The following is a 144,179-nucleotide window of genomic DNA, read 5'->3' as shown; positions in this document are numbered from 1 at the left end:
CATGGGGAGGTCAGGGAACATGCAGTGGCAATGTAGGATAGGTTTCTGAAAAACATCGCGGGGTGGTGTGCATTGTATGGGTGTGTGTTACATTACATTCACTAGCAGGAGTGAGAAAAACATCACGGGGTGGTGCGCATTGTATGGGTGTGTGTTACATTACATTCACTAGTAGGAATGAGAAAAACATCACGGGGTGGTGTGAATCGGAGGGTCTGAATTAGGATAGGCAGTGAGTGGAAATGTAGGATGGAGAAAAGCACCGCGGGGTGGTCAGCCTGGGGAGGTCAGGGAACATGCAGTGGCAATGTAGGATACGTTACTGAAAAATATCGCGGGGTGGTGCGCATTGTATGGGTGTGTGTTACATTACATTCACTAGTAGGAGTGAGAAAAACATCACGGGGTGGTGGGCATTGTATGGGTGTGTGTTACATTACATTCACTAGTAGGAGTGAGAAAAACATCACGGTGTGGTGTGAAACGGAGGGTCTGAATTAGGATAGGCCGTGAGTGGCAATGTAGGATGGAGAAAAGCACCGCGGGGTGGTCAGCATGGGGAGGTCAGGGAACATGCAATGGCAATGTAGGATAGGTTTCTGAAAAACATCGCGGGGTGGTGCGCATTGTATGGGTGTGTGTTACATTACATTCACTAGTAGGAGTGAGAAAAACATCACGGGGTGACATTCACTAGTAGGAGTGAGAAAAACATCACGGGGTGGTGCGCATTGTATGGGTGTGTGTTACATTACATTCACTAGTAGGAGTGAGAAAAACATCACGGGGTGGTGTGAATCGGAGGGTCTGAATTAGGCTAGGCAGTGAGTGGCAATGTAGGATGGAGAAAAGCACCGCGGGGTGGTCAGCATGGGGAGGTCAGGGAACATGCAGTGGCAATGTAGGATAGTTTTCTGAAAAAGATCGCGGGGTGGTGCGCATTGTATTGGTGTGTGTTGCATTACATTCACTAGTAGGAGTGAGAAAAACATCACGGGGTGGTGCGCATTGTATGGGTGTGTGTTACATTACATTCACTAGTAGGAGTGAGAAAAACATCACGGGGTGGTGTGAATCGGAGGGTCTGAATTAGGATAGGCAGTGAGTGGCAATGTAGGATGGAGAAAAGCACCGCTGGGTGGTCAGCATGGGGAGGTCAGGGAACATGCAGTGGCAATGTAGGGTAGGTTTCTGAAAAACATCGCGGGGTGGTGCGCATTGTATGGGTGTGTGTTACATTACATTCACTAGTAGGAGTGAGAAAAACATCACGGGGTGGTGCGCATTGTATGGGTGTGTGTTACATTACATTCACTAGTAGGAGTGAGAAAAACATCACGGGGTGGTGTGAATCGGAGGGTCTGAATTAGGACAGGCAGTGAGTGGCAATGTAGGATGGAGAAAAGCACCGCGGGGTGGTCAGCATGGGGAGGTCAGGGAACATGCAGTGGCAATGTAGGATAGGTTTCTGAAAAACATCGCGGGGTGGTGCGCATTGTATGGGTGTGTGTTACATTACATTCACTAGTAGGAGTGAGAAAAACATCACGGGGTGGTGCGCGTTGTATGGGTGTGTGTTACATTACATTCACTAGTAGGAGTGACAAAAACATCACGGGGTGGTGTGAATCGGAGGGTCTGAATTAGGATAGGCAGTGAGTGGCAATGTAGGATGGAGAAAAGCACCGCGGGGTGGTCAGCATGGGGAGGTCAGGGAACATGCAGTGGCAATGTAGGATAGGTTTCTGAAAAAGATCGCGGGGTGGTGCGCATTGTATGGGTGTGTGTTACATTACATTCACTAGTAGGTGTGAGAAAAACATCACGGGGTGGTGTGAATCGGAGTGTCTGAATTAGGATAGGCAGTGAGTGGCAATGTAGGATGGAGAAAAGCACCGCGGGGAGGTCAGCATGGGGAGGTCAGGGAACATGCAGTGGCAATGTAGGATAGGTTTCTGAAAAACATCGCGGGGTGGTGCGCATTGTATGGGTGTGTGTTACATTACATTCACTAGCAGGAGTGAGAAAAACATCACGGGGTGGTGCGCATTGTATGGGTGTGTGTTACATTACATTCACTAGTAGGAATGAGAAAAACATCACGGGGTGGTGTGAATCGGAGGGTCTGAATTAGGATAGGCAGTGAGTGGCAATGTAGGATGGAGAAAAGCACCGCGGGGTGGTCAGCATGGGGAGGTCAGGGAACATGCAGTGGCAATGTAGGATAGGTTTCTGAAAAACATCGCAGGGTAGTTCGCATTGTATGGGTGTGTGTTACATTACATTCACTAGTAGGAGTGAGAAAAACATCACGGGGTGGTGGGCATTGTATGGGTGTGTGTTACATTACATTCACTAGTAGGAGTGAGAAAAACATCACGGGGTGGTGTGAATCGGAGGGTCTGAATTAGGATAGGCCGTGAGTGGCAATGTAGGATGGAGAAAAGCACCGCGGGGTGGTCAGCATGGGGATGTCAGGCAACATGCAGTGGCCATGTAGGATAGGTTTCTGAAAAACATCGCGGTGTGGTGCGCATTGTATGGGTGTGTGTTACATTACATTCACTAGTAGGAGTGAGAAAAACATCACGGGGTGACATTCACTAGTAGGAGTGAGAAAAACATCACGGGGTGGTGTGAATCGGAGGGTCTGAATTAGGATAGGCAGTGAGTGGCAATGTAGGATGGAGAAAAGCACCGCGGGTTGTCAGCATGGGGAGGTCAGGGAACATGCAGTGGCAATGTAGGATAGGTTTCTGAAAAACTTCGCGGGGTGGTGCGCATTGTATGGGTGTGTGTTACATTACATTCACTAGTAGGCGTGAGAAAAACATCACGGGGTGGTGCGCATTGTATGGGTGTGTGTTACATTACATTCACTAATAGGAGTGAGAAAAACATCACGGGGTGGAGTGAATCGGAGGGTCTGAATTAGGATAGGCAGTGAGTGGCAATGTAGGATGGAGAAAAGCACCGCGGGGTGGTCAGCATGGGGAGGTCAGGTAACATGCAGTGGCAATGTAGGATAGGTTTCTGAAAAACATCGCGGGGTGGTGCGCATTGTATGGGTGTGTGTTACATTACATTCACTAGTAGGAGTGAGAAAAACATCACGGGGTGATGTGCATTGTATGGGTGTGTGTTACATTACATTCACTAGTAGGAGTGAGAAAAACATCACGGGGTGGTGCGAATCGGAGTGTCTGAATTAGGATAGGCAGTGAGTGGCAATGTAGGATGGAGAAAAGCACCGCGGGGTGGTCAGCATGGGGAGGTCAGGGAACATGCAGTGGCAATGAAGGATAGGTTTCTGAAAAAGATCGCGGGGTGGTGCGCATTGTATGGGTGTGTGTTAAATTACATTCACTAGTAGGAGTGAGAAAAACATCACGGGGGGGTGCGCATTGTATGGGTGTGTGTTACATTACATTCACTAGTAGGAGAGAGAAAAACATCACGGGGTAGTGTGAATCGGAGGGTCTGAATTAGGATAGGCAGTGAGTGGCAATGTAGGATGGAGAAAAGCACCGCGGGGTGGTCAGCATGGGGAGGTCAGGGAACATGCAGTGGCAATGTAGGATAGTTTTCTGAAAAAGATCGCAGGGTGGTGCGCATTGTATTGGTGTGCGTTGCATTACATTCACTAGTAGGAGTGAGAAAAACATCACGGGGTGGTGCGCATTGTATGGGTTGTTGTTACATTACATTCACTAGTAGGAGTGAGAAAAACATCACGGGGTGGTGTGAATCGGAGGGTCTGAATTAGGATAGGCAGTGAGTGGCAATGTAGGATGGAGAAAAGCACCGCGGGGTGGTCAGCATGGGGAGGTCAGGGAACATGCAGTGGCAATGTAGGATAGGTTTCTGAAAAACATCGCGGGGTGGATTGCATTGTATGGGTGTGTGTTACATTACATTCACTAGTAGGAGTGAGAAAAACATCACGGGGTGGTGGGCATTGCATGGGTGTGTGTTACATTACATTCACTAGTAGGAGTGAGAAAAACATCACGGGGTGGTGTGAATCGGAGGGTCTGAATTAGGATAGGCCGTGAGTGGCAATGTAGGATGGAGAAAAGCACCACGGGGTGGTCAGCATGGGGAGGTCAGGGAACATGCAGTGGCAATGTAGGATAGGTTTCTGAAAAACATCGCGGGGTGGTGCGCATTGTATGGGTTTGTGTTACATTACATTCACTAGTAGGACTGAGAAAAACATCACGGGGTGGTGCGCATTGTATGGGTGTGTGTTACATTACATTCACTAGTAGGAGTGAGAAAAACATCACGGGGTGGTGTGAATCGGAGGGTCTGAATTAGGATAGGCAGTGAGTGGCAATGTAGGATGGAGAAAAGCACCGCGGGGTGGTCAGCATGGGGATGTCAGGGAACATGCAGTGGCCATGTAGGATAGGTTTCTGAAAAACATCGCGGGGTGGTGCGCATTGTATGGGTGTGTGTTACATTACATTCACTAGTAGGAGTGAGAAAAACATCACGGGGTGACAATCACTAGTAGGAGTGAGAAAAACATCACGGGGTGGTGTGAATCGGAGGGTCTGAATAAGGATAGGCAGTGAGTGGCAATGTAGGATAGAGAAAAGCACCGCGGGTTGTCAGCATGGGGAGGTCAGGGAATATGCAGTGGCAATGTAGGATAGGTTTCTGAAAAACATCGCGGGGTGGTGCGCATTGTATGTGTGTGTGTTACATTACATTCACTAGTAGGAGTGAGAAAAACATAACGGGGTGGTGCGCATTGTATGGGTGTGTGTTACATTACATTCACTAGTAGGAGTGAGAAAAACATCACGGGGTGGAGGGAATCGAAGGGTCTGAATTAGGATAGGCAGTGAGTGGCAATGTAGGATGGAGAAAAGCACCGCGGGGTGGTCAGCATGGGGAGGTCAGGTAACATGCAGTGGCAATGTAGGATAGGTTTCTGAAAAACATCGCGGGGTGGTGCGCATTGTATGGGTGTGTGTTACATTACCTTCACTAGTAGGAGTGAGAAAAACATCACGGGGTGGTGCGCATTGTATGGGTGTGTGTTACATTACATTCACTAGTAGGAGTGAGAAAAACATCACGGGGTGGTGTGAATCGGAGTGTCTGAATTAGGATAGGCAGTGAGTGGCAATGTAGGATGGAGAAAAGCACCGCGGGGAGGTCAGCATGGGGAGGTCAGGGAACATGCAGTGGCAATGTAGGATAGGTTTCTAAAAAACATCGCGGGGTGGTGCGCATTGTATGAGTGTGTGTTACATTATATTCACTAGCAGGAGGGAGAAAAACATCACGGGGTGGTGCGCATTGCATGGGTGTGTGTTACATTACATTCACTAGTAGGAATGAGAAAAACATCACGGGGTGGTGTGAATCGGAGGGTCTGAATTAGGATAGGCAGTGAGTGGCAATGTAGGATGGAGAAAAGCACCGCGGGGTGGTCAGCATGGGGAGGTCAGGGAACATGCAGTGGCAATGTAGGATAGGTTTCTGAAAAACATCGCGGGGTGGTTTGCATTGTATGGGTGTGTGTTACATTACATTCACTAGTAGGAGTGAGAAAAACATCACGGGGTGACATTCACTAATAGGAGTGAGAAAAACATCACGGGGTGGTGTGAATCGGAGGGTCTGAATTAGGATAGGCAGTGAGTGGCAATGTAGGATGGAGAAAAGCACCGCGGGTTGTCAGCATGGGGAGGTCAGGGAACATGCAGTGGCAATGTAGGATAGGTTTCTGAAAAACATCGCGGGGTGGTGCGCATTGTATGGGTGTGTGTTACATTACATTCACTAGTAGGAGTGAGAAAAACATCACGGGGTGGTGCGCATTGTATGGGTGTGTGTTACATTACATTCACTAGTAGGAGTGAGAAAAACATCACGGGGTGGTGCGCATTGTATGGGTGTGTGTTACATTACATTCACTAGTAGGAGTGAGAAAAACATCACGGGGTGGTGTGAATCGGAGTGTCTGAATTAGGATAGGCAGTGAGTGGCAATGTAGGATGGAGAAAAGCACCGCGGGGAGTTCAGCATGGGGAGGTCAGGGAACATGCAGTGGCAATGTAGGATAGGTTTCTGAAAAACATGGTGGGGTGGTGCGCATTGTATGGGTGTGTGTTACATTACATTCACTAGCAGGAGTGAGAAAAACATCACGGGGTGGTGCGCATTGTATGGGTGTGTGTTACATTACATTCACTAGTAGGAGTGAGAAAAATATCACGGGGTGGTGTGAATCGGAGGATCTGAATTAGGATAGGCAGTGAGTGGCAATGTAGGATGGAGAAAAGCACCGCGGGGTGGTCAGCATGGGGAGGTCAGGGAACATGCAGTGGCAATGTAGGATAGGTTTCTGAAAAACATCGCGGGGTGGTGCGCATTGTATGGGTGTGTGTTACATTACATTCACTAGTAGGAGTGAGAAAAACATCACGGGGTGGTGCGCATTGTATGGGTGTGTGTTACATTACATTCACTAGTAGGAGTGAGAGAAACATCACGGGGTGGTGTGAATCGGAGGGTCTGAATTAGGATAGGCAGTGAGTGGCAATGTAGGATGGAGAAAAGCACCGCGGGGTGGTCAGCATGGGGAGGGCAGGGAACATGCAGTGGCAATGTAGCATAGGTTTCTGAAAAACATCGCGGGGTGGTGCGCATTGTATGGGTGTGTGTTACATTACATTCACTAGTAGGAGTTCGAAAAACATCACGGGCTGGTGCGCATTGTATGGGTGTGTGTTACATTACATTCACTAGTAGGAGTGAGAAAAACATCACGGGGTGACATTCACTAATAGGAGTGAGAAAAACATCACGGGGTGGTGTGAATCGGAGGGTCTGAATTAGGATAGGCAGTGAGTGGCAATGTAGGATAGAGAAAAGCACCGCGAGTTGTCAGCATGTGGAGGTCAGGGAACATGCAGTGGCAATGTAGGATAGGTTTCTGAAAAACATCGCGGGGTGGTGCGCATTGTATGGGTGTGTGTTACATTACATTCACTAGTAGGAGTGAGAAAAACATCACGGGGTGGTGCGCATTGTATGGGTGTGTGTTACATTACATTCACTAGTAGGAGTGAGAAAAACATCACGGGGTGGAGTGAATCGGAGGGTCTGAATTAGGATAGGCAGTGAGTGGCAATGTAGGATGGAGAAAAGCACCGCGGGGTGGTCAGCATGGGGAGGTCAGGGAACATGCAGTGGCAATGTAGGATAGGTTTCTGAAAAACATCGCGGGGTGGTGCGCGTTGTATGGGTGTGTGTTACATTACATTCACTAGTAGGAGTGAGAAAAACATCACGGGCTGGTGCGCATTGTATGGGTGTGTGTTACATTACATTCACTAGTAGAAGTGAGAAAAACATCACGGGGTGGTGTGAATCAGAGGGTCTGAATTAGGATAGGCAGTGAGTGGCAATGTAGGATTGAGAAAAGCACCGCGGGGTGGTCAGCATGGGGAGGTCAGGGAACATGCAGTGGCAATGTAGGATAGGTTTCTGAAAAACATCGCGGGGTGGTGCGCATTGTATGGGTGTGTGTTACATTACATTCACTAGTAGGAGTGAGAAAAACATCACGGGGTGGTGCGCATTGTATGGGTGTGTGTTACATTACATTCACTAGTAGGAGTGAGAAAAACATCACGGGGTGGTGTGAATCGGAGGGTCTGAATTAGGATAGGCAGTGAGTGGCAATGTAGGATGGAGAAAAGCACCACGGGGTGGTCAGCATGGGGAGGTCAGGGAACATGCAGTGGCAATGTAGGATAGGTTTCTGAAAAACATCGCGGGGTGGTGCGCGTTGTATGGGTGTGTGTTACATTACATTCAATAGTAGGAGTGAGAAAAACATCACGGGCTGGAGCGCATTGTATGGGTGTGTGTTACATTACATTCACTAGTAGGAGTGAGAAAAACATCACGGGGTGACATTCACTAATAGGAGTGAGAAAAACATCACGGGGTGGTGTGAATCGGAGGGTCTGAATTAGGATAGGCAGTGAGTGGCAATGTAGGATGGAGAAAAGCACCGCGGGTTGTCAGCATGTGGAGGTCAGGGAACATGCAGTGGCAATGTAGGATAGGTTTCTGAAAAACATCGCGGGGTGGTGCGCATTGTATGGGTGTGTGTTACATTACATTCACTAGTAGGAGTGAGAAAAACATCACGGGGTGGTGCGCATTGTCTGGGTGTGTGTTACATTACATTCACTAGTAGGAGTGAGAAAAACATCACGGGGTGGTGTGAATCGGAGGGTCTGAATTAGGATAGGCAGTGAGTGGCAATGTAGGATGGAGAAAAGCACCGCGGGGTGGTCAGCATGGGGAGGTCAGGGAACATGCAGTGGCAATGTAGGATAGGTTTCTGAAAAACATCGCGGGGTGGTGCGCATTGTATGGGTGTGTGTTACATTACATTCACTAGTAGGAGTGAGAAAAACATCACGGGGTGGTGCGCATTGTATGGGTGTGTGTTACATTACATTCACTAGTAGGAGAGAGAAAAACATCACGGGGTAGTGTGAATCGGAGGGTCTGAATTAGGATAGGCAGTGAGTGGCAATGTAGGATGGAGAAAAGCACCGCGGGGTGGTCAGCATGAGGAGGTCAGGGAACATGCTGTGGCAATGTAGGATAGTTTTCTGAAAAAGATCGCGGGGTGGTGCGCATTGTATTGGTGTGTGTTGCATTACATTCACTAGTAGGAGTGAGAAAAACATCACGGGGTGGTGCGCATTGTATGGGTGTGTGTTACATTACATTCACTAGTAGGAGTGAGAAAAACATCACGGGGTGGTGTGAATCGGAGGGTCTGAATTAGGATAGGCAGTGAGTGGCAATGTAGGATGCAGAAAAGCACCGCGGGGTGGTCAGCATGGGGAGGTCAGGGAACATGCAGTGGCAATGTAGGGTAGGTTTCTGAAAAACATCACGGGGTGGTGCGCATTGTATGGGTGTGTGTTACATTACATTCACTAGTAGGAGTGAGAAAAACATCACGGGGTGGTGCGCATTGTATGGGTGTGTGTTACCTTACATTCACTAGTAGGAGTGAGAAAAACATCACGGGGTGGTGTGAATCGGAGGGTCTGAATTAGGATAGGCAGTGAGTGGCAATGGAGGATGGAGAAAAGCACCGCGGGGTGGTCAGCATGGGGAGGTCAGGGAACATGCAGTGGCAATGTAGGATAGGTTTCTGAAAAATATCGCGCGGTGGTGCGCATTGTATGGGTGTGTGTTACATTACATTCACTAGTAGGAGTGAGAAAAACATCACGGGGTGGTGGGCATTGTATGGGTGTGTGTTACATTACATTCACTAGTAGGAGTGAGAAAAACATCACGGGGTGGTGTGAATCGGAGGGTCTGAATTAGGATAGGCCGTGAGTGGCAATGTAGGATGGAGAAAAGCACCGCGGGGTGGTCAGCATGGGCAGGTCAGGGAACATGCAGTTGCAATGTAGGATAGGTTTCTGAAAAACATCGCAGGGTGGTGCGCATTGTATGGGTGTGTGTTACATTACATTCACTAATAGGACTGAGAAAAACATCACGGGGTGGTGCGCATTGTATGGGTGTGTGTTACATTACATTCACTAGTAGGAGTGAGAAAAACATCACGGGGTGGTGTGAATCGGAGGGTCTGAATTAGGATAGGCAGTGAGTGGCAATGTAGGATGGAGAAAAGCACCGCGGGGTGGTCAGCATGGGGAGGTCAGGGAACATGCAGTGGCAATGTAGGATAGGTTTCTGAAAAACATCGCGGGGTGGTGCGCATTGTATTGGTGTGTGTTACATTACATTCACTAGTAGGACTGAGAAAAACATCACGGGGTGGTGCGCATTGTATGGGTGTGTGTTACATTACATTCACTAGTAGGAGTGAGAAAAACATCACGGGGTGGTGTGAATCGGAGGGTCTGAATTAGGATAGGCAGTGAGTGGCAATGTAGGATGGAGAAAAGCACCGCGGGGTGGTCAGCATGGGGAGGTCAGGGAACATGCAGTGGCAATGTAGGATAGCTTTCTGAAAAACATCGCGGGGTGGTGCGCATTGTATGGGTGAGTGTTACATTACATTCACTAGTAGGAGTGAGAAAAACATCACGGGGTGGTGCGCATTGTATGGGTGTGTGTTACATTACATTCACTACTAGGAGTGAGATAAACATCACGGGGTGGTGTGATTCGGAGGGTCTGAATTAGGATAGGCAGTGAGTGGCAATGTAGGATGGAGAAAAGCACCGCGGGGTGGTCAGCATGGGGAGGTCAGGGAACATGCAGTGGCAATGTAGGATAGGTTTCTGAAAAACATCGCGGGGTGGTGCGCGGTGTATGGGTGTGTGTTACATTACATTCACTAGTAGGAGTGAGAAAAACATCACGGGCTGGTGCGCATTGTATGGGTGTGTGTTACATTACATTCACTAGTAGGAGTGAGAAAAACATCACGGGGTGACATTCACTAATAGGAGTGAGAAAAACATCACGGGGTGGTGTGAATCGGAGGGTCTGAATTAGGATAGGCAGTGAGTGGCAATGTTGGATGGAGAAAAGCACCGCGGGTTGTCAGCATGTGGAGGTCAGGGAACATGCAGTGGCAATGTAGGATAGGTTTCTGAAAAACATCGCGGGGTGGTGCGCATTGTATGGGTGTGTGTTACGTTACATTCACTAGTAGGAGTGAGAAAAACATCACGGGGTGGTGCGCATTGTATGGGTGTGTGTTACATTACATTCACTAGTAGGAGTGAGAAAAACATCACGGGGTGGAGTGAATCGGAGGGTCTGAATTAGGATAGGCAGTGAGTGGCAATTTAGGATGGAGAAAAGCACCGCGGGGTGGTCAGCATGGGTAGGTCAGGGAACATGCAGTGGCAATGTAGGATAGGTTTCTGAAAAACATCGCGGGGTGGTGCGCATTGTATGGGTGTGTGTTACATTACATTCACTAGTAGGAGTGAGAAAAACATCACGGGGTGGTGGGCATTGTATGGGTGTGTGTTACATTACATTCACTAGTAGGAGTGAGAAAAACATCACGGGGTGGTGTGAATCGGAGGGTCTGAATTAGGATAGGCCGTGAGTGGCAATGTAGGATGGAGAAAAGCACCGCGGGTTGTCAGCATGGGGAGGTCAGGGAACATGCAGTGGCAATGTTGGATAGGTTTCTGAAAAACATCGCGGGGTGGTGCGCATTGTATGGGTGTGTGTTACATTACATTCACTAGTAGGAGTGAGAAAAACATCACGGGGTGGTGCGCATTGTATGGGTGTGTGTTACATTACATTCACTAGTAGGAGTGAGAAAAACATCACGGGGTGGTGCGCATTGTATGGGTGTGTGTTACATTACATTCACTAGTAGGAGAGAGAAAAACATCACGGGGTAGTGTGAATCGGAGGGTCTGAATTAGGATAGGCAGTGAGTGGCAATGTAGGATGGAGAAAAGCACCGCGGGGTGGTCAGCATGGGGAGGTCAGGGAACATGCAGTGGCAATGTAGGATAGTTTTCTGAAAAAGATCGCGGGGTGGTGCGCATTGTATTGGTGTGTGTTGCATTACATTCACTAGTAGGAGTGAGAAAAACATCACGGGGTGGTGCGCATTGTATGGGTGTGTGTTACATTACATTCACTAGTAGGAGTGAGAAAAACATCACGGGGTGGTGTGAATCGGAGGGTCTGAATTAGGATAGGCAGTGAGTGGCAATGTAGGATGGAGAAAAGCACCGCGGGGTGGTCAGCATGGGGAGGTCAGGGAACATGCAGTGGCAATGTAGGGTAGGTTTCTGAAAAACATCGCGGGGTGGTGCGCATTGTATGGGTGTGTGTTACATTACATTCACTAGTAGGAGTGAGAAAAACATCACGGGGTGGTGCGCATTGTATGGGTGTGTGTTACATTACATTCACTAGTAGGAGTGAGAAAAACATCACGGGGTGTTGTGAATCGGAGGGTCTGAATTAGGATAGGCAGTGAGTGGCAATGTAGGATGGAGAAAAGCACCGCGGGGTGGTCAGCATGGGGAGGTCAGGGAACATGCAGTGGCAATGTAGGATAGGTTTCTGAAAAACATCGCGGGGTGGTGCGCATTGTATGGGTGTGTGTTACATTACATTCACTAGTAGGAGTGAGAAAAACATCCCGGGGTGGTGGGCATTGTATGGGTGTGTGTTACATTACATTCACTAGTAGGAGTGAGAAAAACATCACGGGGTGGTGTGAATCGGAGGGTCTGAATTAGGATAGGCCGTGAGTGGCAATGTAGGATGGAGAAAAGCACCGCGGGGTGGTCAGCATGCGCAGGTCAGGGAACATGCAGTTGCAATGTAGGATAGGTTTCTGAGAAACATCGCGGGGTGGTGCGCATTGTATGGGTGTGTGTTACATTACATTCACTAGTAGGAGTGAGAAAAACATCCCGGGGTGGTGGGCATTGTATGGGTGTGTGTTACATTACATTCACTAGTAGGAGTGAGAAAAACATCACGGGGTGGTGTGAATCGGAGGGTCTGAATTAGGATAGGCCGTGAGTGGCAATGTAGGATGGAGAAAAGCACCGCGGGGTGGTCAGCATGCGCAGGTCAGGGAACATGCAGTTGCAATGTAGGATAGGTTTCTGAAAAACATCGCGGGGTGGTGCGCATTGTATGGGTGTGTGTTACATTACATTCACTAGTAGGACTGAGAAAAACATCACTGGGTGGTGCGCATTGTATGGGTGTGTGTTACATTACATTCACTAGTAGGAGTGAGAAAAACATCACGGGGTGGTGTGAATCGGAGGGTCTGAATTAGGATAGGCAGTGAGTGGCAATGTAGGATGGAGAAAAGCACCGCGGGGTGGTCAGCATGGGGAGGTCAGGGAACATGCAGTGGCAATGTAGGATAGGTTTCTAAAAACCATCGCGGGGTGGTGCGCATTGTATGGGTGTGTGTTACATTACATTCACTAGTAGGAGTGAGAAAAACATCACGGGGTGACATTCACTAGTAGGAGTGAGAAAAACATCACGGGGTGGTGTGAATCGGAGGGTCTGAATTAGGATAGGCAGCGAGTGGCAATGTAGGATGGAGAAAAGCACCGCGGGTTGTCAGCATGGGGAGGTCAGGGAACATGCAGTGGCAATGTTGGATAGGTTTCTGAAAAACATCGCGGGGTGGTGCGCATTTTATGGGTCTGTGTTACATTACATTCACTAGTAGGAGTGAGAAAAACATCACGGGGTGGAGTGAATCGGAGGGTCTGAATTAGGATAGGCAGTGAGTGGCAATGTAGGATGGAGAAAAGCACCGCGGGGTGGTCAGCATGGGGAGGTCAGGGAACATGCAGTGGCAATGTAGGATAGGTTAATGAAAAACATCGCGGGGTGGTGCGCATTGTATGGGTGTGTGTTACATTACATTCTCTAGTAGGATTGAGAAAAACATCACGGGGTGGTGCGCACTGTATGGGTGTGTGTTACATTACATTCACTAGTAGGAGTGAGAAAAACATCACGGGGTGGTGTGAATCGGAGGGTCTGAATTAGGATAGGCAGTGAGTGGCAATGTAGGGTGGAGAAAAGCACCGCGGGGTGGTCAGCATGGGGAGGTCAGGGAACATGCAGTGGCAATGTAGGATAGGTTTCTGAAAAACATCACGGGGTGCTGCGCATTGTATGGGTGTGTGTTACATTACATTCACTAGTAGGAGTGAGAAAAACATCACGGGGTGGTGCGCATTGTATGGGTGTGTGTTACATTACATTCACTAGTAGGAGAGAGAAAAACATCACGGGGTAGTGTGAATCGGAGGGTCTGAATTAGGATAGGCAGTGAGTGGCAATGTAGGATGGAGAAAAGCACCGCGGGGTGGTCAGCATGGGGAGGTCAGGGAACATGCAGTGGCAATGTAGGATAGTTTTCTGAAAAAGATCGCGGGGTGGTGCGCATTGTATTGGTGTGTGTTGCATTACATTCACTAGTAGGAGTGAGAAAAACATCACGGGGTGGTGCGCATTGTATGGGTGTGTGTTACATTACATTCACTAGTAGGAGTGAGAAAAACATCACGGGGTGATGTGAATCGGAGGGTCTGAATTAGGATAGGCAGTGAGTGGCAATGTAGGATGGAGAAAAGCACCGCGGGGTGGTCAGCATGGGGAGGTCAGGGAACATGCAGTGGCTATGTAGGGTAGGTTTCTGAAAAACATCGCGGGGTGGTGCGCATTGTATGGGTGTGTGTTACATTACATTCACTAGTAGGAGTGAGAAAAACATCACGGGGTGGTGGGCATTGTATGGGTGTGTGTTACATTACATTCACTAGTAGGAGTGAGAAAAACATCACGGGGTGGTGTGAATCGGAGGGTCTGAATTAGGATAGGCCGTGAGTGGCAATGTAGGATGGAGAAAAGCACCGCTGGGTGGTCAGCATGGGCAGGTCAGGGAACATGCAGTGGCAATGTAGGATAGGTTTCTGAAAAACATCGCGGGGTGGTGCGCATTGTATGGGTGTGTGTTACATTACATTCACTAGTAGGAGTGAGAAAAACATCACGGGGTGGTGCGCATTGTATGGGTGTGTGTTACATTACATTCACTAGTAGGAGTGAGAAAAACATCACGGGGTGGAGTGAATCGGAGGGTCTGAATTAGGATAGGCAGTGAGTGGCAATGTAGGATGGAGAAAAGCACCGCGGGGTGGTCAGCATGGGGAGGTCAGGGAACATGCAGTGGCAATGTAGGATAGGTTTCTGAAAAACAGCGCGGGGTGGTGCGCATTGTATGGGTGTGTGTTACATTACATTCACTAGTAGGATTGAGAAAAACATCACGGGGTGGTGCGCACTGTATGGGTGTGTGTTACATTACATTCACTAGTAGGAGAGAGAAAAACATCACGGGGTAGTGTGAATCGGAGGGTCTGAATTAGGATAGGCAGTGAGTGGCAATGTAGGATGGAGAAAAGCACCACGGGGTGGTCAGCATGGGGAGGTCAGGGAACATGCAGTGGCAATGTAGGATAGTTTTCTGAAAAAGATCGCGGGGTGGTGCGCATTGTATTGGTGTGTGTTGCATTACATTCACTAGTAGGAGTGAGAAAAACATCACGGGGTGGTGCGCATTGTTTGGGTGTGTGTTACATTACATTCACTAGTAGGAGTGAGAAAAACATCACGGGGTGGTGTGAATCGGAGGGTCTGAATTAGGATAGGCAGTGAGTGGCAATGTAGGATGGAGAAAAGCACCGCGGGGTGGTCAGCATGGGGAGGTCAGGGAACATGCAGTGGCAATGTAGGGTAGGTTTCTGAAAAACATCGCGGGGTGGTGCGCATTGTATGGGTGTGTGTTACATTACATTCACTAGTAGGAGTGAGAAAAACATCACGGGGTGGTGCGCATTGTATGGGTGTGTGTTACATTACATTCACTAGTAGGAGTGAGAAAAACATCACGGGGTGATGTGAATCGGAGGGTCTGAATTAGGATAGGCAGTGAGTGGCAATGTAGGATGGAGAAAAGCACCGCGGGGTGGTCAGCATGGGGAGGTCAGGGAACATGCAGTGGCTATGTAGGGTAGGTTTCTGAAAAACATCGCGGGGTGGTGCGCATTGTATGGGTGTGTGTTACATTACATTCACTAGTAGGAGTGAGAAAAACATCACGGGGTGGTGGGCATTGTATGGGTGTGTGTTACATTACATTCACTAGTAGGAGTGAGAAAAACATCACGGGGTGGTGTGAATCGGAGGGTCTGAATTAGAATAGGCCGTGAGTGGCAATGTAGGATGGAGAAAAGCACCGCTGGGTGGTCAGCATGGGCAGGTCAGGGAACATGCAGTGGCAATGTAGGATAGGTTTCTGAAAAACATCGCGGGGTGGTGCGCATTGTATGGGTGTGTGTTACATTACATTCACTAGTAGGACTGAGAAAAACATCACGGGGTGGTGCGCATTGTATGGGTGTGTGTTACATTACATTCACTAGTAGGAGTGAGAAAAACATCACGAGGTGACATTCACTAGTAGGAGTGAGAAAAACATCACGGGGTGGTGTGAATCGGAGGGTCTGAATTAGGATAGGCAGTGAGTGGCAATGTAGGATGGAGAAAAGCACCGCGGGTTGTCAGCATGGGGAGGTCTGGGAACATGCAGTGGCAATGTTGGATAGGTTTCTGAAAAACATCGCGGGGTGGTGCGCATTGTATGGGTGTGTGTTACATTACATTCACTAGTAGGAGTGAGAAAAACATCACGGGGTGGTGCGCATTGTATGGGTGTGTGTTACATTACATTCACTAGTAGGAGTGAGAAAAACATCACGGGGTGGAGTGAATCGGAGGGTCTGAATTAGGATAGGCAGTGAGTGGCAATGTAGGATGGAGAAAAGCACCGCGGGGTGGTCAGCATGGGGAGGTCAGGGAACATGCAGTGGCAATGTAGGATAGGTTTCTGAAAAACATCGCGGGGTGGTGCGCATTGTATGGGTGTGTGTTACATTACATTCACTAGTAGGATTGAGAAAAACATCACGGGGTGGTGCGCACTGTATGGGTGTGTGTTACATTACATTCACTAGTAGGAGTGAGAAAAACATCACGGGGTGGTGTGAATCGGAGGGTCTGAATTAGGATAGGCAGTGAGTGGCAATGTAGGATGGAGAAAAGCACCGCGGGGTGGTCAGCATGGGGAGGTCAGGGAACATGCAGTGGCAATGTAGGATAGGTTTCTGAAAAACATCGTGGGGTGGTGCGCATTGTATGGGTGTTTGTTACATTACATTCACTAGTAGGAGTGAGAAAAACATCACGGGGTGGTGCGCATTGTATGGGTGTGTGTTACATTACATTCACTAGTAGGAGAGAGAAAAACGTCACGGGGTAGTGTGAATCGGGGGGTCTGAATTAGGATAGGCAGTGAGTGGCAATGTAGATTGGAGAAAAGCACCGCGGGGTGGTCAGCATGGGGAGGTCAGGGAACATGCAGTGGCAATGTAGGATAGGTTTCTGAAAAACATCGTGGGGTGGTGCGCATTGTATGGGTGTTTGTTACATTACATTCACTAGTAGGAGTGAGAAAAACATCACGGGGTGGTGCGCATTGTATGGGTGTGTGTTACATTACATTCACTAGTAGGAGAGAGAAAAACGTCACGGGGTAGTGTGAATCGGGGGGTCTGAATTAGGATAGGCAGTGAGTGGCAATGTAGATTGGAGAAAAGCACCGCGGGGTGGTCAGCATGGGGAGGTCAGGGAACATGCAGTGTCAATGTAGGATAGGTTTCTGAAAAACATCGCGGGGTGGTGCGCATTGTATGGGTGTGTGTTACATTACATTCACTAGTAGGAGTGAGAAAAACATCACGGGGTGGTGAGCATTGTATGGGTGTGTGTTACATTACATTCACTAGTAGGAGTGAGAAAAACATCACGGGGTGGTGTGAATCGGAGGGTCTGAATTAGGATAGGCAGTGAGTGGCAATGTAGGATGGAGAAAAGCACCGCGGGGTGGTCAGCATGGGGAGGTCAGGGAACATGCAGTGGCAATGTAGGATAGGTTTCTGAAAAACATCGCGGGGTGGTGCGCATTGTATGGGTGTGTGTTACATTACATTCACTAGTAGGAGTGAGAAAAACATCACGGGGTGGTGGGCATTGTATGGGTGTGTGTTACATTACATTCACTAGTAGGAGTGAGAAAAACATCACGGGGTGGTGTGAATCGGAGGGTCTGAATTAGGATAGGCCGTGAGTGGCAATGTAGGATGGAGAAAAGCACCGCGGGGTGGTCAGCATGGGCAGGTCAGGGAACATGCAGTGGCAATGTAGGATAGGTTTCTGAAAAACATCGCGGGGTGGTGCGCATTGTATGGGTGTGTGTTACATTACATTCACTAGTAGGACTGAGAAAAACATTACGGGGCGGTGCGCATTGTATGGGTGTGTGTTACATTACATTCACTAGTAGGAGTGAGAAAAACATCACGGGGTGGTGTGAATCGGAGGGTCTGAATTAGGATAGGCAGTGAGTGGCAATGTAGGATGTAGAAAAGCACCGCGGGGTGGTCAGCATGGGGAGGTCAGGGAACATGCAGTGGCAATGTAGGATAGGTTTCTGAAAAACATCGCGGGGTGGTGCGCATTGTATGGGTGTGTGTTACATTACATTCACTAGCAGGAGTGAGAAAAACATCACGGGGTGGTGCGCATTGTATGGGTGTGTGTTACATTACATTCACTAGTAGGAATGAGAAAAACATCACGGGGTGGTGTGAATCGGAGGGTCTGAATTAGGATAGGCAGTGAGTGGAAATGTAGGATGGAGAAAAGCACCGCGGGGTGGTCAGCATGGGGAGGTCAGGGAACATGCAGTGGCAATGTAGGATAGGTTTCTGAAAAACGTCGCGGGGTGGTGCGCATTGTATGTGTGTGTGTTACATTACATTCACTAGTAGGAGTGAGAAAAACATCACGGGGTGGTGGGCATTGTATGGGTGTGTGTTACATTACATTCACTAGTAGGAGTGAGAAAAACATCACGGGGTGGTGTGAATCGGAGGGTCTGAATTAGGATAGGCCGTGAGTGGCAATGTAGGATGGAGAAAAGCACCGCGGGGTGGTCAGCATGGGGAGGTCAGGGAACATGCAATGGCAATGTAGGATAGGTTTCTGAAAAACATCGCGGGGTGGTGCGCATTGTATGGGTGTGTGTTACATTACATTCACTAGTAGGAGTGAGAAAAACATCACGGGGTGACATTCACTAGTAGGAGTGAGAAAAACATCACGGGGTGGTGCGCATTGTATGGGTGTGTGTTACATTACATTCACTAGTAGGAGTGAGAAAAACATCACGGGGTGGTGTGAATCGGAGGGTCTGAATTAGGCTAGGCAGTGAGTGGCAATGTAGGATGGAGAAAAGCACCGCGGGGTGGTCAGCATGGGGAGGTCAGGGAACATGCAGTGGCAATGTAGGATAGTTTTCTGAAAAAGATCGCGGGGTGGTGCGCATTGTATTGGTGTGTGTTGCATTACATTCACTAGTAGGAGTGAGAAAAACATCACGGGGTGGTGCGCATTGTATGGGTGTGTGTTACATTACATTCACTAGTAGGAGTGAGAAAAACATCACGGGGTGGTGTGAATCGGAGGGTCTGAATTAGGATAGGCAGTGAGTGGCAATGTAGGATGGAGAAAAGCACCGCGGGGTGGTCAGCATGGGGAGGTCAGGGAACATGCAGTGGCAATGTAGGGTAGGTTTCTGAAAAACATCGCGGGGTGGTGCGCATTGTATGGGTGTGTGTTACATTACATTCACTAGTAGGAGTGAGAAAAACATCACGGGGTGGTGCGCATTGTATGGGTGTGTGTTACATTACATTCACTAGTAGGAGTGAGAAAAACATCACGGGGTGGTGTGAATCGGAGGGTCTGAATTAGGACAGGCAGTGAGTGGCAATGTAGGATGGAGAAAAGCACCGCGGGGTGGTCAGCATGGGGAGGTCAGGGAACATGCAGTGGCAATGTAGGATAGGTTTCTGAAAAACATCGCGGGGTGGTGCGCATTGTATGGGTGTGTGTTACATTACATTCACTAGTAGGATTGAGAAAAACATCACGGGGTGGTGCGCACTGTATGGGTGTGTGTTACATTACATTCACTAGTAGGAGTGAGAAAAACATCACGGGGTGGTGTGAATCGGAGGGTCTGAAGTAAGATAGGCAGTGAGTGGCAATGTAGGATGGAGAAAAGCACCGCGGGGTGGTCAGCATGGGGAGGTCAGGGAACATGCAGTGGCAATGTAGGATAGGTTTCTGAAAAACATCGTGGGGTGGTGCGCATTGTATGGGTGTTTGTTACATTACATTCACTAGTAGGAGTGAGAAAAACATCACGGGGTGGTGCGCATTGTATGGGTGTGTGTTACATTACATTCACTAGTAGGAGAGAGAAAAACGTCACGGGGTAGTGTGAATCGGAGGGTCTGAATTAGGATAGGCAGTGAGTGGCAATGTAGGATGGAGAAAAGCACCGCGGGGTGGTCAGCATGGGGAGGTCAGGGAACATGCAGTGGCAATGTAGGATAGTTTTCTGAAAAAGATCGCGGGGTGGTGCGCATTGTATTGGTGTGTGTTGCATTACATTCACTAGTAGGAGTGAGAAAAACATCACGGGGTGGTGCACATTGTATGGGTGTGTGTTACATTACATTCACTAGTAGGAGTGAGAAAAACATCACGGGGTGGTGTGAATCGGAGGGTCTGAATTAGGATAGGCAGTGAGTGGCAATGTAGGATGGAGAAAAGCACCGCGGGGTGGTCAGCATGGGGAGGTCAGGGAACATGCAGTGTCAATGTAGGATAGGTTTCTGAAAAACATCGCGGGGTGGTGCGCATTGTATGGGTGTGTGTTACATTACATTCACTAGTAGGAGTGAGAAAAACATCACGGGGTGGTGAGTATTGTATGGGTGTGTGTTACATTACATTCACTAGTAGGAGTGAGAAAAACATCACGGGGTGGTGTGAATCGGAGGGTCTGAATTAGGATAGGCAGTGAGTGGCAATGTAGGATGGAGAAAAGCACCGCGGGGTGGTCAGCATGGGGAGGTCAGGGAACATGCAGTGGCAATGTAGGATAGGTTTCTGAAAAACATCGCGGGGTGGTGCGCATTGTATGGGTGTGTGTTACATTACATTCAATAGTAGGAGTGAGAAAAACATCACGGGGTGGTGGGCATTGTATGGGTGTGTGTTACATTACATTCACTAGTAGGAGTGAGAAAAACATCACGGGGTGGTGTGAATCGGAGGGTCTGAATTAGGATAGGCCGTGAGTGGCAATGTAGGATGGAGAAAAGCACCGCGGGGTGGTCAGCATGGGCAGGTCAGGGAACATGCAGTGGCAATATAGGATAGGTTTCTGAAAAACATCGCGGGGTGGTGCGCATTGTATGGGTGTGTGTTACATTACATTCACTAGTAGGACTGAGAAAAACATTACGGGGCGGTGCGCATTGTATGGGTGTGTGTTACATTACATTCACTAGTAGGAGTGAGAAAAACATCACGGGGTGGTGTGAATCGGAGGGTCTGAATTAGGATAGGCAGTGAGTGGCAATGTAGGATGTAGAAAAGCACCGCGGGGTGGTCAGCATGGGGAGGTCAGGGAACATGCAGTGGCAATGTAGGATAGGTTTCTGAAAAACATCGCGGGGTGGTGCGCATTGTATGGGTGTGTGTTACATTACATTCACTAGCAGGAGTGAGAAAAACATCACGGGGTGGTGCGCATTGTATGGGTGTGTGTTACATTACATTCACTAGTAGGAATGAGAAAAACATCACGGGGTGGTGTGAATCGGAGGGTCTGAATTAGGATAGGCAGTGAGTGGAAATGTAGGATGGAGAAAAGCACCGCGGGGTGGTCAGCATGGGGAGGTCAGGGAACATGCAGTGGCAATGTAGGATAGGTTTCTGAAAAACGTCGCGGGGTGGTGCGCATTGTATGTGTGTGTGTTACATTACATTCACTAGTAGGAGTGAGAAAAACATCACGGGGTGGTGGGCATTGTATGGGTGTGTGTTACATTACATTCACTAGTAGGAGTGAGAAAAACATCACGGGGTGGTGTGAATCGGAGGGTCTGAATTAGGATAGGCCGTGAGTGGCAATGTAGGATGGAGAAAAGCACCGCGGGGTGGTCAGCATGGGGAGGTCAGGGAACATGCAATGGCAATGTAGGATAGGTTTCTGAAAAACATCGCGGGGTGGTGCGCATTGTATGGGTGTGTGTTACATTACATTCACTAGTAGGAGTGAGAAAAACATCACGGGGTGACATTCACTAGTAGGAGTGAGAAAAACATCACGGGGTGGTGCGCATTGTATGGGTGTGTGTTACATTACATTCACTAGTAGGAGTGAGAAAAACATCACGGGGTGGTGTGAATCGGAGGGTCTGAATTAGGCTAGGCAGTGAGTGGCAATGTAGGATGGAGAAAAGCACCGCGGGGTGGTCAGCATGGGGAGGTCAGGGAACATGCAGTGGCAATGTAGGATAGTTTTCTGAAAAAGATCGCGGGGTGGTGCGCATTGTATTGGTGTGTGTTGCATTACATTCACTAGTAGGAGTGAGAAAAACATCACGGGGTGGTGCGCATTGTATGGGTGTGTGTTACATTACATTCACTAGTAGGAGTGAGAAAAACATCACGGGGTGGTGTGAATCGGAGGGTCTGAATTAGGATAGGCAGTGAGTGGCAATGTAGGATGGAGAAAAGCACCGCGGGGTGGTCAGCATGGGGAGGTCAGGGAACATGCAGTGGCAATGTAGGGTAGGTTTCTGAAAAACATCGCGGGGTGGTGCGCATTGTATGGGTGTGTGTTACATTACATTCACTAGTAGGAGTGAGAAAAACATCACGGGGTGGTGCGCATTGTATGGGTGTGTGTTACATTACATTCACTAGTAGGAGTGAGAAAAACATCACGGGGTGGTGTGAATCGGAGGGTCTGAATTAGGACAGGCAGTGAGTGGCAATGTAGGATGGAGAAAAGCACCACGGGGTGGTCAGCATGGGGAGGTCAGGGAACATGCAGTGGCAATGTAAGATAGGTTTCTGAAAAACATCGCGGGGTGGTGCGCATTGTATGGGTGTGTGTTACATTACATTCACTAGTAGGAGTGAGAAAAACATCACGGGGTGGTGCGCGTTTTATGGGTGTGTGTTACATTACATTCACTAGTAGGAGTGACAAAAACATCACGGTGTGGTGTGAATCGGAGGGTCTGAATTAGGATAGGCAGTGAGTGGCAATGTAGGATGGAGAAAAGCACCGCGGGGTGGTCAGCATGGGGAGGTCAGGGAACATGCAGTGGCAATGTAGGATAGGTTTCTGAAAAACATCGTGGGGTGGTGCGCATTGTATGGGTGTTGGTTACATTACATTCACTAGTAGGAGTGAGAAAAACATCACGGGGTGGTGCGCATTGTATGGGTGTGTGTTACATTACATTCACTAGTAGGAGAGAGAAAAACATCACGGGGTAGTGTGAATCGGAGGGTCTGAATTAGGATAGGCAGTGAGTGGCAATGTAGGATGGAGAAAAGCACCGCGGGGTGGTCAGCATGGGGAGGTCAGGGAACATGCAGTGGCAATGTAGGATAGTTTTCTGAAAAAGATCGCGGGGTGGTGCGCATTGTATTGGTGTGTGTTGCATTACATTCACTAGTAGGAGTGAGAAAAACATCACGGGGTGGTGCACATTGTATGGGTGTGTGTTACATTACATTCACTAGTAGGAGTGAGAAAAACATCACGGGGTGGTGTGAATCGGAGGGTCTGAATTAGGATAGGCAGTGAGTGGCAATGTAGGATGGAGAAAAGCACCGCGGGGTGGTCAGCATGGGGAGGTCAGGGAACATGCAGTGGCAATGTAGGGTAGGTTTCTGAAAAACATCGCGGGGTGGTGCGCATTGTATGGGTGTGTGTTACATTACATTCACTAGTAGGAGAGAGAAAAACATCATGGGGTAGTGTGAATCGGAGGGTCTGAATTAGGATAGGCAGTGAGTGGCAATGTAGGGTGGAGAAAAGCACCGCGGGGTGGTCAGCATGGGGAGGTCAGGGAACATGCAGTGGCAATGTAGGATAGTTTTCTGAAAAAGATCGCGGGGTGGTGCGCATTGTATTGGTGTGTGTTGCATTACATTCACTAGTAGGAGTGAGAAAAACATCACGGGGTGGTGCACATTGTATGGGTGTGTGTTACATTACATTCACTAGTAGGAGTGAGAAAAACATCACGGGGTGGTGTGAATCGGAGGGTCTGAATTAGGATAGGCAGTGAGTGGCAATGTAGGATGGAGAAAAGCACCGCGGGGTGGTCAGCATGGGGAGGTCAGGGAACATGCAGTGGCAATGTAGGGTAGGTTTCTGAAAAACATCGCGGGGTGGTGCGCATTGTATGGGTGTGTGTTACATTACATTCACTAGTAGGAGTGAGAAAAACATCACGGGGTGGTGAGCATTGTATGGGTGTGTGTTACATTACATTCACTAGTAGGAGTGAGAAAAACATCACGGGGTGGTGTGAATCGGAGGGTCTGAATTAGGATAGGCAGTGAGTGGCAATGTAGGATGGAGAAAAGCACCGCGGGGTGGTCAGCATGGGGAGGTCAGGGAACATGCAGTGGCAATGTAGGATAGGTTTCTGAAAAACATCGCGGGGTGGTGCGCATTGTATGGGTGTGTGTTACATTACATTCACTAGTAGGAGTGAGAAAAACATCACGGGGTGGTGGGCATTGTATGGGTGTGTGTTACATTACATTCACTAGTAGGAGTGAGAAAAACATCACGGGGTGGTGTGAATCGGAGGGTCTGAATTAGGATAGGCCGTGAGTGGCAATGTAGGATGGAGAAAAGCACCGCGGGGTGGTCAGCATGGGCAGGTCAGGGAACATGCAGTGGCAATGTAGGATAGGTTTCTGAAAAACATCGCGGGGTGGTGCGCATTGTATGGGTGTGTGTTACATTACATTCACTGGTAGGACTGAGAAAAACATTACGGGGCGGTGCGCATTGTATGGGTGTGTGTTACATTACATTCACTAGTAGGAGTGAGAAAAACATCACGGGGTGGTGTGAATCGGAGGGTCTGAATTAGGATAGGCAGTGAGTGGAAATGTAGGATGGAGAAAAGCACCGCGGGGTGGTCACCATGGGGAGGTCAGGGAACATGCAGTGGCAATGTAGGATAGGTTTCTGAAAAACATCGCGGGGTGGTGCGCATTGTATGGGTGTGTGTTACATTACATTCACTAGCAGGAGTGAGAAAAACATTACGGGGTGGTGCGCATTGTATGGGTGTGTGTTACATTACATTCACTAGTAGGAATGAGAAAAACATCACGGGGTGGTGTGAATCGGAGGGTCTGAATTAGGATAGGCAGTGAGTGGAAATGTAGGATGGAGAAAAGCACCGCGGGGTGGTCAGCATGGGGAGGTCAGGGAACATGCAGTGGCAATGTAGGATAGGTTTCTGAAAAACGTCGCGGGGTGGTGCGCATTGTATGGGTGTGTGTTACATTACATTCACTAGTAGGAGTGAGAAAAACATCACGGGGTGGTGGGCATTGTATGGGTGTGTGTTACATTACATTCACTAGTAGGAGTGAGAAAAACATCACGGGGTGGTGTGAATCGGAGGGTCTGAATTAGGATAGGCCGTGAGTGGCAATGTAGGATGGAGAAAAGCACCGCGGGGTGGTCAGCATGGGGAGGTCAGGGAACATGCAATGGCAATGTAGGATAGGTTTCTGAAAAACATCGCGGGGTGGTGCGCATTGTATGGGTGTGTGTTACATTACATTCACTAGTAGGAGTGAGAAAAACATCACGGGGTGACATTCACTAGTAGGAGTGAGAAAAACATCACGGGGTGGTGCGCATTGTATGGGTGTGTGTTACATTACATTCACTAGTAGGAGTGAGAAAAACATCACGGGGTGGTGTGAATCGGAGGGTCTGAATTAGGCTAGGCAGTGAGTGGCAATGTAGGATGGAGAAAAGCACCGCGGGGTGGTCAGCATGGGGAGGTCAGGGAACATGCAGTGGCAACGTAGGATAGTTTTCTGAAAAAGATCGCGGGGTGGTGCGCATTGTATTGGTGTGTGTTGCATTACATTCACTAGTAGGAGTGAGAAAAACATCACGGGGTGGTGCGCATTGTATGGGTGTGTGTTACATTACATTCACTAGTAGGAGTGAGAAAAACATCACGGGGTGGTGTGAATCGGAGGGTCTGAATTAGGATAGGCAGTGAGTGGCAATGTAGGATGGAGAAAAGCACCGCGGGGTGGTCAGCATGGGGAGGTCAGGGAACATGCAGTGGCAATGTAGGGTAGGTTTCTGAAAAACATCGCGGGGTGGTGCGCATTGTATGGGTGTGTGTTACATTACATTCACTAGTAGGAGTGAGAAAAACATCACGGGGTGGTGCGCATTGTATGGGTGTGTGTTACATTACATTCACTAGTAGGAGTGAGAAAAACATCACGGGGTGGTGTGAATCGGAGGGTCTGAATTAGGACAGGCAGTGAGTGGCAATGTAGGATGGAGAAAAGCACCGCGGGGTGGTCAGCATGGGGAGGTCAGAGAACATGCAGTGGCAATGTAGGATAGGTTTCTGAAAAACATCGCGGGGTGGTGCGCATTGTATGTGTGTGTGTTACATTACATTCACTAGTAGGAGTGAGAAAAACATCACGGGGTGGTGCGCGTTTCATGGGTGTGGTTTACATTACATTCACTAGTAGGAGTGAGAAAAACATCACGGGGTGGTGTGAATCGGAGGGTCTGAATTAGGATAGGCAGTGAGTGGCAATGTAGGATGGAGAAAAGCACCGCGGGGTGGTCACCATGGGGAGGTCAGGGAACATGCAGTGGCAATGTAGGATAGGTTTCTGAAAAACATCGTGGGGTGGTGCGCATTGTATGGGTGTTTGTTACATTACATTCACTAGTAGGAGTGAGAAAAACATCACGGGGTGGTGCGCATTGTATGGGTGTGTGTTACATTACATTCACTAGTAGGAGAGAGAAAAACATCACGGGGTAGTGTGAATCGGAGGGTCTGAATTAGGATAGGCAGTGAGTGGCAATGTAGGATGGAGAAAGCACCGCGGGGTGGTCAGCATGGGGAGGTCAGGGAACATGCAGTGGCAATGTAGGATAGTTTTCTGAAAAAGATCGCGGGGTGGTGCGCATTGTATTGGTGTGTGTTGCATTACATTCACTAGTAGGAGTGAGAAAAACATCACGGGGTGGTGCACATTGTATGGGTGTGTGTTACATTACATTCACTAGTAGCAGTGAGAAAAACATCACGGGGTGGTGTGAATCGGAGGGTCTGAATTAGGATAGGCAGTGAGTGGCAATGTAGGATGGAGAAAAGCACCGCGGGGTGGTCAGCATGGGGAGGTCAGGGAACATGCAGTGGCAATGTAGGGTAGGTTTCTGAAAAACATCGCGGGGTGGTGCGCATTGTATGGGTGTGTGTTACATTACATTCACTAGTAGGAGTGAGAAAAACATCACGGGGTGGTGAGCATTGTATGGGTGTGTGTTACATTACATTCACTAGTAGGAGTGAGAAAAACATCACGGGGTGGTGTGAATCGGAGGGTCTGAATTAGGATAGGCAGTGAGTGGCAATGTAGGATGGAGAAAAGCACCGCGGGGTGGTCAGCATGGGGAGGTCAGGGAACATGCAGTGGCAATGTAGGATAGGTTTCTGAAAAACATCGCGGGGTGGTGCGCATTGTATGGGTGTGTGTTACATTACATTCACTAGTAGGAGTGAGAAAAACATCACGGGGTGGTGGGCATTGTATGGGTGTGTGTTACATTACATTCACTAGTAGGAGTGAGAAAAACATCACGGGGTGGTGTGAATCGGAGCGTCTGAATTAGGATAGGCCGTGAGTGGCAATGTAGGATGGAGAAAAGCACCGCGGGGTGGTCAGCATGGGCAGGTCAGGGAACATGCAGTGGCAATGTAGGATAGGTTTCTGAAAAACATCGCGGGGTGGTGCGCATTGTATGGGTGTGTGTTACATTACATTCACTAGTAGGACTGAGAAAAACATCACGGGGCGGTGCGCATTGTATGGGTGTGTGTTACATTACATTCACTAGTAGGAGTGAGAAAAACATCACGGGGTGGTGTGAATCGGAGGGTCTGAATTAGGATAGGCAGTGAGTGGCAATGTAGGATGTAGAAAAGCACCGCGGGGTGGTCAGCATGGGGAGGTCAGGGAACATGCAGTGGCAATGTAGGATAGGTTTCTGAAAAACATCGCGGGGTGGTGCGCATTGTATGGGTGTGTGTTACATTACATTCACTAGCAGGAGTGAGAAAAACATCACGGGGTGGTGCGCATTGTATGGGTGTGTGTTACATTACATTCACTAGTAGGAATGAGAAAAACATCACGGGGTGGTGTGAATCGGAGGGTCTGAATTAGGATAGGCAGTGAGTGGAAATGTAGGATGGAGAAAAGCACCGCGGGGTGGTCAGCCTGGGGAGGTCAGGGAACATGCAGTGGCAATGTAGGATACGTTACTGAAAAATATCGCGGGGTGGTGCGCATTGTATGGGTGTGTGTTACATTACATTCACTAGTAGGAGTGAGAAAAACATCACGGGGTGGTGGGCATTGTATGGGTGTGTGTTACATTACATTCACTAGTAGGAGTGAGAAAAACATCACGGGGTGGTGTGAATCGGAGGGTCTGAATTAGGATAGGCCGTGAGTGGCAATGTAGGATGGAGAAAAGCACCGCGGGGTGGTCAGCATGGGGAGGTCAGGGAACATGCAGTGGCAATGTAGGATAGGTTTCTGAAAAACATCGCGGGGTGGTGCGCATTGTATGGGTGTGTGTTACATTACATTCACTAGTAGGAGTGAGAAAAACATCACGGGGTGACATTCACTAGTAGGAGTGAGAAAAACATCACGGGGTGGTGTGCATTGTATGGGTGTGTGTTACATTACATTCACTAGTAGGAGTGAGAAAAACATCACGGGGTGGTGTGAATCGGAGGGTCTGAATTAGGCTAGGCAGTGAGTGGCAATGTAGGATGGAGAAAAGCACCGCGGGGTGGTCAGCATGGGGAGGTCAGGGAACATGCAGTGGCAATGTAGGATAGTTTTCTGAAAAAGATCGCGGGGTGGTGCGCATTGTATTGGTGTGTGTTGCATTACATTCACTAGTAGGAGTGAGAAAAACATCACGGGGTGGTGCGCATTGTATGGGTGTGTGTTACATTACATTCACTAGTAGGAGTGAGAAAAACATCACGGGGTGGTGTGAATCGGAGGGTCTGAATTAGGATAGGCAGTGAGTGGCAATGTAGGATGGAGAAAAGCACCGCTGGGTGGACAGCATGGGGAGGTCAGGGAACATGCAGTGGCAATGTAGGGTAGGTTTCTGAAAAACATCGCGGGGTGGTGCGCATTGTATGGGTGTGTGTTACATTACATTCACTAGTAGGAGTGAGAAAAACATCACGGGGTGGTGCGCATTGTATGGGTGTGTGTTACATTACATTCACTAGTAGGAGTGAGAAAAACATCACGGGGTGGTGTGAATCGGAGGGTCTGAATTAGGACAGGCAGTGAGTGGCAATGTAGGATGGAGAAAAGCACCGCGGGGTGGTCAGCATGGGGAGGTCAGGGAACATGCAGTGGCAATGTAGGATAGGTTTCTGAAAAACATCGCGGGGTGGTGCGCATTGTATGGGTTTGTGTTACATTACATTCACTAGTAGGAGTGAGAAAAACATCACGGGGTGGTGCGCGTTGTATGGGTGTGTGTTACATTACATTCACTAGTAGGAGTGACAAAAACATCACGGGGTGGTGTGAATCGGAGGGTCTGAATTAGGATAGGCAGTGAGTGGCAATGTAGGATGGAGAAAAGCACCGCGGGGTGGTCAGCATGGGGAGGTCAGGGAACATGCAGTGGCAATGTAGGATAGGTTTCTGAAAAAGATCGTGGGGTGGTGCGCATTGTATGGGTGTTTGTACATTACATTCACTAGTAGGAGTGAGAAAAACATCACGGGGTGGTGCGCATTGTATGGGTGTGTGTTACATTACATTCACTAGTAGGAGAGAGAAAAACATCACGGGGTAGTGTGAATCTGAGGGTCTGAATTAGGATAGGCAGTGAGTGGCAATGTAGGATGGAGAAAAGCACCGCGGGGTGGTCAGCATGGGGAGGTCAGGGAACATGCAGTGGCAATGTAGGATAGTTTTCTGAAAAAGATCGCGGGGTGGTGCGCATTGTATTGGTGTGTGTTGCATTACATTCACTAGTAGGAGTGAGAAAAACATCACGGGGTGGTGCACATTGTATGGGTGTGTGTTACATTACATTCACTAGTAGGAGTGAGAAAAACATCACGGGGTGGTGTGAATCAGAGGGTCTGAATTAGGATAGGCAGTGAGTGGCAATGTAGGATGGAGAAAAGCACCGCGGGGTGGTCAGCATGGGGAGGTCAGGGAACATGCAGTGGCAATGTAGGGTAGGTTTCTGAAAAACATCGCGGGGTGGTGCGCATTGTATGGGTGTGTGTTACATTACATTCACTAGTAGGAGTTAGAAAAACATCACGGGGTGGTGAGCATTGTATGGGTGTGTGTTACATTACATTCACTAGTAGGAGTGAGAAAAACATCACGGGGTGGTGTGAATCGGAGGGTCTGAATTAGGATAGGCAGTGAGTGGCAATGTAGGATGGAGAAAAGCACCGCGGGGTGGTCAGCATGGGGAGGTCAGGGAACATGCAGTGGCAATGTAGGATAGGTTTCTGAAAAACATTGCGGGGTGGTGCGCATTGTATGGGTGTGTGTTACATTACATTCACTAGTAGGAGTGAGAAAAACATCACGGGGTGGTGGGCATTGTATGGGTGTGTGTTACATTACATTCACTAGTAGGAGTGAGAAAAACATCACGGGGTGGTGTGAATCGGAGGGTCTGAATTAGGATAGGCCGTGAGTGGCAATGTAGGATGGAGAAAAGCACCGCGGGGTGGTCAGCATGGGCAGGTCAGGGAACATGCAGTGGCAATGTAGGATAGGTTTCTGAAAAACATCGCGGGGTGGTGCGCATTGTATGGGTGTGTGTTACATTACATTCACTAGTAGGACTGAGAAAAACATCACGGGGCGGTGCGCATTGTATGGGTGTGTGTTACATTACATTCACTAGTAGGAGTGAGAAAAACATCACGGGGTGGTGTGAATCGGAGGGTCTGAATTAGGATAGGCAGTGAGTGGCAATGTAGGATGTAGAAAAGCACCGCGGGGTGGTCAGCATGGGGAGGTCAGGGAACATGCAGTGGCAATGTAGGATAGGTTTCTGAAAAACATCGCGGGGTGGTGCGCATTGTATGGGTGTGTGTTACATTACATTCACTAGCAGGAGTGAGAAAAACATCACGGGGTGGTGCGCATTGTATGGGTGTGTGTTACATTACATTCACTAGTAGGAATGAGAAAAACATCACGGGGTGGTGTGAATCGGAGGGTCTGAATTAGGATAGGCAGTGAGTGGAAATGTAGGATGGAGAAAAGCACCGCGGGGTGGTCAGCCTGGGGAGGTCAGGGAACATGCAGTGGCAATGTAGGATACGTTACTGAAAAATATCGCGGGGTGGTGCGCATTGTATGGGTGTGTGTTACATTACATTCACTAGTAGGAGTGAGAAAAACATCACGGGGTGGTGGGCATTGTATGGGTGTGTGTTACATTACATTCACTAGTAGGAGTGAGAAAAACATCACGGTGTGGTGTGAATCGGAGGGTCTGAATTAGGATAGGCCGTGAGTGGCAATGTAGGATGGAGAAAAGCACCGCGGGGTGGTCAGCATGGGGAGGTCAGGGAACATGCAATGGCAATGTAGGATAGGTTTCTGAAAAACATCGCGGGGTGGTGCGCATTGTATGGGTGTGTGTTACATTACATTCACTAGTAGGAGTGAGAAAAACATCACGGGGTGACATTCACTAGTAGGAGTGAGAAAAACATCACGGGGTGGTGCGCATTGTATGGGTGTGTGTTACATTACATTCACTAGTAGGAGTGAGAAAAACATCACGGGGTGGTGTGAATCGGAGGGTCTGAATTAGGCTAGGCAGTGAGTGGCAATGTAGGATGGAGAAAAGCACCGCGGGGTGGTCAGCATGGGGAGGTCAGGGAACATGCAGTGGCAATGTAGGATAGTTTTCTGAAAAAGATCGCGGGGTGGTGCGCATTGTATTGGTGTGTGTTGCATTACATTCACTAGTAGGAGTGAGAAAAACATCACGGGGTGGTGCGCATTGTATGGGTGTGTGTTACATTACATTCACTAGTAGGAGTGAGAAAAACATCACGGGGTGGTGTGAATCGGAGGGTCTGAATTAGGATAGGCAGTGAGTGGCAATGTAGGATGGAGAAAAGCACCGCTGGGTGGTCAGCATGGGGAGGTCAGGGAACATGCAGTGGCAATGTAGGGTAGGTTTCTGAAAAACATCGCGGGGTGGTGCGCATTGTATGGGTGTGTGTTACATTACATTCACTATTAGGAGTGAGAAAAACATCACGGGGTGGTGCGCATTGTATGGGTGTGTGTTACATTACATTCACTAGTAGGAGTGAGAAAAACATCACGGGGTGGTGTGAATCGGAGGGTCTGAATTAGGACAGGCAGTGAGTGGCAATGTAGGATGGAGAAAAGCACCGCGGGGTGGTCAGCATGGGGAGGTCAGGGAACATGCAGTGGCAATGTAGGATAGGTTTCTGAAAAACATCGCGGGGTGGTGCGCATTGTATGGGTGTGTGTTACATTACATTCACTAGTAGGAGAGAGAAAAACATCACGGGGTAGTGTGAATCGGAGGATATGAATTAGGATAGGCAGTGAGTGGCAATGTAGGATGGAGAAAAGCACCGCGGGGTGGTCAGCATGGTGAGGTCAGGGAACATGCAATGGCAATGTAGGATAGGTTTCTGAAAAACATCGCGGGGTGGTGCGCATTGTATGGGTGTGTGTTACATTACATTAACTAGTAGGAGTGAGAAAAACATCATGGGGTGGTGCGCATTGTATGGGTGTGTGTTACATTACATTCACTAGTAGGAGAGAGAAAAACATCATGGGGTAGTGTGAATCGGAGGGTCTGAATTAGGATAGGCAGTGAGTGGCAATGTAGGATGGAGAAAAGCACCGCGGGGAGGTCAGCATGTGGAGGTCAGGAAACATGCAGTGGCAATATAGGATACGTTTCTGAAAAACATCGCGGGGTGGTGCGCATTGTATGGGTGTGTGTTACATTACATTCACTAGCAGGAGTGAGAAAAACATCACGGGGTGGTGCGCATTGTATGGGTGTGTGTTACATTACATTCACTAGTAGGAGTGAGAAAAACATCACGGGGTGGTGTGAATCGGAGTGTCTGAATTAGGATAGGCAGTGAGTGGCAATGTAGGATGGAGAAAAGCACCGCGGGGAGGTCAGCATGGGGAGGTCAGGGAACATGCAGTGGCAATGTAGGATAGGTTTCTGAAAAACATCGCGGGGTGGTGCGCATTGTATGGGTGTGTGTTACATTACATTCACTAGCAGGAGTGAGAAAAACATCACGGGGTGGTGCGCATTGTATGGGTGTGTGTTACATTACATTCACTAGTAGGAATGAGAAAAACATCACGGGGTGGTGTGAATCGGAGGGTCTGAATTAGGATAGGCAGTGAGTGGCAATGTAGGATGGAGAAAAGCACCGCGGGGTGGTCAGCATGGGGAGGTCAGGGAACATGCAGTGGCAATGTAGGATAGGTTTCTGAAAAACATCGCAGGGTAGTTCGCATTGTATGGGTGTGTGTTACATTACATTCACTAGTAGGAGTGAGAAAAACATCACGGGGTGGTGGGCATTGTATGGGTGTGTGTTACATTACATTCACTAGTAGGAGTGAGAAAAACATCATGGGGTGGTGTGAATCGGAGGGTCTGAATTAGGATAGGCCGTGAGTGGCAATGTAGGATGGAGAAAAGCACCGCGGGGTGGTCAGCATGGGGATGTCAGGCAACATGCAGTGGCCATGTAGGATAGGTTTCTGAAAAACATCGCGGTGTGGTGCGCATTGTATGGGTGTGTGTTACATTACATTCACTAGTAGGAGTGAGAAAAACATCACGGGGTGACATTCACTAGTAGGAGTGAGAAAAACATCACGGGGTGGTGTGAATCGGAGGGTCTGAATTAGGATAGGCAGTGAGTGGCAATGTAGGATGGAGAAAAGCACCGCGGGTTGTCAGCATGGGGAGGTCAGGGAACATGCAGTAGCAATGTAGGATAGGTTTCTGAAAAACTTCGCGGGGTGGTGCGCATTGTATGGGTGTGTGTTACATTACATTCACTAGTAGGCGTGAGAAAAACATCACGGGGTGGTGCGCATTGTATGGGTGTGTGTTACATTACATTCACTAATAGGAGTGAGAAAAACATCACGGGGTGGAGTGAATCGGAGGGTCTGAATTAGGATAGGCAGTGAGTGGCAATGTAGGATGGAGAAAAGCACCGCGGGGTGGTCAGCATGGGGAGGTCAGGTAACATGCAGTGGCAATGTAGGATAGGTTTCTGAAAAACATCGCGGGGTGGTGCGCATTGTATGGGTGTGTGTTACATTACATTCACTAGTAGGAGTGAGAAAAACATCACGGGGTGATGCGCATTGTATGGGTGTGTGTTACATTACATTCACTAGTAGGAGTGAGAAAAACGTCACGGGGTGGTGCGAATCGGAGGGTCTGAATTAGGATAGGCAGTGAGTGGCAATGTAGGATGGAGAAAAGCACCGCGGGGTGGTCAGCATGGGGAGGTCAGGGAACATGCAGTGGCAATGAAGGATAGGTTTCTGAAAAAGATCGCGGGGTGGTGCGCATTGTATGGGTGTGTGTTAAATTACATTCACTAGTAGGAGTGAGAAAAACATCACGGGGTGGTGCGCATTGTATGGGTGTGTGTTACATTACATTCACTAGTAGGAGAGAGAAAAACATCACGGGGTAGTGTGAATCGGAGGGTCTGAATTAGGATAGGCAGTGAGTGGCAATGTAGGATGGAGAAAAGCACCGCGGGGTGGTCAGCATGGGGAGGTCAGGGAACATGCAGTGGCAATGTAGGATAGTTTTCTGAAAAAGATCGCAGGGTGGTGCGCATTGTATTGGTGTGCGTTGCATTACATTCACTAGTAGGAGTGAGAAAAACATCACGGGGTGGTGCGCATTGTATGGGTGTGTGTTACATTTCATTCACTAGTAGGAGTGAGAAAAACATCACGGGGTGGTGTGAATCGGAGGGTCTGAATTAGGATAGGCAGTGAGTGGCAATGTAGGATGGAGAAAAGCACCGCGGGGTGGTCAGCATGGGGAGGTCAGGGAACATGCAGTGGCAATGTAGGATAGGTTTCTGAAAAACATCGCGGGGTGGTTTGCATTGTATGGGTGTGTGTTACATTACATTCACTAGTAGGAGTGAGAAAAACATCACGGGGTGGTGGGCATTGCATGGGTGTGTGTTACATTACATTCACTAGTAGGAGTGAGAAAAACATCACGGGGTGGTGTGAATCGGAGGGTCTGAATTAGGATAGGCCGTGAGTGGCAATGTAGGATGGAGAAAAGCACCACGGGGTGGTCAGCATGGGGAGGTCAGGGAACATGCAGTGGCAATGTAGGATAGGTTTCTGAAAAACATCGCGGGGTGGTGCGCATTGTATGGGTTTGTGTTACATTACATTCACTAGTAGGACTGAGAAAAACATCACGGGGTGGTGCGCATTGTATGGGTGTGTGTTACATTACATTCACTAGTAGGAGTGAGAAAAACATCACGGGGTGGTGTGAATCGGAGGGTCTGAATTAGGATAGGCAGTGAGTGGCAATGTAGGATGGAGAAAAGCACCGCGGTGTGGTCAGCATGGGGATGTCAGGGAACATGCAGTGGCCATGTAGGATAGGTTTCTGAAAAACATCGCGGGGTGGTGCGCATTGTATGGGTGTGTGTTACATTACATTCACTAGTAGGAGTGAGAAAAACATCACGGGGTGACAATCACTAGTAGGAGTGAGAAAAACATCACGGGGTGGTGTGAATCGGAGGGTCTGAATTAGGATAGGCAGTGAGTGGCAATGTAGGATAGAGAAAAGCACCGCGGGTTGTCAGCATGGGGAGGTCAGGGAATATGCAGTGGCAATGTAGGATAGGTTTCTGAAAAACATCGCGGGGTGGTGCGCATTGTATGTGTGTGTGTTACATTACATTCACTAGTAGGAGTGAGAAAAACATAACGGGGTGGTGCGCATTGTATGGGTGTGTGTTACATTACATTCACTAGTAGGAGTGAGAAAAACATCACGGGGTGGAGTGAATCGGAGGGTCTGAATTAGGACAGGCAGTGAGTGGCAATGTAGGATGGAGAAAAGCACCGCGGGGTGGTCAGCATGGGGAGGTCAGGGAACATGCAGTGGCAATGTAGGATAGGTTTCTGAAAAACATCGTGGGGTGGTGCGCATTGTATGGGTGTTGGTTACATTACATTCACTAGTAGGAGTGAGAAAAACATCACGGGGTGGTGCGCATTGTATGGGTGTGTGTTACATTACATTCACTAGTAGGAGAGAGAAAAACATCACGGGGTAGTGTGAATCGGAGGGTCTGAATTAGGATAGGCAGTGAGTGGCAATGTAGGATGGAGAAAAGCACCGCGGGGTGGTCAGCATGGGGAGGTCAGGGAACATGCAGTGGCAATGTAGGATAGTTTTCTGAAAAAGATCGCGGGGTGGTGCGCATTGTATTGGTGTGTGTTGCATTACATTCACTAGTAGGAGTGAGAAAAACATCACGGGGTGGTGCACATTGTATGGGTGTGTGTTACATAACATTCACTAGTAGGAGTGAGAAAAACATCACGGGGTGGTGTGAATCGGAGGGTCTGAATTAGGATAGGCAGTGAGTGGCAATGTAGGATGGAGAAAAGCACCGCGGGGTGGTCAGCATGGGGAGGTCAGGGAACATGCAGTGGCAATGTAGGGTAGGTTTCTGAAAAACATCGCGGGGTGGTGCGCATTGTATGGGTGTGTGTTACATTACATTCACTAGTAGGAGAGAGAAAAACATCACGGGGTAGTGTGAATCGGAGGGTCTGAATTAGGATAGGCAGTGAGTGGCAATGTAGGGTGGAGAAAAGCACCGCGGGGTGGTCAGCATGGGGAGGTCAGGGAACATGCAGTGGCAATGTAGGATAGTTTTCTGAAAAAGATCGCGGGGTGGTGCGCATTGTATTGGTGTGTGTTGCATTACATTCACTAGTAGGAGTGAGAAAAACATCACGGGGTGGTGCACATTGTATGGGTGTGTGTTACATTACATTCACTAGTAGGAGTGAGAAAAACATCACGGGGTGGTGTGAATCGGAGGGTCTGAATTAGGATAGGCAGTGAGTGGCAATGTAGGATGGAGAAAAGCACCGCGGGGTGGTCAGCATGGGGAGGTCAGGGAACATGCAGTGGCAATGTAGGGTAGGTTTCTGAAAAACATCGCGGGGTGGTGCGCATTGTATGGGTGTGTGTTACATTACATTCACTAGTAGGAGTGAGAAAAACATCACGGGGTGGTGAGCATTGTATGGGTGTGTGTTACATTACATTCACTAGTAGGAGTGAGAAAAACATCACGGGGTGGTGTGAATCGGAGGGTCTGAATTAGGATAGGCAGTGAGTGGCAATGTAGGATGGAGAAAAGCACCGCGGGGTGGTCAGCATGGGGAGGTCAGGGAACATGCAGTGGCAATGTAGGATAGGTTTCTGAAAAACATCGCGGGGTGGTGCGCATTGTATGGGTGTGTGTTACATTACATTCACTAGTAGGAGTGAGAAAAACATCACGGGGTGGTGGGCATTGTATGGGTGTGTGTTACATTACATTCACTAGTAGGAGTGAGAAAAACATCACGGGGTGGTGTGAATCGGAGGGTCTGAATTAGGATAGGCCGTGAGTGGCAATGTAGGATGGAGAAAAGCACCGCGGGGTGGTCAGCATGGGCAGGTCAGGGAACATGCAGTGGCAATGTAGGATAGGTTTCTGAAAAACATCGCGGGGTGGTGCGCATTGTATGGGTGTGTGTTACATTACATTCACTAGTAGGACTGAGAAAAACATTACGGGGCGGTGCGCATTGTATGGGTGTGTGTTACATTACATTCACTAGTAGGAGTGAGAAAAACATCACGGGGTGGTGTGAATCGGAGGGTCTGAATTAGGATAGGCAGTGAGTGGCAATGTAGGATGTAGAAAAGCACCGCGGGGTGGTCACCATGGGGAGGTCAGGGAACATGCAGTGGCAATGTAGGATAGGTTTCTGAAAAACATCGCGGGGTGGTGCGCATTGTATGGGTGTGTGTTACATTACATTCACTAGCAGGAGTGAGAAAAACATCACGGGGTGGTGCGCATTGTATGGGTGTGTGTTACATTACATTCACTAGTAGGAATGAGAAAAACATCACGGGGTGGTGTGAATCGGAGGGTCTGAATTAGGATAGGCAGTGAGTGGAAATGTAGGATGGAGAAAAGCACCGCGGGGTGGTCAGCATGGGGAGGTCAGGGAACATGCAGTGGCAATGTAGGATAGGTTTCTGAAAAACGTCGCGGGGTGGTGCGCATTGTATGGGTGTGTGTTACATTACATTCACTAGTAGGAGTGAGAAAAACATCACGGGGTGGTGGGCATTGTATGGGTGTGTGTTACATTACATTCACTAGTAGGAGTGAGAAAAGCATCACGGGGTGGTGTGAATCGGAGGGTCTGAATTAGGATAGGCCGTGAGTGGCAATGTAGGATGGAGAAAAGCACCGCGGGGTGGTCAGCATGGGGAGGTCAGGGAACATGCAATGGCAATGTAGGATAGGTTTCTGAAAAACATCGCGGGGTGGTGCGCATTGTATGGGTGTGTGTTACATTACATTCACTAGTAGGAGTGAGAAAAACATCACGGGGTGACATTCACTAGTAGGAGTGAGAAAAACATCACGGGGTGGTGCGCATTGTATGGGTGTGTGTTACATTACATTCACTAGTAGGAGTGAGAAAAACATCACGGGGTGGTGTGAATCGGAGGGTCTGAATTAGGCTAGGCAGTGAGTGGCAATGTAGGATGGAGAAAAGCACCGCGGGGTGGTCAGCATGGGGAGGTCAGGGAACATGCAGTGGCAACGTAGGATAGTTTTCTGAAAAAGATCGCGGGGTGGTGCGCATTGTATTGGTGTGTGTTGCATTACATTCACTAGTAGGAGTGAGAAAAACATCACGGGGTGGTGCGCATTGTATGGGTGTGTGTTACATTACATTCACTAGTAGGAGTGAGAAAAACATCACGGGGTGGTGTGAATCGGAGGGTCTGAATTAGGATAGGCAGTGAGTGGCAATGTAGGATGGAGAAAAGCACCGCGGGGTGGTCAGCATGGGGAGGTCAGGGAACATGCAGTGGCAATGTAGGGTAGGTTTCTGAAAAACATCGCGGGGTGGTGCGCATTGTATGGGTGTGTGTTACATTACATTCACTAGTAGGAGTGAGAAAAACATCACGGGGTGGTGCGCATTGTATGGGTGTGTGTTACATTACATTCACTAGTAGGAGTGAGAAAAACATCACGGGGTGGTGTGAATCGGAGGGTCTGAATTAGGACAGGCAGTGAGTGGCAATGTAGGATGGAGAAAAGCACCGCGGGGTGGTCAGCATGGGGAGGTCAGAGAACATGCAGTGGCAATGTAGGATAGGTTTCTGAAAAACATCGCGGGGTGGTGCGCATTGTATGTGTGTGTGTTACATTACATTCACTAGTAGGAGTGAGAAAAACATCACGGGGTGGTGCGCGTTTCATGGGTGTGGTTTACATTACATTCACTAGTAGGAGTTAGAAAAACATCACGGGGTGGTGTGAATCGGAGGGTCTGAATTAGGATAGGCAGTGAGTGGCAATGTAGGATGGAGAAAAGCACCGCGGGGTGGTCAGCATGGGGAGGTCAGGGAACATGCAGTGGCAATGTAGGATAGGTTTCTGAAAAACATCGTGGGGTGGTGCGCATTGTATGGGTGTTTGTTACATTACATTCACTAGTAGGAGTGAGAAAAACATCACGGGGTGGTGCGCATTGTATGGGTGTGTGTTACATTACATTCACTAGTAGGAGAGAGAAAAACGTCACGGGGTAGTGTGAATCGGAGGGTCTGAATTAGGATAGGCAGTGAGTGGCAATGTAGGATGGAGAAAGCACCGCGGGGTGGTCAGCATGGGGAGGTCAGGGAACATGCAGTGGCAATGTAGGATAGTTTTCTGAAAAAGATCGCGGGGTGGTGCGCATTGTATTGGTGTGTGTTGCATTACATTCACTAGTAGGAGTGAGAAAAACATCACGGGGTGGTGCACATTGTATGGGTGTGTGTTACATTACATTCACTAGTAGCAGTGAGAAAAACATCACGGGGTGGTGTGAATCGGAGGGTCTGAATTAGGATAGGCAGTGAGTGGCAATGTAGGATGGAGAAAAGCACCGCGGGGTGGTCAGCATGGGGAGGTCAGGGAACATGCAGTGGCAATGTAGGGTAGGTTTCTGAAAAACATCGCGGGGTGGTGCGCATTGTATGGGTGTGTGTTACATTACATTCACTAGTAGGAGTGAGAAAAACATCACGGGGTGGTGAGCATTGTATGGGTGTGTGTTACATTACATTCACTAGTAGGAGTGAGAAAAACATCACGGGGTGGTGTGAATCGGAGGGTCTGAATTAGGATAGGCAGTGAGTGGCAATGTAGGATGGAGAAAAGCACCGCGGGGTGGTCAGCATGGGGAGGTCAGGGAACATGCAGTGGCAATGTAGGATAGGTTTCTGAAAAACATCGCGGGGTGGTGCGCATTGTATGGGTGTGTGTTACATTACATTCACTAGTAGGAGTGAGAAAAACATCACGGGGTGGTGGGCATTGTATGGGTGTGTGTTACATTACATTCACTAGTAGGAGTGAGAAAAACATCACGGGGTGGTGTGAATCGGAGCGTCTGAATTAGGATAGGCCGTGAGTGGCAATGTAGGATGGAGAAAAGCACCGCGGGGTGGTCAGCATGGGCAGGTCAGGGAACATGCAGTGGCAATGTAGGATAGGTTTCTGAAAAACATCGCGGGGTGGTGCGCATTGTATGGGTGTGTGTTACATTACATTCACTAGTAGGACTGAGAAAAACATCACGGGGCGGTGCGCATTGTATGGGTGTGTGTTACATTACATTCACTAGTAGGAGTGAGAAAAACATCACGGGGTGGTGTGAATCGGAGGGTCTGAATTAGGATAGGCAGTGAGTGGCAATGTAGGATGTAGAAAAGCACCGCGGGGTGGTCAGCATGGGGAGGTCAGGGAACATGCAGTGGCAATGTAGGATAGGTTTCTGAAAAACATCGCGGGGTGGTGCGCATTGTATGGGTGTGTGTTACATTACATTCACTAGCAGGAGTGAGAAAAACATCACGGGGTGGTGCGCATTGTATGGGTGTGTGTTACATTACATTCACTAGTAGGAATGAGAAAAACATCACGGGGTGGTGTGAATCGGAGGGTCTGAATTAGGATAGGCAGTGAGTGGAAATGTAGGATGGAGAAAAGCACCGCGGGGTGGTCAGCCTGGGGAGGTCAGGGAACATGCAGTGGCAATGTAGGATACGTTACTGAAAAATATCGCGGGGTGGTGCGCATTGTATGGGTGTGTGTTACATTACATTCACTAGTAGGAGTGAGAAAAACATCACGGGGTGGTGGGCATTGTATGGGTGTGTGTTACATTACATTCACTAGTAGGAGTGAGAAAAACATCACGGGGTGGTGTGAATCGGAGGGTCTGAATTAGGATAGGCCGTGAGTGGCAATGTAGGATGGAGAAAAGCACCGCGGGGTGGTCAGCATGGGGAGGTCAGGGAACATGCAGTGGCAATGTAGGATAGGTTTCTGAAAAACATCGCGGGGTGGTGCGCATTGTATGGGTGTGTGTTACATTACATTCACTAGTAGGAGTGAGAAAAACATCACGGGGTGACATTCACTAGTAGGAGTGAGAAAAACATCACGGGGTGGTGTGCATTGTATGGGTGTGTGTTACATTACATTCACTAGTAGGAGTGAGAAAAACATCACGGGGTGGTGTGAATCGGAGGGTCTGAATTAGGCTAGGCAGTGAGTGGCAATGTAGGATGGAGAAAAGCACCGCGGGGTGGTCAGCATGGGGAGGTCAGGGAACATGCAGTGGCAATGTAGGATAGTTTTCTGAAAAAGATCGCGGGGTGGTGCGCATTGTATTGGTGTGTGTTGCATTACATTCACTAGTAGGAGTGAGAAAAACATCACGGGGTGGTGCGCATTGTATGGGTGTGTGTTACATTACATTCACTAGTAGGAGTGAGAAAAACATCACGGGGTGGTGTGAATCGGAGGGTCTGAATTAGGATAGGCAGTGAGTGGCAATGTAGGATGGAGAAAAGCACCGCTGGGTGGTCAGCATGGGGAGGTCAGGGAACATGCAGTGGCAATGTAGGGTAGGTTTCTGAAAAACATCGCGGGGTGGTGCGCATTGTATGGGTGTGTGTTACATTACATTCACTAGTAGGAGTGAGAAAAACATCACGGGGTGGTGTGAATCGGAGGGTCTGAATTAGGACAGGCAGTGAGTGGCAATGTAGGATGGAGAAAAGCACCGCGGGGTGGTCAGCATGGGGAGGTCAGGGAACATGCAGTGGCAATGTAGGATAGGTTTCTGAAAAACATCGCGGGGTGGTGCGCATTGTATGGGTGTGTGTTACATTACATTCACTAGTAGGAGTGAGAAAAACATCACGGGGTGGTGCGCGTTGTATGGGTGTGTGTTACATTACATTCACTAGTAGGAGTGACAAAAACATCACGGGGTGGTGTGAATCGGAGGGTCTGAATTAGGATAGGCAGTGAGTGGCAATGTAGGATGGAGAAAAGCACCGCGGGGTGGTCAGCATGGGGAGGTCAGGGAACATGCAGTGGCAATGTAGGATAGGTTTCTGAAAAAGATCGTGGGGTGGTGCGCATTGTATGGGTGTTTGTACATTACATTCACTAGTAGGAGTGAGAAAAACATCACGGGGTGGTGCGCATTGTATGGGTGTGTGTTACATTACATTCACTAGTAGGAGAGAGAAAAACATCACGGGGTAGTGTGAATCTGAGGGTCTGAATTAGGATAGGCAGTGAGTGGCAATGTAGGATGGAGAAAAGCACCGCGGGGTGGTCAGCATGGGGAGGTCAGGGAACATGCAGTGGCAATGTAGGATAGTTTTCTGAAAAAGATCGCGGGGTGGTGCGCATTGTATTGGTGTGTGTTGCATTACATTCACTAGTAGGAGTGAGAAAAACATCACGGGGTGGTGCACATTGTATGGGTGTGTGTTACATTACATTCACTAGTAGGAGTGAGAAAAACATCACGGGGTGGTGTGAATCAGAGGGTCTGAATTAGGATAGGCAGTGAGTGGCAATGTAGGATGGAGAAAAGCACCGCGGGGTGGTCAGCATGGGGAGGTCAGGGAACATGCAGTGGAAATGTAGGGTAGGTTTCTGAAAAACATCGCGGGGTGGTGCGCATTGTATGGGTGTGTGTTACATTACATTCACTAGTAGGAGTTAGAAAAACATCACGGGGTGGTGAGCATTGTATGGGTGTGTGTTACATTACATTCACTAGTAGGAGTGAGAAAAACATCACGGGGTGGTGTGAATCGGAGGGTCTGAATTAGGATAGGCAGTGAGTGGCAATGTAGGATGGAGAAAAGCACCGCGGGGTGGTCAGCATGGGGAGGTCAGGGAACATGCAGTGGCAATGTAGGATAGGTTTCTGAAAAACATTGCGGGGTGGTGCGCATTGTATGGGTGTGTGTTACATTACATTCACTAGTAGGAGTGAGAAAAACATCACGGGGTGGTGGGCATTGTATGGGTGTGTGTTACATTACATTCACTAGTAGGAGTGAGAAAAACATCACGGGGTGGTGTGAATCGGAGGGTCTGAATTAGGATAGGCCGTGAGTGGCAATGTAGGATGGAGAAAAGCACCGCGGGGTGGTCAGCATGGGCAGGTCAGGGAACATGCAGTGGCAATGTAGGATAGGTTTCTGAAAAACATCGCGGGGTGGTGCGCATTGTATGGGTGTGTGTTACATTACATTCACTAGTAGGACTGAGAAAAACATCACGGGGCGGTGCGCATTGTATGGGTGTGTGTTACATTACATTCACTAGTAGGAGTGAGAAAAACATCACGGGGTGGTGTGAATCGGAGGGTCTGAATTAGGATAGGCAGTGAGTGGCAATGTAGGATGGAGAAAAGCACCGCGGGGTGGTCAGCATGGGGAGGTCAGGGAACATGCAGTGGCAATGTAGGATAGGTTTCTGAAAAACATCGCGGGGTGGTGCGCATTGTATGGGTGTGTGTTACATTACATTCACTAGCAGGAGTGAGAAAAACATCACGGGGTGGTGCGCATTGTATGGGTGTGTGTTACATTACATTCACTAGTAGGAATGAGAAAAACATCACGGGGTGGTGTGAATCGGAGGGTCTGAATTAGGATAGGCAGTGAGTGGAAATGTAGGATGGAGAAAAGCACCGCGGGGTGGTCAGCCTGGGGAGGTCAGGGAACATGCAGTGGCAATGTAGGATACGTTACTGAAAAATATCGCGGGGTGGTGCGCATTGTATGGGTGTGTGTTACATTACATTCACTAGTAGGAGTGAGAAAAACATCACGGGGTGGTGGGCATTGTATGGGTGTGTGTTACATTACATTCACTAGTAGGAGTGAGAAAAACATCACGGTGTGGTGTGAATCGGAGGGTCTGAATTAGGATAGGCCGTGAGTGGCAATGTAGGATGGAGAAAAGCACCGCGGGGTGGTCAGCATGGGGAGGTCAGGGAACATGCAATGGCAATGTAGGATAGGTTTCTGAAAAACATCGCGGGGTGGTGCGCATTGTATGGGTGTGTGTTACATTACATTCACTAGTAGGAGTGAGAAAAACATCACGGGGTGACATTCACTAGTAGGAGTGAGAAAAACATCACGGGGTGGTGCGCATTGTATGGGTGTGTGTTACATTACATTCACTAGTAGGAGTGAGAAAAACATCACGGGGTGGTGTGAATCGGAGGGTCTGAATTAGGCTAGGCAGTGAGTGGCAATGTAGGATGGAGAAAAGCACCGCGGGGTGGTCAGCATGGGGAGGTCAGGGAACATGCAGTGGCAATGTAGGATAGTTTTCTGAAAAAGATCGCGGGGTGGTGCGCATTGTATTGGTGTGTGTTGCATTACATTCACTAGTAGGAGTGAGAAAAACATCACGGGGTGGTGCGCATTGTATGGGTGTGTGTTACATTACATTCACTAGTAGGAGTGAGAAAAACATCACGGGGTGGTGTGAATCGGAGGGTCTGAATTAGGATAGGCAGTGAGTGGCAATGTAGGATGGAGAAAAGCACCGCTGGGTGGTCAGCATGGGGAGGTCAGGGAACATGCAGTGGCAATGTAGGGTAGGTTTCTGAAAAACATCGCGGGGTGGTGCGCATTGTATGGGTGTGTGTTACATTACATTCACTAGTAGGAGTGAGAAAAACATCACGGGGTGGTGCGCATTGTATGGGTGTGTGTTACATTACATTCACTAGTAGGAGTGAGAAAAACATCACGGGGTGGTGTGAATCGGAGGGTCTGAATTAGGACAGGCAGTGAGTGGCAATGTAGGATGGAGAAAAGCACCGCGGGGTGGTCAGCATGGGGAGGTCAGGGAACATGCAGTGGCAATGTAGGATAGGTTTCTGAAAAACATCGCGGGGTGGTGCGCATTGTATGGGTGTGTGTTACATTACATTCACTAGTAGGAGTGAGAAAAACATCACGGGGTGGTGCGCGTTGTATGGGTGTGTGTTACATTACATTCACTAGTAGGAGTGACAAAAACATCACGGGGTGGTGTGAATCGGAGGGTCTGAATTAGGATAGGCAGTGAGTGGCAATGTAGGATGGAGAAAAGCACCGCGGGGTGGTCAGCATGGGGAGGTCAGGGAACATGCAGTGGCAATGTAGGATAGGTTTCTGAAAAAGATCGTGGGGTGGTGCGCATTGTATGGGTGTTTGTACATTACATTCACTAGTAGGAGTGAGAAAAACATCACGGGGTGGTGCGCATTGTATGGGTGTGTGTTACATTACATTCACTAGTAGGAGAGAGAAAAACATCACGGGGTAGTGTGAATCTGAGGGTCTGAATTAGGATAGGCAGTGAGTGGCAATGTAGGATGGAGAAAAGCACCGCGGGGTGGTCAGCATGGGGAGGTCAGGGAACATGCAGTGGCAATGTAGGATAGTTTTCTGAAAAAGATCGCGGGGTGGTGCGCATTGTATTGGTGTGTGTTGCATTACATTCACTAGTAGGAGTGAGAAAAACATCACGGGGTGGTGCACATTGTATGGGTGTGTGTTACATTACATTCACTAGTAGGAGTGAGAAAAACATCACGGGGTGGTGTGAATCAGAGGGTCTGAATTAGGATAGGCAGTGAGTGGCAATGTAGGATGGAGAAAAGCACCGCGGGGTGGTCAGCATGGGGAGGTCAGGGAACATGCAGTGGAAATGTAGGGTAGGTTTCTGAAAAACATCGCGGGGTGGTGCGCATTGTATGGGTGTGTGTTACATTACATTCACTAGTAGGAGTTAGAAAAACATCACGGGGTGGTGAGCATTGTATGGGTGTGTGTTACATTACATTCACTAGTAGGAGTGAGAAAAACATCACGGGGTGGTGTGAATCGGAGGGTCTGAATTAGGATAGGCAGTGAGTGGCAATGTAGGATGGAGAAAAGCACCGCGGGGTGGTCAGCATGGGGAGGTCAGGGAACATGCAGTGGCAATGTAGGATAGGTTTCTGAAAAACATTGCGGGGTGGTGCGCATTGTATGGGTGTGTGTTACATTACATTCACTAGTAGGAGTGAGAAAAACATCACGGGGTGGTGGGCATTGTATGGGTGTGTGTTACATTACATTCACTAGTAGGAGTGAGAAAAACATCACGGGGTGGTGTGAATCGGAGGGTCTGAATTAGGATAGGCCGTGAGTGGCAATGTAGGATGGAGAAAAGCACCGCGGGGTGGTCAGCATGGGCAGGTCAGGGAACATGCAGTGGCAATGTAGGATAGGTTTCTGAAAAACATCGCGGGGTGGTGCGCATTGTATGGGTGTGTGTTACATTACATTCACTAGTAGGACTGAGAAAAACATCACGGGGCGGTGCGCATTGTATGGGTGTGTGTTACATTACATTCACTAGTAGGAGTGAGAAAAACATCACGGGGTGGTGTGAATCGGAGGGTCTGAATTAGGATAGGCAGTGAGTGGCAATGTAGGATGTAGAAAAGCACCGCGGGGTGGTCAGCATGGGGAGGTCAGGGAACATGCAGTGGCAATGTAGGATAGGTTTCTGAAAAACATCGCGGGGTGGTGCGCATTGTATGGGTGTGTGTTACATTACATTCACTAGCAGGAGTGAGAAAAACATCACGGGGTGGTGCGCATTGTATGGGTGTGTGTTACATTACATTCACTAGTAGGAATGAGAAAAACATCACGGGGTGGTGTGAATCGGAGGGTCTGAATTAGGATAGGCAGTGAGTGGAAATGTAGGATGGAGAAAAGCACCGCGGGGTGGTCAGCCTGGGGAGGTCAGGGAACATGCAGTGGCAATGTAGGATACGTTACTGAAAAATATCGCGGGGTGGTGCGCATTGTATGGGTGTGTGTTACATTACATTCACTAGTAGGAGTGAGAAAAACATCACGGGGTGGTGGGCATTGTATGGGTGTGTGTTACATTACATTCACTAGTAGGAGTGAGAAAAACATCACGGTGTGGTGTGAATCGGAGGGTCTGAATTAGGATAGGCCGTGAGTGGCAATGTAGGATGGAGAAAAGCACCGCGGGGTGGTCAGCATGGGGAGGTCAGGGAACATGCAATGGCAATGTAGGATAGGTTTCTGAAAAACATCGCGGGGTGGTGCGCATTGTATGGGTGTGTGTTACATTACATTCACTAGTAGGAGTGAGAAAAACATCACGGGGTGACATTCACTAGTAGGAGTGAGAAAAACATCACGGGGTGGTGCGCATTGTATGGGTGTGTGTTACATTACATTCACTAGTAGGAGTGAGAAAAACATCACGGGGTGGTGTGAATCGGAGGGTCTGAATTAGGCTAGGCAGTGAGTGGCAATGTAGGATGGAGAAAAGCACCGCGGGGTGGTCAGCATGGGGAGGTCAGGGAACATGCAGTGGCAATGTAGGATAGTTTTCTGAAAAAGATCGCGGGGTGGTGCGCATTGTATTGGTGTGTGTTGCATTACATTCACTAGTAGGAGTGAGAAAAACATCACGGGGTGGTGCGCATTGTATGGGTGTGTGTTACATTACATTCACTAGTAGGAGTGAGAAAAACATCACGGGGTGGTGTGAATCGGAGGGTCTGAATTAGGATAGGCAGTGAGTGGCAATGTAGGATGGAGAAAAGCACCGCTGGGTGGTCAGCATGGGGAGGTCAGGGAACATGCAGTGGCAATGTAGGGTAGGTTTCTGAAAAACATCGCGGGGTGGTGCGCATTGTATGGGTGTGTGTTACATTACATTCACTATTAGGAGTGAGAAAAACATCACGGGGTGGTGCGCATTGTATGGGTGTGTGTTACATTACATTCACTAGTAGGAGTGAGAAAAACATCACGGGGTGGTGTGAATCGGAGGGTCTGAATTAGGACAGGCAGTGAGTGGCAATGTAGGATGGAGAAAAGCACCGCGGGGTGGTCAGCATGGGGAGGTCAGGGAACATGCAGTGGCAATGTAGGATAGGTTTCTGAAAAACATCGCGGGGTGGTGCGCATTGTATGGGTGTGTGTTACATTACATTCACTAGTAGGAGAGAGAAAAACATCACGGGGTAGTGTGAATCGGAGGATATGAATTAGGATAGGCAGTGAGTGGCAATGTAGGATGGAGAAAAGCACCGCGGGGTGGTCAGCATGGTGAGGTCAGGGAACATGCAATGGCAATGTAGGATAGGTTTCTGAAAAACATCGCGGGGTGGTGCGCATTGTATGGGTGTGTGTTACATTACATTAACTAGTAGGAGTGAGAAAAACATCATGGGGTGGTGCGCATTGTATGGGTGTGTGTTACATTACATTCACTAGTAGGAGAGAGAAAAACATCATGGGGTAGTGTGAATCGGAGGGTCTGAATTAGGATAGGCAGTGAGTGGCAATGTAGGATGGAGAAAAGCACCGCGGGGAGGTCAGCATGTGGAGGTCAGGAAACATGCAGTGGCAATATAGGATACGTTTCTGAAAAACATCGCGGGGTGGTGCGCATTGTATGGGTGTGTGTTACATTACATTCACTAGCAGGAGTGAGAAAAACATCACGGGGTGGTGCGCATTGTATGGGTGTGTGTTACATTACATTCACTAGTAGGAGTGAGAAAAACATCACGGGGTGGTGTGAATCGGAGTGTCTGAATTAGGATAGGCAGTGAGTGGCAATGTAGGATGGAGAAAAGCACCGCGGGGTGGTCAGCATGGGGAGGTCAGGTAACATGCAGTGGCAATGTAGGATAGGTTTCTGAAAAACATCGCGGGGTGGTGCGCATTGTATGGGTGTGTGTTACATTACATTCACTAGTAGGAGTGAGAAAAACATCACGGGGTGATGCGCATTGTATGGGTGTGTGTTACATTACATTCACTAGTAGGAGTGAGAAAAACGTCACGGGGTGGTGCGAATCGGAGGGTCTGAATTAGGATAGGCAGTGAGTGGCAATGTAGGATGGAGAAAAGCACCGCGGGGTGGTCAGCATGGGGAGGTCAGGGAACATGCAGTGGCAATGAAGGATAGGTTTCTGAAAAAGATCGCGGGGTGGTGCGCATTGTATGGGTGTGTGTTAAATTACATTCACTAGTAGGAGTGAGAAAAACATCACGGGGTGGTGCGCATTGTATGGGTGTGTGTTACATTACATTCACTAGTAGGAGAGAGAAAAACATCACGGGGTAGTGTGAATCGGAGGGTCTGAATTAGGATAGGCAGTGAGTGGCAATGTAGGATGGAGAAAAGCACCGCGGGGTGGTCAGCATGGGGAGGTCAGGGAACATGCAGTGGCAATGTAGGATAGTTTTCTGAAAAAGATCGCAGGGTGGTGCGCATTGTATTGGTGTGCGTTGCATTACATTCACTAGTAGGAGTGAGAAAAACATCACGGGGTGGTGCGCATTGTATGGGTGTGTGTTACATTTCATTCACTAGTAGGAGTGAGAAAAACATCACGGGGTGGTGTGAATCGGAGGGTCTGAATTAGGATAGGCAGTGAGTGGCAATGTAGGATGGAGAAAAGCACCGCGGGGTGGTCAGCATGGGGAGGTCAGGGAACATGCAGTGGCAATGTAGGATAGGTTTCTGAAAAACATCGCGGGGTGGTTTGCATTGTATGGGTGTGTGTTACATTACATTCACTAGTAGGAGTGAGAAAAACATCACGGGGTGGTGGGCATTGCATGGGTGTGTGTTACATTACATTCACTAGTAGGAGTGAGAAAAACATCACGGGGTGGTGTGAATCGGATGGTCTGAATTAGGATAGGCCGTGAGTGGCAATGTAGGATGGAGAAAAGCACCACGGGGTGGTCAGCATGGGGAGGTCAGGGAACATGCAGTGGCAATGTAGGATAGGTTTCTGAAAAACATCGCGGGGTGGTGCGCATTGTATGGGTTTGTGTTACATTACATTCACTAGTAGGACTGAGAAAAACATCACGGGGTGGTGCGCATTGTATGGGTGTGTGTTACATTACATTCACTAGTAGGAGTGAGAAAAACATCACGGGGTGGTGTGAATCGGAGGGTCTGAATTAGGATAGGCAGTGAGTGGCAATGTAGGATGGAGAAAAGCACCGCGGTGTGGTCAGCATGGGGATGTCAGGGAACATGCAGTGGCCATGTAGGATAGGTTTCTGAAAAACATCGCGGGGTGGTGCGCATTGTATGGGTGTGTGTTACATTACATTCACTAGTAGGAGTGAGAAAAACATCACGGGGTGACAATCACTAGTAGGAGTGAGAAAAACATCACGGGGTGGTGTGAATCGGAGGGTCTGAATTAGGATAGGCAGTGAGTGGCAATGTAGGATAGAGAAAAGCACCGCGGGTTGTCAGCATGGGGAGGTCAGGGAATATGCAGTGGCAATGTAGGATAGGTTTCTGAAAAACATCGCGGGGTGGTGCGCATTGTATGTGTGTGTGTTACATTACATTCACTAGTAGGAGTGAGAAAAACATAACGGGGTGGTGCGCATTGTATGGGTGTGTGTTACATTACATTCACTAGTAGGAGTGAGAAAAACATCACGGGGTGGAGTGAATCGAAGGGTCTGAATTAGGATAGGCAGTGAGTGGCAATGTAGGATGGAGAAAAGCACCGCGGGGTGGTCAGCATGGGGAGGTCAGGTAACATGCAGTGGCAATGTAGGATAGGTTTCTGAAAAACATCGCGGGGTGGTGCGCATTGTATGGGTGTGTGTTACATTACCTTCACTAGTAGGAGTGAGAAAAACATCACGGGGTGGTGCGCATTGTATGGGTGTGTGTTACATTACATTCACTAGTAGGAGTGAGAAAAACATCACGGGGAGGTGCGAATCGGAGGGTCTGAATTAGGATAGGCAGTGAGTGGCAATGTAGGATGGAGAAAAGCACCGCGGGGTGGTCAGCATGGGGAGGTCAGGGAACATGCAGTGGCAATGTAGGATAGGTTTCTGAAAAAGATCGCGGGGTGGTGCGCATTGTATGGGTGTGTGTTAAATTACATTCACTAGTAGGAGTGAGAAAAACATCACGGGGTGGTGCGCATTGTATGGGTGTGTGTTACATTACATTCACTAGTAGGAGTGAGAAAAACATCACGGGGTGGTGTGAATCGGAGTGTCTGAATTAGGATAGGCAGTGAGTGGCAATGTAGGATGGAGAAAAGCACCGCGGGGAGGTCAGCATGGGGAGGTCAGGGAACATGCAGTGGCAATGTAGGATAGGTTTCTAAAAAACATCGCGGGGTGGTGCGCATTGTATGGGTTTGTGTTACATTACATTCACTAGTAGGACTGAGAAAAACATCACGGGGTGGTGGGCATTGCATGGGTGTGTGTTACATTACATTCACTAGTAGGAGTGAGAAAAACATCACGGGGTGGTGTGAATCGGAGGGTCTGAATTAGGATAGGCCGTGAGTGGCAATGTAGGATGGAGAAAAGCACCACGGGGTGGTCAGCATGGGGAGGTCAGGGAACATGCAGTGGCAATGTAGGATAGGTTTCTGAAAAACATCGCGGGGTGGTGCGCATTGTATGGGTTTGTGTTACATTACATTCACTAGTAGGACTGAGAAAAACATCACGGGGTGGTGCGCATTGTATGTGTGTGTGTTACATTACATTCACTAGTAGGAGTGAGAAAAACATCACGGGGTGGTGTGAATCGGAGGGTCTGAATTAGGATAGGCAGTGAGTGGCAATGTAGGATGGAGAAAAGCACCGCGGGGTGGTCAGCATGGGGATGTCAGGGAACATGCAGTGGCCATGTAGGATAGGTTTCTGAAAAACATCGCGGGGTGGTGCGCATTGTATGGGTGTGTGTTACATTACATTCACTAGTAGGAGTGAGAAAAACATCACGGGGTGACATTCACTAGTAGGAGTGAGAAAAACATCACGGGGTGGTGTGAATCGGAGGGTCTGAATTAGGATAGGCAGTGAGTGGCAATGTAGGATAGAGAAAAGCACCGCGGGTTGTCAGCATGGGGAGGTCAGGGAATATGCAGTGGCAATGTAGGATAGGTTTCTGAAAAACATCGCGGGGTGGTGCGCATTGTATGTGTGTGTTACATTACATTCACTAGTAGGAGTGAGAAAAACATCACGGGGTGGTGCGCATTGTATGGGTGTGTGTTACATTACATTCACTAGTAGGAGTGAGAAAAACATCACGGGGTGGAGTGAATCGAAGGGTCTGAATTAGGATAGGCAGTGAGTGGCAATGTAGGATGGAGAAAAGCACCGCGGGGTGGTCAGCATGGGGAGGTCAGGTAACATGCAGTGGCAATGTAGGATAGGTTTCTGAAAAACATCGCGGGGTGGTGCGCATTGTATGGGTGTGTGTTACATTACCTTCACTAGTAGGAGTGAGAAAAACATCACGGGGTGGTGCGCATTGTATGGGTGTGTGTTACATTACATTCACGAGTAGGAGTGAGAAAAACATCACGGGGTGGTGCGAATCGGAGGGTCAGAATTAGGATAGGCAGTGAGTGGCAATGTAGGATGGAGAAAAGCACCGCGGGGTGGTCAGCATGGGGAGGTCAGGGAACATGCAGTGGCAATGTAGGATAGGTTTCTGAAAAAGATCGCGGGGTGGTGCGCATTGTATGGGTGTGTGTTAAATTACATTCACTAGTAGGAGTGAGAAAAACATCACGGGGTGATGCGCGTTGTATGGGTGTGTGTTACATTACATTCACTAGTAGGAGAGAGAAAAACATCACGGGGTAGTGTGAATCGGAGGGTCTGAATTAGGATAGGCAGTGAGTGGCAATGTAGGATGGAGAAAAGCACCGCGGGGTGGTCAGCATGGGGAGGTCAGGGAACATGCAGTGGCAATGTAGGATAGGTTTCTGAAAAATTTCGCGGGGTGGTGCGCATTGTATTGGTGTGCGTTGCATTACATTCACTAGTATGAGTGAGAAAAACATCACGGGGTGGTGCGCATTGTATGGGTGTGTGTTACATTACATTCACTAGTAGGAGTGAGAAAAACATCACGGGGTGGTGTGAATCGGAGGGTCTGAATTAGGATACGCAGTGAGTGGCAATGTAGGATGGAGAAAAGCACCTCGGGGTGGTCAGCATGGGGAGGTCAGGGAACATACAGTGGCAATGTATGGTAGGTTTCTGAAAAACATCGCGGGGTGGTGCGCATTGTATGGGTGTGTGTTACATTACATTCACTAGTAGGAGTGAGAAAAACATCACGGGGTGGTGCGCATTGTATGGGTGTGTGTTACATTACATTCACTAGTAGGAGTGAGTAAAACATCACGTGGTGGTGTGAATCGGAGGGTCTGAATTAGGATAGGCAGTGAGTGGCTATGTAGGATGGACAAAAGCACCGCGGGGTGGTCAGCATGGGGAGTTCAGGGAACATGCAGTGGCAATGTAGGATAGGTTTCTGAAAAACATCGCGGGGTGTGCGCATTGTATGGGTGTGTGTTACATTACATTCACTAGTAGGAGTGAGAAAAACATCACGGGGTGGTGCGCATTGTATGGGTGTGTGTTACATTACATTCACTAGTAGGAGTGAGAAAAACATCACGGGGTGGTGTGAATCGGAGGGTCTGAATTAGGACAGGCAGTGAGTGGCAATGTAGGATGGAGAAACACACCGCGAGGTGGTCAGCATGGGGAGGTCAGGGAACATGCAGTGGCAATGTAGGATAGGTTTCTGAAAAACATCGCGGGGTGGTGCGCATTGTATGGGTGTGTGTTACATTACATTCACTAGTAGGAGTGAGAAAAACATCACGGGGTGGTGCGCATTGTATGGGTGTGTGTTACATTACATTCACTAGTAGGAGTGACAAAAACATCACGGGTGGTGTGAATATGAGGGTCTGAATTAGGATAGGCAGTGAGTGGCAATGTAGGATGGACAAAAGCACCGCGGGGTGGTCAGCATGGGGAGGTCAGGGAACATGCAGTGGCAATGTAGGATAGGTTTCTGAAAAACATCGCGGGGTGGTGCGCATTGTATGGGTGTGTGTTACATTACATTCACTAGTAGGAGTGAGAAAAACATCACGGGGTGGTGCGCATTGCATGGGTGTGTGTTACATTACATTCACTAGTAGGAGTGAGAAAAACATCACGGGGTGGTGTGAATCGGAGGGTCTGAATTAGGATAGGCAGTGAGTGGCAATGTAGGATGGACAAAAGCACCGCGGGGTGTTCAGCATGGGGAGGTCAGGGAACATGCAGTGGCAATGTAGGATAGGTTTCTGAAAAACATCGCGGGGTGGTGCGCATTGTATGGGTGTGTGTTACATTACATTCACTAGTAGGAGTGAGCAAAACATCACGGGGTGGTGCGCATTGTATGGGTGTGTGTTACATTACATTCACTAGTAGGAGTGAGAAAAACATCACGGGGTGGTGAGCATTGTATGGGTGTGTGTTACATTACATTCACTAGTAGGAGTGAGAAAAACATCACGGGGTGGTGTGAATCGGAGGGTCTGAATTAGGATAGGCAGTGAGTGGCAATGTAGGATGGAGAAAAGCACTGCGGGGTGGTCAGCATGGGGAGGTCAGGGAACATGCAGTGGCAATGTAGGATAGGTTTCTGAAAAACATCGCGGGGTGGTGCGCATTGTATGGGTGTGTGTTACATTACATTCACTAGTAGGAGTGAGAAAAACATCACGGGGTGGTGTGAATCGGAGGGTCTGAATTAGGATAGGCAGTGAGTGGCAATGTAGGATGTAGAAAAGCACCGCGGGGTGGTCAGCATGGGGAGGTCAGGGAACATGCAGTGGCAATGTAGGATAGGTTTCTGAAAAACATCGCGGGGTGGTGCGCATTGTATGGGTGTGTGTTACTTTACATTCACTAGCAGGAGTGAGAAAAACATCACGGGGTGGTGCGCATTGTATGGGTGTGTGTTACATTACATTCACTAGTAGGAATGAGAAAAACATCACGGGGTGGTGTGAATCGGAGGGTCTGAATTAGGATAGGCAGTGAGTGGAAATGTAGGATGGAGAAAAGCACCGCGGGGTGGTCAGCATGGGGAGGTCAGGGAACATGCAGTGGCAATGTAGGATAGGTTTCTGACAAAAGTCGCGGGGTGGTGCGCATTGTATGGGTGTGTGTTACATTACATTCACTAGTAGGAGTGAGAAAAACATCACGGGGTGGTGGGCATTGTATGGGTGTGTGTTACATTACATTCACTAGTAGGAGTGAGAAAAACATCACGGGGTGGTGTGAATCGGAGGGTCTGAATTAGGATAGGCCGTGAGTGGCAATGTAGGATGGAGAAAAGCACCGCGGGGTGGTCAGCATGGGGAGGTCAGGGAACATGCAATGGCAATGTAGGATAGGTTTCTGAAAAACATCGCGGGGTGGTGCGCATTGTATGGGTGTGTGTTACATTACATTCACTAGTAGGAGTGAGAAAAACATCACGGGGTGACATTCACTAGTAGGAGTGAGAAAAACATCACGGGGTGGTGCGCATTGTATGGGTGTGTGTTACATTACATTCACTAGTAGGAGTGAGAAAAACATCACGGGGTGGTGTGAATCGGAGGGTCTGAATTAGGCTAGGCAGTGAGTGGCAATGTAGGATGGAGAAAAGCACCGCAGGGTGGTCAGCATGGGGAGGTCAGGGAACATGCAGTGGCAATGTAGGATAGTTTTCTGAAAAAGATCGCGGGGTGGTGCGCATTGTATTGGTGTGTGTTGCATTACATTCACTAGTAGGAGTGAGAAAAACATCACGGGGTGGTGCGCATTGTATGGGTGTGTGTTACATTACATTCACTAGTAGGAGTGAGAAAAACATCACGGGGTGGTGTGAATCGGAGGGTCTGAATTAGGATAGGCAGTGAGTGGCGATGTAGGATGGAGAAAAGCACCGCGGGGTGGTCAGCATGGGGAGGTCAGGGAACATGCAGTGGCAATGTAGGGTAGGTTTCTGAAAAACATCGCGGGGTGGTGCGCATTGTATGGGTGTGTGTTACATTACATTCACTAGTAGGAGTGAGAAAAACATCACGGGGTGGTGCGCATTGTATGGGTGTGTGTTACATTACATTCACTAGTAGGAGTGAGAAAAACATCACGGGGTGGTGTGAATCGGAGGGTCTGAATTAGGACAGGCAGTGAGTGGCAATGTAGGATGGAGAAAAGCACCGCGGGGTGGTCAGCATGGGGAGGTCAGGGAACATGCAGTGGCAATTTAGGATAGGTTTCTGAAAAACATCGCGGGGTGGTGCGCATTGTATGGGTGTGTGTTACATTACATTCACTAGTAGGAGTGAGAAAAACATCACGGGGTGGTGCGCGTTGTATGGGTGTGTGTTACATTACATTCACTAGTAGGAGTGACAAAAACATCACGGGGTGGTGTGAATCGGAGGGTCTGAATTAGGATAGGCAATGAGTGGCAATGTAGGATGGAGAAAAGCACCGCGGGGTGGTCAGCATGGGGAGGTCAGGGAACATGCAGTGGCAATGTAGGATAGGTTTCTGAAAAAGATCGCGGGGTGGTGCGCATTGTATGGGTGTGTGTTACATTACATTCACTAGTAGGAGAGAGAAAAACATCATGGGGTAGTGTGAATCGGAGGGTATGAATTAGGATAGGCAGTGAGTGGCAATGTAGGATGGAGAAAAGCACCGCGGGGTGGTCAGCATGGGGAGGTCAGGGAACATGCAATGGCAATGTAGGATAGGTTTCTGAAAAACATCGCGGGGTGGTGCGCATTGTATGGGTGTGTGTTACATTACATTAACTAGTAGGAGTGAGAAAAACATCATGGGGTGGTGCGCATTGTATGGGTGTGTGTTACATTACATTCACTAGTAGGAGAGAGAAAAACATCACGGGGTAGTGTGAATCGGAGGGTCTGAATTAGGATAGGCAGTGAGTGGCAATGTAGGATGGAGAAAAGCACCGCGGGGTGGTCAGCATGCGGAGGTCAGGAAACATGCAGTGGCAATGTAGGATAGGTTTCTGAAAAACATCGCGGGGTGGTGCGCATTGTATGGGTGTGTGTTACATTACATTCACTAGTAGGAGTGAGAAAAACATCATGGGGTGGTGCGCATTGTATGGGTGTGTGTTACATTACATTCACTAGTAGGAGTGAGAAAAACATCACGGGGTGGTGTGAATCGGAGTGTCTGAATTAGGATACGCAGTGAGTGGCAATGTAGGATGGAGAAAAGCACCGCGGGGGGTCAGCATGGGGAGGTCAGGGAACATGCAGTGGCAATGTAGGATAGGTTTCTGAAAAACATCGCGGGGTGGTGCGCATTGTATGGGTGTGTGTTACATTACATTCACTAGCAGGAGTGAGAAAAACATCACGGGGTGGTGCGCATTGTATGGGTGTGTGTTACATTACATTCACTAGTAGGAATGAGAAAAACATCACGGGGTGGTGTGAATCGGAGGGTCTGAATTAGGATAGGCAGTGAGTGGCAATGTAGGATGGAGAAAAGCACCGCGGGGTGGTCAGCATGGGGAGGTCAGGGAACATGCAGTGGCAATGTAGGATAGGTTTCTGAAAAACATCGCAGGGTAGTTCGCATTGTATGGGTGTGTGTTACATTACATTCACTAGTAGGAGTGAGAAAAACATCACGGGGTGGTGGGCATTGTATGGGTGTGTGTTACATTACATTCACTAGTAGGAGTGAGAAAAACATCACGGGGTGGTGTGAATCGGAGGGTCTGAATTAGGATAGGCCGTGAGTGGCAATGTAGGATGGAGAAAAGCACCGCGGGGTGGTCAGCATGGGGATGTCAGGCAACATGCAGTGGCCATGTAGGATAGGTTTCTGAAAAACATCGCGGTGTGGTGCGCATTGTATGGGTGTGTGTTACATTACATTCACTAGTAGGAGTGAGAAAAACATCACAGGGTGACATTCACTAGTAGGAGTGAGAAAAACATCACGGGGTGGTGTGAATCGGAGGGTCTGAATTAGTATAGGCAGTGAGTGGCAATGTAGGATGGAGAAAAGCACCGCGGGTTGTCAGCATGGGGAGGTCAGGGAACATGCAGTGGCAATGTAGGATAGGTTTCTGAAAAACTTCGCGGGGTGGTGCGCATTGTATGGGTGTGTGTTACATTACATTCACTAGTAGGCGTGAGAAAAACATCACGGGGTGGTGCGCATTGTATGGGTGTGTGTTACATTACATTCACTAATAGGAGTGAGAAAAACATCACGGGGTGGAGTGAATCGGAGGGTCTGAATTAGGATAGGCAGTGAGTGGCAATGTAGGATGGAGAAAAGCACCACGGGGTGGTCAGCATGGGGAGGTCAGGTAACATGCAGTGGCAATGTAGGATAGGTTTCTGAAAAACATCGCGGGGTGGTGCGCATTGTATGGGTGTGTGTTACATTACATTCACTAGTAGGAGTGAGAAAAACATCACGGGGTGGTGCGCATTGTATGGGTGTGTGTTACATTACATTCACTAGTAGGAGTGAGAAAAACATCACGGGGTGGTGCGAATCGGAGGGTCTGAATTAGGATAGGCAGTGAGTGGCAATGTAGGATGGAGAAAAGCACCGCGGGGTGGTCAGCATGGGGAGGTCAGGGAACATGCAGTGGCAATGTAGGATAGGTTTCTGAAAAACATCGCGGGGTGGTGCGCATTGTATGGGTGTGTGTTACATTACATTCACTAGTAGGAGTGAGAAAAACATCACGGGGTGGTGGGCATTGTATGGGTGTGTGTTACATTACATTCACTAGTAGGAGTGAGAAAAACATCACGGGGTGGTGTGAATCGGAGGGTCTGAATTAGGATAGGCCGTGAGTGGCAATGTAGGATGGAGAAAAGCACCACGGGGTGGTCAGCATGGGCAGGTCAGGGAACATGCAGTGGCAATGTAGTATAGGTTTCTGAAAAACATCGAGGGGTGGTGCGCATTGTATGGGTGTGTGTTACATTACATTCACTAGTAGGACTGAGAAAAACATCACGGGGCGGTGCGCATTGTATGGGTGTGTGTTACATTACATTCACTAGTAGGAGTGAGAAAAACATCACGGGGTGGTGTGAATCGGAGGGTCTGAATTAGGATAGGCAGTGAGTGGCAATGTAGGATGTAGAAAAGCACCGCGGGGTGGTCAGCATGGGGAGGTCAGGGAACATGCAGTGGCAATGTAGGATAGGTTTCTGAAAAACATCGCGGGGTGGTGCGCATTGTATGGGTGTGTGTTACATTACATTCACTAGCAGGAGTGAGAAAAACATCACGGGGTGGTGCGCATTGTATGGGTGTGTGTTACATTACATTCACTAGTAGGAATGAGAAAAACATCACGGGGTGGTGTGAATCGGAGGGTCTGAATTAGGATAGGCAGTGAGTGGAAATGTAGGATGGAGAAAAGCACCGCGGGGTGGTCAGCATGGGGAGGTCAGGGAACATGCAGTGGCAATGTAGGATAGGTTTCTGAAAAACGTCGCGGGGTGGTGCGCATTGTATGGGTGTGTGTTACATTACATTCACTAGTAGGAGTGAGAAAAAAATCACGGGGTGGTGGGCATTGTATGGGTGTGTGTTACATTACATTCACTAGTAGGAGTGAGAAAAACATCACGGGGTGGTGTGAATCGGAGGGTCTGAATTAGGATAGGCCGTGAGTGGCAATGTACGATGGAGAAAAGCACCGCGGGGTGGTCAGCATGGGGAGGTCAGGGAACATGCAATGGCAATGTAGGATAGGTTTCTGAAAAACATCGCGGGGTGGTGCGCATTGTATGGGTGTGTGTTACATTACATTCACTAGTAGGAGTGAGAAAAACATCACGGGGTGACATTCACTAGTAGGAGTGAGAAAAACATCACGGGGTGGTGCGCATTGTATGGGTGTGTGTTACATTACATTCACTAGTAGGAGTGAGAAAAACATCACGGGGTGGTGTGAATCGGAGGGTCTGAATTAGGCTAGGCAGTGAGTGGCAATGTAGGATGGAGAAAAGCACCGCGGGGTGGTCAGCATGGGGAGGTCAGGGAACATGCAGTGGCAATGTAGGATAGTTTTCTGAAAAAGATCGCGGGGTGGTGCGCATTGTATTGGTGTGTGTTGCATTACATTCACTAGTAGGAGTGAGAAAAACATCACGGGGTGGTGCGCATTGTATGGGTGTGTGTTACATTACATTCACTAGTAGGAGTGAGAAAAACATCACGGGGTGGTGTGAATCGGAGGGTCTGAATTAGGATAGGCAGTGAGTGACGATGTAGGATGGAGAAAAGCACCGCGGGGTGGTCAGCATGGGGAGGTCAGGGAACATGCAGTTGCAATGTAGGGTAGGTTTCTGAAAAACATCGCGGGGTGGTGCGCATTGTATGGGTGTGTGTTACATTACATTCACTAGTAGGAGTGAGAAAAACATCACGGGGTGGTGCGCATTGTATGGGTGTGTGTTACATTACATTCACTAGTAGGAGTGAGAAAAACATCACGGGGTGGTGCGAATCGGAGGGTCTGAATTAGGATAGGCAGTGAGTGGCAATGTAGGATGGAGAAAAGCACCGCGGGGTGGTCAGCATGGGGAGGTCAGGGAACATACAGTGGCAATGTAGGATAGGTTTCTGAAAATCATCGCGGGGTGGTGCGCATTGTATGGGTGTGTGTTACATTACATTCACTAGTAGGAGTGAGAAAAACATCACGGGGTGGTGCGCGTTGTATGGGTGTGTGTTACATTACATTCACTAGTAGGAGTGACAAAAACATCACGGGGTGGTGTGAATCGGAGGGTCTGAATTAGGATAGGCAGTGAGTGGCAATGTAGGATGGAGAAAAGCACCGCGGGGTGGTCAGCATGGGGAGGTCAGGGAACATGCAGTGGCAATGTAGGATAGGTTTCTGAAAAAGATCGCGGGGTGGTGCGCATTGTATGGGTGTGTGTTACATTACATTCACTAGTAGGAGAGAGAAAAACATCACGGGGTAGTGTGAATCGGAGGGTATGAATTAGGATAGGCAGTGAGTGGCAATGTAGGATGGAGAAAAGCACCGCGGGGTGGTCAGCATGGGGAGGTCAGGGAACATGCAATGGCAATGTAGGATAGGTTTCTGAAAAACATCGCGGGGTGGTGCGCATTGTATGGGTGTGTGTTACATTACATTCACTAGTAGGAGAGAGAAAAACATCACGGGGTAGTGTGAATCGGAGGGTCTGAATTAGGATAGGCAGTGAGTGGCAATGTAGGATGGAGAAAAGCACCGCGGGGTGGTCAGCATGCGGAGGTCAGGAAACATGCAGTGGCAATGTAGGATAGGTTTCTGAAAAACATCGCGGGGTGGTGCGCATTGTATGGGTGTGTGTTACATTACATTCACTAGTAGGAGTGAGAAAAACATCATGGGGTGGTGCGCATTGTATGGGTGTGTGTTACATTACATTCACTAGTAGGAGTGAGAAAAACATCACGGGGTGGTGTGAATCGGAGTGTCTGAATTAGGATAGGCAGTGAGTGGCAATGTAGGATGGAGAAAAGCACCGCGGGGGGTCAGCATGGGGAGGTCAGGGAACATGCAGTGGCAATGTAGGATAGGTTTCTGAAAAACATCGCGGGGTGGTGCGCATTGTATGGGTGTGTGTTACATTACATTCACTAGCAGGAGTGAGAAAAACATCACGGGGTGGTGCGCATTGTATGGGTGTGTGTTACATTACATTCACTAGTAGGAATGAGAAAAACATCACGGGGTGGTGTGAATCGGAGGGTCTGAATTAGGATAGGCAGTGAGTGGCAATGTAGGATGGAGAAAAGCACCGCGGGGTGGTCAGCATGGGGAGGTCAGGGAACATGCAGTGGCAATGTAGGATAGGTTTCTGAAAAACATCGCTGGGTAGTTCGCATTGTATGGGTGTGTGTTACATTACATTCACTAGTAGGAGTGAGAAAAACATCACGGGGTGGTGGGCATTGTATGGGTGTGTGTTACATTACATTCACTAGTAGGAGTGAGAAAAACATCACGGGGTGGTGTGAATCGGAGGGTCTGAATTAGGATAGGCCGTGAGTGGCAATGTAGGATGGAGAAAAGCACCGCGGGGTGGTCAGCATGGGGATGTCAGGCAACATGCAGTGGCCATGTAGGATAGGTTTCTGAAAAACATCGCGGTGTGGTGCGCATTGTATGGGTGTGTGTTACATTACATTCACTAGTAGGAGTGAGAAAAACATCACGGGGTGACATTCACTAGTAGGAGTGAGAAAAACATCACGGGGTGGTGTGAATCGGAGGGTCTGAATTAGTATAGGCAGTGAGTGGCAATGTAGCATGGAGAAAAGCACCGCGGGTTGTCAGCATGGGGAGGTCAGGGAACATGCAGTGGCAATGTAGGATAGGTTTCTGAAAAACTTCGCGGGGTGGTGCGCATTGTATGGGTGTGTGTTACATTACATTCACTAGTAGGCGTGAGAAAAACATCACGGGGTGGTGCGCAGTGTATGGGTGTGTGTTACATTACATTCACTAATAGGAGTGAGAAAAACATCACGGGGTGGAGTGAATCGGAGGGTCTGAATTAGGATAGGCAGTGAGTGGCAATGTAGGATGGAGAAAAGCACCGCGGGGTGGTCAGCATGGGGAGGTCAGGTAACATGCAGTGGCAATGTAGGATAGGTTTCTGAAAAACATCGCGGGGTGGTGCGCATTGTATGGGTGTGTGTTACATTACATTCACTAGTAGGAGTGAGAAAAACATCACGGGGTGGTGCGCATTGTATGGGTGTGTGTTACATTACATTCACTAGTAGGAGTGAGAAAAACATCACGGGGTGGTGCGAATCGGAGGGTCTGAATTAGGATAGGCAGTGAGTGGCAATGTAGGATGGAGAAAAGCACCGCGGGGTGGTCAGCATGGGGAGGTCAGGGAACATGCAGTGGCAATGAAGGATAGGTTTCTGAAAAAGATCGCGGGGTGGTGCGCATTGTATGGGTGTGTGTTAAATTACATTCACTAGTAGGAGTGAGAAAAACATCACGGGGTGGTGCGCATTGTATGGGTGTGTGTTACATTACATTCACTAGTAGGAGAGAGAAAAACATCACGGGGTAGTGTGAATCGGAGGGTCTGAATTAGGATAGGCAGTGAGTGGCAATGTAGGATGGAGAAAAGCACCGCGGGGTGGTCAGCATGGGGAGGTCAGGGAACATGCAGTGGCAATGTAGGATAGTTTTCTGAAAAAGATCGCAGGGTGGTGCGCATTGTATTGGTGTGCGTTGCATTACATTCACTAGTAGGAGTGAGAAAAACATCACGGGGTGGTGCGCATTGTATGGGTGTGTGTTACATTACATTCACTAGTAGGAGTGAGAAAAACATCACGGGGTGGTGTGAATCGGAGGGTCTGAATTAGGATAGGCAGTGAGTGGCAATGTAGGATGGGGAAAAGCACCGCGGGGTGGTCAGCATGGGGAGGTCAGGGAACATGCAGTGGCAATGTAGGATAGGTTTCTGAAAAACATCGCGGGGTGGTTTGCATTGTATGGGTGTGTGTTACATTACATTCACTAGTAGGAGTGAGAAAAACATCACGGGGTGGTGGGCATTGCATGGGTGTGTGTTACATTACATTCACTAGTACGAGTGAGAAAAACATCACGGGGTGGTGTGAATCGGAGGGTCTGAATTAGGATAGGCCGTGAGTGGCAATGTAGGATGGAGAAAAGCACCACGGGGTGGTCAGCATGGGGAGGTCAGGGAACATGCAGTGGCAATGTAGGATAGGTTTCTGAAAAACATCGCGGGGTGGTGCGCATTGTATGGGTTTGTGTTACATTACATTCACTAGTAGGACTGAGAAAAACATCACGGGGTGGTGCGCATTGTATGGGTGTGTGTTACATTACATTCACTAGTAGGAGTGAGAAAAACATCACGGGGTGGTGTGAATCGGAGGGTCTGAATTAGGATAGGCAGTGAGTGGCAATGTAGGATGGAGAAAAGCACCGCGGGGTGGTCAGCATGGGGATGTCAGGGAACATGCAGTGGCCATGTAGGATAGGTTTCTGAAAAACATCGCGGGGTGGTGCGCATTGTATGGGTGTGTGTTACATTACATTCACTAGTAGGAGTTAGAAAAACATCACGGGGTGACAATCACTAGTAGGAGTGAGAAAAACATCACGGGGTGGTGTGAATCGGAGGGTCTGAATTAGGATAGGCAGTGAGTGGCAATGTAGGATAGAGAAAAGCACCGCGGGTTGTCAGCATGGGGAGGTCAGGGAATATGCAGTGGCAATGTAGGATAGGTTTCTGAAAAACATCGCGGGGTGGTGCGCATTGTATGTGTGTGTGTTACATTACATTCACTAGTAGGAGTGAGAAAAACATCACGGGGTGGTGCACATTGTATGGGTGTGTGTTACATTACATTCACTAGTAGGAGTGAGAAAAACATCACGGGGTGGAGTGAATCGAAGGGTCTGAATTAGGATAGGCAGTGAGTGGCAATGTAGGATGGAGAAAAGCACCGCGGGGTGGTCAGCATGGGGAGGTCAGGTAACATGCAGTGGCAATGTAGGATAGGTTTCTGAAAAACATCGCGGGGTGGTGCGCATTGTATGGGTGTGTGTTACATTACCTTCACTAGTAGGAGTGAGAAAAACATCACGGGGTGGTGCGCATTGTATGGGTGGGTGTTACATTACATTCACTAGTAGGAGTGAGAAAAACATCACGGGGTGGTGCGAATCGGAGGGTCTGAATTAGGATAGGCAGTGAGTGGCAATGTAGGATGGAGAAAAGCACCGAGGGGTGGTCAGCATGGGGAGGTCAGGGAACATGCAGTGGCAATGTAGGATAGGTTTCTGAAAAAGATCGCGGGGTGGTGCGCATTGTATGGGTGTGTGTTAAATTACATTCACTAGTAGGAGTGAGAAAAAAATCACGGGGTGGTGTGAATCGGAGGGTCTGAATTAGGACAGGCAGTGAGTGGCAATGTAGGATGGAGAAAAGCACCGCGGGGTGGTCAGCATGGGGACGTCAGGGAACATGCAGTGGCAATGTAGGATAGGTTTCTGAAAAACATCGCGGGGTGGTGCGCATTGTATGGGTGTGTGTTACATTACATTCACTAGTAGGAGTGAGAAAAACATAACGGGGTGGTGCGCATTGTATAGGTGTGTGTTACATTACATTCACTAGTAGGAGTGAGAAAAACATCACGGGGTGGTGTGAATCGGAGGGTCTGAATTAGGATAGGCAGTGAGTGGCAATGTAGGATGGAGAAAAGCACCACGGGGTGGTCAGCATGGGGAGGTCAGGGAATATGCAGTGGCAATGTAGGATAGGTTTCTGAAAAAGATCGCGGAGTGGTGCGCATTGTATGGGTGTGTGTTACATTACATTCACTAGTAGGAGTGAGAAAAACATCACGGGGTGGTGCGCATTGTATGGGTGTGTGTTACATTACATTCACTAGTAGGAGTGAGAAAAACATCACGGGGTGGTGTGAATCGGAGTGTCTGAATTAGGATAGGCAGTGAGTGGCAATGTAGGATGGAGAAAAGCACCGCGGGGAGGTCAGCATGGGGAGGTCAGGGAACATGCAGTGGCAATGTAGGATAGGTTTCTAAAAAACATCGCGGGGTGGTGCGCATTGTATGGGTGTGTGTTACATTACATTCACTAGCAGGAGGGAGAAAAACATCACGGGGTGGTGCGCATTGCATGGGTGTGTGTTACATTACATTCACTAGTAGGAATGAGAAAAACATCACGGGGTGGTGTGAATCGGAGGGTCTGAATTAGGATAGGCAGTGAGTGGCAATGTAGGATGGAGAAAAGCACCGCGGGGTGGTCAGCATGGGGAGGTCAGGGAACATGCAGTGGCAATGTAGGATAGGTTTCTGAAAACATCGCGGGGTGGTTTGCATTGTATGGGTGTGTGTTACATTACATTCACTAGTAGGAGTGAGAAAAACATCACGGGGTGGTGGGCATTGCATGGGTGTGTGTTACATTACATTCACTAGTAGGAGTGAGAAAAACATCACGGGGTGGTGTGAATCGGAGGGTCTGAATTAGGATAGGCCGTGAGTGGCAATGTAGGATGGAGAAAAGCACCACGGGGTGGTCAGCATGGGGAGGTCAGGGAACATGCAGTGGCAATGTAGGATAGGTTTCTGAAAAACATCGCGGGGTGGTGCGCATTGTATGGGTTTGTGTTACATTACATTCACTAGTAGGACTGAGAAAAACATCACGGGGTGGTGCGCATTGTATGGGTGTGTGTTACATTACATTCACTAGTAGGAGTGAGAAAAACATCACGGGGTGGTGTGAATCGGAGTGTCTGAATTAGGATAGGCAGTGAGTGGCAATGTAGGATGGAGAAAAGCACCGCGGGGTGGTCAGCATGGGGATGTCAGGGAACATGCAGTGGCCATGTAGGATAGGTTTCTGAAAAACATCGCGGGGTGGTGCGCATTGTATGGGTGTGTGTTACATTACATTCACTAGTAGGAGTGAGAAAAACATCACGGGGTGACATTCACTAGTAGGAGTGAGAAAAACATCACGGGGTGGTGTGAATCGGAGGGTCTGAATTAGGATAGGCAGTGAGTGGCAATGTAGGATAGAGAAAAGCACCGCGGGTTGTCAGCATGGGGAGGTCAGGGAATATGCAGTGGCAATGTAGGATAGGTTTCTGAAAAACATCGCGGGGTGGTGCGCATTGTATGTGTGTGTGTTACATTACATTCACTAGTAGGAGTGAGAAAAACATCACGGGGTGGTGCGCATTGTATGGGTGTGTGTTACATTACATTCACTAGTAGGAGTGAGAAAAACATCACGGGGTGGAGTGAATCGAAGGGTCTGAATTAGGATAGGCAGTGAGTGGCAATGTAGGATGGAGAAAAGCACCGCGGGGTGGTCAGCATGGGGAGGTCAGGTAACATGCAGTGGCAATGTAGGATAGGTTTCTGAAAAACATCGCGGGGTGGTGCGCATTGTATGGGTGTGTGTTACATTACCTTCACTAGTTGGAGTGAGAAAAACATCACGGGGTGGTGCGCATTGTATGGGTGTGTGTTACATTACATTCACGAGTAGGAGTGAGAAAAACATCACGGGGTGGTGCGAATCGGAGGGTCTGAATTAGGATAGGCCGTGAGTGGCAATGTAGGATGGAGAAAAGCACCGCGGGGTGGTCAGCATGGGGAGGTCAGGGAACATGCAGTGGCAATGTAGGATAGGTTTCTGAAAAAGATCGCGGGGTGGTGCGCATTGTATGGGTGTGCGTTGCATTACATTCACTAGTAGGAGTGAGAAAAACATCACGGGGTGGTGCGCATTGTATGGGTGTGTGTTACATTACATTCACTAGTAGGAGTGAGAAAAACATCACGGGGTGGTGTGAATCGGAGGGTCTGAATTAGGATACGCAGTGAGTGGCAATGTAGGATGGAGAAAAGCACCTCGGGGTGGTCAGCATGGGGAGGTCAGGGAACATGCAGTGGCAATGTATGGTAGGTTTCTGAAAAACATCGCGGGGTGGTGCGCATTGTATGGGTGTGTGTTACATTACATTCACTAGTAGGAGTGAGAAAAACATCACGGGGTGGTGCGCATTGTATGGGTGTGTGTTACATTACATTCACAATTAGGAGTGAGAAAAACATCACGGGGTGGTGTGAATCGGAGGGTCTGAATTAGGATAGGCAGTGAGTGGCAATGCAGGATGGAGAAAAGCACCGCGCGGTGGTCACCATGGGGAAGTCAGGGAACATGCAGTGGCAATGTAGGATAGGTTTCTGAAAAACATCGCGCGGTGGTGCGCATTGTATGGGTGTGTGTTACATTACATTCACTAGTAGGAGTGAGAAAAACATCACGGGGTGGTGCGCATTGTATGGGTGTGTGTTACATTACATTCACTAGTAGGAGTGAGTAAAACATCACGTGGTGGTGTGAATCGGAGGGTCTGAATTAGGATAGGCAGTGAGTGGCTATGTGGGATGGACAAAAGCACCGCGGGGTGGTCAGCATGGGGAGTTCAGGGAACATGCAGTGGCAATGTAGGATAGGTTTCTGAAAAACATCGCGGGGTGGTGCGCATTGTATGGGTGTGTGTTACATTACATTCACTAGTAGGAGTGAGAAAAACATCACGGGGTGGTGCGCATTGTATGGGTGTGTGTTACATTACATTCACTAGTAGGAGTGAGAAAAACATCACGGGGTGGTGTGAATCGGAGGGTCTGAATTAGGACAGGCAGTGAGTGGCAATGTAGGATGGAGAAACACACCGCGAGGTGGTCAGCATGGGGAGGTCAGGGAACATGCAGTGGCAATGTAGGATAGGTTTCTGAAAAACATCGCGGGGTGGTGCGCATTGTATGGGTGTGTGTTACATTACATTCACTAGTAGGAGTGACAAAAACATCACGGGTGGTGTGAATATGAGGGTCTGAATTAGGATAGGCAGTGAGTGGCAATGTAGGATGGACAAAAGCACCGCGGGGTGGTCAGCATGGGGAGGTCAGGGAACATGCAGTGGCAATGTAGGATAGGTTTCTGAAAAACATCGCGGGGTGGTGCGCATTGTATGGGTGTGTGTTACATTACATTCACTAGTAGGAGTGAGAAAAACATCACGGGGTGGTGCGCATTGCATGGGTGTGTGTTACATTACATTCACTAGTAGGAGTGAGAAAAACATCACGGGGTGGTGTGAATCGGAGGGTCTGAATTAGGATAGGCAGTGAGTGGCAATGTAGGATGGACAAAAGCACCGCGGGGTGTTCAGCATGGGGAGGTCAGGGAACATGCAGTGGCAATGTAGGATAGGTTTCTGAAAAACATCGCGGGGTGGTGCGCATTGTATGGGTGTGTGTTACATTACATTCACTAGTAGGAGTGAGCAAAACATCACGGGGTGGTGCGCATTGTATGGGTGTGTGTTACATTACATTCACTAGTAGGAGTGAGAAAAACATCACGGGGTGGTGTGAATCGGAGGGTCTGAATTAGGATAGGCAGTGAGTGGCAATGTAGGATGGAGAACAGCACCGCGGGGTGGTCAGCATGGGGAGGTCAGGGAACATGCAGTGGCAATGTAGGATAGGTTTCTGAAAAACATCGCGGGGTGGTGCGCATTGTATGGGTGTGTGTTACATTACATTCACTAGTAGGAGTGAGAAAAATATCACGGGGTGGTGCGCATTGTATGGGTGTGTGTTACATTACATTCACTAGTAGGAGTGAGAAACACATCACGTGGTGATGTGAATCAGAGGGTCTGAATTAGGATAGGCAGTGAGTGGCAATGTAGGATGGAGAAAAGCACCGCGGGGTGGTCAGCAAGGGGAGGTCAGGGAACCTGCAGTGGCAATGTAGGATAGGTTTCTGAAAAACATCGCGGGGTGGTGCGCATTGTATGGGTGTGTGTTACATTACATTCACTAGTAGGAGTGAGAAAAACATCACGGGGTGGTGCGCATTGTATGGGTGTGTGTTACATTACATTCACTATTAGGAGTGAGAAAAACATCACGGGGTGGTGTGAATCGGAGGGTCTGAATTAGGATAGGCAGTGAGTGGCAATGTAGGATGGAGAAAAGCACCGCGGGGTGGTCAGCATGGGGAGGTCAGGGAATATGCAGTGGCAATGTAGGATAGGTTTCTGAAAAAGATCGCGGGGTGGTGCGCATTGTATGGGTGTGTGTTACATTACATTCACTAGTAGGAGTGATAAAAAAATCACGGGGTGGTGTGAATCGGAGGGTCTGAATTAGGACAGGCAGTGAGTGGCAATGTAGGATGGAGAAAAGCACCGCGGGGTGGTCAGCATGGGGACGTCAGGGAACATGCAGTGGCAATGTAGGATAGGTTTCTGAAAAACATCGCGGGGTGGTGCGCATTGTATGGGTGTGTGTTACATTACATTCACTAGTAGGAGTGAGAAAAACATAACGGGTGGTGCGCATTGTATAGGTGTGTGTTACATTACATTCACTAGTAGGAGTGAGAAAAACATCACGGGGTGGTGTGAATCGGAGGGTCTGAATTAGGATAGGCAGTGAGTGGCAATGTAGGATGGAGAAAAGCACCACGGGGTGGTCAGCATGGGGAGGTCAGGGAACATGCAGTGGCAATGTAGGATAGGTTTCTGAAAAAGATCGCGGAGTGGTGCGCATTGTATGGGTGTGTGTTACATTACATTCACTAGTAGGAGTGAGAAAAACATCACGGGGTGGTGCGCATTGTATGGGTGTGTGTTACATTACATTCACTAGTAGGAGTGAGAAAAACATCACGGGGTGGTGTGAATCGGAGTGTCTGAATTAGGATAGGCAGTGAGTGGCAATGTAGGATGGAGAAAAGCACCGCGGGGAGGTCAGCATGGGGAGGTCAGGGAACATGCAGTGGCAATGTAGGATAGGTTTCTAAAAAACATCGCGGGGTGGTGCGCATTGTATGGGTGTGTGTTACATTACATTCACTAGCAGGAGGGAGAAAAACATCACGGGGTGGTGCGCATTGCATGGGTGTGTGTTACATTACATTCACTAGTAGGAATGAGAAAAACATCACGGGGTGGTGTGAATCGGAGGGTCTGAATTAGGATAGGCAGTGAGTGGCAATGTAGGATGGAGAAAAGCACCGCGGGGTGGTCAGCATGGGGAGGTCAGGGAACATGCAGTGGCAATGTAGGATAGGTTTCTGAAAAACATCGCGGGGTGGTTTGCATTGTATGGGTGTGTGTTACATTACATTCACTAGTAGGAGTGAGAAAAACATCACGGGGTGGTGGGCATTGCATGGGTGTGTGTTACATTACATTCACTAGTAGGAGTGAGAAAAACATCACGGGGTGGTGTGAATCGGAGGGTCTGAATTAGGATAGGCCGTGAGTGGCAATGTAGGATGGAGAAAAGCACCACGGGGTGGTCAGCATGGGGAGGTCAGGGAACATGCAGTGGCAATGTAGGATAGGTTTCTGAAAAACATCGCGGGGTGGTGCGCATTGTATGGGTTTGTGTTACATTACATTCACTAGTAGGACTGAGAAAAACATCACGGGGTGGTGCGCATTGTATGGGTGTGTGTTACATTACATTCACTAGTAGGAGTGAGAAAAACATCACGGGGTGGTGTGAATCGGAGTGTCTGAATTAGGATAGGCAGTGAGTGGCAATGTAGGATGGAGAAAAGCACCGCGGGGTGGTCAGCATGGGGATGTCAGGGAACATGCAGTGGCCATGTAGGATAGGTTTCTGAAAAACATCGCGGGGTGGTGCGCATTGTATGGGTGTGTGTTACATTACATTCACTAGTAGGAGTGAGAAAAACATCACGGGGTGACATTCACTAGTAGGAGTGAGAAAAACATCACGGGGTGGTGTGAATCGGAGGGTCTGAATTAGGATAGGCAGTGAGTGGCAATGTAGGATAGAGAAAAGCACCGCGGGTTGTCAGCATGGGGAGGTCAGGGAATATGCAGTGGCAATGTAGGATAGGTTTCTGAAAAACATCGCGGGGTGGTGCGCATTGTATGTGTGTGTGTTACATTACATTCACTAGTAGGAGTGAGAAAAACATCACGGGGTGGTGCGCATTGTATGGGTGTGTGTTACATTACATTCACTAGTAGGAGTGAGAAAAACATCACGGGGTGGAGTGAATCGAAGGGTCTGAATTAGGATAGGCAGTGAGTGGCAATGTAGGATGGAGAAAAGCACCGCGGGGTGGTCAGCATGGGGAGGTCAGGTAACATGCAGTGGCAATGTAGGATAGGTTTCTGAAAAACATCGCGGGGTGGTGCGCATTGTATGGGTGTGTGTTACATTACCTTCACTAGTAGGAGTGAGAAAAACATCACGGGGTGGTGCGCATTGTATGGGTGTGTGTTACATTACATTCACGAGTAGGAGTGAGAAAAACATCACGGGGTGGTGCGAATCGGAGGGTCTGAATTAGGATAGGCCGTGAGTGGCAATGTAGGATGGAGAAAAGCACCGCGGGGTGGTCAGCATGGGGAGGTCAGGGAACATGCAGTGGCAATGTAGGATAGGTTTCTGAAAAAGATCGCGGGGTGGTGCGCATTGTATGGGTGTGTGTTAAATTACATTCACTAGTAGGAGTGAGAAAAACATCACGGGGTGATGCGCGTTGTATGGGTGTGTGTTACATTACATTCACTAGTAGGAGAGAGAAAAACATCACGGCGTAGTGTGAATCGGAGGGTCTGAATTAGGATAGGCAGTGAGTGGCAATGTAGGATGGAGAAAAGCACCGCGGGGTGGTCAGCATGGGGAGGTCAGGGAACATGCAGTGGCAATGTAGGATAGGTTTCTGAAAAAGATCGCGGGGTGGTGCGCATTGTATTGGTGTGCGTTGCATTACATTCACTAGTAGGAGTGAGAAAAACATCACGGGGTGGTGCGCATTGTATGGGTGTGTGTTACATTACATTCACTAGTAGGAGTGAGAAAAACATCACGGGGTGGTGTGAATCGGAGGGTCTGAATTAGGATACGCAGTGAGTGGCAATGTAGGATGGAGAAAAGCACCTCGGGGTGGTCAGCATGGGGAGGTCAGGGAACATGCAGTGGCAATGTATGGTAGGTTTCTGAAAAACATCGCGGGGTGGTGCGCATTGTATGGGTGTGTGTTACATTACATTCACTAGTAGGAGTGAGAAAAACATCACGGGGTGGTGCGCATTGTATGGGTGTGTGTTACATTACATTCACAATTAGGAGTGAGAAAAACATCACGGGGTGGTGTGAATCGGAGGGTCTGAATTAGGATAGGCAGTGAGTGGCAATGCAGGATGGAGAAAAGCACCGCGCGGTGGTCACCATGGGGAAGTCAGGGAACATGCAGTGGCAATGTAGGATAGGTTTCTGAAAAACATCGCGCGGTGGTGCGCATTGTATGGGTGTGTGTTACATTACATTCACTAGTAGGAGTGAGAAAAACATCACGGGGTGGTGCGCATTGTATGGGTGTGTGTTACATTACATTCACTAGTAGGAGTGAGTAAAACATCACGTGGTGGTGTGAATCGGAGGGTCTGAATTAGGATAGGCAGTGAGTGGCTATGTGGGATGGACAAAAGCACCGCGGGGTGGTCAGCATGGGGAGTTCAGGGAACATGCAGTGGCAATGTAGGATAGGTTTCTGAAAAACATCGCGGGGTGGTGCGCATTGTATGGGTGTGTGTTACATTACATTCACTAGTAGGAGTGAGAAAAACATCACGGGGTGGTGCGCATTGTATGGGTGTGTGTTACATTACATTCACTAGTAGGAGTGAGAAAAACATCACGGGGTGGTGTGAATCGGAGGGTCTGAATTAGGACAGGCAGTGAGTGGCAATGTAGGATGGAGAAACACACCGCGAGGTGGTCAGCATGGGGAGGTCAGGGAACATGCAGTGGCAATGTAGGATAGGTTTCTGAAAAACATCGCGGGGTGGTGCGCATTGTATGGGTGTGTGTTACATTACATTCACTAGTAGGAGTGACAAAAACATCACGGGTGGTGTGAATATGAGGGTCTGAATTAGGATAGGCAGTGAGTGGCAATGTAGGATGGACAAAAGCACCGCGGGGTGGTCAGCATGGGGAGGTCAGGGAACATGCAGTGGCAATGTAGGATAGGTTTCTGAAAAACATCGCGGGGTGGTGCGCATTGTATGGGTGTGTGTTACATTACATTCACTAGTAGGAGTGAGAAAAACATCACGGGGTGGTGCGCATTGCATGGGTGTGTGTTACATTACATTCACTAGTAGGAGTGAGAAAAACATCACGGGGTGGTGTGAATCGGAGGGTCTGAATTAGGATAGGCAGTGAGTGGCAATGTAGGATGGACAAAAGCACCGCGGGGTGTTCAGCATGGGGAGGTCAGGGAACATGCAGTGGCAATGTAGGATAGGTTTCTGAAAAACATCGCGGGGTGGTGCGCATTGTATGGGTGTGTGTTACATTACATTCACTAGTAGGAGTGAGCAAAACATCACGGGGTGGTGCGCATTGTATGGGTGTGTGTTACATTACATTCACTAGTAGGAGTGAGAAAAACATCACGGGGTGGTGTGAATCGGAGGGTCTGAATTAGGATAGGCAGTGAGTGGCAATGTAGGATGGAGAACAGCACCGCGGGGTGGTCAGCATGGGGAGGTCAGGGAACATGCAGTGGCAATGTAGGATAGGTTTCTGAAAAACATCGCGGGGTGGTGCGCATTGTATGGGTGTGTGTTACATTACATTCACTAGTAGGAGTGAGAAAAATATCACGGGGTGGTGCGCATTGTATGGGTGTGTGTTACATTACATTCACTAGTAGGAGTGAGAAACACATCACGTGGTGATGTGAATCAGAGGGTCTGAATTAGGATAGGCAGTGAGTGGCAATGTAGGATGGAGAAAAGCACCGCGGGGTGGTCAGCAAGGGGAGGTCAGGGAACATGCAGTGGCAATGTAGGATAGGTTTCTGAAAAACATCGCGGGGTGGTGCGCATTGTATGGGTGTGTGTTACATTACATTCACTAGTAGGAGTGAGAAAAACATCACGGGGTGGTGCGCATTGTATGGGTGTGTGTTACATTACATTCACTATTAGGAGTGAGAAAAACATCACGGGGTGGTGTGAATCGGAGGGTCTGAATTAGGATAGGCAGTGAGTGGCAATGTAGGATGGAGAAAAGCACCGCGGGGTGGTCAGCATGGGGAGGTCAGGGAACATGCAGTGGCAATGTAGGATAGGTTTCTGAAAAAGATCGCGGGGTGGTGCGCATTGTATGGGTGTGTGTTACATTACATTCACTAGTAGGAGTGATAAAAACATCACGGGGTGGTGCGCATTGTATGGGTGTGTGTTACATTACATTCACTAGTAGGAGAGAGAAAAACATCACGGGGTAATGTGAATCGGAGGGTCTGAATTAGGATAGGCAGTGAGTGGCAATGTAGGATGGAGAAAAGCACCGCGGGGTGGTCAGCATGGGGAGGTCAGGGAACATGCAGTGGCAATGTAGGATAGTTTTCTGAAAAAGATCGCGGGGTCGTGCGCATTGTATTGGTGTGTGTTACATTACATTCACTAGTAGGAGTGAGAAAAATATAACGGGGTGGTGCGCATTGTACGGGTGTGTGTTACATTACATTCACTAGTAGGAGTGAGAAAAACATCACGGGGTGGTGTGAATCGGAGTGTCTGAATTAGGATAGGCCGTGAGTGGCAATGTAGGATGGAGAAAAGCACCGCGGGGTGGTCAGCATGGGGAGGTCAGGGAACATGCAATGGCAATGTAGAATAGGTTTCTGAAAAACATCGCGGGGTGGTGCGCATTGTATGGGTGTGTGTTACATTACTTTCACTAGTAGGAGTGAGAAAAACATCACGGGGTGACATTCACTAGTAGGAGTGAGAAAAACATCACGGGGTGGTGCGCTTTGTATGGGTGTGTGTTACATTACATTCACTAGTAGGAGTGAGAAAAACATCACGGGGTGGTGTGAATCGGAGGGTCTGAATTAGGATAGGCAGTGAGTGGCAATGTAGGATGGAGAAAAGCACCGCGGGGTGGTCAGCATGGGGAGGTCAGGGAACATGCAGTGGCAATGTAGGATAGGTTTCTGAAAAACATTGCGGGGTGGTGCGCATTGTATGGGTGTGTGTTACATTACATTCACTAGTAGGAGTGAGAAAAACATCACGGGGTGGTGTGAATCGGAGGGTCTGAATTAGGACAGGCAGTGAGTGGCAATGTAGGATGGAGAAACGCACCGCGAGGTGGTCAGCATGGGGAGGTCAGGGAACATGCAGTGGCTATGTAGGATAGGTTTCTGAAAAACATCGCGGGGTGTTGCGCATTGTATGGGTGTGTGGTACATTACATTCACTAGTAGGAGTGAGAAAAACATCACGGGGTGGTGTGAATCGGAGGGTCTGAATTAGGATAGGCAGTGAGTGGCAATGTAGGATGGACAAAAGCACCGCGGGGTGGTCAGCATGGGGAGGGCAGGGAACATGCAGTGGCAATGTAGGATAGGTTTCTGAAAAACATCGCGGGTTGGTGCGCATTGTATGGGTGTGTGTTACATTACATTCACTAGTAGGAGTGAGAAAAACATCACGGGGTGGTGCGCATTGTATGGGTGTGTGTTACATTACATTCACTAGTAGGAGTGAGAAAAATATCACGGGGTGGTGTGAATCGGAGGGTCTGAATTAAGATAGGCAGTGAGTGGCAATGTAGGATGGACAAAAGCACCGCGGGGTGGTCAGCATGGGGAGGTCAGGGAACATGCAGTGGCAATGTAGGATAGGTTTCTGAAAAACATCGCGGGGTGGTGCGCATTGTATGGGTGTGTGTTGCATTACATTCACTAGTAGGAGTGAGCAAAACATCACGGGGTGGTGCGCATTGTATGGGTGTGTGTTACATTACATTCACTAGTAGGAGTGAGAAAAACATCACGGGGTGGTGTGAATCGGAGGGTCTGAATTAGGATTGGCAGTGAGTGGCAATGTAGGATGGAGAACAGCACCGCCGGGTGGTCAGCATGGGGAAGTCAGGGAACATGCAGTGGCAATGTAGGATAGGTTTCTGAAAAACATCGCGGGGTGGTGCGCATTGTATGGGTGTGTGTTACATTACATTCACTAGTAGGAGTGAGAAAAATATCACGGGGTGGTGAGCATTGTATGGGTGTGTGTTACATTACATTCACTAGTAGGAGTGAGAAACACATCACGGGATGGTGTGAATCAGAGGGTCTGAATTAGGATAGGCAGTGAGTGGCAATGTAGGATGGAGAAAAGCACCGCGGGGTGGTCAGCATGGGGAGGTCAGGGAACATGTAGTCGCAATGTAGGATAGGTTTCTGAAAAACATCACGGGGTGGTGCGCATTGTATGGGTGTGTGTTACATTACATTCACTAGTAGGAGTGAGAAAAACATCACGGGGTGGTGCGCATTGTATGGGTGTGTGTTACATTACATTCACTAGTAGGAGTGAGAAAAACATCACGGGGTGGTGTGAATCGGAGGGTCTGAATTAGGATAGGCAGTGAGTGGCAATGTAGGATGGACAAAAGCACCGCGGGGTGGTCAGCATGGGGAGGTCAGGGAACATGCAGTGGCAATGTAGGATAGGTTTCTGAAAAACATCGCGGGGTGGTGCGCATTGTATGGGTGTGTGTTACATTACATTCACTAGTAGGAGTGAGCAAAACATCACGGGGTGGTGCGCATTGTATGGGTGTGTGTTACATTACATTCACTAGTAGGAGTGAGAAAAACATCACGGGGTGGTGTGAATCGGAGGGTCTGAATTAGGATTGGCAGTGAGTGGCAATGTAGGATGGAGAACAGCACCGCGGGGTGGTCAGCATGGGGAGGTCAGGGAACATGCAGTGGCAATGTAGGATAGGTTTCTGAAAAACATCGCGGGGTGGTGCGCATTGTATGGGTGTGTGTTACATTACATTCACTAGTAGGAGTGAGCAAAACATCACGGGGTGGTGCGCATTGTATGGGTGTGTGTTACATTACATTCACTAGTAGGAGTGAGAAAAACATCACGGGGTGGTGTGAATCGGAGGGTCTGAATTAGGATTGGCAGTGAGTGGCAATGTAGGATGGAGAACAGCACCGCGGGGTGGTCAGCATGGGGAGGTCAGGGAACATGCAGTGGCAATGTAGGATAGGTTTCTGAAAAACATCGCGGGGTGGTGCGCATTGTATGGGTGTGTGTTACATTACATTCACTAGTAGGAGTGAGAAAAATATCACGGGGTGGTGAGCATTGTATGGGTGTGTGTTACATTACATTCACTAGTAGGAGTGAGAAACACATCACGGGATGGTGTGAATCAGAGGGTCTGAATTAGGATAGGCAGTGAGTGGCAATGTAGGATGGAGAAAAGCACCGCGGGGTGGTCAGCATGGGGAGGTCAGGGAACTTGCAGTGGCAATGTAGGATAGGTTTCTGAAAAACATCACGGGGTGGTGCGCATTGTATGGGTGTGTGTTACATTACATTCACTAGTAGGAGTGAGAAAAACATCACGGGGTGGTGCGCATTGTATGGGTGTGTGTTACATTACATTCACTAGTAGGAGTGAGAAAAACATCACGGGGTGGTGTGAATCGGAGGGTGTGAATTAGGATAGGCAGTGAGTGGCAATGTACGATGGACAAAAGCACCGCGGGGTGGTCAGCATGGGGAGGTCAGGGAACATGCAGTGGCAATGTAGGATAGGTTTCTGAAAAACATCGTGGGGTGGTGCGCATTGTATGGGTGTGTGTTACATTACATTCACTAGTAGGAGTGAGCAAAACATCACGGGGTGGTGCGCATTGTATGGGTGTGTGTTACATTACATTCACTAGTAGGAGTGAGAAAAACATCACGGGGTGGTGTGAATCGGAGGGTCTGAATTAGGATTGGCAGTGAGTGGCAATGTAGGATGGAGAACAGCACCGCGGGGTGGTCAGCATGGGGAGGTCAGGGAACATGCAGTGGCAATGTAGGATAGGTTTCTGAAAAACATCGCGGGGTGGTGCGCATTGTATGGGTGTGTGTTACATTACATTCACTAGTAGGAGTGAGAAAAATATCACGGGGTGGTGAGCATTGTATGGGTGTGTGTTACATTACATTCACTAGTAGGAGTGAGAAACACATCACGGGGTGCTGTGAATCAGAGGGTCTGAATTAGGATAGGCAGTGAGTGGCAATGTAGGATGGAGAAAAGCACCGCGGGGTGGTCAGCATGGGGAGGTCAGGGAACATGCAGTGGCAATGTAGGATAGGTTTCTGAAAAACATCACGGGGTGGTGCGCATTGTATGGGTGTGTGTTACATTACATTCACTAGTAGGAGTGAGAAAAACATCACGGGGTGGTGCGCATTGTATGGGTGTGTGTTACATTACATTCACTAGTAGGAGTGAGAAAAACATCACGGGGTGGTGTGAATCGGAGGGTCTGAATTAGGATAGGCAGTGAGTGGCAATGTAGGATGGAGAAAAGCACCGCGGGGTGGTCAGCATGGGGAGGTCAGGGAACATGCAGTGGCAATGTAGGATAGGTTTCTGAAAAACATCGCGGGGTGGTGCGCATTGTATGGGTGTGTGTTACATTACATTCACTAGCAGGAGTGAGAAAAACATCACGGGGTGGTGCGCATTGTATGGGTGTGTGTTACATTACATTCACTAGTAGGAATGAGAAAAACATCACGGGGTGGTGTGAATCGGAGGGTCTGAATTAGGATAGGCAGTGAATGGCAATGTAGGATGGAGAAAAGCACCGCGGGGTGGTCAGCATGGGGAGGTCAGGGAACATGCAGTGGCAATGTAGGATAGGTTTCTGAAAAACATCGCGGGGTGGTGCGCATTGTATGGGTGTGTGTTACATTACATTCACTAGTAGGAGTGAGAAAAACATCACGGGGTGGTGTGAATCGGAGGGTCTGAATTAGGACAGGCAGTGAGTGGCAATGTAGGATGGAGAAACGCACCGCGAGGTGGTCAGCATGGGGAGGTCAGGGAACATGCAGTGGCTATGTAGGATAGGTTTCTGAAAAACATCGCGGGGTGTTGCGCATTGTATGGGTGTGTGTTACATTACATTCACTAGTAGGAGTGAGAAAAACATCACGGGGTGGTGTGAATCGGAGGGTCTGAATTAGGATAGGCAGTGAGTGGCAATGTAGGATGGACAAAAGCACCGCGGGGTGGTCAGCATGGGGAGGTCAGGGAACATGCAGTGGCAATGTAGGATAGGTTTCTGAAAAACATCGCGGGTTGGTGCGCATTGTATGGGTGTGTGTTACATTAAATTCACTAGTAGGAGTGAGAAAAACCTCACGGGGTGGTGCGCATTGTATGGGTGTGTGTTACATTACATTCACTAGTAGGAGTGAGAAAAATATCACGGGGTGGTGTGAATCGGAGGGTCTGAATTAAGATAGGCAGTGAGTGGCAATGTAGGATGGACAAAAGCACCGCGGGGTGGTCAGCATGGGGAGGTCAGGGAACATGCAGTGGCAATGTAGGATAGGTTTCTGAAAAACATCGCGGGGTGGTGCGCATTGTATGGGTGTGTGTTACATTACATTCACTAGTAGGAGTGAGCAAAACATCACGGGGTGGTGCGCATTGTATGGGTGTGTGTTACATTACATTCACTAGTAGGAGTGAGAAAAACATCACGGGGTGGTGTGAATCGGAGGGCCTGAATTAGGATTGGCAGTGAGTGGCAATGTAGGATGGAGAACAGCACCGCGGGGTGGTCAGCATGGGGAGGTCAGGGAACATGCAGTGGCAATGTAGGATAGGTTTCTGAAAAACATCGCGGGGTGGTGCGCATTGTATGGGTGTGTGTTACATTACATTCACTAGTAGGAGTGAGAAAAATATCACGGGGTGGTGAGCATTGTATGGGTGTGTGTTACATTACTTTCACTAGTAGGAGTGAGAAACACATCACGGGATGGTGTGAATCAGAGGGTCTGAATTAGGATAGGCAGTGAGTGGCAATGTAGGATGTAGAAAAGCACCGCGGGGTGGTCAGCATGGGGAGGTCAGGGAACATGCAGTGGCAATGTAGGTTAGGTTTCTGAAAAACATCGCGGGGTGGTGCGCATTGTATGGGTGTGTGTTACATTACATTCACTGGTAGGAGTGAGAAAAGCATCACGGGGTGGTGGGCATTGTATGGGTGTGTGTTACATTACATTCACTATTAGGAGTGAGAAAAACATCACGGGGTGGTGTGAATCGGAGGGTCTGAATTAGGATAGGCAGTCAGTGGCAATGTAGGATGGAGAAAAGCACCGCGGGGTGGTCAGCATGCGGAGGTCAGGGAACATGCAGTGGCAATGTAGGATAGGTTTCTGAAAAACATCGCGGGGTGGTGCGCATTGTATGGGTGTGTGTTACATTACATTCACTAGTAGGAGTGAGAAAAACATCACGGGGTGGTGCGCCTTGTATGGGTGTGTGTTACATTACATTCACTAGTAGGAGTGAGAAAAACATCACGGGGTGGTGTGAATCGGAGGGTCTGAATTAGGATAGGCAGTGAGTGGCAATGTAGGATGGAGAAAAGCACCGCGGGGTGGTCAGCATGGGGAGGTCAGGGAACATGCAGTGGCAATGTAGGATAGGTTTCTGAAAAACATCGCGGGGTGGTGCGCATTGTATGGGTGTGTGTTACATTACATTCACTAGCAGGAGTGAGAAAAACATCACGGGGTGGTGCGCATTGTATGGGTGTGTGTTACATTACATTCACTAGTAGGAATGAGAAAGACATCACGGGGTGGTGTGAATCGGAGGGTCTGAATTAGGATAAGCAGTGAGTGGCAATGTAGGCTGGAGAAAAGCACCGCGGGGTGGTCAGCCTGGGGAGGTCAGGGAACATGCAGTGGCAATGTAGGATACGTTTCTGAAAAACATCGCGGGGTGGTGCGCATTGTATGGGTGTGTGTTACATTACATTCACTAGTAGGAGTGAGAAAAACATCACGGGGTGGTGGGCATTGTATGGGTGTGTGTTACATTACATTCACTAGTAGGAGTGAGAAAAACATCACGGGGTGGTGTGAATCGGAGGGTCTGAATTAGGATTGGCAGTGAGTGGCAATGTAGGATGGAGAACAGCACCGCGGGGTGGTCAGCATGGGGAGGTCAGGGAACATGCAGTGGCAATGTAGGATAGGTTTCTGAAAAACATCGCGGGGTGGTGCGCATTGTATGGGTGTGTGTTACATTACATTCACTAGTAGGAGTGAGAAAAATATCACGGGGTGGTGAGCATTGTATGGGTGTGTGTTACATTACATTCACTAGTAGGAGTGAGAAACACATCACGGGGTGCTGTGAATCAGAGGGTCTGAATTAGGATAGGCAGTGAGTGGCAATGTAGGATGGAGAAAAGCACCGCGGGGTGGTCAGCATGGGGAGGTCAGGGAACATGCAGTGGCAATGTAGGATAGGTTTCTGAAAAACATCACGGGGTGGTGCGCATTGTATGGGTGTGTGTTACATTACATTCACTAGTAGGAGTGAGAAAAACATCACGGGGTGGTGCGCATTGTATGGGTGTGTGTTACATTACATTCACTAGTAGGAGTGAGAAAAACATCACGGGGTGGTGTGAATCGGAGGGTCTGAATTAGGATAGGCAGTGAGTGGCAATGTAGGATGGAGAAAAGCACCGCGGGGTGGTCAGCATGGGGAGGTCAGGGAACATGCAGTGGCAATGTAGGATAGGTTTCTGAAAAACATCGCGGGGTGGTGCGCATTGTATGGGTGTGTGTTACATTACATTCACTAGCAGGAGTGAGAAAAACATCACGGGGTGGTGCGCATTGTATGGGTGTGTGTTACATTACATTCACTAGTAGGAATGAGAAAAACATCACGGGGTGGTGTGAATCGGAGTGTCTGAATTAGGATAGGCAGTGAATGGCAATGTAGGATGGAGAAAAGCACCGCGGGGTGGTCAGCATGGGGAGGTCAGGGAACATGCAGTGGCAATGTAGGATAGGTTTCTGAAAAACATCGCGGGGTGGTGCGCATTGTATGGGTGTGTGTTACATTACATTCACTAGTAGGAGTGAGAAAAACATCACGGGGTGGTGTGAATCGGAGGGTCTGAATTAGGACAGGCAGTGAGTGGCAATGTAGGATGGAGAAACGCACCGCGAGGTGGTCAGCATGGGGAGGTCAGGGAACATGCAGTGGCTATGTAGGATAGGTTTCTGAAAAACATCGCGGGGTGGTGCGCATTGTATGGGTGTGTGTTACATTACATTCACTAGCAGGAGTGAGAAAAACATCACGGGGTGGTGCGCATTGTATGGGTGTGTGTTACATTACATTCACTAGTAGGAGTGAGAAAAACATCACGGGGTGGTGTGAATCGGAGGGTCTGAATTAGGATAGGCAGTGAGTGGCAATGTAGGATGGAGAACAGCACCGCGGGGTGGTCAGCATGGGGAGGTCAGGGAACATGCAGTGGCAATGTAGGATAGGTTTCTGAAAAACATCGCGGGGTGGTGCGCATTGTATGGGTGTGTGTTACATTACATTCACTAGTAGGAGTGAGAAAAATATCACGGGGTGGTGAGCATTGTATGGGTGTGTGTTACATTACTTTCACTAGTAGGAGTGAGAAACACATCACGGGATGGTGTGAATCAGAGGGTCTGAATTAGGATAGGCAGTGAGTGGCAATGTAGGATGTAGAAAAGCACCGCGGGGTGGTCAGCATGGGGAGGTCAGGGAACATGCAGTGGCAATGTAGGTTAGGTTTCTGAAAAACATCGCGGGGTGGTGCGCATTGTATGGGTGTGTGTTACATTACATTCACTGGTAGGAGTGAGAAAAGCATCACGGGGTGGTGGGCATTGTATGGGTGTGTGTTACATTACATTCACTATTAGGAGTGAGAAAAACATCACGGGGTGGTGTGAATCGGAGGGTCTGAATTAGGATAGGCAGTCAGTGGCAATGTAGGATGGAGAAAAGCACCGCGGGGTGGTCAGCATGCGGAGGTCAGGGAACATGCAGTGGCAATGTAGGATAGGTTTCTGAAAAACATCGCGGGGTGGTGCGCATTGTATGGGTGTGTGTTACATTACATTCACTAGTAGGAGTGAGAAAAACATCACGGGGTGGTGCGCCTTGTATGGGTGTGTGTTACATTACATTCACTAGTAGGAGTGAGAAAAACATCACGGGGTGGTGTGAATCGGAGGGTCTGAATTAGGATAGGCAGTGAGTGGCAATGTAGGATGGAGAAAAGCACCGCGGGGTGGTCAGCATGGGGAGGTCAGGGAACATGCAGTGGCAATGTAGGATAGGTTTCTGAAAAACATCGCGGGGTGGTGCGCATTGTATGGGTGTGTGTTACATTACATTCACTAGCAGGAGTGAGAAAAACATCACGGGGTGGTGCGCATTGTATGGGTGTGTGTTACATTACATTCACTAGTAGGAATGAGAAAGACATCACGGGGTGGTGTGAATCGGAGGGTCTGAATTAGGATAGGCAGTGAGTGGCAATGTAGGCTGGAGAAAAGCACCGCGGGGTGGTCAGCCTGGGGAGGTCAGGGAACATGCAGTGGCAATGTAGGATACGTTTCTGAAAAACATCGCGGGGTGGTGCGCATTGTATGGGTGTGTGTTACATTACATTCACTAGTAGGAGTGAGAAAAACATCACGGGGTGGTGGGCATTGTATGGGTGTGTGTTACATTACATTCACTAGTAGGAGTGAGAAAAACATCACGGGGTGGTGTGAATCGGAGGGTCTGAATTACGATAGGCCGTGAGTGGCAATGTAGGATGGAGAAAAGCACCGAGGGGTGGTCAGCATGGGGAGGTCAGGGAACATGCAGTGGCAATGTAGGATAGGTTTCTGAAAAACATCGCGGGGTGGTGCGCATTGTATGGGTGTGTGTTACATTACATTCACTAGTAGGAGTGAGAAAAACATCACGGCGTGGTGCGCATTGTACGGGTGTGTGTTACATTACATTCACTAGTAGGAGTGAGAAAAACATCACGGGGTGGTGTGAATCGGAGGGTCTGAATTAGGATAGGCAGTGAGTGGCAATGTAGGATGGAGAAAAGCACCGCAGGGTGGTCAGCATGGGGAGGTCAGGGAACATTCAGTGGCAATGTAGGAAAAGTTTCTGAAAAACATCGCGGGGTGGTGCGCATTGGATGGGTGTGTGTTACATTACATTCACTAGTAGGAGTGAGAAAAACATCACGGGGTGACATTCACTAGTAGGAGTGAGAAAAACATCACGGGGTGGTGTGAATCTGAGGGTCTGAATTAGGATAGGCAGTGAGTGGCAATGTACGATGGAGAAAAGCACCGCGGGGTGGTCAGCATGGGGAGGTCAGGTAACATGCAGTGGCAATGTAGGATAGGTTTCTGAAAAACATCGCGGGGTGGTGCGCATTGTATGGGTGTGTGTTACATTACATTCACAAGTAGGAGTGAGAAAAACATCACGGGGTGGTGCGCATTGTATGGGTGTGTGTTACATTACATTCACTAGTAGGAGTGAGAAAAACATCAAGGGGTGGTGTGAATCGGAGGGTCTGAATTAGGATAGGCAGTGAGTGGCAATGTAGGATGGAGAAAAGCACCGCGGGGTGGTCAGCATGGGGAGGTCAGGGAACATGCAGTGGCAATGTAGGATAGGTTTCTGAAAAACATCGCGGGGTGGTGCGCATTGTACGGGTGTGTGTTACATTACATTCACTAGTAGGAGTGAGAAAAACATCACGGGGTGGTGCGCATTGTATGGGTGTGTGTTACATTACATTCACTAGTAGGAGTGAGAAAAACATCACGGGGTGGTGTGAATCGGAGGGTCTGAATTAGGACAGGCAGTGAGTGGCAATGTAGGATGGAGAAAAGCACCGCGGGGTGGTCAGCATGGGGAGGTCAGGGAACATGCAGTGGCAATGTAGGATAGGTTTCTGAAAAACATCGCGGGGTGGTGCGCATTGTATGGGTGTGTGTTACATTACATTAACTAGTAGGAGTGAGAAAAACATCATGGGGTGGTGCGCATTGTATGGGTGTGTGTTACCTTACATTCACTAGTAGGAGTGAGAAAAACATCACGGGGTGGTGTGAATCAGAGGGTCTGAATAAGGATAGGCAGTGAGTGGCAATGTAGGATGTAGAAAAGCACCGCGGGGTGGTCAGCATGGGGAGGTCAGGGAACATGCAGTGGCAATGTAGGATAGGTTTCTGAAAAACATCGCGGGGTGGTGCGCATTGTATGGGTGTGTGTTACATTACATTCACTAGTAGGAGTGAGAAAACCATCACGGGGTGGTGCGCATTGTATGGGTGTGTGTTACATTACATTCACTAGTAGGAGTGAGAAAAACATCACGGGGTGATGTGAATCGGAGGGTCTGAATTAGGATAGGCAGTGAGTGGCAATGTAGGATGGAGAAAAGCACCGTGGGGTGGTCAGCATGCGGAGGTCAGGGAACATGCAGTGGCAATGTAGGATAGGTTTCTGAAAAACATCGCGGGGTGGTGCGCATTGTATGGGTGTGTGTTACATTACATTCACTAGTAGGAGTGAGAAAAACATCACGGGGTGGTGCGCATTGTATGGGTGTGTGTTACATTACATTCACTAGTAGGAGTGAGAAAAACATCACGGGGTGGTGTGAATCGGAGGGTCTGAATTAGGATAGGCAGTGAGTGGCAATGTAGGATGGAGAAAAGCACCGCGGGGTGGTCAGCCTGGGGAGGTCAGGGAACATGCAGTGGCAATGTAGGATACGTTACTGAAAAATATCGCGGTGTGGTGCGCATTGTATGGGTGTGTGTTACATTACATTCACTAGTAGGAGTGAGAAAAACATCACGGGATGACATTCACTAGTAGGAGTGGGAAAAACATCACGGGGTGGTGTGAATCTGAGGGTCTGAATTAGGATAGGCAGTGAGTGGCAATGTAGGATGGAGAAAAGCACCGCGGGGTGGTCAGCATGGGGAGGTCAGGGAACATGCAGTGGCAATGTAGGATAGGTTTCTGAAAAACATCGCGGGGTGGTGCGCATTGTATGGGTGTGTGTTACATTACATTCACAAGTAGGAGTGAGAAAAACATCACGGGGTGGTGCGCATTGTATGGGTGTGTGTTACATTACATTCACTAGTAGGAGTGAGCAAAACATCACGGGGTGGTGTGAATCGGAGGGTCTGAATTAGGATAGGCAGTGAGTGGCAATGTAGGATGGAGAAAAGCACCGCGGGGTGGTCAGCATGGGGAGGTCAGGGAACATGCAGTGGCAATGTAGGATAGGTTTCTGAAAAACATCGCGGGGTGGTGCGCATTGTATGGGTGTGTGTTACATTACATTCACAAGTAGGAGTGAGAAAAACATCACGGGGTGGTGCGCATTGTATGGGTGTGTTTTACATTACATTCACTAGTAGGAGTGAGAAAAACATCACGGGGTGGTGTGAATCGGAGGGTCTGAATTAGGATAGGCAGTGAGTGGCAATGTAGGATGGAGAAAAGCACCGCGGGGTGGTCAGCATGGGGAGGTCAGGGAACATGCAGTGGCAATGTAGGATACGTTTCTGAAAAACATCGAGGGGTGGTGCGCATTGTATGGGTGTGTGTTACATTACATTCACTAGTAGGAGTGAGAAAACCATCACGGGGTGGTGCGCATTGTATGGGTGTGTGTTACATTACATTCACTAGTACGAGTGAGAAAAACATCACGGGGTGATGTGAATCGGAGGGTCTGAATTAGGATAGGCAGTGAGTGGCAATATAGGATGGAGAAAAGCACCGCGGGGTGGTCAGCATGCGGAGGTCAGGGAACATGCAGTGGCAATGTAGGATAGGTTTCTGAAAAACATCGCGGGGTGGTGCGCATTGGATGGGTGTGTGTTACATTACATTCACTAGTAGGAGTGAGAAAAACATCACGGGGTGGTACGCATTGTATGGGTGTGTGTTACATTACATTCACTAGTAGGAGTGAGAAAAACATCACGGGGTGGTGTGAATCGGAGGGTCTGAATTAGGATAGGCAGTGAGTGGCAATGTAGGATGGAGAAAAGCACCGCGGGGTGGTCAGCATGGGGAGGTCAGGGAACATGCAGTGGCAATGTAGGATAGGTTTCTGAAAAACATCGAGGGGTGGTGCGCATTGTATGGGTGTGTGTTACATTACATTCACTAGCAGGAGTGAGAAAAACATCACGGGGTGGTGCGCATTGTATGGGTGTGTGTTACATTACATTCACTAGTAGGAATGAGAAAAACATCACGGGGTGGTGTGAATCGGAGGGTCTGAATTAGGATAGGCAGTGAGTGGCAATGTAGGATGGAGAAAAGCACCGCGGGGTGGTCAGCCTGGGGAGGTCAGGGAACATGCAGTGGCAATGTAGGATACGTTACTGAAAAACATCGCGGGGTGGTGCGCATTGTATGGGTGTGTGTTACATTACATTCACTAGTAGGAGTGAGAAAAACATCACGGGGTGACATTCACTAGTAGGAGTGAGAAAAACATCACGGGGTGGTGTGAATCTGAGGGTCTGAATTAGGATAGGCAGTGAGTGGCAATGTAGGATGGAGAAAAGCACCGCGGGGTGGTCAGCATGGGGAGGTCAGGGAAAATGCAGTGGCAATGTAGGATAGGTTTCTGAAAAACATCGCGGGGTGGTGAGCATTGTATGGGTGTGTGTTACATTACATTCACAAGTAGGAGTGAGAAAAACATCACGGGGTGGTGCGCATTGTATGGGTGTGTGTTACATTACATTCACTAGTAGGAGTGAGAAAAACATCACGGGGTGGTGTGAATCGGAGGGTCTGAATTAGGACAGGCAGTGAGTGGCAATGTAGGATGGAGAAAAGCACCGCGGGGTGGTCAGCATGGGGAGGTCAGGGAACATGCAGTGGCAATGTAGGATAGGTTTCTGAAAAACATCGCGGGGTGGTGCGCATTGTATGGGTGTGTGTTACATTACATTAACTAGTAGGAGTGAGAAAAACATCATGGGGTGGTGCGCATTGTATGGGTGTGTGTTACATTACATTCACTAGTAGGAGTGAGAAAAACATCACGGGGTGGTGTGAATCAGAGGGTCTGAATTAGGATAGGCAGTGAGTGGCAATGTAGGATGTAGAAAAGCACCGCGGGGTGGTCAGCATGGGGAGGTCAGGGAACATGCAGTGGCAATGTAGGATAGGTTTCTGAAAAACACCGCGGGGTGGTGCGCATTGTATGGGTGTGTGTTACATTACATTCACTAGTAGGAGTGAGAAAAACATCATGGGGTGGTGTGAATCGGAGGGTCTGAATTAGGATAGGCAGTGAGTGGCAATGTAGGATGGAGAAAAGCACCGCGGGGTGGTCAGCATGGGGAGGTTAGGGAACATGCAGTGGCAATTTAGGATACGTTTCTGAAAAACATCGCGGGGTGGTGCGCATTGTATGGGTGTGTGTTACATTACATTCACTAGTAGGAGTGAGAAAAACATCACGGGATGGTGCGCATTGTATGGGTGTGTGTTACATTACATTCACTAGTAGGAGTGAGAAAAACATCACGGGGTGATGTGAAACGGAGGGTCTGAATTAGGTTAGGCAGTGAGTGGCAATGTAGGATGGAGAAAAGCACCGCGGGGTGGTCAGCATGGGGAGGTCAGGGAACATGCAGTGGCAATGTAGGATAGGTTTCTGAAAAACATCGCGGGGTGGTGCGCATTGTATGGGTGTGTGTTACATTACATTCACTAGTAGGAGTGAGAAAAACATCACGGGGTGTTGCGCATTGTATGGGTGTGTGTTACATTACATTCACTAGTAGGAGTGAGAAAAACATCACGGGGTGGTGTGAATCGGAGGGTCTGAATTAGGATAGGCAGTGAGTGGCAATGTAGGATGGAGAAAAGATCCGCGGGGTGGTCAGCATGGGGAGGTCAGGGAACATGCAGTGGCAATGTAGGATAGGTTTCTGAAAAACATCGCGGGGTGGTGCGCATTGTATGGGTGTGTGTTACATTACATTCACTAGAAGGAGTGAGAAAAACATCACGGGGTGGTGCGCATTGTATGGGTGTGTGTTACATTACATTCACTACTAGGAGGGAGAAAAACATCACGGGGTGGTGTGAATAGGAGGGTCTGAATTAGGATAGGCAGTGAGTGGCAATGTAGGATGGAGAAAAGCACCGCGGGGTGGTCAGCATGGGGAGGTCAGGGAACATGCAGTGGCAATGTAGGATAGGTTTCTGAAAAACATCGCGGGGTGGTGCGCATTGTATGGGTGTGTGTTACATTACATTCACTAGTAGGAGTGAGAAAAACATCACGGGGTGGTGCGCATTGTATGGGTGTTTGTTACATTACATTCACTAGTAGGAGTGAGAAAAACATCACGGGGTGGTGCGCATTGTACGGGTGTGTGTTACATTACATTCACTAGTAGGAGTGAGAAAAACGTCACGGGGTGGTGTGAATCGGAGGGTCTGAATTAGGATAGGCAGTGAGTGGCAATGTAGAATGGAGAAAAGCACCGCGGGGTGGTCAGCATGGGGAGGTCAGGGAACATTCAGTGGCAATGTAGGAAAAGTTTCTGAAAAACATCGTGGGGTGGTGCGCATTGTATGGGTGTGTGTTACATTACATTCACTAGTAGGAGTGAGAAAAATATCACGGGGTGACATTCACTAGTAGGAGTGAGAAAAACATCACGGGGTGGTGTGAATCGGAGGGTCTGAATTAGGATAGGCCGTGAGTGGCAATGTAGGATGGAGAAAAGCACCGCGGAGTGGTCAGCATGGGGAGGTCAGGGAACATGCAGTGGCAATGTAGGATAGGTTTCTGAAAAACATCGCGGGGTGGTGCGCATTGTATGGGTGTGTGTTACATTACATTCACTAGTAGGAGTGAGAAAAACATCACGGGGTGGTGCGCATTGTATGGGTGTGTGTTACATTACATTCACTAGTAGGAGTGAGAAAAACATCACGGGGAGGTGCGCATTGTATGGGTGTGTGTTACATTACATTCACTAGTAGGAGTGAGAAAAACATCACGGGGTGGTGTGAATCTGAGGGTTTGAATTAGGATAGGCAGTGAGTGGCAATGTAGGATGGAGAAAAGCACCGCGGGGTGGTCAGCATGGGGAGGTCAGGGAACATGCAGTGGCAATGTAGGATATGTTTCTGAAAAACATCGCGGGGTGGTGCGCATTGTATGGGTGTGTGTTACATTACATTCACTAGTAGGAGTGAGAAAAACATCGCGGGGTGGTGCGCATTGTATTGGTGTGTGTTACATTACATTTACTAGTAGGAGTGACAAAAACATCACGGGGTGACATTCACTAGTAGGAGTGAGAAAAACATCACGGGGTGGTGTGAATCGGAGGGTCTGAATTAGGATAGGCAGTGAGTGGCAATGTAGGATGGAGAAAAGCACCGCGGGGTGGTCAGCATGGGGAGGTCAGGGAACATGCAGTGGCAATGTAGGATAGGTTTCTGAAAAACATCACGGGGTGGTGCGCATTGTATGGGTGTGTGTTACATTACATTCACTAATAGGAGTGAGAAAAACATCACGGGGTGGTGCGCATTGTATGGGTGTGTGTTACATTACATTCACTAGTAGGAGTGAGAAAAACATCACGGGGTGGTGTGAATCGGAGGGTCTGAATTAGGACAGGCAGTGAGTGGCAATGTAGGATGGAGAAAAGCACCGCGGGGTGGTCAGCATGGGGAGGTCAGGGAACATGCAGTGGCAATGTAGGATAGGTTTCTGAAAAACATCGCGGGGTGGTGCGCATTGTATGGGTGTGTGTTACATTACATTCACTAGTAGGAGTGAGAAAAACATCACGGGGTGGTGCGCATTGTATGGGTGTTTGTTACATTACATTCACTAGTAGGAGTGAGAAAAACATCACGGGGTGGTGCGCATTGTACGGGTGTGTGTTACATTACATTCACTAGTAGGAGTGAGAAAAACATCACGGGGTGGTGTGAATCGGAGTGTCTGAATTAGGATAGGCAGTGAGTGGCAATGTAGAATGGAGAAAAGCACCACGGGGTGGTCAGCATGGGGAGGTCAGGGAACATTCAGTGGCAATGTAGGAAAAGTTTCTGAAAAACATCGCGGGGTGGTGCGCATTGTATGGGTGTGTGTTACATTACATTCACTAGTAGGAGTGAGAAAAACATCACGGGGTGACATTCACTAGTAGGAGTGAGAAAAACATCACGGGGTGGTGTGAGTCTGAGGGTCTGAATTAGGATAGGCCTTGAGTGGCAATGTAGGATGGAGAAAAGCACCGCGGGGTGGTCAGCATGGGGAGGTCAGGGAACATGCAGTGGCAATGTAGGATAGGTTTCTGAAAAACATCGCGGGGTGGTGCGCATTGTATGGGTGTGTGTTACATTACATTCACAAGTAGGAGTGTGAAAAACATCACGGGGTGGTGCGCATTGTATGGGTGTGTTTTACATTACATTCACTAGTAGGAGTGAGAAAAACATCACGGGGTGGTGTGAATCGGAGGGTCTGAATTAGGATAGACAGTGAGTGGCAATGTAGGATGGAGAAAAGCACCGCGGGGTGGTCAGCATGGGGAGGTCAGGGAACATGCAGTGGCAATGTAGGATACGTTTCTGAAAAACATCGAGGGGTGGTGCGCATTGTATGGGTGTGTGTTACATTACATTCACTAGTAGGAGTGAGAAAACCATCACGGGGTGGTGCGCATTGTATGGGTGTGTGTTACATTACATTCACTAGTACGAGTGAGAAAAACATCACGGGGTGATGTGAATCGGAGGGTCTGAATTAGGATAGGCAGTGAGTGGCAATATAGGATGGAGAAAAGCACCGCGGGGTGGTCAGCATGCGGAGGTCAGGGAACATGCAGTGGCAATGTAGGATAGGTTTCTGAAAAACATCGCGGGGTGGTGCGCATTGGATGGGTGTGTGTTACATTACATTCACTAGTAGGAGTGAGAAAAACATCACGGGGTGGTACGCATTGTATGGGTGTGTGTTACATTACATTCACTAGTAGGAGTGAGAAAAACATCACGGGGTGGTGTGAATCGGAGGGTCTGAATTAGGATAGGCAGTGAGTGGCAATGTAGGATGGAGAAAAGCACCGCGGGGTGGTCAGCATGGGGAGGTCAGGGAACATGCAGTGGCAATGTAGGATAGGTTTCTGAAAAACATCGAGGGGTGGTGCGCATTGTATGGGTGTGTGTTACATTACATTCACTAGCAGGAGTGAGAAAAACATCACGGGGTGGTGCGCATTGTATGGGTGTGTGTTACATTACATTCACTAGTAGGAATGAGAAAAACATCACGGGGTGGTGTGAATCGGAGGGTCTGAATTAGGATAGGCAGTGAGTGGCAATGTAGGATGGAGAAAAGCACCGCGGGGTGGTCAGCCTGGGGAGGTCAGGGAACATGCAGTGGCAATGTAGGATACGTTACTGAAAAACATCGCGGGGTGGTGCGCATTGTATGGGTGTGTGTTACATTACATTCACTAGTAGGAGTGAGAAAAACATCACGGGGTGACATTCACTAGTAGGAGTGAGAAAAACATCACGGGGTGGTGTGAATCTGAGGGTCTGAATTAGGATAGGCAGTGAGTGGCAATGTAGGATGGAGAAAAGCACCGCGGGGTGGTCAGCATGGGGAGGTCAGGGAAAATGCAGTGGCAATGTAGGATAGGTTTCTGAAAAACATCGCGGGGTGGTGAGCATTGTATGGGTGTGTGTTACATTACATTCACAAGTAGGAGTGAGAAAAACATCACGGGGTGGTGCGCATTGTATGGGTGTGTGTTACATTACATTCACTAGTAGGAGTGAGAAAAACATCACGGGGTGGTGTGAATCGGAGTGTCTGAATTAGGACAGGCAGTGAGTGGCAATGTAGGATGGAGAAAAGCACCGCGGGGTGGTCAGCATGGGGAGGTCAGGGAACATGCAGTGGCAATGTAGGATAGGTTTCTGAAAAACATCGCGGGGTGGTGCGCATTGTATGGGTGTGTGTTACATTACATTAACTAGTAGGAGTGAGAAAAACATCATGGGGTGGTGCGCATTGTATGGGTGTGTGTTACATTACATTCACTAGTAGGAGTGAGAAAAACATCACGGGGTGGTGTGAATCAGAGGGTCTGAATTAGGATAGGCAGTGAGTGGCAATGTAGGATGTAGAAAAGCACCGCGGGGTGGTCAGCATGGGGAGGTCAGGGAACATGCAGTGGCAATGTAGGATAGGTTTCTGAAAAACACCGCGGGGTGGTGCGCATTGTATGGGTGTGTGTTACATTACATTCACTAGTAGGAGTGAGAAAAACATCATGGGGTGGTGTGAATCGGAGGGTCTGAATTAGGATAGGCAGTGAGTGGCAATGTAGGATGGAGAAAAGCACCGCGGGGTGGTCAGCATGGGGAGGTCAGGGAACATGCAGTGGCAATTTAGGATACGTTTCTGAAAAACATCGCGGGGTGGTGCGCATTGTATGGGTGTGTGTTACATTACATTCACTAGTAGGAGTGAGAAAAACATCACGGGATGGTGCGCATTGTATGGGTGTGTGTTACATTACATTCACTAGTAGGAGTGAGAAAAACATCACGGGGTGATGTGAAACGGAGGGTCTGAATTAGGTTAGGCAGTGAGTGGCAATGTAGGATGGAGAAAAGCACCGCGGGGTGGTCAGCATGGGGAGGTCAGGGAACATGCAGTGGCAATGTAGGATAGGTTTCTGAAAAACATCGCGGGGTGGTGCGCATTGTATGGGTGTGTGTTACATTACATTCACTAGTAGGAGTGAGAAAAACATCACGGGGTGTTGCGCATTGTATGGGTGTGTGTTACATTACATTCACTAGTAGGAGTGAGAAAAACATCACGGGGTGGTGTGAATCGGAGGGTCTGAATTAGGATAGGCAGTGAGTGGCAATGTAGGATGGAGAAAAGATCCGCGGGGTGGTCAGCATGGGGAGGTCAGGGAACATGCAGTGGCAATGTAGGATAGGTTTCTGAAAAACATCGCGGGGTGGTGCGCATTGTATGGGTGTGTGTTACATTACATTCACTAGAAGGAGTGAGAAAAACATCACGGGGTGGTGCGCATTGTATGGGTGTGTGTTACATTACATTCACTACTAGGAGGGAGAAAAACATCACGGGGTGGTGTGAATAGGAGGGTCTGAATTAGGATAGGCAGTGAGTGGCAATGTAGGATGGAGAAAAGCACCGCGGGGTGGTCAGCATGGGGAGGTCAGGGAACATGCAGTGGCAATGTAGGATAGGTTTCTGAAAAACATCGCGGGGTGGTGCGCATTGTATGGGTGTGTGTTACATTACATTCACTAGTAGGAGTGAGAAAAACATCACGGGGTGGTGCGCATTGTATGGGTGTTTGTTACATTACATTCACTAGTAGGAGTGAGAAAAACATCACGGGGTGGTGCGCATTGTACGGGTGTGTGTTACATTACATTCACTAGTAGGAGTGAGAAAAACATCACGGGGTGGTGTGAATCGGAGGGTCTGAATTAGGATAGGCAGTGAGTGGCAATGTAGAATGGAGAAAAGCACCGCGGGGTGGTCAGCATGGGGAGGTCAGGGAACATTCAGTGGCAATGTAGGAAAAGTTTCTGAAAAACATCGTGGGGTGGTGCGCATTGTATGGGTGTGTGTTACATTACATTCACTAGTAGGAGTGAGAAAAATATCACGGGGTGACATTCACTAGTAGGAGTGAGAAAAACATCACGGGGTGGTGTGAATCGGAGGGTCTGAATTAGGATAGGCCGTGAGTGGCAATGTAGGATGGAGAAAAGCACCGCGGAGTGGTCAGCATGGGGAGGTCAGGGAACATGCAGTGGCAATGTAGGATAGGTTTCTGAAAAACATCGCGGGGTGGTGCGCATTGTATGGGTGTGTGTTACATTACATTCACTAGTAGGAGTGAGAAAAACATCACGGGGTGGTGCGCATTGTATGGGTGTGTGTTACATTACATTCACTAGTAGGAGTGAGAAAAACATCACGGGGAGGTGCGCATTGTATGGGTGTGTGTTACATTACATTCACTAGTAGGAGTGAGAAAAACATCACGGGGTGGTGTGAATCTGAGGGTTTGAATTAGGATAGGCAGTGAGTGGCAATGTAGGATGGAGAAAAGCACCGCGGGGTGGTCAGCATGGGGAGGTCAGGGAACATGCAGTGGCAATGTAGGATATGTTTCTGAAAAACATCGCGGGGTGGTGCGCATTGTATGGGTGTGTGTTACATTACATTCACTAGTAGGAGTGAGAAAAACATCGCGGGGTGGTGCGCATTGTATTGGTGTGTGTTACATTACATTTACTAGTAGGAGTGACAAAAACATCACGGGGTGACATTCACTAGTAGGAGTGAGAAAAACATCACGGGGTGGTGTGAATCGGAGGGTCTGAATTAGGATAGGCAGTGAGTGGCAATGTAGGATGGAGAAAAGCACCGCGGGGTGGTCAGCATGGGGAGGTCAGGGAACATGCAGTGGCAATGTAGGATAGGTTTCTGAAAAACATCACGGGGTGGTGCGCATTGTATGGGTGTGTGTTACATTACATTCACTAATAGGAGTGAGAAAAACATCACGGGGTGGTGCGCATTGTATGGGTGTGTGTTACATTACATTCACTAGTAGGAGTGAGAAAAACATCACGGGGTGGTGTGAATCGGAGGGTCTGAATTAGGACAGGCAGTGAGTGGCAATGTAGGATGGAGAAAAGCACCGCGGGGTGGTCAGCATGGGGAGGTCAGGGAACATGCAGTGGCAATGTAGGATAGGTTTCTGAAAAACATCGCGGGGTGGTGCGCATTGTATGGGTGTGTGTTACATTACATTCACTAGTAGGAGTGAGAAAAACATCACGGGGTGGTGCGCATTGTATGGGTGTTTGTTACATTACATTCACTAGTAGGAGTGAGAAAAACATCACGGGGTGGTGCGCATTGTACGGGTGTGTGTTACATTACATTCACTAGTAGGAGTGAGAAAAACATCACGGGGTGGTGTGAATCGGAGTGTCTGAATTAGGATAGGCAGTGAGTGGCAATGTAGAATGGAGAAAAGCACCGTGGGGTGGTCAGCATGGGGAGGTCAGGGAACATTCAGTGGCAATGTAGGAAAAGTTTCTGAAAAACATCGTGGGGTGGTGCGCATTGTATGGGTGTGTGTTACATTACATTCACTAGTAGGAGTGAGAAAAATATCACGGGGTGACATTCACTAGTAGGAGTGAGAAAAACATCACGGGGTGGTGTGAATCGGAGGGTCTGAAGTAGGATAGGCCTTGAGTGGCAATGTAGGATGGAGAAAAGCACCGCGGGGTGGTCAGCATGGGGAGGTCAGGGAACATGCAGTGGCAATGTAGGATAGGTTTCTGAAAAACATCGCGGGGTGGTGCGCATTGTATGGGTGTGTGTTACATTACATTCACTATTAGGAGTGAGAAAAACATCTCGGGGTGGTGCGCATTGTATGGGTGTGTGTTACATTACATTCACTAGTAGGAGTGAGAAAAACATCACGGGGTGGTGCGCATTGTATGGGTGTGTGTTACATTACATTCACTAGTAGGAGTGAGAAAAACATCGCGGGGTGGTGCGCATTGTATTGGTGTGTGTTACATTACATTTACTAGTAGGAGTGAGAAAAACATCACGGGGTGACATTCACTAGTAGGAGTGAGAAAAACATCACGGGGTGGTGTGAATCTGAGGGTCTGAATTAGGATAGGCAGTGAGTGGCAATGTAGGATGGAGAAAAGCACCGCGGGGTGGTCAGCATGGGGAGGTCAGGGAACATGCAGTGGCAATGTAGGATAGGTTTCTGAAAAACATCGCGGGGTGGTGCGCATTGTATTGGTGTGTGTTACATTACATTCACAAGTAGGAGTGAGAAAAACATCACGGGGTGGTGCGCATTGTATGGGTGTGTGTTACATTACATTCACTCGTAGGAGTGAGAAAAAATCACGGGGTGGTGTGAATCGGAGGGTCTGAGTTAGGATAGGCAGTGAGTGGCAATGTAGGATGGAGAAAAGCACCGCGGGGTGGTCAGCATGGGGAGGTCAGGGAACATGCAGTGGCAATGTAGGATAGGTTTCTGAAAAACATCACGGGGTGGTGCCCATTGTATGGGTGTGTGTTACATTACATTCACTAATAGGAGTGAGAAAAACATCACGGGGTGGTGCGCATTGTATGGGTGTGTGTTACATTACATTCACTAGTAGGAGTGAGAAAAACATCACGGGGTGGTGTGAATCGGAGGGTCTGAATTAGTACATGCAGTGAGTGGCAATGTAGGATGGAGAAAAGCACCGCGGGGTGGTCAGCATGGGGAGGTCAGGGAACATGCAGTGGCAATGTAGGATAGGTTTCTGAAAAACATCGCGGGGTGGTGCGCATTGTATGGGTGTGTGTTACATTACATTAACTAGTAGGAGTGAGAAAAACATCATGGGGTGGTGCGCATTGTATGGGTGTGTGTTACATTACATTCACTAGTAGGAGTGAGAAAAACATCACGGGGTGATGTGAATCGGAGGGTCTGAATTAGGATAGGCAGTGAGTGGCAATGTAGGATGGAGAAAAGCACCGCGGGGTGGTCAGCATGGGGAGGTCAGGGAACATGCAGTGGCAATGTAGGATAGGTTTCTGAAAAACATCGCGGGGTGGTGCGCATTGTATGGGTGTGTGTTACATTACATTCACTAGTAGGAGTGAGAAAAACATCACGGGGTGGTGCGCATTGTATGGATGTGTGTTACATTACATTCCCTAGTAGGAATGAGAAAAACATCACGGGGTGGTGTGAATCGGAGGGTCTGAATTAGGATAGGCAGTGAGTGGCAATGTAGGATGGAGAAAAGCACCGCGGGTTGGTCAGCCTGGGGAGGTCAGGGAACATGCAGTGGCAATGTAGGATACGTTTCTGAAAAACATCGCGGGGTGGTGGGCATTGTATGGGTGTGTGTTACATTACATTCACTAGTAGGAGTGAGAAAAACATCACGGGGTGGTGCGCATTGTATGGGTGTGTGTTACATTACATTCACTAGTAGGAGTGAGAAAAACATCACGGGGTGACATTCACTAGTAGGAGTGAGAAAAACATCACGGGGTGGTGTGAGTCTGAGGGTCTGAATTAGGATAGGCAGTGAGTGGCAATGTAGGATGGAGAAAAGCACCGCCGTGTGGTCAGCATGGGGAGGTCAGGGAACATGCAGTGGCAATGTAGGATAGGTTTCTGAAAAACATCGCGGGGTGGTGTGCATTGTATGGGTGTATGTTACATTACATTCACAAGTAGGAGTGAGAAAAACATCACGGGGTGGTGCGCATTGTATGGGTGTGTGTTACATTACATTCACTAGTAGGAGTGAGAAAAACATCACGGGGTGGTGTGAATCGGAGGGTCTGAATTAGGATAGGCAGTGAGTGCAATGTAGGATGGAGAAAAGCACCACGGGGTGGTCAGCATGGGGAGGTCAGGGAACATGCAGTGGCAATGTAGGATAGGTTTCTGAAAAGCATCACGGGGTGGTGCGCATTGTATGGGTGTGTGTTACATTACATTCACTAGTAGGAGTGAGAAAAACATCACGGGGTGGTGCGCATTGTATGGGTGTGTGTTACATTACATTCACTAGTAGGAGTGAGAAAAACATCACGGGGTGGTGTGAATCAGAGGGTCTGAATTAGGATAGGCAGTGAGTGGCAATGTAGGATGGAGAAAAGCACCGTGGGGTGGTCAGCATGGGGAGGTCAGGGAACATGCAGTGGCAATGTAGGATAGGTTTCTGAAAAACATCGTGGGGTGTTGCGCATTGTATGGGTGTGTGTTACATTACATTCACTAGCAGGAGTGAGAAAAACATCACGGGGTGGTGCGCATTGTATGGGTGTGTGTTACATTACATTCAGTAGTAGGAATGAGAAAAACATCACAGGGTGGTGAGAATCGGAGGGTCTGAATTAGGATAGGCAGTGAGTGGCAATGTAGTATGGAGAAAAGCACCGCGGGGTGGTCAGCCTGGTGAGGTCAGGGAACATGCAGTGGCAATGTAGGATACATTTCTGAAAAACATCGCGGGGTGGTGCGCATTGTATGTATGGGTGTGTGTTACATTACATTCACTAGTAGGAGTGAGAAAAACATCACGGGGTGGTGGGCATTGTATGGGTGTGTGTTACATTACATTCACTAGTAGGAGTGAGAAAAACATCACGGGGTGGTGTGAATCGGAGGGTCTGAATTAGGATAGGCCGTGAGTGGCAATGTAGGATGGAGAAAAGCACCGCGGGGTGGTCAGCATGGGGAGGTCAGGGAACATGCAGTGGCAATGTAGGATAGGTTTGTGAAAAAGATCGCGGGGTGGTGCGCATTGTACGGGTGTGTGTTACATTACATTCACTAGTAGGAGTGAGAAAAACATCACGGGGTGGTGTGAATCGGAGGGTCTGAATTAGGATAGGCAGTGAGTGGCAATGTAGGATGGAGAAAAGCACCGCGGGGTGGTCAGCATGGGGAGGTCAGGGAACATTCAGTGGCAATGTAGGAAAAGTTTCTGAAAAACATCGCGGGGTGGTGCGCATTGTATGGGTGTGTGTTACATTACATTCACTAGTAGGAGTGAGAAAAACATCACGAGGTGACATTCACTAGTAGGAGTGAGAAAAACATCACGGGGTGGTGTGAATCTGAGGGTCTGAATTAGGATAGGCAGTGAGTGGCAATGTAGGATGGAGAAAAGCACCGCGGGGTGGTCAGCATGGGGAGGTCAGGAAACATGCAGTGGCAATGTAGGATAGGTTTCTGTAAAACATCGCGGGGTGGTGCGCATTGTATGGGTGTGTGTTACATTACATTCACAAGTAGGAGTGAGAAAAACATCACGGGGTGGTGCGCATTGTATGGGTGTGTGTTACATTACATTCACTAGTAGGAGTGAGAAAAACATCACGGGGTGGTGTGAATCGGAGGGTCTGAATTAGGATAGGCAGTGAGTGGCAATGTAGGATGGAGAAAAGCACCGCGGGGTGGTCAGCATGGGGAGGTCAGGGAACATGCAGTGGCAATGTAGGATAGGTTTCTGAAAAGCATCACGGGGTGGTGCGCATTGTATGGGTGTGTGTTACATTACATTAACTAGTAGGAGTGAGAAAAACATCATGGGGTGGTGCGCATTGTATGGGTGTGTGTTACATTACATTCACTAGTAGGAGTGAGAAAAACATCACGGGGTGGTGTGAATCAGAGGGTCTGAATTAGGATAGGCAGTGAGTGGCAATGTAGGATGTAGAAAAGCACCGCGGGGTGGTCAGCATGGGGAGGTCAGGGAACATGCAGTGGCAATGTAGGATAGGTTTCTGAAAAACATCGCGGGGTGGTGCGCATTGTATGGGTGTGTGTTACATTACATTCACTAGTAGGAGTGAGAAAAACATCATGGGGTGGTGTGAATCCGAGGGTCTGAATTAGGATAGGCAGTGAGTGGCAATGTAGGATGGAGAAAAGCACCGCGGGGTGGTCAGCATGAGGAGGTCAGGGAACATGCAGTGGCAATGTAGGATAGGTTTCTGAAAAACATCGCGGGGTGGTGCGCATTGTATGGGTGTGTGTTACATCACATTCACTAGTAGGAGTGAGAAAAACATCACGGGGTGGTGCGCATTGTATGGGTGTGTGTTACATTACATTCACTAGTAGGAGTGAGAAAAACATCACGGGGTGATGTGAATCGGAGGGTCTGAATTAGGATAGGCAGTGAGTGGCAATGTAGGATGGAGAAAAGCACCGCGGGGTGGTCAGCATGGGGAGGTCAGGGAACATGCAGTGGCAATGTAGGATAGGTTTCTGAAAAACATCGCGGGGTGGTGCGCATTGTATGGGTGTGTGTTACATTACATTAACTAGTAGGAGTGAGAAAAACATCATGGGGTGGTGCGCATTGTATGGGTGTGTGTTACATTACATTCACTAGTAGGAGTGAGAAAAACATCACGGGGTGGTGTGAATCAGAGGGTCTGAATTAGGATAGGCAGTGAGTGGCAATGTAGGATGTAGAAAAGCACCGCGGGATGGTCAGCATGGGGAGGTCAGGGAACATGCAGTGGCAATGTAGGATAGGTTTCTGAAAAACATCGCGGGGTGGTGCGCATTGTATGGGTGTGTGTTACAATACATTCACTAGTAGGAGTGAGAAAAACATCACGGGGTGGTGCGCATTGTATGGATGTGTGTTACATTACATTCACTATTAGGAGTGAGAAAAACATCACGGAGTGGTGTGAATCGGAGGGTCTCAATTAGGATAGGCAGTGAGTGGCAATGTAGGATGGAGAAAAGCACCGCGGGGTGGTCAGCATGGGGAGGTCAGGGAACATGCAGTGGCAATGTAGGATAGGTTTCTGAAAAACATCGCGGGGTGGTGCGCATTGTATGGGTGTGTGTTACATTACATTCACTAGCAGGAGTGAGAAAAACATCACGGGGTGGTGTGCATTGTATGGGTGTGTGTTACATTACATTCACTAGTAGGAATGAGAAAAACATCACGGGGTGGTGTGAATCGGAGGGTCTGAATTAGGATAGGCAGTGAGTGGCAATGTAGGATGGAGAAAAGCACCGCGGGGTGGTCAGCCTGGGGAGGTCAGGGAACATGCAGTGGCAATGTAGGATACGTTTCTGAAAAACATCGCGGGGTGGTGCGCATTGTATGGGTGTGCGTTACATTACATTCACTAGTAGGAGTGAGAAAAACATCACGGGGTGGTGGGCATTGTATGGGTGTGTGTTACATTACATTCACTAGTAGGAGTGAGAAAAACATCACGGGGTGGTGTGAATCGGAGGGTCTGAATTAGGATAGGCCGTGAGTGGCAATGTAGGATGGAGAAAAGCACCGCGGGGTGGTCAGCATGGGGAGGTCAGGGAACATGCAGTGGCAATGTAGGATAGGTTTCTGAAAAACATCGCGGGGTGGTGCGCATTGTATGGGTGTGTGTTACATTACATTCACTAGTAGGAGTGAGAAAAACATCACGGGGTGGTGCGCATTGTATGGGTGTGTGTTACATTACATTCACTAGTAGGAGTGAGAAAAACATCACGGGGTGGTGCGCATTGTATGGGTGTGTGTTACATTACATTCACTAGTAGGAGTGAGAAAAACATCACGGGGTGGTGTGAATCGGAGGGTCTGAATTAGGACACGCAGTGAGTGGCAATGTAGGATGGAGAAAAGCACCGCGGGGTGGTCAGCATGGGGAGGTCAGGGAACATGCAGTGGCAATGTAGGATAGGTTTCTGAAAAACATCGCGGGGTGGTGCGCATTGTATGGGTGTGTGTTACATTACATTCACTAGTAGGAGTGAGAAAAACATCGCGGGGTGGTGCGCATTGTATTGGTGTGTGTTACATTACATTTACTAGTAGGAGTGAGAAAAACATCACGGGGTGACATTCACTAGTAGGAGTGAGAAAAACATCACGGGGTGGTGTGAATCTGAGGGTCTGAATTAGGATAGGCAGTGAGTGGCAATGTAGGATGGAGAAAAGCACCGCGGGGTGGTCAGCATGGGGAGGTCAGGGAACATTCAGTGGCAATGTAGGATAGGTTTCTGAAAAACATCGCGGGGTGGTGCGCATTGTATTGGTGTGTGTTACATTACATTCACAAGTAGGAGTGAGAAAAACATCACGGGGTGGTGCGCATTGTATGGGTGTGTGTTACATTACATTCACTAGTAGGAGTGAGAAAAACATCACGGGGTGGTGTGAATCGGAGGGTCTGAATTAGGATAGGCAGTGAGTGGCAATGTAGGATGGAGAAAAGCACCGCGGGGTGGTCAGCATGGGGAGGTCAGGGAACATGCAGTGGCAATGTAGGATAGGTTTCTGAAAAACATCACGGGGTGGTGCGCATTGTATGGGTGTGTGTTACATTACATTCACTAATAGGAGTGAGAAAAACATCACGGTGTGGTGCGCATTGTATGGGGGTGTGTTACATTACATTCACTAGTAGGAGTGAGAAAAACATCACGGGGTGGTGTGAATCGGAGGGTCTGAATTAGAACAGGCAGTGAGTGGCAATGTAGGATGGAGAAAAGCACCGCGGGGTGGTCAGCATGGGGAGGTCAGGGAACATGCAGTGGCAATGTAGGATAGGTTTCTGAAAAACATCGCGGGGTGGTGCGCATTGTATGGGTTTGTGTTACATTACATTAACTAGTAGGAGTGAGAAAAACATCACGGGGTGGTGTGAATCAGAGGGTCTGAATTAGGATAGGCAGTGAGTGGCAATGTAGGATGGAGAAAAGCACCGCGGGGTGGTCAGCATGGGGAGGTCAGGGAACATGCAGTGGCAATGTAGGATAGGTTTCTGAAAAACATCGCGGGGTGGTGCGCATTGTATGGGTGTGTGTTACATTACATTCACTAGTAGGAGTGAGAAAAACATCACGGGGTGGTGCGCATTGTATGGATGTGTGTTACATTACATTCACTATTAGGAGTGAGAAAAACATCACGGGGTGGTGTGAATCGGAGGGTCTGAATTAGGATAGGCAGTGAGTGGCAATGTAGGATGGAGAAAAGCACCGCGGGGTGGTCAGCATGGGGAGGTCAGGGAACATGCAGTGGCAATGTAGGATAGGTTTCTGAAAAACATCGCGGGGTGGTGCGCATTGTATGGGTGTGTGTTACATTACATTCACTAGCAGGAGTGAGAAAAACATCACGGGGTGGTGCGCATTGTATGGGTGTGTGTTACATTACATTCCCTAGTAGGAATGAGAAAAACATCACGGGGTGGTGTGAATCGGAGGGTCTGAATTAGGATAGGCAGTGAGTGGCAATGTAGGATGGAGAAAAGCACCGCGGGTTGGTCAGCCTGGGGAGGTCAGGGAACATGCAGTGGCAATGTAGGATACGTTTCTGAAAAACATCGCGGGGTGGTGGGCATTGTATGGGTGTGTGTTACATTACATTCACTAGTAGGAGTGAGAAAAACATCACGGGGTGGTGGGCATTGTATGGGTGTGTGTTACATTACATTCACTAGTAGGAGTGAGAAAAACATCACGGGGTGGTGTGAATCGGAGGGTCTGAATTAGGATAGGCCGTGAGTGGCAATGTAGGATGGAGAAAAGCACCGCGGGGTGGTCAGCATGGGGAGGTCAGGGAAGATGCAGTGGCAATGTAGGATAGGTTTCTGAAAAACATCGCGGGGTGGTGCGCATTGTATGGTTGTGTGTTACATTACATTCACTAGTACGAGTGAGAAAAACATCACGGGGTGGTGCGCATTGTACGGGTGTGTGTTACATTACATTCACTAGTAGGAGTGAGAAAAACATCACGGGGTGGTGTGAATCGGAGGGTCTGAATTAGGATAGGCAGTGAGTGGCAATGTAGGATGGAGAAAAGCACCGCGGGGTGGTCAGCATGGGGAGGTCAGGGAACATTCAGTGGCAATGTAGGAAAAGTTTCTGAAAAACATCGCGGGGTGGTGCGCATTGTATGGGTGTGTGTTACATTACATTCACTAGTAGGAGTGAGAAAAACATCACGGGGTGACATTCACTAGTAGGAGTGAGAAAAACATCACGGGGTGGTGTGAATCTGAGGGTCTGAATTAGGATAGGCAGTGAGTGGCAATGTAGGATGGAGAAAAGCACCGCGGGTTGGTCAGCATGGGGAGGTCAGGGAACATGCAGTGGCAATGTAGGATAGGTTTCTGAAAAACATCGCGGGGTGGTGTGCATTGTATGGGTGTATGTTACATTACATTCACAAGTAGGAGTGAGAAAAACATCACGGGGTGGTGCGCATTGTATGGGTGTGTGTTACATTACATTCACTAGTAGGAGTGAGAAAAACATCACGGGGTGGTGTGAATCGGAGGGTCTGAATTAGGATAGGCAGTGAGTGCAATGTAGGATGGAGAAAAGCACCGCGGGGTGGTCAGCATGGGGAGGTCAGGGAACATGCAGTGGCAATGTAGGATAGGTTTCTGAAAAGCATCACAGGGTGGTGCGCATTGTATGGGTGTGTGTTACATTACATTCACTAGTAGGAGTGAGAAAAACATCACGGGGTGGTGCGCATTGTATGGGTGTGTGTTACATTACATTCACTAGTAGGAGTGAGAAAAACATCACGGGGTGGTGTGAATCGGAGGGTCTGAATTAGGACAGGCAGTGAGTGGCAATGTAGGATGGAGAAAAGCACCGCGGGGTGGTCAGCATGGGGAGGTCAGGGAACATGCAGTGGCAATGTAGGATAGGTTTCTGAAAAACATCACGGGGTGGTGCGCATTGTATGGGTGTGTGTTACATTACATTCACTAGTAGGAGTGAGAAAAACATCACGGGGTGGTGTGAATCAGAGGGTCTGAATTAGGATAGGCAGTGAGTGGCAATGTAGGATGTAGAAAAGCACCGCGGGTTGGTCATCATGGGGAGGTCAGGGAACATGCAGTGGCAATGTAGGATAGGTTTCTGAAAAACATCGCGGGGTGGTGCGCATTGTATGGGTGTGTGTTACATTACATACACTAGTAGGAGTGAGAAAAACATCACGGGGTGGTGCGCATTGTATGGGTGTGTGTTACATTACATTCACTATTAGGAGTGAGAAAAACATCACGGGGTGGTGTGAATCGGAGGTTCTGAATTAGGATAGGCAGTGAGTGGCAATGTAGGATGGAGAAAAGCACCGTGGGGTGGTCAGCATGGGGAGGTCAGGGAACATGCAGTGGCAATGTAGGAAAGGTTTCTGAAAAACATCGTGGGGTGGTGCGCATTGTATGGGTGTGTGTTACATTACATTCACTAGCAGGAGTGAGAAAAACATCACGGGGTGGTGCGCATTGTATGGGTGTGTGTTACATTACATTCAGTAGTAGGAATGAGAAAAACATCACAGGGTGTTGAGAATCGGAGGGTCTGAATTAGGATAGGCAGTGAGTGTCAATGTAGTATGGAGAAAAGCACCGCGGGGTGGTCAGCCTGGGGAGGTCAGGGAACATGCAGTGGCAATGTAGGATACGTTTCTGAAAAACATCGCGGGGTGGTGCGCATTGTATGTATGGGTGTGTGTTACATTACATTCACTAGTAGGAGTGAGAAAAACATCACGGGGTGGTGGGCATTGTATGGGTGTGTGTTACATTACATTCACTAGTAGGAGTGAGAAAAACATCACGGGGTGGTGTGAATCGGAGGGTCTGAATTAGGATAGGCCGTGAGTGGCAATGTAGTATGGAGAAAAGCACCGCGGGGTGGTCAGCATGGGGAGGTCAGGGAACATGCAGTGGCAATGTAGGATAGGTTTGTGAAAAAGATCGCGGGGTGGTGCGCATTGTATGGGTGTGTGTTACATTACATTCACTAGTAGGAGTGAGAAAAACATCACGGGGTGGTGCGCATTGTACGGGTGTGTGTTACATTACATTCACTAGTAGGAGTGAGAAAAACATCACGGGGTGGTGTGAATCGGAGGGTCTGAATTAGGATAGGCAGTGAGTGGCAATGTAGGATGGAGAAAAGCACTGCGGGGTGGTCAGCATGGGGAGGTCAGGGAACATTCAGTGGCAATGTAGGAAAAGTTTCTGAAAAACATCGCGGGGTGGTGCGCATTGTATGGGTGTGTGTTACATTACATTCACTAGTAGGAGTGAGAAAAACATCACGAGGTGACATTCACTAGTAGGAGTGAGAAAAACATCACGGGGTGGTGTGAATCTGAGGGTCTGAATTAGGATAGGCAGTGAGTGGCAATGTAGGATGGAGAAAAGCACCGCGGGGTGGTCAGCATGGGGAGGTCAGGGAACATGCAGTGGCAATGTAGGATAGGTTTCTGTAAAACATCGCGGGGTGGTGCGCATTGTATGGGTGTGTGTTACATTACATTCACAAGTAGGAGTGAGAAAAACATCACGGGGTGGTGCGCATTGTATGGGTGTGTGTTACATTACATTCACTAGTAGGAGTGAGAAAAACATCACGGGGTGGTGTGAATCGGAGGGTCTGAATTAGGATAGGCAGTGAGTGGCAATGTAGGATGGAGAAAAGCACCGCGGGGTGGTCAGCATGGGGAGGTCAGGGAACATGCAGTGGCAATGTAGGATAGGTTTCTGAAAAGCATCACGGGGTGGTGCGCATTGTATGGGTGTGTGTTACATTACATTAACTAGTAGGAGTGAGAAAAACATCATGGGGTGGTGCGCATTGTATGGGTGTGTGTTACATTACATTCACTAGTAGGAGTGAGAAAAACATCACGGGGTGGTGTGAATCAGAGGGTCTGAATTAGGATAGGCAGTGAGTGGCAATGTAGGATGTAGAAAAGCACCGCGGGGTGGTCAGCATGGGGAGGTCAGGGAACATGCAGTGGCAATGTAGGATAGGTTTCTGAAAGCATCGCGGGGTGGTGCGCATTGTATGGGTGTGTGTTACATTACATTCACTAGTAGGAGTGAGAAAAACATCATGGGGTGGTGTGAATCCGAGGGTCTGAATTAGGATAGGCAGTGAGTGGCAATGTAGGATGGAGAAAAGCACCGCGGGGTGGTCAGCATGGGGAGGTCAGGGAACATGCAGTGGCAATGTAGGATAGGTTTCTGAAAAACATCGCGGGGTGGTGCGCATTGTATGGGTGTGTGTTACATCACATTCACTAGTAGGAGTGAGAAAAACATCACGGGGTGGTGCGCATTGTATGGGTGTGTGTTACATTACATTCACTAGTAGGAGTGAGAAAAACATCACGGGGTGATGTGAATCGGAGGGTCTGAATTAGGATAGGCAGTGAGTGGCAATGTAGGATGGAGAAAAGCACCGCGGGGTGGTCAGCATGGGGAGGTCAGGGAACATGCAGTGGCAATGTAGGATAGGTTTCTGAAAAACATCGCGGGGTGGTGCGCATTGTATGGGTGTGTGTTACATTACATTAACTAGTAGGAGTGAGAAAAACATCATGGGGTGGTGCGCATTGTATGGGTGTGTGTTACATTACATTCACTAGTAGGAGTGAGAAAAACATCACGGGGTGGTGTGAATCAGAGGGTCTGAATTAGGATAGGCAGTGAGTGGCAATGTAGGATGTAGAAAAGCACCGCGGGATGGTCAGCATGGGGAGGTCAGGGAACATGCAGTGGCAATGTAGGATAGGTTTCTGAAAAACATCGCGGGGTGGTGCGCATTGTATGGGTGTGTGTTACATTACATTCACTAGTAGGAGTGAGAAAAACATCACGGGGTGGTGCGCATTGTATGGATGTGTGTTACATTACATTCACTATTAGGAGTGAGAAAAACATCACGGAGTGGTGTGAATCGGAGGGTCTCAATTAGGATAGGCAGTGAGTGGCAATGTAGGATGGAGAAAAGCACCGCGGGGTGGTCAGCATGGGGAGGTCAGGGAACATGCAGTGGCAATGTAGGATAGGTTTCTGAAAAACATCGCGGGGTGGTGCGCATTGTATGGGTGTGTGTTACATTACATTCACTAGCAGGAGTGAGAAAAACATCACGGGGTGGTGTGCATTGTATAGGTGTGTGTTACATTACATTCACTAGTAGGAATGAGAAAAACATCACGGGGTGGTGTGAATCGGAGGGTCTGAATTAGGATAGGCAGTGAGTGGCAATGTAGGATGGAGAAAAGCACCGCGGGGTGGTCAGCCTGGGGAGGTCAGGGAACATGCAGTGGCAATGTAGGATACGTTTCTGAAAAACATCGCGGGGTGGTGCGCATTGTATGGGTGTGTGTTACATTACATTCACTAGTAGGAGTGAGAAAAACATCACGGGGTGGTGGGCATTGTATGGGTGTGTGTTACATTACATTCACTAGTAGGAGTGAGAAAAACATCACGGGGTGGTGTGAATCGGAGGGTCTGAATTTGGATAGGCCGTGAGTGGCAATGTAGGATGGAGAAAAGCACCGCGGGGTGGTCAGCATGGGGAGGTCAGGGAACATGCAGTGGCAATGTAGGATAGGTTTCTGAAAAACATCGCGGGGTGGTGCGCATTGTATGGGTGTGTGTTACATTACATTCACTAGTAGGAGTGAGAAAAACATCACGGGGTGGTGCGCATTGTACGGGTGTGTGTTACATTACATTCACTAGTAGGATTGATAAAAACATCACGAGGTGGTGTGAATCGGAGGGTCTGAATTAGGATAGGCAGTGAGTGGCAATGTAGGATGGAGAAAAGCAACGCGGGGTGGTCAGCATGGGGAGGTCAGGGAACATTCAGTGGCAATGTAGGAAAAGTTTCTGAAAAACATCGCGGGGTGGTGCGCATTGTATGGGTGTGTGTTACATTACATTCACTAGTAGGAGTGAGAAAAACATCACGGGGTGACATTCACTAGTAGGAGTGAGAAAAACATCACGGGGTGGTGTGAATCTGAGGGTCTGAATTAGGATAGGCAGTGAGTGACAATGTAGGATGGAGAAAAGCACCGCGGGGTGGTCAGCATGGGGAGGTCAGGGAACATGCAGTGGCAATGTAGGATAGGTTTCTGAAAAACATCGCGGGGTGGTGCGCATTCTATGGGTGTATGTTACATTACATTCACAAGTAGGAGTGAGAAAAACATCACGGGGTGGTGCGCATTGTATGGGTGTGTGTTACATTACATTCACTAGTAGGAGTGAGAAAAACATCACGGGGTGGTGTGAATCGGAGGGTCTGAATTAGGATAGGCAGTGAGTGGCAATGTAGGATGGAGAAAAGCACCGCGGGGTGGTCAGCATGGGGAGGTCAGGGAACATGCAGTGGCAATGTAGGATAGGTTTCTGAAAAGCATCACGGGGTGGTGCGCATTGTATGGGTGTGTGTTACATTACATTCACTAGTAGGAGTGAGAAAAACATCACGGGGTGGTGCGCATTGTATGGGTGTGTGTAACATTACATTCACTAGTAGGAGTGAGAAAAACATCACGGGGTGGTGTGAATCGGAGGGTCTGAATTAGGACAGGCAGTGAGTGGCAATGTAGGATGGAGAAAAGCACCGCGGGGTGGTCAGCATGGGGAGGTCAGGGAACATGCAGTGGCAATGTAGGATAGGTTTCTGAAAAGCATCACTGGGTGGTGCGCATTGTATGGGTGTGTGTTACATTACATTCACTAGTAGGAGTGAGAAAAACATCACGGGGTGATGTGAATCGGAGGGTCTGAATTAGAATAGGCAGTGAGTGGCAATGTAGGATGGAGAAAAGCACCGCGGGGTGGTCAGCATGGGGAGGTCAGGGAACATGCAGTGGCAATGTAGGATAGGTTTCTGAAAAACATCGCGGGGTGGTGCGCATTGTATGGGTGTGTGTTACATTACATTCACTAGTAGGAGTGAGAAAAACATCACGGGGTGGTGCGCATTGTACGGGTGTGTGTTACATTACATTCACTAGTAGGATTGATAAAAACATCACGGGGTGGTGTGAATCGGAGGGTCTGAATTAGGATAGGCAGTGAGTGGCAATGTAGGATGGAGAAAAGCAACGCGGGGTGGTCAGCATGGGGAGGTCAGGGAACATTCAGTGGCAATGTAGGAAAAGTTTCTGAAAAACATCGCGGGGTGGTGCGCATTGTATGGGTGTGTGTTACATTACATTCACTAGTAGGAGTGAGAAAAACATCACGGGGTGACATTCACTAGTAGGAGTGAGAAAAACATCACGGGGTGGTGTGAATCTGAGGGTCTGAATTAGGATAGGCAGTGAGTGACAATGTAGGATGGAGAAAAGCACCGCGGGGTGGTCAGCATGGGGAGGTCAGGGAACATGCAGTGGCAATGTAAGATAGGTTTCTGAAAAACATCGCGGGGTGGTGCGCATTCTATGGGTGTATGTTACATTACATTCACAAGTAGGAGTGAGAAAAACATCACGGGGTGGTGCGCATTGTATGGGTGTGTGTTACATTACATTCACTAGTAGGAGTGAGAAAAACATCACGGGGTGGTGTGAATCGGAGTGTCTGAATTAGAATAGGCAGTGAGTGGCAATGTAGGATGGAGAAAAGCACCGCGGGGTGGTCAGCATGGGGAGGTCAGGGAACATGCAGTGGCAATGTAGGATAGGTTTCTGAAAAACATCGCGGGGTGGTGCGCATTGTATGGGTGTGTGTTACATTACATTCACTAGTAGGAGTGAGAAAAACATCACGGGGTGATGTGAATCGGAGGGTCTGAATTAGAATAGGCAGTGAGTGGCAATGTAGGATGGAGAAAAGCACCGCGGGGTGGTCAGCATGGGGAGGTCAGGGAACATGCAGTGGCAATGTAGGATAGGTTTCTGAAAAACATCGCGGGGTGGTGCGCATTGTGTGGGTGTGTTTTACATTACATTCACTAGTAGGAGTGAGAAAAACATCACGGGGTGGTGCGCATTGTATGGGTGTGTGTTACATTACATTCACTAGTAGGAGTGAGAAAAACATCACGGTGTGGTGTGAATCGGAGGGTCTGAATTAGGATAGGCAGTGAGTGGCAATGTAGGACGGAGAAAAGCACCGCGGGGTGGTCAGCATGGGGAGGTCAGGGAACATGCAGTGGCAATGTAGGATAGGTTTCTGAAAAACATCGCGCGGTGGTGCGCATTGTATGGGTGAGTGTTACATTACATTCACTAGCAGGAGTGAGAAAAACATCACGGGGTGGTGCGCATTGTATGGGTGTGTGTTACATTACATTCACTAGTAGGAGTGAGAAAAACATCACGGGGTGGTGTGAATCGGAGGGTCTGAATTAGGACAGGCAGTGAGTGGCAATGTAGGATGGAGAAAAGCACCGCGGGGTGGTCAGCATGGGGAGGTCAGGGAACATGCAGTGGCAATGTAGGATAGGTTTCTGAAAAACATCGCGGGGTGGTGCGCATTGTATGGGTGTGTGTTACATTACATTAACTAGTAGGAGTGAGAAAAACATCATGGGGTGGTGCGCATTGTATGGGTGTGTGTTACATTACATTCACTAGTAGGAGTGAGAAAAACATCACGGGGTGGTGTGAATCAGAGGGTCTGAATTAGGATAGGCAGTGAGTGGCAATGTAGGATGTAGAAAAGCACCGCGGGGTGGTCATCATGGGGAGGTCAGGGAACATGCAGTGGCAATGTAGGATAGGTTTCTGAAAAACATCGCGGGGTGGTGCGCATTGTATGGGTGTGTGTTACATTACATACACTAGTAGGAGTGAGAAAAACATCACGGGGTGGTGCGCATTGTATGGGTGTGTGTTACATTACATTCACTATTAGGAGTGAGAAAAACATCACGGGGTGGTGTGAATCGGAGGGTCTGAATTAGGATAGGCAGTGAGTGGCAATGTAGGATGGAGAAAAGCACCGCGGGGTGGTCAGCATGGGGAGGTCAGGGAACATGCAGTGGCAATGTAGGATAGGTTTCTGAAAAACATCGCGGGGTGGTGCGCATTGTATGGGTGCGTGTTACATTACATTCACTAGTAGGAGTGAGAAAAACATCACGGGGTGGTGCGCATTGTACGGGTGTGTGTTACATTACATTCACTAGTAGGAGTGAGAAAAACATCACGGGGTGGTGTGAATCGGAGGGTCTGAATTAGGATAGGCAGTGAGTGGCAATGTAGGATGGAGAAAAGGACCGCGGGGTGGTCAGCATGGGGAGGTCAGGGAACATTCAGTGGCAATGTAGGAAAAGTTTGTGAAAAACATCGCGGGGTGGTGCGCATTGTATGGGTGTGTGTTACATTACATTCACTAGTAGGAGTGAGAAAAACATCACGGGGTGACATTCACTAGTAGGAGTGAGAAAAACATCACGGGGTGGTGTGAATCTGAGGGTCTGAATTAGGATAGGCAGTGAGTGGCAATGTAGGATGGAGAAAAGCACCGCGGGGTGGTCAGCATGGGGAGGTCAGGGAACATGCAGTGGCAATGTAGGATAGGTTTCTGTAAAACATCGCGGGGTGGTGCGCATTGTATGGGTGTGTGTTACATTACATTCACAAGTAGGAGTGAGAAAAACATCACGGGGTGGTGCGCATTGTATGGGTGTGTGTTACATTACATTCACTAGTAGGAGTGAGAAAAACATCACGGTGTGGTGTGAATCGGAGGGTCTGAATTAGGATAGGCAGTGAGTGGCAATGTAGGATGGAGAAAAGCACCGCGGGGTGGTCAGCATGGGGAGGTCAGGGAACATGCAGTGGCAATGTAGGATAGGTTTCTGAAAAGCATCACGGGGTGGTGCGCATTGTATGGGTGTGTGTTACATTACATTCACTAGTAGGAGTGAGAAAAACATCATGGGGTGGTGCGCATTGTATGGGTGTGTGTTACATTACATTCACTAGTAGGAGTGAGAAAAACATCACGGGTTGGTGTGAATCGGAGGGTCTGAATTAGGACAGGCAGTGAGTGGCAATGTAGGATGGAGAAAAGCACCGCGGGGTGGTCAGCATGGGGAGGTCAGGGAACATGCAGTGGCAATGTAGGATAGGTTTCTGAAAAACATCGCGGGGTGGTGCGCATTGTATGGGTGTGTGTTACATTACATTCACTAGTAGGAGTGAGAAAAACATCATGGGGTAGTGTGAATCGGAGGGTCTGAATTAGGATAGGCAGTGAGTGGCAATGTAGGATGGAAAAAAGCACCGTGGGGTGGTCAGCATGGGGAGGTCAGGGAACAGGCAGTGGCAATGTAGGATAGGTTTCTGAAAAACATCGCGGTGTGGTGCGCATTGTATGGGTGTGTGTTACATTACATTCACTAGTAGGAGTGAGAAAAACATCACGGGGTGGTGCGCATTGTATGGGTGTGTGTTACATTACATTCACTAGTAGGAGTGCGAAAAACATCACGGGGTGATGTGAATCGGAGGGTCTGAATTAGGATAGGCAGTGAGTGGCAATGTAGGATGGAGAAAAGCACCGCGGGGTGGTCAGTATGGGGAGGTCAGGGAACATGCCGTGGCAATGTAGGATAGGTTTCTGAAAAGCATCACTGGGTGGTGCGCATTGTATGGGTGTGTGTTACATTACATTCACTAGTAGGAGTGAGAAAAACATCACGGGGTGATGTGAATCGGAGGGTCTGAATTAGAATAGGCAGTGAGTGGCAATGTAGGATGGAGAAAAGCACCGCGGGGTGGTCAGCATGGGGAGGTCAGGGAACATGCAGTGGCAATGTAGGATAGGTTTCTGAAAAACATCGCGGGGTGGTGCGCATTGTATGGGTGTGTGTTACATTACATTCACTAGTAGGAGTGAGAAAAACATCACGGGGTGGTGCGCATTGTATGGGTGTGTGTTACATTACATTCACTAGTAGGAGTGAGAAAAACATCACGGGGTGGTGTGAATCGGAGGGTCTGAATTAGGATAGGCAGTGAGTGGCAATGTAGGACGGAGAAAAGCACCGCGGGGTGGTCAGCATGGGGAGGTCAGGGAACATGCAGTGGCAATGTAGGATAGGTTTCTGAAAAACATCGCGGGGTGGTGCGCATTGTATGGGTGAGTGTTACATTACATTCACTAGCAGGAGTGAGAAAAACATCACGGGGTGGTGCGCATTGTATGGGTGTGTGTTACATTACATTCACTAGTAGGAGTGAGAAAAACATCACGGGGTGGTGTGAATCGGAGGGTCTGAATTAGGATAGGCAGTGAGTGGCAATGTAGGATGGAGAAAAGCACCGCGGGGTGGTCAGCATGGGGAGGTCAGGGAACATGCAGTGGCAATGTAGGATAGGTTTCTTTTTTTTTTTTTTTTTTTTTTTTTTTTTTTTTTATTTAAGAGGAAAAAGAGAAAAACACAAAACAAGACAAAGCAGTGTAAGGTTACACATAATATAGAACTACAAAAAAAAAAAATAAACATAACAGTAAGAAATCACCTGTTAATAGATTACATAATATCATCTTGGAAATAGTTGCTCAAATCACAGTATCAAAGAATACAAAGTAGACATTCAAACGGAGAGACTGCAAACAGCTGTGTTCAATGATCCAAAAACATTAATATAGTCAGCTATTTAACATCCCTAAACACACTTGTTGTTATATCCGTTAGAGCTCTTTTTTTTTTTCCCTCCCTCTCTTTTTTATAACAAAATTTACACATTTTGGATTTTATTACTCCTCAGTTCTCATTACTCTCTTGGGGGGGAGATAATAAAGTCAAATATGGCAAAACAAAGCTGTAAGTCCAAACCAAGGAACATCGCGGGGTGGGGCGCATTGTATGGGTGTGTGTTACATTACATTCACTAGTAGGAGTGAGAAAAACATCACGGGGTGGTGCGCATTGTACGGGTGTGTGTTACATTACATTCACTAGTAGGAGTGAGAAAAACATCACGGGGTGGTGTGAATCGGAGGGTCTGAATTATGATAGGCAGTGAGTGGCAATGTAGGATGGAGAAAAGCACCGCGGGGTGGTCAGCATGGGGAGGTCAGGGAACATTCAGTGGCAATGTAGGAAAAGTTTCTGAAAAACATCGCGGGGTGGTGCGCATTGTATGGGTGTGTGTTACATTACATTCACTAGTAGGAGTGAGAAAAACATCACGGGGTGACATTCACTAGTAGGAGTGAGAAAAACATCACGGGGTGGTGTGAATCTGAGGGTCTGAATTAGGATAGGCAGTGAGTGGCCATGTAGGATGGAGAAAAGCACCGCGGGGTGGTCAGCATGGGGAGGTCAGGGAACATGCAGTGGCAATGTAGGATAGGTTTCTGTAAAACATCGCGGGGTGGTGCGCATTGTATGGGTGTGTGTTACATTACATTCACAAGTAGGAGTGAGAAAAACATCACGGGGTGGTGCGCATTGTATGGGTGTGTGTTACATTACATTCACTAGTAGGAGTGAGAAAAACATCACGGGGTGGTGTGAATCTGAGGGTCTGAATTAGGATAGGCAGTGAGTGGCAATGTAGGATGGAGAAAAGCACCGCGGGGTGGTCAGCATGGGGAGGTCAGGGAACATGCAGTGGCAATGTAGGATAGGTTTCTGAAAAGCATCACGGGGTGGTGCGCATTGTATGGGTGTGTGTTACATTACATTCACTAGTAGGAGTGAGAAAAACATCATGGGGTGGTGCGCATTGTATGGGTGTGTGTTACATTACATTCACTAGTAGGAGTGAGAAAAACATCACGGGTTGGTGTGAATCGGAGGGTCTGAATTAGGACAGGCAGTGAGTGGCAATGTAGGATGGAGAAAAGCACCGCGGGGTGGTCAGCATGGGGAGGTCAGGGAACATGCAGTGGCAATGTAGGATAGGTTTCTGAAAAACATCGCGGGGTGGTGCGCATTGTATGGGTGTGTGTTACATTACATTCACTAGTAGGAGTGAGAAAAACATCATGGGGTAGTGTGAATCGGAGGGTCTGAATTAGGATAGGCAGTGAGTGGCAATGTAGGATGGAGAAAAGCACCGCGGGGTGGTCAGTATGGGGAGGTCAGGGAACATGCCGTGGCAATGTAGGATAGGTTTCTGAAAAGCATCACTGGGTGGTGCGCATTGTATGGGTGTGTGTTACATTACATTCACTAGTAGGAGTGAGAAAAACATCACGGGGTGATGTGAATCGGAGGGTCTGAATTAGGATAGGCAGTGAGTGGCAATGTAGGATGGAGAAAAGCACCGTGGGGTGGTCAGTATGGGGAGGTCAGGGAACATGCCGTGGCAATGTAGGATAGGTTTCTGAAAAGCATCACTGGGTGGTGCGCATTGTATGGGTGTGTGTTACATTACATTCACTAGTAGGAGTGAGAAAAACATCACGGGGTGATGTGAATCGGAGGGTCTGAATTAGAATAGGCAGTGAGTGGCAATGTAGGATGGAGAAAAGCACCGCGGGGTGGTCAGCATGGGGAGGTCAGGGAACATGCAGTGGCAATGTAGGATAGGTTTCTGAAAAACATCGCGGGGTGGTGCGCATTGTATGGGTGTGTGTTACATTACATTCACTAGTAGGAGTGAGAAAAACATCACGGGGTGGTGCGCATTGTATGGGTGTGTGTTACATTACATTCACTAGTAGGAGTGAGAAAAACATCACGGGGTGGTGTGAATCGGAGGGTCTGAATTAGGATAGGCAGTGAGTGGCAATGTAGGACGGAGAAAAGCACCGCGGGGTGGTCAGCATGGGGAGGTCAGGGAACATGCAGTGGCAATGTAGGATAGGTTTCTGAAAAACATCGCGGGGTGGTGCGCATTGTATGTGTGAGTGTTACATTACATTCACTAGCAGGAGTGAGAAAAACATCACGGGGTGGTGCGCATTGTATGGGTGTGTGTTACATTACATTCACTAGTAGGAGTGAGAAAAACATCACGGGGTGGTGTGAATCGGAGGGTCTGAATTAGGATAGGCAGTGAGTGGCAATGTAGGATGGAGAAAAGCACCGCGGGCTGGTCAGCATGGGGAGGTCAGGGAACATGCAGTGGCAATGTAGGATAGGTTTCTGAAAAACATCGCGGGGTGGTGCGCATTGTATGGGTGTGTGTTACATTACATTCACTAGTAGGAGTGAGAAAAACATCATGGGGTGGTGTGAATCGGAGGGTCTGAATTAGGATAGGCAGTGAGTGGCAATGTAGGATGGAGAAAAGCACCGCGGGGTGCTCAGCATGGGGAGGTCAGGGAACATGCAGTGGCAATGTAGGATAGGTTTCTGAAAAACATTGCGGGGTGGTGCGCATTGTATGGGTGTGTGTTACATTACATTCACTAGTAGGAGTGAGAAAAACATCACGGGGTGACATTCACTAGTAGGAGTGAGAAAAACATCACGGGGTGGTGCGCATTGTATGGGTGTGTGTTACATTACATTCACAAGTAGGAGTGAGAAAAACATCACGGGGTGGTGTGAATCGGAGGGTCTGAATTAGGACAGCCAGTGAGTGGCAATGTAGGATGGAGAAAAGCACCGCGGGGTGGTCAGCATGGGGAGGTCAGGGAACATGCAGTGGCAATGTAGGATAGGTTTCTGAAAAACATCGCGGGGTGGTGCGCATTGTATGGGTGTGTGTTACATTACATTCACTAGTAGGAGTGAGAAAAACATCATGGGGTAGTGTGAATCGGAGGGTCTGAATTAGGATAGGCAGTGAGTGGCAATGTAGGATGGAAAAAAGCACCGTGGGGTGGTCAGCATGGGGAGGTCAGGGAACATGCAGTGGCAATGTAGGATAGGTTTCTGAAAAACATCGCGGGGTGGTGCGCATTGTATGGGTGTGTGTTACATTACATTCACTAGTAGGAGTGAGAAAAACATCACGGGGTGGTGCGCATTGTATGGGTGTGTGTTACATTACATTCACTAGTAGGAGTGAGAAAAACATCACGGGGTGATGTGAATCGGAGGGTCTGAATTAGGATAGGCAGTGAGTGGCAATGTAGGATGGAGAAAAGCACCGCGGGGTGGTCAGTATGGGGAGGTCAGGGAACATGCCGTGGCAATGTAGGATAGGTTTCTGAAAAGCATCACTGGGTGGTGCGCATTGTATGGGTGTGTGTTACATTACATTCACTAGTAGGAGTGAGAAAAACATCACGGGGTGATGTGAATCGGAGGGTCTGAATTAGAATAGGCAGTGAGTGGCAATGTAGGATGGAGAAAAGCACCGCGGGGTGGTCAGCATGGGGAGGTCAGGGAACATGCAGTGGCAATGTAGGATAGGTTTCTGAAAAACATCGCGGGGTGGTGCGCATTGTGTGGGTGTGTGTTACATTACATTCACTAGTAGGAGTGAGAAAAACATCACGGGGTGGTGCGCATTGTATGGGTGTGTGTTACATTACATTCACTAGTAGGAGTGAGAAAAACATCACGGGGTGGTGTGAATCGGAGGGTCTGAATTAGGATAGGCAGTGAGTGGCAATGTAGGACGGAGAAAAGCACCGCGGGGTGGTCAGCATGGGGAGGTCAGGGAACATGCAGTGGCAATGTAGGATAGGTTTCTGAAAAACATCGCGGGGTGGTGCGCATTGTATGGGTGAGTGTTACATTACATTCACTAGCAGGAGTGAGAAAAACATCACGGGGTGGTGCGCATTGTATGCGTGTGTGTTACATTACATTCACTAGTAGGAGTGAGAAAAACATCACGGGGTGGTGTGAATCGGAGGGTCTGAATTAGGACAGGCAGTGAGTGGCAATGTAGGATGGAGAAAAGCACCGCGGGGTGGTCAGCATGGGGAGGTCAGGGAACATGCAGTGGCAATGTAGGATAGGTTTCTGAAAAACATCGCGGGGTGGTGCGCATTGTATGGGTGTGTGTTACATTACATTCACTAGTAGGAGTGAGAAAAACATCACGGGGTGGTGCGCATTGTACGGGTGTGTGTTACATTACATTCACTAGTAGGAGTGAGAAAAACATCACGGGGTGGTGTGAATCGGAGGGTCTGAATTAGGATAGGCAGTGAGTGGCAATGTAGGATGGAGAAAAGCACCGCGGGGTGGTCAGCATGGGGAGGTCAGGGAACATTCAGTGGCAATGTAGGAAAAGTTTCTGAAAAACATCGCGGGGTGGTGCGCATTGTATGGGTGTGTGTTACATTACATTCACTAGTAGGAGTGAGAAAAACATCACGGGGTGACATTCACTAGTAGGAGTGAGAAAAACATCACGGGGTGGTGTGAATCTGAGGGTCTGAATTAGGATAGGCAGTGAGTGGCCATGTAGAATGGAGAAAAGCACCGCGGGGTGGTCAGCATGGGGAGGTCAGGGAACATGCAGTGGCAATGTAGGATAGGTTTCTGTAAAACATCGCGGGGTGGTGCGCATTGTATGGGTGTGTGTTACATTACATTCACAAGTAGGAGTGAGAAAAACATCACGGGGTGGTGCGCATTGTATGGGTGTGTGTTACATTACATTCACTAGTAGGAGTGAGAAAAACATCACGGGGTGGTGTGAATCGGAGGGTCTGAATTAGGATAGGCAGTGAGTGGCAATGTAGGATGGAGAAAAGCACCGCGGGGTGGTCAGCATGGGGAGGTCAGGGAACATGCAGTGGCAATGTAGGATAGGTTTCTGAAAAGCATCACGGGGTGGTGCGCATTGTATGGGTGTGTGTTACATTACATTCACTAGTAGGAGTGAGAAAAACATCATGGGGTGGTGCGCATTGTATGGGTGTGTGTTACATTACATTCACTAGTAGGAGTGAGAAAAACATCACGGGTTGGTGTGAATCGGAGGGTCTGAATTAGGACAGGCAGTGAGTGGCAATGTAGGATGGAGAAAAGCACCGCGGGGTGGTCAGCATGGGGAGGTCAGGGAACATGCAGTGGCAATGTAGGATAGGTTTCTGAAAAACATCGCGGGGTGGTGCGCATTGTATGGGTGTGTGTTACATTACATTCACTAGTAGGAGTGAGAAAAACATCATGGGGTAGTGTGAATCGGAGGGTCTGAATTAGGATAGGCAGTGAGTGGCAATGTAGGATGGAGAAAAGCACCGCGGGGTGGTCATTATGGGGAGGTCAGGGAACATGCCGTGGCAATGTAGGATAGGTTTCTGAAAAGCATCACTGGGTGGTGCGCATTGTATGGGTGTGTGTTACATTACATTCACTAGTAGGAGTGAGAAAAACATCACGGGGTGATGTGAATCGGAGGGTCTGAATTAGGATAGGCAGTGAGTGGCAATGTAGGATGGAGAAAAGCACCGCGGGTTGGTCAGTATGGGGAGGTCAGGGAACATGCCGTGGCAATGTAGGATAGGTTTCTGAAAAGCATCACTGGGTGGTGCGCATTGTATGGGTGTGTGTTACATTACATTCACTAGTAGGAGTGAGAAAAACATCACGGGGTGATGTGAATCGGAGGGTCTGAATTAGAATAGGCAGTGAGTGGCAATGTAGGATGGAGAAAAGCACCGCGGGGTGGTCAGCATGGGGAGGTCAGGGAACATGCAGTGGCAATGTAGGATAGGTTTCTGAAAAACATCGCGGGGTGGTGCGCATTGTATGGGTGTGTGTTACATTACATTCACTAGTAGGAGTGAGAAAAACATCACGGGGTGGTGCGCATTGTATGGGTGTGTGTTACATTACATTCACTAGTAGGAGTGAGAAAAACATCACGGGGTGGTGTGAATCGGAGGGTCTGAATTAGGATAGGCAGTGAGTGGCAATGTAGGACGGAGAAAAGCACCGCGGGGTGGTCAGCATGGGGAGGTCAGGGAACATGCAGTGGCAATGTAGGATAGGTTTCTGAAAAACATCGCGGGGTGGTGCGCATTGTATGGGTGAGTGTTACATTACATTCACTAGCAGGAGTGAGAAAAACATCACGGGGTGGTGCGCATTGTATGGGTGTGTGTTACATTACATTCACTAGTAGGAGTGAGAAAAACATCACGGGGTGGTGTGAATCGGAGGGTCTGAATTAGGATAGGCAGTGAGTGGCAATGTAGGATGGAGAAAAGCACCGCGGGGTGGTCAGCATGGGGAGGTCAGGGAACATGCAGTGGCAATGTAGGATAGGTTTCTGAAAAACATCGCGGGGTGGTGCGCATTGTATGGGTGTGTGTTACATTACATTCACTAGCAGGAGTGAGAAAAACATCACGGGGTGGTGCGCATTGTATGGGTGTGTGTTACATTACATTCACTAGTAGGAATGAGAAAAACATCAAGGGGTTGTGTGAATCGGAGGGTCTGAATTAGGATAGGCAGTGAGTGGCAATGTAGGCTGGAGAAAAGCACCGCGGGGTGGTCAGCCTGGGGAGGTCAGGGAACATGCAGTGGCAATGTAGGATACGTTTCTGAAAAACATCGCGGGGTGGTGCGCATTGTATGGGTGTGTGTTACATTACATTCACTAGTAGGAGTGAGAAAAACATCACGGGGTGGTGGGCATTGTATGGGTGTGTGTTACATTACATTCACTAGTAGGAGTGAGAAAAACATCACGGGGTGGTGTGAATCGGAGGGTCTGAATTAGGATAGGCCGTGAGTGGCAATGTAGGATGGAGAAAAGCACCGCGGGGTGGTCAGCATGCGGAGGTCAGGGAACATGCAGTGGCAATGTAGGATAGGTTTCTGAAAAACATCGCGGGGTGGTGCGCATTGTATGGGTGTGTGTTACATTACATTCACTAGTAGGAGTGAGAAAAACATCACGGGGTGGTGCGCATTGTACGGGTGTGTGTTACATTACATTCACTAGTAGGAGTGAGAAAAACATCACGGGGTGGTGTGAATCGGAGGGTCTGAATTAGGATAGGCAGTGAGTGGCAATGTAGGATGGAGAAAAGCACCGCGGGGTGGTCAGCATGCGGAGGTCAGGGAACATGCAGTGGCAATGTAGGATAGGTTTCTGAAAAACATCGCGGGGTGGTGCGCATTGTATGGGTGTGTGTTACATTACATTCACTAGTAGGAGTAAGAAAAACATCACGGGGTGGTGCGCATTGTATGGGTGTGTGTTACATTACATTCACTAGTAGGAGTGAGAAAAACATCACGGGGTGATGTGAATCGGAGTGTCTGAATTAGGATAGGCAGTGAGTGGCAATGTAGGATGGAGAAAAGCACCGCGGGGTGGTCAGCATGCGGAGGTCAGGGAACATGCAGTGGCAATGTAGGATAGGTTTCTGAAAAACATCGCGGGGTGGTGCGCATTGTATGGGTGTGTGTTACATTACATTCACTAGTAGGAGTAAGAAAAACATCACGGGGTGGTGCGCATTGTATGGGTGTGTGTTACATTACATTCACTAGTAGGAGTGAGAAAAACATCACGGGGTGGTGTGAATCGGAGGGTCTGAATTAGGATAGGCAGTGAGTGGCAATGTAGGATGGAGAAAAGCACCGCGGGGTGGTCAGCATGGGGAGGTCAGGGAACATGCAGTGGCAATGTAGGATAGGTTTCTGAAAAACATCGCGGGGTGGTGCGCATTGTATGGGTGTGTGTTACATTACATTCACTAGCAGGAGTGAGAAAAACATCACGGGGTGGTGCGCATTGTATGGGTGTGTGTTACATTACATTCACTAGTAGGAATGAGAAAAACATCACGGGGTGGTGTGAATCGGAGGGTCTGAATTAGGATAGGCAGTGAGTGGCAATGTAGGATGGAGAAAAGCACCGCGGGGTGGTCAGCCTGGGGAGGTCGGGGAACATGCAGTGGCAATGTAGGATACGTTACTGAAAAACATCGCGGGGTGGTGCGCATTGTATGGGAGTGTGTTACATTACATTCACTAGTAGGAGTGAGAAAAACATCACGGGGTGACATTCACTAGTAGGAGTGAGAAAAACATCACGGGGTGGTGTGAATCTGAGGGTCTGAATTAGGATAGGCAGTGAGTGGCAATGTAGGATGGAGAAAAGCACCGCGGGGTGGTCAGCATGGGGAGGTCAGGGAACATGCAGTGGCAATGTAGGATAGGTTTCTGAAAAACATCGCGGGGTGGTGCGCATTGTATGGGTGTGTGTTACATTACATTCACTAGTAGGAGTGAGAAAAACATCACGGGGTGGTGCGCATTGTATGGGTGTGTGTTACATTACATTCACTAGTAGGAGTGAGAAAAACATCACGGGGTGGTGTGAATCGGAGGGTCTGAATTAGGATAGGCAGTGAGTGGCAATGTAGGATGGAGAAAAGCACCGCGGGGTGGTCAGCATGGGGAGGTCAGGAAACATGCAGTGGCAATGTAGGATAGGTTTCTGAAAAACATCGCGGGGTGGTGCGCATTGTATGGGTGTGTGTTACATTACATTCACTAGTAGGAGTGAGAAAAACATCACGGGGTGGTGCGCATTGTATGGGTGTGTGTTACATTACATTCACTAGTAGGAGTGAGAAAAACATCACGGGGTGGTGTGAATCGGAGGGTCTGAATTAGGACAGGCAGTGAGTGGCAATGTAGGATGGAGAAAAGCACCGCGGGGTGGTCAGCATGGGGAGGTCAGGGAACATGCAGTGGCAATGTAGGATAGGTTTCTGAAAAACATCGCGGGGGGTGCGCATTGTATGGGTGTGTGTTACATTACATTAACTAGTAGGAGTGAGAAAAACATCATGGGGTGGTGTGCATTGTATGGGTGTGTGTTACATTACATTCACTAGTAGGAGTGAGAAAAACATCACGGGGTGGTGTGAATCAGAGGGTCTTAATTAGGATAGGCAGTGAGTGGCAATGTAGCATGTAGAAAAGCACCGCGGGGTGGTCAGCATGGGGAGGTCAGGGAACATGCAGTGGCAATGTAGGATAGGTTTCTGAAAAACATCGCGGGGTGGTACGCATTGTATGGGTGTGTGTTACATTACATTCACTAGTAGGAGTGAGAAAAACATCATGGTTTGGTGTGAATCGGAGGGTCTGAATTAGGATAGGCAGTGAGTGGCAATATAGGATGGAGAAAAGCACCGCGGGGTGGTCAGCATGGGGAGGTCAGGGAACATGCAGTGGCAATGTAGGATAGGTTTCTGAAAAACATCGCTGGGTGGTGCGCATTGGATGGGTGTGTGTTACATTACATTCACTAGTAGGAGTGAGAAAAACATCACGGGGTGGTGCGCATTGTAGGGGTGTGTGTTACATTACATTCACTAGTAGGAGTGAGAAAAACATCACGGGGTGGTGTGAAACGGAGGGTCTGAATTAGGTTAGGCAGTGAGTGGCAATGTAGGATGGAGAAAAGCACCGCGGGGTGGTCAGCATGGGGAGGTCAGAGAACATGCAGTGGCAATGTAGGATAGGTTTCTGAAAAGCATCACTGGGTGGTGCGCATTGTATGGGTGTGTGTTACATTACATTCACTAGTAGGAGTGAGAAAAACATCACGGGGTGATGTGAATCGGAGGGTCTGAATTAGGATAGGCAGTGAGTGGCAATGTAGGATGGAGAAAAGCACCGCGGGGTGGTCAGCATGGGGAGGTCAGGGAACATGCAGTGGCAATGTAGGATAGGTTTCTGAAAAACATCGCGGGGTGGTGCGCATTGTATGGGTGTGTGTTACATTACATTCACTAGTAGGAGTGAGAAAAACATCACGGGGTGGTGCGCATTGTATGGGTGTGTGTTACATTACATTCACTAGTAGGAGTGAGAAAAACATCACGGGGTGGTGTGAATCGGAGGGTCTGAATTAGGATAGGCAGTGAATGGCAATGTAGGACGGAGAAAAGCACCGCGGGGTGGTCAGCATGGGGAGGTCAGGGAACATGCAGTGGCAATGTAGGATAGGTTTCTGAAAAACATCGCGGGGTGGTGCGCATTGTATGGGTGAGTGTTACATTACATTCACTAGCAGGAGTGAGATAAACATCACGGGGTGGTGCGCATTGTATGGGTGTGTGTTACATTACATTCACTAGTAGGAGTGAGAAAAACATCACGGGGTGGTGTGAATCGGAGGGTCTGAATTAGGATAGGCAGTGAGTGGCAATGTAGGATGGAGAAAAGCACCGCGGGGTGGTCAGCATGGGGAGGTCAGGGAACATGCAGTGGCAATGTAGGATAGGTTTCTGAAAAACATCGCGGGGTGGTGCGCATTGTATGGGTGTGTGTTACATTACATTCACTAGTAGGAGTGAGAAAAACATCATGGGGTGGTGTGAATCGGAGGGTCTGAATTAGGATAGGCAGTGAGTGGCAATGTAGGATGGAGAAAAGCACCGCGGGGTGCTCAGCATGGGGAGGTCAGGGAACATGCAATGGCAATGTAGGATAGGTTTCTGAAAAACATTGCGGGGTGGTGCGCATTGTATGGGTGTGTGTTACATTACATTCACTAGTAGGAGTGAGAAAAACATCACGGGGTGACATTCACTAGTAGGAGTGAGAAAAACATCACGGGGTGGTGCGCATTGTATGGGTGTGTGTCACATTACATTCACTAGTAGGAGTGAGAAAAACATCACGGGGTGGTGTGAATCGGAGGGTCTGAATTAGGATAGGCAGTGAGTGGCAATGTAGGATGGAGAAAAGCACCGCGGGGTGGTCCGCATGGGGAGGTCAGGGAACATGCAGTGGCAATGTAGGATAGGTTTCTGAAAAACATCGCGGGGTGGTGCGCATTGTATGGGTGTGTGTTACATTACATTAACTAGTAGGAGTGAGAAAAACATCATGGGGTGGTGCGCATTGTATGGGTGTGTGTTACATTACATTCACTAGTAGGAGTGAGAAAAACATCACGGGGTGGTGTGAATCGGAGGGTCTGAATTAGGATAGGCAGTGAGTGGCAATGTAGGATGGAGAAAAGCACCGCGGGGTGGTCCGCATGGGAAGGTCAGGGAACATGCAGTGGCAATGTAGGATAGGTTTCTGAAAAACATCGCGGGGTGGTGCGCATTGTATGGGTGTGTGTTACATTACATTCACTAGTAGGAGTGAGAAAAACATCACGGGGTGGTGCGCATTGTATAGGTGTGTGTTACATTACATTCACTAGTAGGAGTGAGAAAAACATCACGGGGTGATGTGAATCGGAGGGTCTGAATTAGGATAGGCAGTGAGTGGCAATGTAGGATGGAGAAAAGCACCGCGGGGTGGTCAGCATGGGGAGGTCAGGGAACATGACGTGGCAATGTAGGATAGGTTTCTGAAAAACATCGCGGGGTGGTGCGCATTGTATGGGTGTGTGTTACATCACATTCACTAGTAGGAGTGAGAAAAACATCACGGGGTGTTGCGCATTGTATGGGTGTGTGTTACATCACATTCACTAGTAGGAGTGAGAAAAACATCACGGGGTGGTGGGCATTGTATGGGTGTGTGTTACATTACATTCACTAGTAGAAGTGAAAAAAACATCACGGGGTGGTGCGCATTGTACGGGTGTGTGTTACATTACATTCACTAGTAGGAGTGAGAAAAACATCACGGGGTGGTGTGCATCGGAGGGTCTGAATAAGGATAGGCAGTGAGTGGCAATGTAGAATGGAGAAAAGCACCGCGGGGTGGTCAGCATGGGGAGGTCAGGGAACATTCAGTGGCAATGTAGGAAAAGTTTCTGAAAAACATCGCGGGGTGGTGCGCATTGTATGGGTGTGTGTTACATTACATTCACTAGTAGGAGTGAGAAAAATATCACGGGGCGACATTCACTAGTATGAGTGAGAAAAACATCACGGGGTGGTGTGAATCGGAGGGTCTGAATCAGGAGAGGCAGTGAGTGGCAATGTAGGATGGAGAAAAGCACCGCGGTGTGGTCAGCATGGGGAGGTCAGGGAACATGCAGTGGCAATGTAGGATAGGTTTCTGAAAAACATCGCGGGGTGGTGCGCATTGTATGGGTGTGTGTTACATTACATTCACTAGTAGGAGTGAGAAAAACATCACGGGGTGGTGCGCATTGTATGGGTGTGTGTTACATTACATTCACTAGTAGGAGTGAGAAAAACATCAGGGGGTGGTGTGAATCGGAGGGACTGAATTAGGATAGGCAGTGAGTGGCAATGTAGGATGGAGAAAAGCACCCCGGGGTGGTCAGCATGGGGAGGTCAGGGAACATGCAGTGGCAATGTAGGATAGGTTTCTGAAAAACATCGCGGGGTGGTGCGCATTGTATGGGTGAGTGTTACATTACATTCACTAGCAGGAGTGAGAAAAACATCACGGGGTGGTGCGCATTGTATGGGGGTGTGTTACATTACATTCACTAGTAGGAGTGAGAAAAACATCACGGGGTGGTGTGAATCGGAGGGTCTGAATTAGGATAGGCAGTGAGTGGCAATGTAGGATGGAGAAAAGCACCGCGGGGTGGTCAGCATGGGGAGGTCAGGGAACATGCAGTGGCAATGTAGGATAGGTTTCTGAAAAACATTGCGGGGTGGTGCGCATTGTATGGGTGTGTGTTACATTACATTCACTAGTAGGAGTGAGAAAAACATCATGGGGTGGTGTGAATCGGAGGGTCTGAATTAGGATAGGCAGTGAGTGGCAATGTAGGATGGAGAAAAGCACCGCGGGGTGCTCACCATGGGGAGGTCAGGGAACATGCAGTGGCAATGTAGGATAGGTTTCTGAAAAACATTGCGGGGTGGTGCGCATTGTATGGGTGTGTGTTACATTACATTCACTAGTAGGAGTGAGAAAAACATCACGGGGTGACATTCACTAGTAGGAGTGAGAAAAACATCACGGGGTGGTGCACATTGTATGGGTGTGTGTTACATTACATTCACTAGTAGGAGTGAGAAAAACATCACGGGGTGGTGTGAATCGGAGGGTCTGAATTAGGATAGGCAGTGAGTGGCAATGTAGGATGGAGAAAAGCACCGCGGGGTGGTCAGCATGGGGAGGTCAGGGAACATGCAGTGGCAATGTAGGATAGGTTTATGAAAAACATCGCGGGGTGGTGCGCATTGTATGGGTGTGTGTTACATTACATTCACTAGTAGGAGTGATAAAAACATCACGGGGTGGTGCGCATTGTATGGGTGTATGTTACATTACATTCACTAGTAGGAGAGAGAAAAACATCACGGGGTAGTGTGAATCGGAGGGTCTGAATTAGGATAGGCAGTGAGTGGCAATGTAGGATGGAGAAAAGCACCGCGGGGTGGTCAGCATGGGGAGGTCAGGGAACATGCAGTGGCAATGTAGGATAGGTTTCTGAAAAACATCGCGGGGTGGTGCGCATTGTATGGGTGTGTGTTACATTACATTAACTAGTAGGAGTGAGAAAAACATCATGGGGTGGTGCGCATTGTATGGGTGTGTGTTACATTACATTCACTAGTAGGAGTGAGAAAAACATCACGGGGTGATGTGAATCGGAGGGTCTGAATTAGGATAGGCAGTGAGTGGCAATGTAGGATGGAGAAAAGCACCGCGGGGTGGTCAGCATGGGGAGGTCAGGGAACATGACGTGGCAATGTAGGATAGGTTTCTGAAAAACATCGCGGGGTGGTGCGCATTGTATGGGTGTGTGTTACATTACATTCACTAGTAGGAGTGAGAAAAACATCACGGGGTGTTGCGCATTGTATGGGTGTGTGTTACATCACATTCACTAGTAGGAGTGAGAAAAACATCACGGGGTGGTGGGCATTGTATGGGTGTGTGTTACATTACATTCACTAGTAGAAGTGAGAAAAACATCACGGGGTGGTGCGCATTGTACGGGTGTGTGTTACATTACATTCACTAGTAGGAGTGAGAAAAACATCACGGGGTGGTGTGCATCGGAGGGTCTGAATAAGGATAGGCAGTGAGTGGCAATGTAGAATGGAGAAAAGCACCGCGGGGTGGTCAGCATGGGGAGGTCAGGGAACATTCAGTGGCAATGTAGGAAAAGTTTCTGAAAAACATCGCGGGGTGGTGCGCATTGTATGGGTGTGTGTTACATTACATTCACTAGTAGGAGTGAGAAAAATATCACGGGGCGACATTCACTAGTATGAGTGAGAAAAACATCACGGGGTGGTGTGAATCGGAGGGTCTGAATCAGGATAGGCAGTGAGTGGCAATGTAGGATGGAGAAAAGCACCGCGGTGTGGTCAGCATGGGGAGGTCAGGGAACATGCAGTGGCAATGTAGGATAGGTTTCTGAAAAACATCGCGGGGTGGTGCGCATTGTATGGGTGTGTGTTACATTACATTCACTAGTAGGAGTGAGAAAAACATCACGGGGTGGTGCGCATTGTATGGGTGTGTGTTACATTACATTCACTAGTAGGAGTGAGAAAAACATCACGGGGTGGTGTGAATCGGAGGGTCTGAATTAGGATAGGCAGTGAGTTGCAATGTAGGATGGAGAAAAGCACCGCGGGGTGGTCAGCATGGGGAGGTCAGGGACCATGCAGTGGCAATGTAGGATAGGTTTCTGAAAAACATCGCGGGGTGGTGCGCATTGTATGGGTGTGTGTTACATTACATTCACTAGTAGGAGTGAGAAAAACATCATGGGGTGGTGTGAATCGGAGGGTCTGAATTAGGATAGGCAGTGAGTGGCAATGTAGGATGGAGAAAAGCACCGCGGGGTTCTCACCATGGGGAGGTCAGGGAACATGCAGTGGCAATGTAGGATAGGTTTCTGAAAAACATTGCGGGGTGGTGCGCATTGTATGGGTGTGTGTTACATTACATTCACTAGTAGGAGTGAGAAAAACATCACGGGGTGACATTCACTAGTAGGAGTGAGAAAAACATCACGGGGTGGTGCACATTGTATGGGTGTGTGTTACATTACATTCACTAGTAGGAGTGAGAAAAACATCACGGGGTGGTGTGAATCGGAGGGTCTGAATTAGGATAGGCAGTGAGTGGCAATGTAGGATGGAGAAAAGCACCGCGGGGTGGTCAGCATGGGGAGGTCAGGGAACATGCAGTGGCAATGTAGGATAGGTTTCTGAAAAACATCGCGGGGTGGTGCGCATTGTATGGGTGAGTGTTACATTACATTCACTAGCAGGAGTGAGAAAAACATCACGGGGTGGTGCGCATTGTATGGGTGTGTGTTACATTACATTCACTAGTAGGAGTGAGAAAAACATCACGGGGTGGTGCGCATTGTATGGGTGTGTGTTACATTACATTCACTAGTAGGAGTGAGAAAAACATCACGGGGTGGTGTGAATCAGAGGGTCTGAAATAGGATAGGCAGTGAGTGGCAATGTAGGATGGAGAAGAGCACCGCGGGGTGGTCATCATGCGGAGGTCAGGGAACATGCAGTGGCAATGTAGGATAGGTTTCTGAAAAACATCGCTGGGTGGTGCGCATTGTATGGGTGTGTGTTACATTACATTCACTAGTAGGAGTGAGAAAAACATCACGGGGTGGTGCGCATTGTATGGGTGTGTGTTACATTACATTCACTAGTAGGAGTGAGAAAAACATCACGGGGTGGTGCGCATTGTATGGGTGTGTGTTACATTACATTCACTAGTAGGAGTGAGAAAAACATCACGGGGTGGTGTGAATCGGAGGGTCTGAATTAGGATAGGCAGTGAGTGGCAATGTAGGATGGAGAAAAGCACCCCGGCGTGGTCAGCATGGGGAGGTCAGGGAACATGCAGTGGCAATGTAGGATAGGTTTCTGAAAAGCATCACTGGGTGTTGCGCATTGTATGGGTGTGTGTTACATTACATTCACTAGTAGGAGTGAGAAAAACATCACGGGGTGATGTGAATCGGAGGGTCTGAATTAGGATAGGCAGTGAGTGGCAATGTAGGATGGACAAAAGCACCGCGGGGTGGTCAGCATGGGGAGGTCAGGGAACATGCAGTGGCAATGTAGGATAGGTTTCTGAAAAACATCGCGGGGTGGTGTGCATTGTATGGGTGTGTGTTACATTACATTCACTAGTAGGAGTGAGAAAAACATCACGGGGTGGTGCGCATTGTATGGGTGTGTGTTACATTACATTCACTAGTAGGAGTGAGAAAAACATCACGGGGTGGTGTGAATCGGAGGGTCTGAATTAGGATAGGCAGTGAGTGGCAATGTAGGATGGAGAAAAGCACCGCGGGGTGGTCGGCATGGGGAGGTCAGGGAACATGCAGTGGCAATGTAGGATAGGTTTCTGAAAAACATCGCGGGGTGGTGCGCATTGTATGGGTGTGTGTTACATTACATTCACTAGTAGGAGTGAGAAAAACATCACGGGGTGGTGCGCATTGTATGGGTGTGTGTTACATTACATTCACTAGTAGGAGTGAGAAAAACATCACGGGGTGATGTGAATCGGAGGGTCTGAATTAGGATAGGCAGTGAGTGGCAATGTAGGATGGAGAAAAGCACCGCGGGGTGGTCAGCATGGGGAGGTCAGGGAACATGACGTGGCAATGTAGGATAGGTTTCTGAAAAACATCGCGGGGTGGTGCGCATTGTATGGGTGTGTGTTACATTACATTCACTAGTAGGAGTGAGAAAAACATCACGGGGTGTTGCGCATTGTATGGGTGTGTGTTACATCACATTCACTAGTAGGAGTGAGAAAAACATCACGGGGTGGTGGGCATTGTATGGGTGTGTGTTACATTACATTCACTAGTAGAAGTGAGAAAAACATCACGGGGTGGTGCGCATTGTACGGGTGTGTGTTACATTACATTCACTAGTAGGAGTGAGAAAAACATCACGGGGTGGTGTGAATCGGAGGGTCTGAATAAGGATAGGCAGTGAGTGGCAATGTAGAATGGAGAAAAGCACCGCGGGGTGGTCAGCATGGGGAGGTCAGGGAACATTCAGTGGCAATGTAGGAAAAGTTTCTGAAAAACATCGCGGGGTGGTGCGCATTGTATGGGTGTGTGTTACATTACATTCACTAGTAGGAGTGAGAAAAATATCACGGGGCGACATTCACTAGTATGAGTGAGAAAAACATCACGGGGTGGTGTGAATCGGAGGGTCTGAATCAGGATAGGCAGTGAGTGGCAATGTAGGATGGAGAAAAGCACCGCGGTGTGGTCAGCATGGGGAGGTCAGGGAACATGCAGTGGCAATGTAGGATAGGTTTCTGAAAAACATCGCGGGGTGGTGCGCATTGTATGGGTGTGTGTTACATTACATTCACTAGTAGGAGTGAGAAAAACATCACGGGGTGGTGCGCATTGTATGGGTGTGTGTTACATTACATTCACTAGTAGGAGTGAGAAAAACATCAGGGGGTGGTGTGAATCGGAGGGTCTGAATTAGGATAGGCAGTGAGTGGCAATATAGGATGGAGAAAAGCACCCCGGGGTGGTCAGCATGGGGAGGTCAGGGAACATGCAGTGGCAATGTAGGATAGGTTTCTGAAAAACATCGCGGGGTGGTGCGCATTGTATGGGTGAGTGTTACATTACATTCACTAGCAGGAGTGAGAAAAACATCACGGGGTGGTGCGCATTGTATGGGGGTGTGTTACATTACATTCACTAGTAGGAGTGAGAAAAACATCACGGGGTGGTGTGAATCGGAGGGTCTGAATTAGGATAGGCAGTGAGTGGCAATGTAAAATGGAGAAAAGCACCGCGGGGTGCTCACCATGGGGAGGTCAGGGAACATGCAGTGGCAATGTAGGATAGGTTTCTGAAAAACATCGCGGGGTGGTGCGCATTGTATGGGTGTGTGTTACGTTACATTCACTAGTAGGAGTGAGAAAAACATCATGGGGTGGTGTGAATCGGAGGGTCTGAATTAGGATAGGCAGTGAGTGGCAATGTAGGATGGAGAAAAGCACCGCGGGGTGCTCACCATGGGGAGGTCAGGGAACATGCAGTGGCAATGTAGGATAGGTTTCTGAAAAACATCGCGGGGTGGTGCGCATTGTATGGGTGTGTGTTACATTACATTCACTAGTAGGAGTGAGAAAAACATCACGGGGTGTTGCGCATTGTATGGGTGTGTGTTACATTACATTCACTAGTAGGAGTGAGAAAAACATCACGGGGTGGTGTGAATCGGAGGGTCTGAATTAGAATAGGCAGTGAGTGGCAATGTAGGATGGAGAAAAGCTCCGCGGGGTGGTCAGCATGGGGAGGTCAGGGAACATGCAGTGGCAATGTAGGATAGGTTTCTGAAAAACATCGCGGGGTGGTGCGCATTGTATGGGTGTGTGTTACATTACATTCATTAGAAGGAGTGAGAAAAACATCACGGGGTGGTGCGCATTGTATGGGTGTGTGTTACATTACATTCACTACTAGGAGTGAGAAAAACATCACGGGGTGGTGTGAATCGGAGGGTCTGAATTAGGATAGGCAGTGAGTGGCAATGTAGGTTGGAGAAAAGCACCGCGGGGTGGTCAGCATGGGGAGGTCAGGGAACATGCAGTGGCAATGTAGGGTAGGTTTCTGAAAAACATCGCGGGGTGGTGCGCATTGTATGGGTGTGTGTTACATTACATTCACTAGTAGGAGTGAGAAAAACATCACGGGGTGGTGCGCATTGTATGGGTGTGTGTTACATTACATTCACTAGTAGGAGTGAGAAAAGCATCACGGGGTGGTGTGAATCGGAGGGTCTGAATTAGGATAGGCAGTGAGTGGCAATGTAGGATGGAGAAAAGCAACGCGGGTTGGTCAGCATGGGGAGGTCAGGGAACATGCAGTGGCAATGTAGGATAGGTTTCTGAAAAACATCGCGGGGTGGTGCGCATTGTATGGGTGTGTGTTACATTACATTCACTAGTAGGAGTGAGAAAAACATCACGGGGTGGTGCGCATTGTATGGGTGTGTGTTACATTACATTCACTAGTAGGAGTGAGAAAAACATCACGGGGTGGTGTGAATCGGAGGGTCTGAATTAGGACACGCAGTGAGTGGCAATGTAGGATGGAGAAAAGCACCGCGGGGTGGTCAGCATGGGGAGGTCAGGGAACATGCAGTGGCAATGTAGGATAGGTTTCTGCAAAACATCGCGGGGTGGTGCGCATTGTATGGGTGTGTGTTACATTACATTCACTAGTAGGAGTGAGAAAAACATCACGGGGTGGTGCGCATGGTATGGGTGTGTGTTACATTACATTCACTAGTAGGAGTGAGAAAAACATCACGGGGTGGTGTGAATCGGAGGGTCTGAATTAGGATAGGCAGTGAGTTGCAATGTAGGATGGAGAAAAGCACCGCGGGGTGGTCAGCATGGGGAGGTCAGGGAACATGCAGTGGCAATGTAGGATAGGTTTCTGAAAAACATCGCGGGGTGGTGCGCATTGTATGGGTGTGTGTTACATTACATTCACTAGAAGGAGTGAGAAAAACATCACGGGGTGGTGCGCATTGTATGGGTGTGTGTTACATTACATTCACTACTAGGAGTGAGAAAAACATCACGGGGTGGTGTGAATCGGAGGGTCTGAATTAGGATAGGCAGTGTGTGGCAATGTAGGATGGAGAAAAGCACCGCGGGGTGGTCAGCATGGGGAGGTCAGGGAACATGCAGTGGCAATGTAGGATAGGTTTCTGAAAAACATCGCGGGGTGGTGCGCATTGTATGGGTGTGTGTTACATCACATTCACTAGTAGGAGTGAGAAAAACATCACGGGGTGGTGGGCATTGTATGGGTGTGTGTTACATTACATTCACTAGTAGAAGTGAGAAAAACATCACGGGGTGGTGCGCATTGTACGGGTGTGTGTTACATTACATTCACTAGTAGGAGTGAGAAAAACATCACGGGGTGGTGTGAATCGGAGGGTCTGAATAAGGATAGGCAGTGAGTGGCAATGTAGAATGGAGAAAAGCACCGCGGGGTGGTCAGCATGGGGAGGTCAGGGAACATTCAGTGGCAATGTAGGAAAAGTTTCTGAAAAACATCGCGGGGTGGTGCGCATTGTATGGGTGTGTGTTACATTACATTCACTGGTAGGAGTGAGAAAAATATCACGGGGCGACATTCACTAGTAGGAGTGAGAAAAACATCACGGGGTGGTGTGAATCGGAGGGTCTGAATCAGGATAGGCAGTGAGTGGCAATGTAGGATGGAGAAAAGCACCGCGGGGTGGTCAGCATGGGGAGGTCAGGGAACATGCAGTGGCAATGTAGGATAGGTTTCTGAAAAACATCGCGGGGTGGTGCGCATTGTATGGGTGTGTGTTACATTACATTCACTAGTAGGAGTGAGAAAAACATAACGGGGTGGTGCGCATTGTATGGGTGTGTGTTACATCACATTCACTAGTAGGAGTGAGAAAAACATCACGGGGTGGTGTGAATCGGAGGGTCTGAATTAGGATAGGCAGAGTGACAATGTAGGATGGAGAAAAGCACCGCAGGGTGGTCAGCATGGGGAGGTCAGGGAACATGCAGTGGCAATGTAGGATAGGTTTCTGAAAAACATCGCGGGGTGGTGCGCATTGTATGGGTGTGTGTTACATTACATTCACTAGTAGGAGTGAGAAAAACATCACGGGGTGGTTCGCATTGTATGGGTGTGTGTTACATTACATTCACTAGTAGGAGTGAGAAAAACATCACGGAGTGGTGTGAATCGGAGGGTCTGAATTAGGACAGGCAGTGAGTGGCAATGTAGTATGGAGAAAAGCACCGCGGGGTGGTCAGCATGGGGAGGTCAGGGAACATGCAGTGGCAATGTAGGATAGGTTTCTGAAAAACATCGCGGGGTGGTGCGCATTGTATGGGTGTGTGTTACATTACATTCACTAGTAGGAGTGAGAAAAACATCACGGGGTGGTGTGAATCGGAGGGTCTGAATTAGGACACGCAGTGAGTGGCAATGTAGGATGGAGAAAAGCACCGCGGGGTGGTCAGCATGGGGAGGTCAGGGAACGTGCAGTGGCAATGTAGGATAGGTTTCTGAAAAACATCGCGGGGTGGTGCGCATTGTATGGGTGTGTGTTACATTACATTCACTAGTAGGAGTGAGAAAAACATCACGGGGTGGTGCGCATTGTATGGGTGTGTGTTACATTACATTCACTACTAGGAGTGAGAAAAACCTCACGGGGTGGTGTGAATCGGAGGGTCTGAATTAGGATAGGCAGTGAGTGGCAATGTAGGATGGAGAAAAGCACCGCGGGGTGGTCAGCATGGGGAGGTCAGGGAACATGCAGTGGCAATGTAGGATAGGTTTCTGAAAAACATCGCGGGGTGGTGCGCATTGTATGGGTGTGTGTTACATTACATTCACTAGTAGGAGTGAGAAAAACATCACGGGGTGGTGCGCATTGTATGGGTGTGTGTTACATTACATTCACTAGTAGGAGTGAGAAAAACATCACGGGGTGGTGTGAATCGGAGGGTCTGAATTAGGATAGGCAGTGAGTGGCAATGTAGGATGGAGAAAAGCACCGCGGGGTGGTCAGCATGGGGAGGTCAGGGAACATGCAGTGGCAATGTAGGATAGGTTTCTGAAAAACATCGCGGGGTGGTGCGCATTGTATTGGTGTGTGTTGCATTACATTCACTACTAGGAGTGAGAAAAACATCTCGGGGTGGTGCGCATTGTATGGGTGTGTGTTACATTACATTCACTAGTAGGAGTGATAAAAACATCACGGGGTGGTGTGAATCGGAGGGTCTGAATTAGGACAGGCAGTGAGTGGCAATGTAGGATGGAGAAAAGCACCGCGGGGTGGTCGGCATGGGGAGGTCAGGGAACATGCAGTGGCAATGTAGGATAGGTTTCTGAAAAACATCGCGGGGTGGTGCGCATTGTATGGGTGTGTGTTACATTATATTCACTAGTAGGAGTGAGAAAAACATCACGGGGTGGTGTGAATCGGAGGGTCTGAATTAGGATAGGCAGTGAGTGGCAATATAGGATGGAGAAAAGCACCGCGGGGTGGTCAGCATGGGGAGGTCAGGGAACATGCAGTGGCAATGTAGGATAGGTTTCTGAAAAACATCGCGGGGTGGTGCGCATTGTATGGGTGTGTGATACATTACATTCACTAGTAGGAGTGAGAAAAACATCACGGGGTGGTGCGCATTGTATGGGTGTGTGTTACATTACATTCACTAGTAGGAGTGAGAAAAACATCACGGGGTGGTGTGAATCGGAGGGTCTGAATTAGGATAGGCAGTGAGTGGCAATGTAGGATGGAGAAAAGCACCGCGGGGTGGTCATCATGGGGAGGTCAGGGAACATGCAGTGGCAATGTAGGATAGGTTTCTGAAAAATATCGCGGGGTGGTGCGCATTGTATGGGTGTGTGTTACATTACATACACTAGTAGGAGTGAGAAAAACATCACGGGGTGGTGGGCATTGTATGGGTGTGTGTTACATTACATTCACTAGTAGGAGTGAGAAAAACATCACGGGGTGGTGTGAATCGGAGGGTCCGAATTAGGATAGGCCGTGAGTGGCAATGTAGGATGGAGAAAAGCACCGCGGGGTGGTCTGCATGGGGAGGTCAGGGAACATGCAGTGGCAATGTAGGATAGGTTTCTGAAAAACATCGCGGGGTGGTGCGCATTGTATGGGTGTGTGTTACATTACATTCACTAGTAGGAGTGAGAAAAACATCACGGGGTGGTGCGCATTGTACGGGTGTGTGTTACATTACATTCACTAGTAGGAGTGAGAAAAACATCACGGGGTGGTGTGAATCGGAGGGTCTGAATTAGGATAGGCAGTGAGTGGCAATGTAGGATGGAGAAAAGCACCGCGGGGTGGTCAGCATGGGGAGGTCAGGCAACATTCAGTGGCAATGTAGGAAAAGTTTCTGAAAAACATCGCGGGGTGGTGCGCATTGTATGGGTGTGTGTTACATTACATTCACTAGTAGGAGTGAGAAAAACATCACGGGGTGACATTCAATAGTAGGAGTGAGAAAAACATCACGGGGTGGTGTGAATCTGAGGGTCTGAATTAGGATAGGCAGTGAGTGGCAATGTAGGATGGAGAAAAGCACCGCGGGGTGGTCAGCATGGGGAGGTCAGGGAACATGCAGTGGCAATGTAGGATAGGTTTCTGAAAAACATCGCGGGGTGGTGCGCATTGTATGGGTGTGTGTTACATCACATTCACTAGTAGGAGTGAGAAAAACATCACGGGGTGGTGCGCATTGTATGGGTGTGTGTTACATTACATTCACTAGTAGGAGTGAGAAAAACATCACGGGGTGATGTGAATAGGAGGGTCTGAATTAGGATAGGCAGTGAGTGGCAATGTAGGATGGAGAAAAGCACCGCGGGGTGGTCAGCATGGGGAGGTCAGGGAACATGCAGTGGCAATGTAGGATAGGTTTCTGAAAAACATCGCGGGGTGGTGCGCATTGTATGGGTGTGTGTTACATTACATTCACTAGTAGGAGTGAGAAAAACATCACGGGGTGTTGCGCATTGTATGGGTGTGTGTTACATTACATTCACTAGTAGGAGTGAGAAAAACATCACGGGGTGGTGTGAATCGGAGGGTCTGAATTAGGATAGGCAGTGAGTGGCAATGTAGGATGGAGAAAAGCTCCGCGGGGTGGTCAGCATGGGGAGGTCAGGGAACATGCAGTGGCAATGTAGGATAGGTTTCTGAAAAACATCGCGGGGTGGTGCGCATTGTATGGGTGTGTGTTACATTACATTCATTAGAAGGAGTGAGAAAAACATCACGGGGTGGTGCGCATTCTATGGGTGTGTGTTACATTACATTCACTACTAGGAGTGAGAAAAACATCACGGGGTGGTGTGAATCGGAGGGTCTGAATTAGGATAGGCAGTGAGTGGCAATGTAGGATGGAGAAAAGCACCGCGGGGTGGTCAGCATGGGGAGGTCAGGGAACATGCAGTGGCAATGTAGGATAGGTTTTTGAAAAACATCGCGGGGTGGTGCGCATTGTATGGGTGTGTGTTACATTACATTCACTAGTAGGAGTGAGAAAAACATCACGGGGTGGTGCGCATTGTATGGGTGTGTGTTACATTACATTCACTAGTAGGAGTGAGAAAAACATCACGGGGTGGTGTGAATCGGAGGGTCTGAATTAGGACACGCAGTGAGTGGCAATGTAGGATGGAGAAAAGCACCGCGGGGTGGTCAGCATGGGGAGGTCAGGGAACATGCAGTGGCAATGTAGGATAGGTTTCTGAAAAACATCGCGGGGTGGTGCGCAATGTATGGGTGTGTGTTACATTACATTAACTAGTAGGAGTGAGAAAAACATCATGGGGTGGTGCGCATTGTATGGGTGTGTGTTACATTACATTCACTAGTAGGAGTGAGAAAAACATCACGGGGTGGTGTGAATCGGAGGGTCTGAATTAGGATAGGCAGTGAGTGGCAATGTAGGATGGAGAAAAGCACCGCGGGGTGGTCAGCATGGGGAGGTCAGGGAACATGCAGTGGCAATGTAGGATAGGTTTCTGAAAAACATCGCGGGGTGGTGCGCATTGTATGGGTGTGTGTTACATTACATTCACTAGTAGGAGTGAGAAAAACATCATGGGGTAGTGTGACTCGGAGGGTCTGAATTAGGATAGGCAGTGAGTGGCAATGTAGGATGGAGAAAAGCACCGCGGGGTGGTCAGCATGGGGAGGTCAGGGAACATGCAGTGGCAATGTAGGATAGGTTTCTGAAAAACATCGCGGGGTGGTGCGCATTGTATGGGTATGTGTTACATTACATTCACTAGTAGTAGTGAGAAAAACATCACGGGGTGGTGCACATTGTATGGGTGTGTGTTACATTACATTCACTAGTAGGAGTGAGAAAAACATCACGGGGTGATGTGAATCGGAGGGTCTGAATTAGGATAGGCAGTGAGTGGCAATGTAGGATGGAGAAAAGCACCGCGGGGTGGTCAGCATGGGGAGGTCAGGGAACATGCCGTGGCAATGTAGGATAGGTTTCTGAAAAGCATCACTGGGTGGTGCGCATTGTATGGGTGTGTGTTACAATACATTCACTAGTAGGAGTGAGAAAAACATCACGGGGTGATGTGAATCGGAGGGTCTGAATTAGGATAGGCAGTGAGTGGCAATGTAGGATGGAGAAAAGCACCGCGGGGTGGTCAGCATGGGGAGGTCAGGGAACATGCAGTGGCAATGTAGGATAGGTTTCTGAAAAACATCGCGGGGTGGTGCGCATTGTATGGGTGTGTGTTACATTACATTAACTAGTAGGAGTGAGAAAAACATCATGGGGTGGTGCGCATTGTATGGGTGTGTGTTACATTACATTCACTAGTAGGTGTGAGAAAAACATCACGGGGTGGTGCGCATTGTATGGGTGTGTGTTACATTACATTCACTAGTAGGAGTGAGAAAAACATCACGGGGTGGTGTGAATCGGAGGGTCTGAATTAGGATAGGCAGTGAGTGGCAATGTAGGATGGAGAAAAGCACCGCGGGGTGGTCAGCATGGGGAGGTCAGGGAACATGCAGTGGCAATGTAGGATAGGTTTCTGAAAAACATCGCGGGGTGGTGCGCATTGTATGGGTGTGTGTTACATTACATTCACTAGTAGGAGTGAGAAAAACATCATGGGGTAGTGTGAATCGGAGGGTCTGAATTAGGATAGGCAGTGAGTGGCAATGTAGGATGGAGAAAAGCACCGCGGGGTGGTCAGCATGGGGAGGTCAGGGAACATGCAGTGGCAATGTAGGATAGGTTTCTGAAAAACATCGCGGGGTGGTGCGCATTGTATGGGTGTGTGTTACATTACATTCACTAGTAGGAGTGAGAAAAACATCACGGGGTGGTGCACATTGTATGGGTGTGTGTTACATTACATTCACTAGTAGGAGTGAGAAAAACATCACGGGGTGATGTGAATCGGAGGGTCTGAATTAGGATAGGCAGTGAGTGGCAATGTAGGATGGAGAAAAGCACCGCTTGGTGGTCAGCATGGGGAGGTCAGGGAACATGCCGTGGCAATGTAGGATAGGTTTCTGAAAAGCATCACTGGGTGGTGCGCATTGTATGGGTGTGTGTTACATTACATTCACTAGTAGGAGTGAGAAAAACATCACGGGGTGATGTGAATCGGAGGGTCTGAATTAGGATAGGCAGTGAGTGGCAATGTAGGATGGAGAAAAGCACCGCGGGGTGGTCAGCATGGGGAGGTCAGGGAACATGCAGTGGCAATGTAGGATAGGTTTCTGAAAAACATCGCGGGGTGGTGCGCATTGTATGGGTGTGTGTTACATTACATTAACTAGTAGGAGTGAGAAAAACATCATGGGGTGGTGCGCATTGTATGGGTGTGTGTTACATTACATTCACTAGTAGGAGTGAGAAAAACATCACGGGGTGGTGCGCATTGTATGGGTGTGTGTTACATTACATTCACTAGTAGGAGTGAGAAAAACATCACGGGGTGGTGTGAATCGGAGGGTCTGAATTAGGATAGGCAGTGAGTTGCAATGTAGGATGGAGAAAAGCACCGCGGGGTGGTCAGCATGGGGAGGTCAGGGAACATGCAGTGGCAATGTAGGATAGGTTTCTGAAAAACATCGCGGGGTGGTGCGCATTGTATGGGTGTGTGTTACATTACATTCACTAGAAAGAGTGAGAAAAACATCACGGGGTGGTGCGCATTGTATGGGTGTGTGTTACATTACATTCACTACTAGGAGTGAGAAAAACATCACGGGGTGGTGTGAATCGGAGGGTCTGAATTAGGATAGGCAGTGTGTGGCAATGTAGGATGGAGAAAAGCACCGCGGGGTGGTCAGCATGGGGAGGTCAGGGAACATGCAGTGGCAATGTAGGATAGGTTTCTGAAAAACATCGCGGGGTGGTGCGCATTGTATGGGTGTGTGTTACATCACATTCACTAGTAGGAGTGAGAAAAACATCACGGGGTGGTGGGCATTGTATGGGTGTGTGTTACATTACATTCACTAGTAGAAGTGAGAAAAACATCACGGGGTGGTGCGCATTGTACGGGTGTGTGTTACATTACATTCACTAGTAGGAGTGAGAAAAACATCACGGGGTGGTGTGAATCGGAGGGTCTGAATAAGGATAGGCAGTGAGTGGCAATGTAGAATGGAGAAAAGCACCGCGGGGTGGTCAGCATGGGGAGGTCAGGGAACATTCAGTGGCAATGTAGGAAAAGTTTCTGAAAAACATCGCGGGGTGGTGCGCATTGTATGGGTGTGTGTTACATTACATTCACTGGTAGGAGTGAGAAAAATATCACGGGGCGACATTCACTAGTAGGAGTGAGAAAAACATCACGGGGTGGTGTGAATCGGAGGGTCTGAATCAGGATAGGCAGTGAGTGGCAATGTAGGATGGAGAAAAGCACCGCGGGGTGGTCAGCATGGGGAGGTCAGGGAACATGCAGTGGCAATGTAGGATAGGTTTCTGAAAAACATCGCGGGGTGGTGCGCATTGTATGGGTGTGTGTTACATTACATTCACTAGTAGGAGTGAGAAAAACATAACGGGGTGGTGCGCATTGTATGGGTGTGTGTTACATTACATTCACTAGTAGGAGTGAGAAAAACATCACGGGGTGGTGTGAATCGGAGGGTCTGAATTAGGATAGGCAGAGTGGCAATGTAGGATGGAGAAAAGCACCGCAGGGTGGTCAGCATGGGGAGGTCAGGGAACATGCAGTGGCAATGTAGGATAGGTTTCTGAAAAA

This window comes from Cavia porcellus, unplaced genomic scaffold (genome assembly GCF_034190915.1).
Source record: "Cavia porcellus strain 051 isolate PalLab524CR breed Dunkin Hartley unplaced genomic scaffold, mCavPor4.1 scaffold_29, whole genome shotgun sequence".
Taxonomy (NCBI): Eukaryota; Metazoa; Chordata; class Mammalia; order Rodentia; family Caviidae; genus Cavia; species Cavia porcellus.
The sequence above is the reverse complement of the archived record's forward strand: the minus strand, read 5'-3'. Positions refer to the sequence as shown.